Source organism: Rhinolophus sinicus, chromosome 5, assembly GCF_057876585.1.
Source record: "Rhinolophus sinicus isolate RSI-liver-muscle chromosome 5, RSI-T2T, whole genome shotgun sequence".
NCBI lineage: Eukaryota > Metazoa > Chordata > Mammalia > Chiroptera > Rhinolophidae > Rhinolophus > Rhinolophus sinicus.
The window spans coordinates 7,327,658-7,464,376 of NC_142505.1; the positions used below are offsets into that span (position 1 = coordinate 7,327,658).

General features: G+C 48.9%; 9 protein-coding genes, 1 long non-coding RNA gene and 1 pseudogene across 34 annotated transcripts in view; 6 read left to right on the plus strand and 5 right to left on the minus strand.

Annotated features, from left to right (window-relative positions):
- Window positions 1–1,410: 1,410 nt before the first annotated feature.
- LOC141567209 (poly(A) polymerase alpha-like) lies at window positions 1,411–8,265 on the minus strand (annotated as a pseudogene).
- SHISA5 (shisa family member 5) lies at window positions 7,992–23,891 on the plus strand. Of its 3 annotated transcripts, XM_019723941.3 has the most exons (6): window positions 7,992–8,333; window positions 10,786–10,942; window positions 16,172–16,255; window positions 22,159–22,274; window positions 22,401–22,613; window positions 22,699–23,891. In XM_019723941.3, the coding sequence occupies exons 1-6, from the start codon at window positions 8,264–8,266 to the stop codon at window positions 22,776–22,778; spliced, it is 720 nt and encodes a 239-aa protein (XP_019579500.3). In that variant the 5' UTR covers window positions 7,992–8,263; the 3' UTR covers window positions 22,779–23,891. The 3 variants fall into 3 exon arrangements, with proteins under 3 accessions (XP_019579500.3, XP_019579501.3, XP_019579502.1); XM_019723942.3 differs by lacking the exon at window positions 16,172–16,255 and having other exon boundaries at window positions 8,001–8,333; XM_019723943.3 differs by lacking the exons at window positions 7,992–8,333; window positions 10,786–10,942; window positions 16,172–16,255 and adding an exon at window positions 17,855–20,823.
- Window positions 23,892–24,136: 245 nt separating this feature from the next.
- On the minus strand, window positions 24,137–25,994 carry TREX1 (three prime repair exonuclease 1). The gene is made up of 2 exons (XM_074312405.2): window positions 25,418–25,994; window positions 24,137–25,147 (listed from the first exon to the last, which is right to left on the minus strand). Exon 2 carries the CDS (start codon window positions 25,124–25,126, stop codon window positions 24,185–24,187), a length of 942 nt encoding a protein of 313 aa, XP_074168506.1. The 5' UTR covers window positions 25,127–25,147; window positions 25,418–25,994; the 3' UTR covers window positions 24,137–24,184.
- A 62-nt stretch (window positions 25,995–26,056) lies between these two features.
- Window positions 26,057–39,326, minus strand: ATRIP (ATR interacting protein). Of its 6 annotated transcripts, none has more exons than XR_002136689.3 (13): window positions 38,978–39,326; window positions 36,973–37,103; window positions 36,112–36,354; window positions 34,336–34,454; window positions 33,078–33,220; window positions 31,806–31,907; window positions 31,352–31,481; window positions 30,479–31,159; window positions 27,839–27,975; window positions 27,611–27,702; window positions 27,073–27,153; window positions 26,615–26,707; window positions 26,057–26,216 (listed from the first exon to the last, which is right to left on the minus strand). XR_002136689.3 is itself a non-coding variant. In XM_019723931.3 (13 exons), exons 1-13 carry the CDS (start codon window positions 39,222–39,224, stop codon window positions 26,149–26,151), a joined length of 2,355 nt encoding a protein of 784 aa, XP_019579490.3. In that variant the 5' UTR covers window positions 39,225–39,326; the 3' UTR covers window positions 26,057–26,148. The 6 variants fall into 6 exon arrangements, 5 of the variants coding, with proteins under 5 accessions (XP_019579490.3, XP_019579489.3, XP_074168499.2 ...); XM_019723931.3 differs by having other exon boundaries at window positions 26,615–26,867; window positions 36,112–36,282; XM_019723930.3 differs by having other exon boundaries at window positions 26,615–26,867.
- LOC141567158 (uncharacterized) lies at window positions 28,516–36,105 on the plus strand. Its single transcript, XR_012489575.2, has 3 exons — window positions 28,516–28,949; window positions 31,337–31,495; window positions 34,871–36,105. It is a non-coding gene; the product is annotated as an uncharacterized LOC141567158 (long non-coding RNA).
- A 2,757-nt stretch (window positions 39,327–42,083) lies between the features above and the next one.
- TMA7 (translation machinery associated 7 homolog) lies at window positions 42,084–44,299 on the minus strand. The gene is made up of 4 exons (XM_088798168.1): window positions 44,188–44,299; window positions 44,055–44,110; window positions 43,886–43,973; window positions 42,084–42,434 (listed from the first exon to the last, which is right to left on the minus strand). The coding sequence occupies exons 1-4, from the start codon at window positions 44,201–44,203 to the stop codon at window positions 42,400–42,402; spliced, it is 195 nt and encodes a 64-aa protein (XP_088654294.1). The 5' UTR covers window positions 44,204–44,299; the 3' UTR covers window positions 42,084–42,399.
- On the plus strand, window positions 44,287–52,131 carry CCDC51 (coiled-coil domain containing 51). 7 transcript variants are annotated; one of them, XM_019723935.3, is made up of 4 exons: window positions 44,287–44,423; window positions 49,211–49,530; window positions 50,477–50,641; window positions 51,149–52,131. In XM_019723935.3, the coding sequence occupies exons 2-4, from the start codon at window positions 49,219–49,221 to the stop codon at window positions 51,902–51,904; spliced, it is 1,233 nt and encodes a 410-aa protein (XP_019579494.2). In that variant the 5' UTR covers window positions 44,287–44,423; window positions 49,211–49,218; the 3' UTR covers window positions 51,905–52,131. The 7 variants fall into 7 exon arrangements, with proteins under 7 accessions (XP_019579494.2, XP_074168501.1, XP_074168505.1 ...); XM_074312400.2 differs by having other exon boundaries at window positions 44,297–44,423; window positions 48,784–49,530; XM_019723939.3 differs by having other exon boundaries at window positions 44,398–44,537.
- Window positions 52,132–54,043: 1,912 nt separating this feature from the next.
- On the plus strand, window positions 54,044–80,135 carry PLXNB1 (plexin B1). Of its 8 annotated transcripts, XR_012489572.2 has the most exons (39): window positions 54,984–55,121; window positions 58,743–58,793; window positions 59,477–60,589; window positions 61,439–61,621; window positions 61,956–62,084; window positions 62,201–62,301; window positions 62,605–62,737; window positions 63,000–63,156; window positions 63,458–63,566; window positions 63,643–63,751; window positions 64,144–64,830; window positions 65,043–65,165; window positions 65,325–65,447; window positions 65,835–65,928; window positions 66,012–66,184; window positions 66,326–66,477; window positions 67,946–68,051; window positions 68,245–68,381; window positions 68,698–68,874; window positions 69,080–69,251; window positions 69,425–69,667; window positions 70,391–70,567; window positions 70,645–70,793; window positions 71,269–71,369; window positions 71,470–71,687; window positions 71,838–72,016; window positions 72,178–72,244; window positions 72,443–72,589; window positions 73,281–73,449; window positions 73,724–73,827; window positions 73,904–73,988; window positions 74,208–74,380; window positions 74,553–74,713; window positions 74,803–74,950; window positions 76,912–76,976; window positions 77,118–77,193; window positions 78,157–78,231; window positions 79,394–80,012; window positions 80,053–80,135. XR_012489572.2 is itself a non-coding variant. In XM_074312395.2 (38 exons), exons 3-38 carry the CDS (start codon window positions 59,483–59,485, stop codon window positions 79,496–79,498), a joined length of 6,414 nt encoding a protein of 2,137 aa, XP_074168496.2. In that variant the 5' UTR covers window positions 54,044–54,143; window positions 58,743–58,793; window positions 59,477–59,482; the 3' UTR covers window positions 79,499–80,135. The 8 variants fall into 8 exon arrangements, 7 of the variants coding, with proteins under 7 accessions (XP_074168496.2, XP_074168492.2, XP_074168493.2 ...); XM_074312395.2 differs by lacking the exon at window positions 54,984–55,121 and adding an exon at window positions 54,044–54,143 and having other exon boundaries at window positions 79,394–80,135; XM_074312391.2 differs by lacking the exon at window positions 54,984–55,121 and adding an exon at window positions 54,264–54,387 and having other exon boundaries at window positions 79,394–80,135.
- A 14,912-nt stretch (window positions 80,136–95,047) lies between these two features.
- Window positions 95,048–107,361, minus strand: FBXW12 (F-box and WD repeat domain containing 12). The gene is made up of 10 exons (XM_019723951.3): window positions 107,272–107,361; window positions 106,610–106,647; window positions 106,234–106,394; window positions 105,493–105,611; window positions 101,949–102,158; window positions 101,186–101,344; window positions 100,163–100,373; window positions 99,506–99,684; window positions 99,292–99,425; window positions 95,048–95,214 (listed from the first exon to the last, which is right to left on the minus strand). The coding sequence occupies exons 1-10, from the start codon at window positions 107,359–107,361 to the stop codon at window positions 95,115–95,117; spliced, it is 1,401 nt and encodes a 466-aa protein (XP_019579510.3). The 3' UTR covers window positions 95,048–95,114.
- Window positions 107,362–120,191: 12,830 nt separating this feature from the next.
- Window positions 120,192–132,981, plus strand: SPINK8 (serine peptidase inhibitor Kazal type 8 (putative)). Of its 3 annotated transcripts, XM_019723957.3 has the most exons (7): window positions 120,192–120,450; window positions 122,246–122,319; window positions 122,432–122,509; window positions 125,946–125,992; window positions 126,777–126,898; window positions 128,995–129,037; window positions 131,115–132,981. In XM_019723957.3, the coding sequence occupies exons 3-7, from the start codon at window positions 122,443–122,445 to the stop codon at window positions 131,124–131,126; spliced, it is 291 nt and encodes a 96-aa protein (XP_019579516.2). In that variant the 5' UTR covers window positions 120,192–120,450; window positions 122,246–122,319; window positions 122,432–122,442; the 3' UTR covers window positions 131,127–132,981. The 3 variants fall into 3 exon arrangements, with proteins under 3 accessions (XP_019579516.2, XP_074168510.2, XP_088654296.1); XM_074312409.2 differs by having other exon boundaries at window positions 122,246–122,509; XM_088798170.1 differs by lacking the exon at window positions 120,192–120,450 and having other exon boundaries at window positions 122,224–122,319.
- A 2,610-nt stretch (window positions 132,982–135,591) lies between these two features.
- NME6 (NME/NM23 nucleoside diphosphate kinase 6) overlaps window positions 135,592–136,719 on the plus strand; it is a 6,538-nt gene continuing 5,410 nt past the window's right edge. The window contains exon 1 of one of the 3 annotated variants that reach the window (XM_019723952.3): window positions 135,592–135,897. The gene's annotated coding sequence lies outside the window, so the exon portion shown is untranslated. Of the gene's footprint in view, window positions 136,495–136,719 lie in introns of all 3 variants that reach the window. The other 2 variants (XM_019723954.3, XM_074312408.2) reach the window with 2 other exon arrangements.

Genomic DNA, 136,719 nt, shown 5'->3' on the forward strand with positions numbered 1-136,719 from the left:
AGAATTCAAGGACTCACCGAATAAGCCAAGCAAGCAGTGGATTTATTAAAAGAAAAGAAGGTAGTACACTTCCAAACTGCTGGGAGCGGGCAGGCTAGGAAAAGAGCAAGTGCACCAAAGAACAAAGGGGCTTGGGAATTTATTAGAATGAGGACATAAAATATTCAAGGTCTAGGGGTGGCGTTATAGGCGTTGCCACGTGGGTCTTCACTGAGCACGCCTTCCCATCAGAGGTGGGATTCCTTTGTCCTTATTTGGCCCTTGTCGGAACTGTCAAGGCAACAAAGGGGGTGGAGCTATTTCCCTGCCTGCAATGCTAATAGTATTATAACCCATTACAATTAGCTAAAATTCACCTTGAGGGGCAAGATGGCGTCCTGGGTCTGTTCTCGGTCACCAAAGTCTAGTTTTCCCGGGTCTGGTATCTGCACCTTTTCTTCAGAATGATCTCATCTCCTCCCTCCTTTGTTTTCTAGCACTTCTTGCTTCCCTTCCTCCCCCTCTCTAACCCCCTTCCGCCCCTGTTCTTTCTATGTACAGTAACACCCCCCACTTCATGTGCCAGCCCCAAGAGGGCCACCTGTGACTTCTGACCAGTTGGCTATAAATTGGGAGTTCGTAACACCCTCCTCAGGTTCGATAATTCACAGGACCGACTCATCACTCAGGAAAACACCTTATTTGCAGTTACCAGTGTATTAAAAAGGATACTGCTCAAAAAGAGCTAAATGAAAAAGATGCATAGGGAGAGGGAGGGTGACACAGAGCTTCCCAGCCGCCCACAGCTGCCACTGTCCCAGTTGGTATATCAATGTGCTTACAAACCTGGAAACTCCCTGAACACGGTTTAGGGGGTTTTATGGAGGTTTCATTACATTGGCATGATAGATTAAATCATCGGCCTTTGGCGATAGAAGTCAATTTCCACCCCCCACCCTCCCAGGTTGGGGGTGGGGCTGAAAATTCCAACTCTGTTCCTGCCCAGCAATGTCTTTCAGGTGATCAACCCCATCCTGATGCTGGAATCTCCCCACCTGGAGTCACCTCATTAGCATACAAAAGACAGTAAAATTCCAAGTGTTTTAGGAGCTCTGGAGTCTGGAGATTGGGACAAAGAACAGCTATGAATTTTTTTTTCAGTGTCTACAATCAATTTTATTTTAATATAATCTAAACCATTTAGAAAATACACACACACACACACACACACACACACACACACACACACACGGGAGTTGATGTTATTGCATTTGGATAAAACTGGCAAGTTCTTGCTAACATAGCCCAGGAAACACCACAGAGGAAACCCAATACATTGGAGTAGATGTTGTGGCATATGACCCACAGTTTGATGGCTCTGAGTTAACCTCAAGTTGTCAATGTTTGGTAATAGGTGTAAAATGTCATCAGTTAACTGTTAAGACTTCTTATGCATCTTATATGTATCTAAATTCTTAAGCAGACTGTCACCTCGTAAATCCAAGTCTTCTGGAATAGTCTGCAGTGCTAATCTTGCAAATAAAATAAACATCCCATCAAAACACAGTTTTGATAACTGGCACACAACCCTCTTCAACAGCTCTTGAATCTTTTGCTTCTTCCTATCATTTTGATGTAGGTGATGTAGGATCTGCCGGCAGTTTCTGAGTGCGGGCCGGGATCGTGTCTTGTGAAGTCGAAGAATGGAAACACGGACCAGGGAGAGGCAAAAAGTTTTAAAAAGAGGATAGTTTATTAGAGGCAAGAGAAGAGGTTGCAGCTCCCAATTGAGAGGGGGTCCCGAATGGGGGGTGCCCCATGACTGAGGCAAAAGCTCTTACTTTTATACATTCCCTTGCCTGCTTGGGGAAGGGGAGCTGTTTGAAGAAGGGAACTTGTTTGAAGAAGGGAACTGGCGCCTTCTAAAGAAATTCATCTACCAGTTTCATTCTGCTTGCTCATCCTAAAGGAATTAGCAAAGTAACCCACTCTTTATCTATCAGATCTGCTCCGTTTGTCAGGCCAAAATGAATTTTATGATTAACCTCAAGGCCTTGTTACATTATGTCCTGGAACAAAGGAGTGATTTCAAAACCTGAAGTTTTAGGATATGACTGTCTTTGTTTACTCCACCAGGGACCTCCCTGTCTACCTAGGGACATGCTAACTCTGCTGTATCAATTTCAACTTATCATAGAATAAGGTGGTCTTGGTACAACACACAAGCCATTCATACCAGCACCCTAATCTGTAAAATGCAAATGTAAAAATTTTTCCTCCAACATTTTTGGTTACAGATTGTGGAAGATTCTTGCTTTCACTGATTTCTCGTAGCCACTCTTTTTCCAGGTTATTTAATTTTCCCAAAATTAAAATCCTGTGCTGCAGTTCCTCTTCCTCTTCAAAAACCCCAAAGGGTTTCAGTCCAAATTATTAGCTTGGTGCAAAATTAATTGCGGATTTTCCAATTTTTTTTAACCTTTTAAACCGCAATTACTTTTGCACCAATGTAATAGCTTCTGTGTAAGCAGGCAGGCTGTCTCCTTGGGGACTGCTAAGCTGATAAGAGAGGTAACGTCATAGTGTTTCAGTGGTGGCTGTGTTTGTTGTGATCCCTGCGTTGTAACTGGAAACGGTATTGTCTCCTGCACTGCCCCAACGCCCCTCCCACCCCCAACCCCCGCAACTGCCACCCTGGGCAGGATCCACTACGGTGGTAGGGAGCTGGGTCTGCTTCAGCCCCAGGTTCCACAAGTCTGAATTTTCTTCTACCACATCGCCAGTGGTGATGTTACAGGGTTGGGTTGTGATAATGTTCCTTGGCTCTTGTTTTCTCAAGGGAAAGAATTCAGTTGAGAGACAGCATCTTGTGCAGGAATAGGGTAGTCAGAGGTTTATTAGTAAAGGCAGATACACTCCAAGATGTGGAGCAGACCAACCCCAAGAGGGGAAAGGTCTCTCCTTACAATGTATGAAGGCTTTTATTTCTATGGGTGGAATTGCCTCCCCCTCTCTTCTCTCTTTTTTTTCTTCTTTTTTTCTTTTCTCTTTTTTATTTTATTTTATTTTTTTAGATTTTTTATTGGGGAACAGTGTGTACTTCCAGGACTTTTTTTTTTTTTTTTACCAAGTCAAGTTGTCCTTTCAGTCTTAGTTGTGGAGGGCGCAGCTCAGCTCCAGGTCCAGTTGCCGTTGTTAGTTGCAGGGGGCGCAGCCCACCATCCCTTGGGGGAGTCGAACTGGCAACCTTTTAGTTGAGAGGACGCGCTCCAACCAACTGAGCCATCCAGGAGCTCAGCAGCAGCTCAGCTCAAGGTGCCGTGTTCAATCTTAGTCGCAGGGGGCTCTGCTCACCATCCCTTACGGGACGAGAGGAGTTGAACCAGCAACCTTGTGGTTGAGAGCCCACTGGCCCATGTGGGAATCGAACCGCAGCCTTCGAAGTTAGGAGCATGGAGCTCCAACCGGGTGAGCCACCTGGCGGCCCCTCTCTCTTCTCTGTCTCTGTCTCTGTCTCTGTCTCTGTCTCTGTCTCTGTCTCTGTCCCTCCCTCCCTCCCTCCCTCCCTCCCTCCCTCCCTCTCTCTCTCTCTCTCTCTCTCTCTCTCTCTCTCTCTCTCCTGCTGAGATGCCCATTCCTCCCTTTTGGTTCTCAAGGTAGTTTCTGTTGTCCACGTAAGAAACTTCCACACCTGTAGAGAAGTTTAATGAGTTTATTTGAGTCAAACTGATAACAATTGCTTGGAAGCAGAAGTGGATTAAGGAAATGCTCTGGTGGCTCAGGTGGTTGGAGTGTTGTGCTTCTAACACCGAGGTCGCCGGTTGGATTCCCACATGGGCCAGGGAGCTGCACCCTCTACAGCTAAGATTGTGAAAAACTGTTCTCCCTGGAGGTGGGCTGCCATGAGCAACCGGTCGGAGGTCCGCATGAGCGTCAGAGGTGGGGAGCACAAGGCTCATAATACCAGTATGGGCCAGGGAGCTGTGTCCTACACAACTAGACTGAGAAACAACGGCTTGAACCGGAGTGGGGGGAAGGGGCAGAAGAAAGGAAAAAAAAGAAAATGTTCCATCAAATATATAGTGATGGAAAGAGTGACTCAGGGTGGTAAACACACGATGTAATATATAGATGATATATTACAGAATTATACACCTGAAATCTATGTAACTTTACTAACAATTGTCATCCCAATAAACTTTAATTAAAAAAAAAAAAAAAGAAAATGCTCCAGACAATGGAAGTTTTGCAGCTTATTTTATACATTAGAATCAAAGGAGGAGGTGTAAGGAAGGTTACACAAAATCCATTGGTGGTAGATTAAGGGGGTGGGAGAAAGCAAAGCAGGGAAATCTCTGGGATTGGATGAAAAGTAAAACAAAGAGACACATACTTCTTTTACATTGGTGGGTCCAGGATAGTTAACAATGAACAAATGATGGTACTTGGGGAACAAGATAATAATGAGGGTTTCTGTGATCTCTTGCTCTGGTATGGGGGGTTGTACCCTTAGGAGTCCAGAAAAAGGGATTACTCTGACATTCCAAGGGTACGTTATCTTCGATGCAAAAAGACAATAAACAGGCTCACATAAGTTAAAGACTGAGCTTTGTCAAGGAAGCTACAGGTCAAGGATGTAACTACCCGCCATGACACGTTTTCAGTTAGGAATTTTTGTGTTCAGACCATCCGTATGTGGTTCATTTTGGTCTCTGAGTTTGTAGGGCCTGCCATGCAGGCCTTCCCTGAGCTTGTCAGGTTTAGTACATGGCCTCTTTTTTGTCCACACTGTCATTCTTTTTATGGTTTGAGAAGCTCACTAAAAGGTCTTGATGAGTAGTATGTACACTCTGATAAGCGGGATGTCTTCCTCTTCTGGCTTCTAACAACATATCCCTCTGATTTAGGGGTATGTGTAAGCCTGGAATCCTGCTGGGCTAGTGAGGCATTGGTGCCCGAAAGGAGGTGTGGGGACAGAGTCCCAGAGAGCAGTTTGCAGGCTCTCGGCCTCACCTGAGCTACCAATGGAAAGGTGATGGCTAGGGTAGTAGATGGCCATCAGCTGTAACTAGTTGGCCATCAGCTGTAACCAGTTAGCCATTGGCCACTGATATAAGTGCCATGGCTGAGCTGGCAAGCACGGATTACAGGTAGCAAGGGGTTGGTTTGTTGGCAGAGAAGCGGACAGCAGACTGCGGATCGTGTGGCTCCTGCTTCCTGTGTTTCCAACCCAGCCGCCAACGAGAATATAGAGGTATGACTCCCCTATCTATGCTCCATTGGTATTCCTTTTTGGTCTCCACATATTCTGTGTTCTGGTGCGGGGAGTGGGACTAGAGACCCCGCCTAACACCCCCCCACTGACCTGGAGACCTGCTGCCCTTCCTGGTGACAATCAGTTGGAGGAAACTGACTCTGCCTATCCTAATCAGGAATGGAATTTATGAAAAAGAACTTGTGTAGCTCCCAGAGTCACCAAAGGGGCTGGAGGGTAAGATGTAGAAGCCACATTAACTTCATCCCCAGCCCAAATCAAGTTCTGCTTTGGCCTGGTGCACAGCCACTGCCGCCACTACAGTGCAAGCAGGGGACACAGCCCTCACCATAGGACCAGAAACTGCGTGCTGCTGCCCGGCTGTTGTCCTGCTGCTGGTCACCAGCTCCAGCTAACTCCAGAGAGGGGGTGTCTGGTTGGTTGGCCTCGGGTCCTTGGGAATGTGTCTGGCATTTCTGTCTTCTGAGGCTCAGGTGCTGGGTAGAGAGGAACGGCAAGGGCCCGACAGTGCTGTACTTTAGCACTCACCACTCCTGGCCCGGTGGGTCAGTCCTGGGCTGGTGGGCTGCATCCAGGCCCTGCCATCTACACTCCGTTGGGCACTGGGCTTTCTGCTCATCATTGGGTGTTGTTCCTGCCTACAAGCCCTATGCAGAATTTCTGTCTACAGTTTGGCCCCAGCTGTATGTAAAGGTCCTGGCTGAAAACAGTCATTCTTATCGAGCTGGGTATTTGAAGCGAGTTCAATAAAGGGGCTGTTTACAGAGCTATAGGTTAGGTTCAGGGGGCCACCTAGGCTTGTGCAGCACGGATGAGTAGGAGCCCTTTCCATCCCTAGGCCCACAGAGACAGGTGGGGAAGGGTTGCTGGATCCTGGTGGGGCTCCCCCCGGCAACTCCCTACTGGCCCCCAACCTCCAGTTTCAGATCCTATCATCTGTCCACCAGAGGGATCTCTCAAGTCAGTCATTCTTCCAGACCCTCAAGATAAAGTCCCAATTTCTCCTGAAAAAGACCCAGGTGACAGGTGTGGCTGTGGGTGCGAGTGCAGGGTGGGTGGGGTGTGTCTGACTGCCTGCAGAAGCTTTGGAGAAAGAACTGGGAAGGCACAGCCCCACCCATGCCCTCTCCTCCTGCCCTCCTACCTCCTTCGGCTGCCTTCTATTGGCTAAACTCAACCAGCAGCCCAAGAAGAGGGAGCCCCAGGATAGGTGAAGGGTGGACCTGAAGGGGAAAGTAGAAGACAGCTCAGGACAGGGACAGGATGGGCACTGGGCTAAGGTTGACAGGGTTCCTGGGGAGATGGATGCGCAAACAGCTACAGTTCAGCCTGAGAGGGGGGCACACAGAGGACTGGGGGCTGAGACAGCCCATCCCCTGGGGGAGTGATTTCTGGCAGTGCTCTGGGGAACGTGGTCCATGGGCTGAAGGGGCTCCTTTATTCCCTTTTTCAACTGAGGTGAGGGGGTAGAGGCAGCCAGGCAGGATGCGGCTGAGTTGTGTCAGAGAGGGGCCCTCATCCTACCTGGATCCTCACACCTCTGCTCCCACCTGTGTGCTGTTAAAGAAAGAAAACAACAGGCCAAAAATGACCAAAACAACAGGTGAACTCGTGCTAAAAGCCCACGATATCAAAGCTGTCACAGCATACCTCTGCCCTCAGGTGAGAACATGTGGTGGCACACAGCGTGTACACATTGCTTGGGTGCCCAGTTAGTGTGACATTTTGTGTTTGCTGCCTGAAGTATATAATGTACTGAATGTGTCAGGTGCAGGGTGGGCGCAGGTCAGAGATCCTGGGCAAAGAAATGCTTGCAAAAAAAAAAGAATACTTAATGTTCCCGCCCTTCCCAGATTGTGTGTTGAAATCCTAATCCCCAGGGTGTCCATATCTGGAGGTGGGTTTAGATGGAAGGGTGGAGCCCTCAAGAATGGGATTCCTTTGTCTCCTTATAAAAGAGGCCCTGGAGAGGTAGGTCCCTTGGCCTGTCAGCCATGTGAGAACAGAGGGAAAAGATGGCCATCTAGAACCAGGAAGGTGACTCATCAGATACACAATCTGCTGGCACCATGGTCTTGGATTTCCTAGTCTGCAGAACTGTGCAAAATAAATGTGTTTATAAACTACTGAGTCTGTGGTGTTTTGTTACAGCAGCCCAAAGTAAGGCAGCGCTCTACTGTGTGCCCCACAGTGCAGGCAGGACAGGACCACTGTCATCCATTGCTCCATCTCCCTGCCTTGTGACGAGCACGTGCTGGGGGCAGGCAAGGATGTGTGCCAGCAGGCACTCCCCTGAACCCCGAGGAGCCTAGTGTGTGCCTGGGAGCTGCTAGTTTCTATCCCTTAGACCAAGCCACTTGAGCCAGGCTTGCCCAGGTCCCGGGCTGAGCCTGCTTGGACTGGGGGGTTGGTGACCACAGCAATACAGGCCTCACCCCAGGGGAGAGGCGATGTTGTGTGCTCAGAGCTGGGGTCCCTGGAGGCCTCCGGATTAGACTTCCGGAAGGGAACCAACATTTATTGGGCGCTTACTGCGCACCCAGGTGTGCTGTGGGCACTGTCGCAACACGTCACCTGGTCCTCAGGTAGCTCTTGGAGAGGGAGGATTCGCTGGGCACTGGAGGAGCCCCAGGCGAGCCCCAGGCGCGGGGAGGGGCTATGTCGGTCTCCGGCGCAAAGCAGGCGCTCAAGTGTCGGTGCAGGTTCCCGTCGAGACCCCCTCCGGCCACTGGGGGTTGGGGCCGGGAAGTATCCGTAAAGCAGAAGGCAACTTGGGCCGTCCCGAGATTTCGTGCGAACGCCGGACGTGTGGGGCCACACGGGCGCTGGGAGGGCGTCGGCATCCCCTCCCCTGCCTCACCCTGCTTCCTCCTCTTCCTCCTGGGCGGGGTTCCCGGAACCCGCCGGGGCGTGGCGAAGAAGCGGGTGGCCGCGCGGGTCCCTGGAGCAGCGGCTGCACCGAGACCCTGGTGCTTCTGTCCGTTTGTCCATCCGTCTGTCTGCCCAGCCATGGCCGCTCTGGCCCCCACGGCACGGATCCTGTTGCTGTTCCTGCTGCTGCTGCTGCCGCCTCCGGGTGGTGAGCCTTTGGGGGTGGGGGAGTTTGTCCCGGCCAGGGACGGGGCCAGCCACGTCTGCTCCGGACCTGAACCGAGCCCCGGCATTACCATCCCCACAGTGCCCCCACCCTGGCACTCCCACCCCTAATAAATCCGAGGCAGTCAGCAAACCCCCAGGACTGACCTCTTCTCCCCCCAGCACCCCTCCCTGCCTGAACTGACACTGCCCAGACCCCAGGCAGCTGCCACCATTGTTCTGTCCTGGAATTGTGTGTGTGTGTGTGGGGGGGGTGAAGGTGGGGGTGGGTGGCGGGGGTGGGGGGTGGGGGGGTCTGTCCTCCCTCTGGTGGATGTTTCAAGGCATTGACTCCTCAGAAGCTAGAGTAGGATTCCCTGCCTGGCCTTAGCCCCGCGTGGTGGCAGCTGGGAGGCCTGGCCTCTCCATCAGAGGTCTTACATTGGCCTCTGTTTACTGGCTGGGAGCCCCCTTGCCCCCACCCGCTGCCTCCTAGGCCCTTGTGTTCCTGGAGGCAGCTGAGGCGGGCCTCCGGCTGGAGGAGACACAACTAACTGTATGTGTTGATTGGTTGGCTGTACACTAATGATTCACAGACGGGAAGAAGGCCAGTCTGGGGGCCTTTTAGGGCTAGAAATTGAAACGGCACCCTCCCGTCCAGCCACAGGCAGCCAAAGGTCCTTCTGGATGTGTGGCTTCCTGGAGGGGAAGGACCTTATTTCCTGGGGTCTGTGAGGAATCTGGAGGACCTGGGGTGGGAAAGAAGAGGCAGAGCCCTGCTCCGTGGTCCAGTGAGATCTGGAGAGCCTTGTCCAGAGTCTCTGGGGTTCAAAGAACATTGGGCTCTGGGCCCAAACAGAGTCACTGGTGTTTGTCTTCAGCCTCAGCTTAGACGCTTGGGCTGGGTTGTGGCTCTAAAGGCTGTAAAAACCTTGCTAGAGGTGGTGGTGGGTCATCTCTGCCTCCCAGTAGCTTGGGCCATGCTGACCAGATCTGCTGTCAGGTGGACAGCTGGCTGGGCTAGGCCTGTTGGTGGTCCCACCTCTGCCCCACAGCTTTGCTGGGAGTAGGGTTCTGCCTGGAGCTGCTAAGAACAAAGTACCCCTCCCACACCCCACACCCTATTCCTGTTATCTCTTCTCAAGCAGGTTACTCAGTGGGCCTTGCTCTGCTGATGGCCCCAGGGTACGTTATACACTGACTGGGCTGGGTCTCTAGAGTCCCAGTGCTGTACCAGGGCTGTTTCCAGGTGACAACCACATGACAAGGTTTATCATCAGACCTAGCCCCAATCCACCATAGTCATCTGCGCCTTGCTGGACTGGCTGATTCCATTTAGGGTCCAGGCAGAGTCCTGGACTTCCCATCCTGCTGGTGGGCGCTAGATCTCTGCTAAGGTAGCGTAAGGATGCTTGGGAACATATGGCTGTAGCAGCTTCCTGGAAGTTTGCAAACCTTGTGGTCACCCAAAGCCCTGGGTCACTTTCCACTCTTGTTAGCCAGGTCCCCTAAGCATGACCTTGTGGACTGAAGCTCTATCCTTACCAGCCTGTGGGGATGTCCTTAGATTCAAATTCTGTGGGCTAGAGCCTTGTGGTGGTTCTGGGGATTGAAATGGTTCCACTGCCTTGGAGGCCTGGCCACTGAGAGCACAGACTGCAGGCCCAGTGCAGGACTAAGTGCTGCATGGACACTTGTCTGGTGGGTGTGACAGTGGACGATGGTGAATTGGTCAGGAAACAGCCTAAGTGGGGGTGTGGTCTGTGACCACTGGGCCCCTGACATTGTAATGTCCAGCAGGGGCTGAGGGTGCTGTGGCTGAGTGGTGGGGAGAGGGAATGGCGATCACGAATTGGCCTGTCCAGTGCCTGGTCCCCAGCAGCTGGTCGGGAGGGTTACCGTTCAGCTGTGTGACTGCTGAGCTTGGGCGGCTTCTGGAGAGGGTGGCCTGGAGTAGATTTGAAGGTGGGGGTGGATTTGAAGACACGAAGAATACTTCAAATTTGACGTAGATTTGAAGACACAAAGAATACGGACAGAATGTGGATAGGACTGAAAAGTTGGGGTGACCTTCAAGGCCCTTTGCAGTCTGGATTCTGCTTTGCGGACTTGGACTTATTCCTAAGGCAGTGTGAACCAGGGATGGTGTGAGAGTAGAAGTGGCCCAGTCAGACTCACACTTTGGAAAGTTCACTCTCCCTTCAGAAGGCAAGCAGACTGGTGGGGAAAGAGAGAGCCCAGTTAGGTACATCTGCTGTGGCCCGGGGGGGAGGAGGCAAGGATGGTTAGGGTAGTAGCCCGAGGTGGCCAGTGACTCGGATGGCTCAGCAATGGCCCAGCATGCTTGTGCCTGCTGGCTGTGCTGGGGAAAGGGCTGTGTTGCCTGGGCCATGGCTGAGTCCTGGTGTGAGGCTTCAGCATGTGGCCACAGGTGAACAAGTGTTTCTATTCTCCAGCCCAGGATGAAGTGTGTATAGCTCCCAGTGGATACAACCTCTTCCCCAAGTCCTGTCCTGATTTCTGCTGCGGCACCTGTTACAGCCAGTACTGCTGCTCTGATGTGCTGAAGAAATTTGTGTGGAACCAGGAAGGGTGTGCTGATTTTGAAAGCAGGTGGGTGCATCCGTGGTCACAGGGTGGGTGGCTGGAGCCTGCCCCAGTGGGAGTGTGCATGGAAGGGAAATAGCCCTTCCCCTCAGCCCTTCAGACCTCTCTGGATGGTGGCGGAGCATTGGGTCGGGGAGTCTCTGTTCTGGGCTGGATTCCCCAGACCCTCTTCACTTAGTCCCTTGCCTCTCTCTCCCTTTGCCTGGAGGGCTCCAGCTCCCCTAGCCTTGGGCTGAGCAGGTTTCTCAGGGGTTTGTGGCCTCAGCTGGTCCTGTGACTCAACCCTGGGTGTGTACTTGGACCAACATATCCCGAGGGTGGGCACCTTGGCATGACTGTACCACGCAGTATGTACATGCACCTGGGGGGGATGTTGTATGTGATTTGTGCAGGTACCATCTTGTGGGCCCTGAAGGGCACAGTGCATGGGCATATGCCCCATCGGGTGCCATGCCTGTGTACTGGTGTGGCCCATGGATTTGCACTGCACCTCGGGTGTAGACTATTTCATGGATAGAAGCCAACGTTCCAGGCCCCTGCATATCTCTCCCTTTGCCACATTCTTTGTTTCTTTTGTGTTTGGCCACAGGTGTAAGGGATTGAGGTGGCCATCCTCCTCAGCTCATGCCAGGTGATCGTCGTTGTCTGGACAAGACCAGGCCCCCACCCTCTTATGTATTTATTTTAGTCTCCCAAGATAGTTTCGTTTCCTCTGTCACCCTATAGGCAACCAGTCTGCCATATTCTTGTGGTTGTTTCTGTTCTTGCAAAGTCCATTTTGTTTTGTGGTACAATGAACCCCCTTCCTTTTTCCACTCAGTACAGTGTTCCTAAAACCCACCCATGTTGTGTGTACATCTGGCGTGTTTAAAGATTTTTTTTTCTTGCCTTTGGTGTTCTTCAGTCATCCTATGATGTATCTAGGTATGGATTTCTTTTTGTCTATGTTGCTGTGGATTTGTTGAGCTTATTAAATCTGTGGTTTAGTGTCTCATCAGTTCTAGAAAATTCTTTGCCATTACTTATTTAAATGTTACCCTTCCTTTCCTTTTTTTCTTCTGGAACTCCAATTAGACATATGCTACATCTTCTGCTCCAGTGTCCACCTCTAATAGTCTCTCTTTCATATTTTTATCTCTATGTTGCGTTCTGGATAATGTCTTCTAACCTCTCAGTTCACTCAGGTCTTTCTTCAACTGTGTCTAATCTGCTGTTAAAGTCATCCATTGAGGTTTTTTTTATATTGATATATTGTAAAATATAATTCACATACAGAAAAGTGCACAAAATGCTCAGTGACTTATCATAAAACAAATATCTGGGTAATCACCATACAGGTTAATATAATACATACAACATTGCCAGCAACTCGGAAGCATCTGTGAGCTCACTCCCCATAGTGTTGCTTCTCTCACCCCACAAAGGTAACTGTTATTCTAACTTTTATATAACCTTGCTTTCCTTTAGAATTGTAACACCCAAGCATGAATGCCTAAATTATATAGTTTAATTCTTTTCTGGTAGGGGGAGTAAAAAAGCTTTCATAAGTTGAGAGCTTTTATTATATATTATATATTATATATTATATATTATATATTATATATTATATATTATTATATATTATATATAAATAAAATTACACAAATCTGAAGTGTACAGTTTAGTGAATTATCACAAAGTAAGCACATCCATGTAATTACCACTTATCCAGGTCAAGAAATAGGACATCACAGTGCCCCAGAAGCCCCCTCATGTGCCTTCCCATTAACATCCCCTCTGGTAACCGTAAAGGTATCCATTAACCTGCTACACCTGTTAGATAGACATGTATAGACATACAAATAAAATCATATGTATTTGCCTATTGTTCTGTATCTGGTTTCCTTCTCTTCACATGTGAGTTGCATGTGAAGCACCATAGTGTGGTGTTTGTTCATTTTCCTTGATGTGTGGTATTTAGTTTTATACCGTCATTTTTCCATTCTAATGTTGGTGGAACTCTGGAGCGTATCCATTTTTTTGGCTGTTACAAACTGCTGCTGTGAGCATTCTTGTACTTATTTTTTGGTGTACATGTGTATGCATTTCTTTTAAGTATGTGGCTAGTAGTAGATGTAAGTAGAGATCAAATTTTATTTTTTAATATGAATATCTAGTCGACCCAACACCATTTATTGAGAAAACGACCTTTTTTCTATCGCTCTGCCGTGCCAACTTTGTTATAAATTGAGTGTCCAAACATGGAGGGATATGTCTTTAGGCCCTCTATTATGTTAACATTGGCCTATTCGTGTCTCCTTGAGCTAAAAGACTCATAATTACTATAGCTTTATAGTAAGGTTTGATATTCTTCAGTATTGTTTTAGTTATTTTTGGCCTTTTATTTTGCATGTAAATTTTAGAATCAGCTTGTCATGAAAATCAGCTTAGATTGCATTGACTTTATAGGCTATTGTTGTAGAATTGATATTTTACTATATTGAGTTTTCGAATTCATCCACACAGCATATCTGTCCATGTATTTAGGTTTTCTTTCATTTTCTCTTAATTATGTGTTATAGTTTTCTATGGTAAAGCCTTGTATATCTTTCATGGTGTTTTTCCCTAAGTTTTTGATTGTTTTGATGGTACTGTAAATAGCACAGTTTAAAGTTTTTGTTATATAATTATTTATTGACATAGATATAATTTTTATAAATTGAATCTGTATCCAGAGACCGTTAGGATTTTCTTCAAAAATAGTCATGCTGTGTGGCAATTTTCTCCCTTCCTCTTGGGATGCAGCTTTTCAGGTCCCAGCCCAAGTGAGTGGCAGTCATCAGAGCCTCCCCACCTGGTGGGCTCTGTATCTAATCTCTATCACCTGAAGCTTTCAGAAGTTCTCCTGGAGTGGCCAGTTAGTTCAGTTGGTTAGAGCACAGTGCTCTTAACAACGAGGTTGCCGGTTCGATCCCCACAGGGGCCACTGTGAGCTGTGCCCCCCATAACTAGATTGAAACCACTACTTGACTTGGAGTTAATGGGTCCTGGAAAAACTCACTTAAAATAAACGTTTAAAAAAAAAAGAAGAAGTTCTTCTTAGCCTCTCAGCTGCCCCTTGAAATTGGCTAATGTCCCCCGGAGAAAAAGGGCCTCAGAGGCCAGGCTCACGTCCACGGATCTTTCTTCCCAGCCTTCCACCACTGGATCCCACCACTGGATCCCACCACTGGATCCCAGCCTGGTACTCTTCCCTGTGTCATTGCTCGCCAAGCCTGCACACTGATTTTCTTTTTTCAAAGAGAGTTTGTATGAGAGTTTATTTGAGCCAAACTGACGACATATGAAGTCGGACAATTAAGTTCACGAACTCATCCTAGAAAAAATGCTACCTACCTCATTGCTGAATATCACTACAGTCTCCTTCGAAGTCCTCCCCTTGGGAAGCTATGCACTGACACCAGCACCTAGTCCGCCTTTCAAAGCAATTTTGGAACTCTTTCTGGAATGGCCATCAGAGCTGTCGTCGTATTACCCTTGATTTCCTGAATGTCATCAAATGTCTTCCTTTCAATATTTCCTTTATGTTCAGGTAAAGAAAGAAGCATAGGGGGCCCAGATCAGGTGAATAGGAAGGGTGTTCCAATACAGTTGTTTATTTACTGGCTTAAAACTCCCTCCCAGACAGTGCCCTGTGAGCTGGTGCGTTGTCGTGATGCAAGAGCCATGAATTGTTGGTGAAAAGTTCAGGTTGTCTAACTTTTTCACACAGCCGTTTCAGCACTTCAAATAGTAAACTTGGTTAACTGTCCAGTTGGTACAAATTCATAATGAATAATCCCTCTGATATCAAAAAAGTTTAGCAACATCATTGCAACAAGTTAATTGAGGAACTTAATTGTCAGACCTCATGCTGGGGAGCAAGATTTCAAATGCTTCCTCCTTCACACTGATTTCTAAAAATATTTTCTCCTCAGCTTTATGGGTTGTCCTTCATACTTATTAGGGTATAGTTGTTCCTAAGGCTTTGAAATGTTATTTATTTTTACATTTAACTTTCAAATAACTCCAAAATTTTCAAATAACTACAAAAGCAGAGAGAATAACTCCGTATATCCATCACCCACTTCCATGGTTACCAACACTCTGACACAGTTCCACACACCTCCTGCCACTTTCTCTTTTCTTCTGGATTATTTAAAAACAAATCCCAGACATCATAAACATTTCTCCTTAACTGTTAGTTTATATTAGTACAAATGAGTCCTTTAAAAAGAAATTAAACCACTGTGTCAATGACACATATGGCACAATTAACAGTAATTCATTAAGAGCTTTCAATACTTGTCTGTCTTTAGTTGACTTCACTTGTTTCAAAAATTTCTTCGTGGGTAGTTTGTTCAAGTCAGAATCCTAACAAGGTTATTATTTTTTAAAAATCTCTCTTGTTCCTGTAGTTATTTCCCCTTTTTTATTCTGTATTTTTTTTCTTTTTGTATCATTTCTCCTTTTCTTGATTAGTCTTGCCAGAGGTCTACCAGCTTTGGTGTTGTTAATCTCTTATTTTCTGTGGCCATTTTTCTCTTTTATTTTTGTACTTACTTTGATTAATTCCTTCCTTATATTACATTTTGGGTTTGCCCTATTACTTTTTCCCCATCTCAGTATTAAAGATACAAATTTCCCTCTAAGAACTACATTAGCTGTGTTTTACGAATTTGACCTTTAGTATTTTCATTATCATTCAGTTTTACATATTTCTTAATTTCCTTTAGGATTTCTTTAAACCCACAGGGTTTTTCTTGTTGTTATTCTTTCTTTTTTGTGCCATGTTAACTAGTAGTTTCCCAAGGCATGAGTTATTTTTAGCATTCCTTTTTTTTTTTTTTTTTTTAACTTTGTGGCTTTTTAGTCTTCTGTTCCTGATTTCTGACTTCATCCCTTTGTGATTGGAGAAGATACTTTGTAGGACAGCTGTCTTCAAATCTCATCAGATTCTTTTGGTGGCCTCACGTGTGGCCTGTGCTGGTTTTTGTCCCATGTGCACTTGAGAAGAATGTGTGGCATTGTAGCCTGAGACCCGGGGGGGGTGATACCTATGCCCCAGGGGCCACCAGGGCTGTCTCCATGCGCCAGTAGCGGGTTGGCGCATGTACATGTCCTGTGTGTGCACTCATGTAGTGTTTGTTTGCTCCTGGTACACTGGGTGGGCCTTGTTGTGCTAATTGTGAGGTTTCCTCTTTGCATTTTTGACAGTATCAGGGAGAACGCAGACCATGTGCGGGAGCTGGCCGAGTCGCTGAAGTTCCGCTCCGACATAGACAGCGACCCCATGTCAGGGTAAATAAAACCTGCAGGCTGGGTGCGTCTTCCTGGCAGAGGTGACAAGGGGGCTCAGGGGGGCTCGGGTGATGGCTGTGGGGACTGGAGTGGCAGGGAAGTTGTTACCATATCTGACCACCAAGACACTTGATCCTTATGTTTGGAATTTGTGTCCTTATCATTGTGCTGGGGTGTTGGCAATGGGGGTGACTGTGGTGGGGGGTTGACATGTGAAAGGTCAAGGGTGGGGGCTCATATTGACCTAAGTGAGGGGGTAGGCCCGGGTGACTGATGGGTGTAGGAGAGTCGAGGGAGTGACAGGCAGGGGGTGATCGTGGTAGGGATGAGGTGATGGGGGCCCTAGTGCTGTGTGTGGTGGTGGGGATAGGCTGATGGTGATGGGGGTGCTGGGGACATGTATGGTGATGGGGTGACAGGCAGTGTATGGTGATAGGAAGCAGTTGTGGTGAGATGGTGGTGGTGGGGCGATGGTGGCAGCGAGATGTGATGGGGATACGGGTGGTGGGTACAAGGGTGGGGTAATGGTGACAATGGTGGCAGTGATAGGGGCTGTGGCAATGCCGGGTGCATGGTGATAGGGTGATAATTGTGGGGCAAAGCTACTCAGACAATTGATGATGCCCAGTACCTACCTGTGTCAGGTTTATGGGTCGTGGTTACCATGTCAGGGCCCTCCTGTCGGGGCCAAGGAACAACCCATTCTCCCAAACTCCAGTCTCCTTGGCCAGGTTCCTTCCCTGTCTTTTTGCCACCATAACAGGTCTCATGACTCCACATCTCATGTGGATGGAATGGCTGTGCAGCCACTCGTGTGAATTTCCCCGGTGGAGTCTGTTCCCCATGTTGTCTGTCCCTGCCCTGGTCGGTGTAGAAGCCCCTCTCAGGAGAAGATCTGCCCAGGCCTGGTTGATCCTTTGGGGGAAGAGACTTTGGGCTCTGGGCCTGTGTGGGTGTCCAGTTCTTGCCCTGCCCCATCCTGCCCTGTGGGCCTGGGCGGGTGTGGGGCCTCACTGGCTGCAGGGGAATTGAGGCCGGAGTCCTGAGAGTGCGGGAGGGCAGGAAGTGCAGCCCGTGCTCCCTCCCGGCGGGGGGCTGATCCTGCCCCCTCAGCTGATGGAGACTGAGCTTTTGAAGCACCCCTCCCTGCATGTCCAGAACTGTGGGCTTTCAGATGGTCTCAGGGGAGTCTGCCGTCTAGGGTGTGGGCCTGCAGGCCGCCCAGGAGGGGGCCTTGTCCTGATGACAGTGAACACCACGGAGGCTTCTGGACACTGCGGGTTCTGAATGGTGTTTTAGGAAGAAGACCTCTCTAGCTGCTCCGTGGAGGATGAGGAGACCAGGCAGGCGGCCACGGGAGGCAGCCATGGCTTCTTAGTCCCATGTGCTGGAGGCTAGAGGCAGACTGTGCTTGGTGAGGCCAAGTGAGCTGGAGACCAGGCATTCAGTAGCTGTCTGTTAGGGAGGGAGCTGCGGGAGTGGCAAGGGGTCGGGGGTGCCCTGGTCTCTGCTGTAGTGACAGAGTCAGAGGTCGTGCCCAGCATGAGGATTTAGGATGGAGAGTTGGTTTGGGGTGAAGGGCTTGGTTTGGGTGGGATGAATGTTTTGAGGACTGAATCTGAGGGTCAACAACCGTTGAGGGCTGGCGGCAGGGACCTGAGGGGGAGGAGACAGGAAGGCGGCCTGGACTGTGTTGGGAAATGTGGCTTCCACACCACGGAGGCCATGGCCCCCTTGGCAGGAGCTGTCCAGTAGAGCAAATTGAAGTGAGTTGGAAGCGTGTGCAGTGAGGTGAGTGTAGACAGCTCCGTGGAGACTTGGCCGTGAACGAATGGGAAGTAAGACAGGAGTTGGAGGAGGAATCAGGTGAAGAAGGCTGCTTTTGCAACGGTGGGGACTTGAGCTGGGAAAGTGGAGAGAGGGGACAGCCAGAGGGGGCACAGGAGGAGAAGTGGCTTCCTGGGGCTGTGGTGGCAGGGAGGTGACTGGGTCACCTCTCCCTCCCCAAGGTGTACTCCCAGAAGCAGGCCTGGTCAGCCTGACTGCACACCATGGTTTGCGCACCATGGAGCCTTGCGGGTGTGCCCTGCAGCCTCCCTGCCCTGCTTTGCCCCCCACGCCACCCACCCAGGCTGTCTTGCCCACCCACTGGGAAGTGCAGATGACTGAAGTAGTGGTCCCCTCCTATTTGCCCCCTGCCCGTCTCTGCTTTTTGAGCAGAGCCCCAGTGATTCCCACAGCGCCTGCCTTATAAAGGTTTAGGGCTTGGGGAGCTGGTTATAGTTGGGTAGAAGGACAGGGTTGTCAATGACACTTCTGTGAATGCCCTCAGGTGGCTGCCTGTCCGAGCCCCAAGGAGATGTCCTCTTGGGTGAGCATCTGTGCGCTGCCCCTCTGCCAAGGGCACTGTTGTTTGTCTACTGGAGTGTTGGCTTCTTGGTGGTGTCCAGCCCCTGCTGCCTGCGTCGCAGCTGGGAGCTCCAGGGACCTGTGCCAGCTCCACCCTCACTCCCTGCCACCAACTCCCTCCTCCTCCTCATTCTTGGATCCTTGCCCTTGGCTCTCCCTCTGGGTGACTCCTTGGGTTCCCCAAGAACAAGGCACCAGGTCAGCGCAGGGATCTAGATGAGCCCACATCTGCCTGGTGTAGCCGGGATGGGTGGTGTCCTTGACATGGGCACCGTACTTCCCATAGTGAAGCCATGTTACCTGTGGGCTTGGGGCTGGCTTAGGTCTTCTGCAGCCCTCCACCCCCACCCCAACTTTGGCAGATGAGTCCCATCCTGCTCTGTTGAACAGTTAGTGGCTGTGTGCATTCTCTGCTTGTTCCCTCCCCAGAGCTGCCTTAGTCCCTTGTCATGATTCTTTGGATTCTGATTTCATTGTCCCTTCCCAGATCCTTGCGTCTCACAGGACGATTGGGCAAGATTGGTATGTTTTTAGGCACCTGAGTGATAGGGCCTCTGGCCATGGGCCCCAGACAACCATGTTGATCTTCTGCCCCGACTCCACTGTGACAGTGCAGGGGAAAGGCCTGGAGGTCCGTTAGGTGAGGTGTGGCCGCGGTGAACCTGTGCTGGCTCTCACGTGTGCTGTGTCATGGCCAGTCTACTGCCTTGTCAACATTATGGTGAGAGCTAGTGTCCAAGCTCCAGAGACAGCGCTTTCACAATCTGAACATTGGGAGTCTTCAGACTGCTGGGGGCCACCCAATTCTGCCTTCTGAACTTGGCCTTTAGACTCCTTGATCTGGGAGGTAGCACCAGCCATGGGAAGCCCTATTCCTCTCAGAGGTATGGTTTTGTTAGTATCATGCCCTGTTGTGGCCATGGGCCCTGCCACACTCTGCAACCACCCCTGAAATGTTGTGCTTCCTTGGAGCGTCATGCCTGGCAGTCCTGCTTAGTGCTGCCATGGGGGCCTGAGTGAATGTATTCATTTGTCAGAGACTTACTGAGCACCTACTATATGCCAGGTGCTGGAGATACAGTGATGGCCCAAAGCAGGTACAGTCTATGCCTCCATGAACCCACAAGCCAGAGGCTAGCTGCAAGTTAACCAAATGCTCGCATGGAGTGAGTGTTTATAAACTGAGATAGACAGGAATTTGATTCTGTAAGAGCATATGTCAAGAAGTCTGATTTCATCTGCATGGTCAGGGAATGTGTCCCTGAGGAAGTGATGTTTTGAGCTTCAGGCTGAACAAAAATTGATATGGGGATGGGAGGAAGACAAAGGTAGACCAGGCAGGAGGAACTGCAAGTGCAAAGGCCCTGAGGTAGGACACAGCTTGGTGCTTTCCAAAGCTGAAAGGAGGGTGATGTGGCTGGAGTACAGCGGGAAAGTGGGAGTCCTAGACCACACAGGAGTGTTACTGTATTTAGACTTTTAATGAAAGATTAAAAATTTGCCTTATTGTAAGCTTTACTATCTAGTGAGACAAATAGATTTTCTTTCTGGTCAACTTTAATAATGTACAGGAAAGTATACACACACACACACACACACACACACACACACACACACACACACAATGTAACAAATAAATTATAAAGCAAATTCCTGAGTGATCCCAAGAGCTACAGGAGCCATAGTAGGCTTTTGAGTGGAGAGTCACATGAGCAGACCTGGCAGGGTGGCAGAGGGGGCCCCAAGGTCCTGCTTATAGCCCTAGGTAGCTGAAGTTGCCCGTCAAGGAGGGTGGCTGGAACCGGCTGAGCAGGGTCTGAGCAGGAGTGATTCAGGCACACTGAGTCTGGGTGTCTCTCTCACCCCTCACCCCGTGGTGGCATTGTCCTGGGAAGACAGCCTGAGCGCCTGCCTCCCTCCCCACTCCTGGCCCTTCCCTACTCATCACACAGCTGGGAACAGTTGGGCACCTGGTGCGCTGTGTCTTTAAGAGGGTCCCCTGTCTGTCCTTCCTGCTGCTGACGTCACGATAGGGGAGGGCCTAGGAGATTTGCTTTCCTTTTCTCTGAAAGGGGAGGAGATTGAAATTGAGTGGCCCACGATGGAAAGAGGGAAGTCGGGGGTGCAGTACTCTGAGTGAAAGTGGAGGCTAACATGGGGTGAGCCTGGGTGTCATACTGTGTGTGTGTGTGTGTGTGTGTGTGTGTGTGTGTGTGTGTGACAGAGTGAAAGTGAGGAAGAGAAAGGGAGATGGGAGAGATTAAAGATGAGGGCACTGTCATTGATTGTCCCTGAATGTATGTGTGTCTCCATTCCCTGGGTCAGCAGAGGGTGTGGGAGGAGCTGACTGACAGTCCTGTCTTGGGGCCTGTTCTGGCCGCACAGCAGCCAGTGGCTCCCACTTTGCAAATGCTGTTGGCTATTTTTGAGTCTGGAGTGTGAAGAGTCTGCCCTCCTTCTGTCCCTAGGCTGTGGCGCAGGGCCCTGCTGAGGGGGTGCTGCTGGTCTGGGCATGAGGTGGAAGCCCCCACAGCCCTGCCCTGGGCCTCAGGAGGCAGATACCCGACAGCTCACCAGGCTCTTTCCAGGTTTAACGGGCTTGGTGCAGTTGATAAGCATTTGCCTTTTATTAGAATAGAGCTTGGCCTCTGGGAGCAGGGGAGCTTAGCACAGGTTCTTTCTGCCCTTGAAAGTCAGTTTGGGTGAACTTCCGGCCCAGGGCCTGCTTTCTCAAAGAGCAGGCCCTCCACCATCATCATCCTTGCTGAGGGGCCTGGGTCAAGCCGAGTGGCCTCCTTTTCCAGAAGTCAAGGCACCTCCAGCCCCTCCATGTCATCCATCTGGCTCTTAGTTTACCCGCCCTGTGAAGCCCAGACGGAGGTGCATGTGAACAGCGGGCTTGGTGCTCGCACCCAGCAGGCTCAGGTCACCTCGGGGACAGCCCTGCCCGGGGCGACGCGCAGAGGCTGCGTTCGCTGCATTGCTGTCCTCGCTGTTCTGGCCACACTGGTCTCTGCTGTCCTGGAACTTCTCCCCAGCTTCGTCCCATGTGCTTCCTGAGTCATTTTACCTCCAGCATCTGCCTCCTACAGTGGCCTGTGGGCTCCCAGAGGCCACAGGTTGGTCTGTCTCACCCATCGCTGAGTTTTTGGCTCAGACCACAGTGCCTGGCTTGTGGCATGTGCTCGGTGACCATCTGCTGACGGTTGGTGGGGTGGGTAAGATGTGTGTATGGTGGGAGGCACAGAAAATGCCCTCCCATACTCCTAGGGGGGGGACTGGGGGGCAGACCCCAGGGGGGTGCTTTACCTAGTCTCACAACCCATTTTATGCATGAGGAAATGAGACTGAAACAGGTTCAAACTACACACCGGAAGTTGCTGTATCTGTTCCCCGACCTCCTTCAGCAAGAGGGGTGCCCCTCGGGGTGGGTGGGCTGCGGCCTGCTGGTCCTGGGTATGGGGGGGCCTTGGTCACGCCCGGCTCTTTGGCAGGTTTGGGGCGACTGTGGCCATTGGCCTGACCATCTTTGTGCTCTTTGTTGTCACCATCATCGTCTGCTTCACCTGCTCCTGCTGCTGTTTGTACAAGATGTGCCGCCGACCACGCCGTGAGCATGCCCATTGGGCCCTTGTGCACAGACCCCAGGGGGGCAAGGGGAGCTGACTGGGACCCTGATTCGGCTAAGCTGGGGGGAAGGGCAAGCCTGGGGTCCTGACGGGGATTCTCTTTACAGCGGTCGTGACCACCACCACATCCACCACCGTGGTGCACGCCCCTTACCCTCAGCCTCCAAGTGTGCCGCCCAGCTACCCTGGGCCGTCGTACCAGGGCTACCACCCCATGCCCCCCCAGCCAGGGCTGGCGGCAGCACCCTACCCGACACAGTACCCACCACCCTACCCGGCCCAGCCCATGGGCCCGCCAGCCTACCACGAGACATTGTCTGGTGAGTACCACTGCCAACTCGGACTCTGCTTAATCCCAAAGACCCTGCTGTACCCCCAGCCAACCGGTGTCCTCTCTATTTTCAGGAGGTGCAGCCATGCCCTACTCTGCCAGCCAGCCTCCTTACAACCCAGCCTATATGGACCCCCCGAAGGCCGCCCACTGAGAACGGCCCTGCATCTCTGGCTGCCACTTGATACTCTGTGTGTGGATGTGCGTGTGAATGGGGATGTGGGCACGGTCTTTTTCTCCCATGCAGGATGTGTGTGTGTCCTGTTTGTACATAAGGCTTCTGGTGGTGCTGACAGGTGGGACAGTCCGTACCAGTTACTGGGACCACACCTTTTTCTCTTCCTCACTTGAAATTACGCTTCCTTGAAATCTCAAGCAAAATTCAAAGCATGAGGTGGGAGTTCTTTTCCAGACCACCCCAGGGAGACCAGGTGGGGCTTGTCACATTAGGACTGCACAGCTTTTCTCTGGGCAAGATGCACGCACGTTCTGGTTTCAGTGGAATGGCTGGCCGCTGCTTGCGGCCACAGCTTGTCCCCAGCGTGTGTGCTTCCCTTCGAAGAACCAGAGCTGTGATTCAGGCAAGTGGGTGAGGTTTGGGACCTGGCTAAGTTGGGTTTTGATCCCATAGCTCCCTGGAGCCTGTGCCATGGCCAGTGGAGGGTGGGCAGCGTCCTGATATCCAAACACCTAAGGCAGAGCCCCACCCACCCTGACAGCTGTCTGCCTGGACTGTTCCTGCAACTTCCCTGGGACCACCTGGAGGGCCACTTCCACCCGCAGTTCTGGCTACCCTGGCTGGCCCTGGCCCCCGCCAGCGGTGGGCAGGGTGGCCTCTGTCCACCTACCTACACACTCAGGTGTCCTTCCTGCAGTGTTTTTGTTTTATTCTTAGCCAAACATTTGGCCTGTTTTCTGTTTCAAAATGTGATCGTTTCTGTGAGGCTGAAACCCCTGGGTCCCGGAGGAGAGGGACCCCCTGACCTCTGTAGTCCCTGCTTCCCCCACACCAGCCCCACAGTATATCCAGGTCCTGTACCCCCAGCCACAGTTTGTCCTGGCAAGGGGGACACCTGGGCCAATGGACTGTCTGGAGCAAAGGGACCAAAATGGAGGGGGCCTTGGGTGGCTGTTGGCCCGGACATGAATACCTCGGGGTTCTCTGTCCCTGTTTCTGTCTCACCATCTGTCTCAGCTTTGTGCCTGTTGATATGTTTCTGAGAGTCGGGGACTGCACCCTTGTTTATAATAAATGCGGACATTTGGAGCTGCTGCCCCCTTTCTTCAGAGCCTTGGCTGCAAGTATTGGGTAGGGGGCCAGGTACCATTTCAATCCAGCACTTAGATTTCCCTGTTTTCCCTGCTTGTATTGGGCTCAGACGTCTGACCATCCTGATGGGGAGGGTGAGGGACAAAGACCGCACCGCCCTCGGTGCCCCCACCCCGGTGGCCCGAGTGCAGGCAGAGGTGCAGGCGGCTGCAAAGCTGCCCAGGAAGGTAGAGGCAAGGGACCACAGTGCTGTGGGGGTCTTTATTCATCAGACGTTCTTTCTCGTCCTATTACCCAGGTGTAGCCAGGGACAGCCCGTACAGTGTCGCTATTGCCACGCTGAGGAAGGCCAGCAGGCCCAGTGGGGCCAGCAGGCCCTCCCTGGGTGAGGCTTCAGGGCCCTTCGCTGGAGGTAGGACCTTGGGCCTCCTGCTCCCCCCGAGGTTGGGACTGGAGCCTCCGCCTCTGGCCAGGAGGGTAGTGGCTGTGGCAGCAGGTGGCCTTGAGTTGGTTCCAATAAAGGCTGTGACCCCGTACATTGGCTTGACGGTGCTGAAGGGCCTGGCGTGAGCGTCCACCCACTGCAGCAGGGCCCGCGGCCTCCACTGACAGATGCTGAGCAGGGCTAGGACGTCACCCTCGGCCGTGTGCGAGTCCAGCGGGACCTGCCCATACAGGCGTGTGTAGATGCTGCCCAGGCTGTAGCTCTTCCTCGGGCCATGCTCGGGGGTGCTGCCAGTCTGCTCCAAGGCCTTCAGGGCAGCGATGCTGTCCACACAGAAGGCGTCGTCCAGAGCCCTGGAGAAGCCCAGCATGGCCAACTCCGCCTGCAGCAGGGGGAAGTCGTAGCGGTCACCGTTGTGTGCCACGAGGCACCAGGGCTGTGGCTGGCGCTGCAGGAAGGCTCGGAGCAGCTTGACAAGGTCTGCATCGAAGTGTTGACGCCCGTGGGCTGCCAGCACAGCTGTGCTCAGGCCCGTGATCTCGCTGGCTGCGGGGTTACAGGCCTTCCCTGGGGCCACACAGAGGGAGAGTTTGTCCACCACTCGGGGTGTTGGGGGCACCGTGGGAGGAGGCCCCTGAGGGCTGGGAGGGCTCTCCAGGGCACATCTGTGGACGGCCAGCAGGCACAGCTCCGTGATCTTGGGCTGGGAGAAGGGAAGTCCAGTGGCCTCCAGGTCCAAGAAGATGAGGGTCTGCATGGGCTCCTGGGGTAGGGCCTGCGAGGCCATGGTGGGTACCTACCGCTGAGCCTGGGGAGGAGCACAGGGTGGGGAGTGGGTGTGAGTGCCACAGTGGTAAGATCGAAGGAGGGGAGGAGAGGGGAGGCAGGCACTGCCGTGAGCTCCAGGACCCATTTTCAAGGCAGGAAGCCAGAGAGGGTGGGATGGCCTATTTAGTGCGATCAGCACATTCAACTGTCAGGCGTTTGTTCCCCCCCAGTGCCTGCTGAGTCTGGGGAGAGGCGGGTGGAACCCATGGCCTTCCCACCCTGCCCCAGGCCCTTGGGGGTCCTCACTTACCAAGCGGCAGGCAGGCAAGCAGCAATGACTCGGGTGCACACTGGCTGGTTCTTGCTGCTGGCAGCAGTGGCGGGAAGTGAAACTTAGTCTGAGCCCGCCCACTGGACTGGAGTGAGCAAGGCCCGCCCTGCTTGTCGGCAGGCCTCCTCCCTCCCCAGCCCCCCCACCTGTGACTCCCCAAAGGCCGCCTCAGATGTACAGCTGTGGGCCTGCCTGCTGGCTGGCACAGTGCAGCCGGGCCCTCAGCAGCAAGACAGCCAGTCAGGACACCGGCAGCGGTGCCCATGCTATTGCGGAAGGCCAGCTCCAGGACTCAAGCCTGTCAGGAGCCCCTGCCATGGCCATTTTGCACCCACCCTTTAGCCCCCCTTTCCCAGGTCTCCCTGGTTTAGGCCTGGGATGAGGGCTGCCTCCTTCCTTGTCATACTTTTCTTCCCATGGCTTCTGCCCAAAGCGATGACTCAGGACAATTCCACAGGCAGGGCAGGGCTCCTTCCTCTAGGCAGATTCGTTACCATGGGGACCAGTCTCGGCTCCAGCTAGGACAGGAAGGAGCCCAGCCTTCCCTGAGTCGTGTTCCTGCTCCATCCCTCCCACTCAGCCGACACAGATCAGACTCAGGGAACACAACAAGGCTGGCAAGATCTTAAACAGCAGTCACTGCTTTTAATCAGTTGAGGAGGTGAGGAAAACAGTGGTGCTGGTGCCACCAGGTGGCTCGATTCTCAGCCTCAGCCACAGTCCATCTCTGGGTCATCCACGTCGGTCTCGGTGGCACAGAGGTCATCCAGGGCAGCCTCTGAGGGAGACAGAAGAGGGTTCTGTGGGGAAGGCCTGAAGGTGCTGGAGCTGGGGGAGGTCCCACCTTTCTTCCCCCCACGCCCACAGGAACTAACCAGTCCCTTCCATGCCCAGGCCTTGCTCCCACACCTACGGCAAGCAGTGATACAAAAGCAATTCAAACAGGGATGTTTCTGAAAAAACCGTGGCTCTGCCAGGCCAACTCCACAGACACAAGCAAGGCAGCCTGATGTGCTCAGAGAAGAACCGGAGCAGGAAGGTAAGAATGACTCCAGTGCTGGCAAAGAGCGTGGTGGACGGAGGGCTGCTGAGCAGGCGGGAAGGCGGACTCATCCCTGAACTTCAGGAAAGCGCCCAGGTGGGCCCAGGCAGGGAGGGACCCTCCTGCCAGCTCACCTTCACAGTCCGTCACGTCCGGGAGCCCCCGAATCAGCGTGCTGACCCCTGGCATCACCTGGTCGTACTGATGCAGGGCCTCCACGCAGTGCACTGTGAACAGCGTGTCCTTCTGGGACAGGCCGTGCAGCAGCAGGACTGTGTCCCGCAGACACCGCACTGTCCGCCTCTGCTGCTCGGTCCTGGGGGGCCCCCCTTCCCTCCGCACTGTCAGCCACTGTCTATGTAGCATCGCCGTGAGCGCTCTGACCACCTGAGGGTGCAGACTGAGGTCAGGCTTGCAGTTCCTGCACCCTAACGACTTGCTCGGCTAGGCAGGAGCTTCCCCTGCCCACCAGGCGAGGAGGGCTCTGAGTGGTGGCACCAGGCTTAGAAGCGGCACGGGGCCCTGCACAGGGCCGCCTCACCCACCAGCAGAGCTGCCCTGCTTTTGCCCCCTGCCTGTCTCAGGCACTCACCTCCACGTTGCACTGGCAGTTGGAGCCAGTGATAGGGGAGGAGGGGCTTTGCACACCGAGCTTGGCCAGGAGCCACACGGCCTAGAATAAGAGCAGACGGTTCCATCCGTGGCAGAACGAGACCCTGACGCATCACAGCGAGGCCTTTTTCAGGCTCCTACAAGAGCTCCAGTTGCCTTAGCAACTGCTTGTCTGCACAAATGGGGTCCTTCCCAGACCAATCTCTGGACCAACACCCGTGTCTCACCAACAACCCACGTGCCTCCAGGCCCACCTGCAGCTACCAGGCTCCAAGGTCAGGGTAGAACCAGTTATCAGGCAACCCTGCCAAGTGCCAAGATACCCTGGGCTCCAGTTTTGTAGCTGTGTGGTGTGGAGCCCCCCCCCCCCCCCCAAATGAGTTTGTTTACCTTGTTGGTGGCTAGATAAGCTACCAAAATGAATTAAAGCTCCCTCTCTCCAGAGGAAGGAGGGAAAATGGCTCTTGGGGTGAGGCGGGGTGGGGAACAGTCCACAGAAGGGGCTCTGGCATTTTTACCTCTTGCTCTAGTTGAAGCCACTGTGTGTCCGAGGCCACTTTGTCAGGCCGTGATGTGATGTACGTGTATAACAGCAGGAGGAGACAGCCGTCTGAAAAGAAGGCCCCGCTCTCACTCAGGGCCCCGCTTCTCACCCAGAGCCAACACCAGCTGCAGAAGCCCCCGTCCTTGCTGCCACCCTTCCCTCCACCCTGCAGGAGTCCAGACGCCCGCCCTGCCCGCTTTACCCGAGTGGGAGCAGAGCTGAGACACGAGCTTCTCATGGTCCACGAGCAGGGACAGGAGCCCCACTGTCAGCAGCACGCTGGGCAGGGGAGCCTGTGGGCTGAGGCACGGCGGCAGCACCGGGAGCACACACTGGAACCTACAACACAGGGGCCCAGAAGGACGTGACACTTCCCACCCAGTCCCACATTCACCCTCCCTTTCCACTGGAGGGAACAGGAATTCAGGCCCAGACAGACCTGCATTCCAGTGCCAGCCGACTACCACCTCCTTTCACGCGAATGAGTGGGTGCTACCCTTCACTGCGGCTTAGATAGGCCCTCACCCGGCACAGTAACACCCAGTAAATGCGGGTTGCCTCCCTGGACCCGGGGTGCCTGGCCTCCACACTGCTCCTGAACTTTTCTGCTTCTGCTCCCAAAGAGGGAGGCAGGTCTTGGGTGAGAGCAGTGTCCTGTGCCCACCACCAAAGGACTGGCCAGGCTCCAGAAGTGATAAATGTGGACTCGGTATGGTGGGATCTTATGAGACCACTCGCCAAGAAAGGAAGCCCATTTTCTCCACTTGTACGTAAGAACAGCAGCTTCTCTGCCACCAAGTATGAGAAGGTACCCACTTGGGGTGGGCACCCTCTCCCCCAAGTCTCAGGGCAGAGGGGCACCTATTACCAAGGAACCAAGTCCCAAGACAACCACTGATGTTTGTCCGACCTACACTGCCTCATGGGGGGGCAGGGACAGCTGTACGCGCATGTCCCCCTTCACGCACCTGCAGTGTCTTGGCGCACAGCATCGAGGCTTAAGAATATTCCTCAGGATGCCACTAGGAAGCAAGGTCTCACTATTGGGGGTGAACTCATCTTAGAGCAAATCCCTGTATGGCAGACAAGAAGCTGAATGTTTTCCGTCGCCAGGAGAGTGGGACTTTGTGGGAAACTGGAATTCAACCTGGTTGGTAGAAGTGGCTCCTAACCAGTGCACTGAAGCCCCTGAAACTATCTGCATGAAGAATCCATCTTCGTATACAACACAGAGGTTTCCAAATTGTTTTCATAGCATCAGAGCTTTCTTTTTAGATGAATTTTTTCGCAGCACCCCCCGCAAAGCACAATAGGTAAGTCATGCTGCTCTGGTTGAAGTTGGGGATGAGACCTATTTGCCCCAAAACCCCTGCCATCCTAGTACCTGGGGACAACCCCGGACCGATGTCTACAAGAGATGCTGTAGGAAGACGGGTGAGGCTGCCCTCAGGCCCGGGTGGGCAAGCGTGCCTGTGGAGGCTGCAGCCTGCCTGCACTGCGTGCTGGGTTAGAGCCTTGGTGGCACTCGTCCCTAGCTTTCATGCCAAGGTGGACAGGAAGCTGTGCGGTAGTGGGGTTCAGCTTGCAAGTGTAAAGGAATTTTGAAGAGAAGCACAAAGTGGAAGGTGGTATCAGATGTGATCAGGGGCCATGGCTCAGGAGCCTAACTGGTTTGAAACCCATCCAGCGTGCTCCCTCTGGGATCTGACAACTTTTCCTACCTCAACACAGGGCTTATTCACTCAACAAACACAGTGCTCAGTGAGCCAGGCTCTGTGCTAGTGTGAAGATGCAGGGCTCCGAGGGTGTCGTACGAGCTAGTGAATGGGAGGCATGTGTCTGGCCTGTGGTCAACACCCACTAAATGGCTGTGTTTTGATGTCCTGTGGACAAGTTGAACAGGAATGGAATGATGGTGTTTCTACCAAGAAAAGTGGTAAAAATGTGGTTCCTGGTATTCATTCATTTAACAAATATGAAACAAGCAACCAGCCACGGAGCTGGGCCCCTGCCAGGTACTCGGGTGATGGTCCGTGCCTACCGTGCTGCCCACACTCTCTGTGTACCAGGTCCGGCTCTGATAGACCAGACCAGCTAGAATAGATTCAGATGGAAACCAGGATCTGGGACTATTTTTAGAAACAGGTATCTGAACTCAGAGATGAAAAGTTACATGCAGTCAGCAGAGTCATTTCGAGACAGGAACTGGCCTGTTTGGTGAAGCAGAGGGGGCAGTGGGGTTACTGGTTGAAGGGATGGGCCGGATGGTGTTTAGTTTCTTCCAATCTTGAGGCTCTGGAATCTCAAGTTTGGAATTTATGGCAACAGTGTTCATGAGCTAGGCTCACTACCCTACCACTTCCAGTAAACCTTAAGGAACCGGTGGCTCCTGCCGAAGGTGGGCACAATGACAGGCAGATTCCCAACAAGGTCAGCTTGTGCACTGCATGCCCTCCCACACCCTCCTTTGAGAACCCCACCAAACTTAAACGTGGCTGTGACGTGTGGGCTTCACCTGATCCACGTCCCACGTTCAAAGGCCTCTTGGTATAGCCTTTGTCTGTCCCGGGGGCAGGACACTCTTCCCTCATGGCTAACCACTCTCTTTTATCTTGTGTGTCTTTTGCTTACCTGCTGTACAGAGGCAGAATTAAGCCAAATAAACCACTTCCTTGGTTCTCACTTCAGAACTCCCTGAACAAAGCTTTACAACCTAAACCAAGGCTTAGAACTGAACAGTATAGATAAGTCAAGAGATGAGCAAAATACAAGGGCCACAGGATAAACCTCAAGAGGTCAGGTAAGCCCCACACACAATCATGACTCCCATGCTGCAATATACCTGGGCAAGCAATCATAGGAAGCGTTTTCAGCTAATTTCACCAAAACCTTAAGGCACTGGCTGACGACATTGGCGTGAAGGTGATTTGTTGCTGCAGAAGAGAAAGCCAAGAGGCGAAGAACCATCTTCAATAGTGGATGCTGGCCTTGGTCACCAGCAAGCCCCCCTGGGGCGGGGCTCGCGTCCCCATGGGAGTCTAGGCTCTGGTTTCCATCCGCAGCAGCGGAATCCGCTGCGGCTTGTGATAGTAACAGGCAGGTGACCGCTCCGCTGTGGCACACCAGGTGCTGCAGAAGGCTAAGCGAAGCCACAGAGAAGCCTTCCAGCTTGCAAAGTGAGTCCTCGGGGCTGGGATCTACCCCAGAGCTCCTGCGGGAGGAATGTATTGGGGTGTCCCCAGGCTCCCCACTTCTCTTGGCTACTGCCAAATCCTGCAAAGCCTGGCAGTGTAAGCCGAGAAAGCACTGTACCAGGGGGAGGAGGTGCACAGCCCCAGGATGCTGGCAGAGCGGGAAGGCCCTGCTGCCTCCCTCTGTTGGGTCTCTGTCACATGAGCCTTCATTCCTGGCAATCAGATTCAGTCCAGTAAATGCTAGGTTCTGTGCTTCTCTAAGGGCCGAGAGGGGAAATGACCCATCTTGAGAAACTGTGGTCCTCAGGCTTGAAATCCCAGGCAAGGAACTAGCAACAAACACAAAAGAAAACACACAGTGTGAGATGGAGATAAGGTCAAGGGCCCCAAACAACCTGCCTGCCAAACTCTCTAGCTTCCCTGCCTGGGGCACTGGCCTCCCAGGCTGGCCAAGGCCAGAAAGGGACTTGCTTCCTGGAAGCTTCTTCCTAAAAGTTTTTTTTTAGGAGTCTTATGCTTACCTGCCCAACCCCAGTGGCTGCAACAGGGTGCTGGAAGGAGCCTCGGAACAACTGCTCAGGAGGTGGCACAGACCTAGCGATGAGCCTGGGATCAGAGGCTGCTTCAGGAGAAGGTTTATCAAAATGGAACCTGCAGAAAACAAGGTAACTCTAGAAGTTCTGACATGGGAGGCCTTTTCTATGGCCTCAGAAGGAAAAAGGGGGGATTCCTTGGATGCCAACTGTCCTCTAAGCTGCCACTACGCCCCACTGAGATAGGCACCTATGGGTGCTGAAGGCCCTGTGACACACCTGCTCTTGGCCCCCTCCATTTTAAAGTCTTCTGCTTAAGTCACAACTATGACTTCCCTGGACCCTCTGACCACTGTCCTTAGAGACCCGGACGGTACCCCAGGCAATTCGACTGCAGCATGGCAGAGGGCCACCGGAGCCAGCAGGAGCGGGGTTCTGGTACCTCGAGTGTTTGATCTTTGCATCCAGCTGTCAACAGCATGTTTTTGGGACTCTTCTTGCTTCCCTGGGGCACCTCCCAGACTGTGGGCCTTATTCTCTGAAACTAGGTAAAATGTGAATCAAAACCTGAGCACAAAAGCATAGGCATATCAGAAACTCTTAAATGCAACAAGTTTAAGACAGATCGTTCTACTTTTTCAACCTTGGATCAAAACAAGAGCCAGAGCAACTCAAGGGCTCTCACATCTTTTGCCTTCCTTATGTAAAGTAGGAACTCACACAAGAAGAGGAAAGGAAAATTAAGCTGTTTGCCCCCCTTCAAAATAAGGCAATAACATAAAAGCAGCAGCCACTAACATTTAGATAGTGCTTACTGTGTTCTAGACAGTGCTAAGAGCTTTACACATGTTCCTCACTTGTTCCTCACAGCAACCCTACGAGGGGGTGTTAGCATTAGCTCTGTTTTCTATTGGAAAACTGAGGCGCAAGGGTAAAGGACTTGTCCAAATCACACAAGCCAGGAAGTAGTGTGACTGGGACTTATGGCCAGGCTGACGGTGGTAGGAGAGAAGCAATATATCCAAATTATAAGATTCAGTGGCACAACGCAGCCTCAGAGTGAAAACCTGCTCATGCTAGACTGTAACTCTCTAGAAAGCAGTAGCATTCCATCAGTCTGGACTGGGATGTCCAAGGTCCAGGCTGGGCTCTGAGAGGAACACATGTCCCTAGATACTAGCTGTGGTTCTGGCACGTCAGTGGATGCTGACTGTGGAGGTTTTAAAATATGCATATGCCTGCAAATTCTTTGACACACTTAATTCCCTTCAAAAAGTACAGCCTAGATTCCCTCCCTTAAATGTGGCCCAGACTCAGTGACTCACTTCTAACAAACAGAACGTGACAGAAGTGATGCCATGTGACTTCTCAGGCTAGGCCACAAATAGGATAGCTTCTACCTGGCTCTCTCTGGGTCTGCTAGCTCTAAAGGAAGCTGGTCACCAGGTTATGAGTTCAGCCAAGTAGCCCTGGGGAGAGGCCCACGTGTGGAGAGGAATTCTGTTGCCAGCCATTGAGTGAGCCACCTAGAAACAGATCCTCCGGCTCCAGGCAAGCCTGTAGTGATTCCAGTCCCCGCACAGACAAACCAGCCCCATTGTGTCCTGTCAGAATTGCCGACCCCAGAAACCAGAGAAAATAAATACTCGTTGTTTAAAGCCACACGTTTGGGTAATGTGTTATACAGCAATAGGTGAGGGATAGACTCACTTACCCTCTCTGCCTACCGGGGACTTGTGTCCTGGCTCTGTCTGGCAGGGGTGGGGAAGGGGCATGTTAGCAATAAAAGACTCCTTTGTAGGAAAAGATGGTTTTCCAAATTGTGGAGAACATGCTTCTGTCTTTATTTTCCTAGGACTGGAAAAAGTGAACTATGTAAGCAAAGTAATGATTCTGCTAAAACCACTTAAAATACCTGGTTATAAAACTTCTAACAAGCTTGAAACTTTTCATATCTTGGTGATTTGACCAAAGGTTTTATCAACTATATATTTATCATTCTTCATCAAGACAGCAGTGTAAAATTCAAGGCATTTTGATCCGTTAAAAAATATCTTCCTTTTATTTCTATATTCTTCTAATCACCCAAAGATATTGGCCAGAATTCCATTACTATTTCCGATTCCCCCAAAACATCTTTTCACTGGGGAATGGCCTCTTTTTTAAGTCAGGGACTGTATTCAAAGATTTTTCAGTAGAAAGAGGGTCTATTAAAAGGTGTGTTGTGTCTTGCAACACTGAGCCAGCTCCTCAGTGCCAGGGGCTCTATGTTAGAGAAGCAGTCTTAACCCTCTGATCGGATCTGACCATACCGAGGCCTTTCAGTTAGTGATGTGTGAAGGTGTGAGGATGGATTCCCTCTGTTCTCCTGTCTTCCCTGGACAACACAAAGCAGGAAGAGTTCAATTTCACACTCTGCCCATTAGGAGCAAAGGCTGCAGAATGCTCAATAGCAGAGAAAGCCGCCCTGATGCACTGTCCAAATTTCAAGGCTGATACTGACAGTGGGGCAGACTTTTCTGGCAGGCGGGGGCAGGACACAGACCATTAACAAGCTCATCATATCTGTAGCAAAGGCGGGGGCTATTGGACAAAGGTCCCAGGGCAGCAAGTGGAAAAAAATATTCTAAGTAGTTGGGACTGAAATACACTATGCTTGGGGCAAAATCAGTTACTTGAAACAAATTTCATAAACGTGAAGATTGGCCCACCCCAAAAGTTTAGGGATGATCTTCTCAGCCTTTTCTAGTCCTTAGGAGATGTGTTTATAAAGTTCCATTCAAAGGAAGCACTCTTAGAGAGTGGGGCCTGTATGCTGTGAGGCCTCAGCCAAACCACCTTTGAAGCCTTCAGCAAGAGGACCTAGGCCCCAGCCCAGAGTCTAAACGGCCTCCATTCAGGACTAGCCTGACATTTTCAGACTTTTTACTAAGCAATGCAAAATAGAACTCTCCTTCCAGCATCACCATTACCTGACGTGAGAAGTGGAGGGAACAGCTAGTTTATTGGCTCGCTCACTGCTCTGAAGCTTTGTCCTTAATTCGTTCATCTCTGCGTCTTTAAACTGCAGTTCAGACTGCAATGACTGGAGCTGGAAGGCAAAAGAAACATACTTGTTTCACACATACTGCATCACACATACAAAAACATCTCTGGGCTTCAAAATCTCAAGCTAATGGAAAACAATGAGAAATAAATAAGAAAGTCTGCTGTGACATAAAAGTCCTAAAATAGTGAGCTTTAGCCTTCTTTCTGAAAGACAGATGCTGTTCTAGAAAGATATTTTGACCTGAACTATTGTGAGTGTTCAAAAATCATTTACTCAGGCTCTCTGAACCTTAGCTTGCCTGTAACATAAATACCCGTCTTCACAGTTGGGGGGATTAAATTAGAATGATGAATGTAAAATGCCCCGCAGAGCCTGACAAGGTGCCATTTTCTCCCAGTAACATGGTGGCCTTTTTTTTTTTTTTTTTAACTTTTATTTATTTAAGTGTGTTTTTCCAGAACCCATCAGTTCCAAGTCAAGTAATTGTTTCAATCTAGTAGTGGAGGGAGCAGCTCACAGTGGCCCATGTGGGGATCGAACCGGCAACCCCGGCGTTATGAGCATCGTGCTCTAACCAACTGAGCTAACCAGCCGCCCCATATGTTGGCCTTTTAATGAATACAGTGATGCACAATTCCAGGTCTTCTTGAAAATGTGGGCAGAGTATTTGGAAGAGCTTTACCAAAGCCCCGTGTGGAGTGGGGAGACCTGCTGCCCTGGCCCTCGAGGTCTGTAGCCCACAGTAATCGGTGTCACTCCCTGAGCACACCCCATGCCAGGGTCAGCACCAGACACAGTAAGTGCAGTCTTTTAAGTCTCAAAATTGCCCTTCGGGTTATCTCCTGGAACAGATAAGGGAAATGAGTCATAGAGTTTAAGTCATTACTCTGAGGTCACCACTTGTGTGTGACAAAACCTCGATTCAAACTCTGGTTTGTCTGACAGCAAATCCTTTCCTCTTCATCACATATATGGAAAGGCAACTACCACTGTTAGTGCTGGGTACAGGTAGTACTTCTGGGACGTTTGCTGAATGAAGACTCCACGTCCTTGGGACTGAAGCCTTGGGAGGTGCTGAAGGAAAGTGGTACACACTGGACACCAACGGTTTCCTTCCCAGAGCAGCATCTCCCCCCTGAGAAACAATCGTTTCCCTACCTCTGACTACGTGATATGAATGGGAGTTCTCATCTGTGTGCTTACAGTGACTGGTTCAAGGACAGGCACCTGACTCAGGTGAGACCAATTTTAAATGTTAAAACTCCCCCAGAATTTTAAAACTGGAGATGGGAGACCAAATCTTCAGTCTGCTCTAAAGCTATGAAATATGAGCCCAGGAGCTTCTGGAGAACACATCCTCTACCAGAAGGATGGAGCCTGTCTATAGTACAGAGAATAAAGAGAAGTCCTGGTAATGCCTGACTCAGCGGAAGCCATAGAACACCGTTTTTCCCAGACTTAGTTATGGAAGCCAATGCATTTCCTTTTGGCCTAAGCTAGATCAAGTGAGTTTCTGATCTGCCAAAAGAGCCTGAAGAAAAGTACATGCAATGAGCTGATACCAGAAAGTACTTAAGACAAACAACTGTTGAAATCTTCCGGGAAGATTTACATGAAACTTTGGCCATTGTGTCTAAAGGAACTCAGTGAGAAGGCAAAGCTGGTGTCCATAACGATCAAAACAAACGCTCTGGGTCACCTTTTTGGAGAATTCTTTTTCTTTGTCACTGAGTGCTTGAGTTTTCTCCTGCTCAAGAAGGAAATGTGATCTTCTCTGTTCCTCTAAAGTGGATTCAGTCTGATGCAGTGAGTCCCGTAAAATTTTAATTTCTCCATTTTTAATGAGGACTTCTTCTTCCATTGCCTTCATCTGTAAATCCCAAATCAATCTTGTGAAAAGTTTGTAAGGGAAAATTATATATGTACTTGTTTCAACATGTACCTGGAGAGATGGAAAAAGCCCATGTAAAACACGTCCTACAGACCAGTGAGTGCTCAAAATATATCCATACCAACCAGTCGTCACCGTGGTCTGCTAGGCTCCTTCGTGGGACAGCAGTTATTCAGCAAGACAGCTTAATGACACACTTGTCACTCATGCATGCAGATTCTGTAGGCTCTATAGGTCTTAAATAATCTGGGTCACACACTTTACAGAACTAAAATTCCACATTTTGCTCCTGGTTTACCCAGTGACCCAGTTTGGTTATATGAAAGATGTCTGCGTTTTTGCAAAACTGCTAATGAATAGCAACCAGTATGACACTGTATCTTTTATATAAGAAATATGCTATAAATTTATCTTGGTGCTAAAACAGAAAGTTTGTATCTCTTTTTGGAACTGGTGTACAGTGTTTCCTTTCCTGCCTTGGCTGTTAGTAATCTCAGGATTTAGTTTCTTTCGGCCTCAATTTTCTGGCTTTCTTTCCCCAGCCTCCTGCTCCTCCCCTTTCATGGGGATGAATCTGGACTCTAGTTTTAAAAGTTTTATATATTTTATTGTACAATGCATGCATAAGTGAATTAATTAGTTATAAAAACCACAAGTTAAGTCACTTACCTTTTCTTTAAGTTCTTTGTATTGTGCTTGAAGTAACTCCAATTCAAAATTAGCTTTAACTGGAACACTTTCTCTGTTTTTCCCTGCAGGATTTTTTGACATTCCATCTAACCTGGGAACCTTATAAACACCTGTAAAAAAAAGTTCCCACATACTTTTCAGGACCCAACATTTTCCCACTTTTACCAGACAATGCTGAAAAGAATCCCTCTTGAAGGCAAATTAGAGAAAGATCTAGTAAGCAATATAGGACCTTTTCTAATCTAAGAACATGACTCAACCTCATAAATGATCCTTTAAAATAATAGATCCTGCCACCCTCTCCCGATGCCCCACCCAATTTTAAGAGTCTTATCTAAAGGCTGCAAGGCACTGTGGGAATCCCCCTAGTCAGAACTCAGTGATTTACATCCAGCAATATTTACTGAGCACCTGTAATATGCCAGGCATGATTTAGTCTCTAAAGGTACAATGGTGAGCAAAATGGATTATCTTTTTGCTTGTGGAGCTGACAGGACATTAAAAAATAACCACATGTATAAATGTAAAATTACAACTGTGATGAGAACTGCAGAGAACAAATATAGGAAAGCCTATAATAGGGGAATTTGATCCAACTGAATGATTGGAAGGCTAAGGAAGTGACGATGACTGAGCCAAAAGCTGAAGAACAAGCAGGAATTAACCAGATGAGTGGGGATGGGGAATAGATGGAAAGAACACTCAATATACAAGAAACAGCAATGTGCAAAGCTTCTGTGTTATAAAGAAGCAGAGAGAATTCAAGGAATGAAAGGTCAGGGTGGCTAAAACCCAGAGAGGAAGAGGGGAAGTGACAGACTATGCTGGGCCTTGCAGGCCACGTAAGGGTTTTGGTCTTTATCCTAGAAACCGTGGGAAGTCATTAAAGGGCTTTCAGTAGGGATGCTCATGTGTATCTGTGTGAGACACAGTGATCTTTTCAAAACAAATCACTCTGGCTGTGGTGGGAAGTCTAATTTGTAGGGACTCAAGACTGGAACTGGGAAGACAATTTAGCAGACTATTGTCCAGGGGCGGGGTGATGGTAACAGATCAGGGAGATGGTAGAGATGATGCAAAGAGGATGGATTCCAAGATAGATTAAGAAAGTAAAGTTACAGGGTTTGGAAAGGAATTCGATGTATAGTCAAGGAAAGGGAGCTGTCGCCTTGTGCCACTTGCTGGGGAGTGGTGCTAGTCAGTGTCATGTGGAACATTTGGGCATCGACGGGTGTTTTCTGAATGTCTGCGTTTCCAGGCACCATGCTGGAGATGCTGGAGGATGAGTGGGTTTCCATGAAACAATTGTGTGGAATTTAAGATGCCTGTGAGACATCCAAGTACAGATGCAAGTTGCTCTCAAGACCTTTCTCTTTTTGTGAGCTCCGCAAGATGTCACTCATTCTCCAACTAGAATGCAAGCTCCATGAAGGAAGGGATTTTAGTCTTTTGCTCATTGCTAAGTGTGCTGCCATTCCTAAGGTTTGGACACCTGGTACAATTTATTGGTTGTATAAAATAATAAGTTTCTTTCGTCTCTTGCCTCTGCCAGACCCCTCTTAAGCTCATGAGGCTCAAGGGGGACAGCGGTCTTCATTAGATCTAAAACTTCCCCAAACGGCCACAAGAATGGGTCTCCCTGCGAAGGTAGTGATGGGTCTGATGGTGGGAGTCCTAAGCAGGATCTCTGCTTAGAACTAAGAACCCGGTGACCCTAACTTGAGAAGCTAAAGTAAAATGTTAACCTAACTTTCTATATTTCAGATCGGTTGTTTGACATTCCTGATCCATCGCTCCCCCAAATCAAAGGACCTTTGTGGAACACAACCGCTGCTTAAATCAAGCTGTTCCTACATTTTTAAAAGGTGAAGAGGCGGCGTGGATGCAAGACAGCGGTCGCCGTGGGGTTCCGAAGCCACAGCCCTCAAGGGTGTCTGGCAAAGTCTGCACCACCCTCGGGAAAAAGACCCCTGGGCGCACTCACTGGACACGTCCCGAGCAGCGGACGGGCATTGGCTCAGGGCCTGTGACGCGAGGGTGTCGAGTTCCTCCAGGTCGTCCGCGGTGAAATCCCCGTGCGGACCGAACGGATCTTCGGGGTCCAGAGCTGCGGCCACTGGGAAGCCGCGGGCCCGCTTGCTCGGAGGATGCCCGATGCTGGGCGGCGGGCCAGAGCTAGAGGTCGGGGGCCCGCTCCGCCTCCTGCTGCCCGGCGCAGCGGTTCCAGCCATGCCTGCTGCCGGCAAGTGTCTGAAGGAATCGAGCGCGGCCTGGTTGCCGCAAAGCCGAGGAACTGGACAAACTCCCGCGCGCCGCCGCTCGCCTCAGGCGCTGGGGCCACGCCCCCGAGCCCACGGGCCAATCAGCTGCCGGCTGGCGGGCGCGGAGCAGTGACACACATCCGAGCGCGCCGCGGTGCTCCGCTGAGTACCTACCCTTGTCGGTCGCCTCTGGCCCCTCTACTCGCTGTTGGGACTCAGTAGGTCGGCACCCCGAGCTCTGTGCGGCGCTATCCAAGCTACAGCAGTGCGGGTTCCGGGCTCACCAGCCCCACCGTGCGGGTGGCTGTGCTCCTCCTTCCCGGCATCTCGTGGAGGACACGCCGGAGGAGTTTGCCATGGCATTCACACGTGCGCATGTGAATTGAGGCAGCCAACGTTTAGGGGTTTGGTCTCTGTAACCTCGTTGTCCTCTGTCGGACCCACCCCTCACATACTCCAGGTTCTCTTGGGGAGAAGTCCGGGAGAGTGGGGTTGGACGAAGAGTATGAATAGAACTGTTGTGAGCAGGCGTGTTTGAGAACAGATGTTTTGAATGTGTGCATTTGAGGTAGGTATGGGAAGAAAGTCTAAGGAAGGGTGATCCTGAAAAGGTGCCTGTGTAACTCCTCAGTCCGTTAACGTTATTCATTCAGTTCTCTGAGTGCACTTTAGTGTTTTACCCAAGTGCTGGTAATGTAGAAATGAATGAGGTTCGTGTCAAGGAAGGTCCCCTGGGCTGTCCTACAGGTTGAGTGGGAGTTATCAGAGTGAGCAAGGAGGCTGGCCCGTAAGACTAGGCAGACAAGCATACAATACCAAAATGGGGGCCATACAAGTGCCAGGTAGGCGTTATCTATGGCAGAGAGAACGTAAGGCTTCAGAGGAGCAAGGATTCAAGCTGGGCTTGAGTGCCTGGCAGGATTTTATTGGGCAGCAGTGGTGTGCAGGACAATTAACCGGAACAGGGTGTTGGAGAGTAACAGGGGCAAGACTTTCATCCTTTCATGCTCAATGCCAAATAGCCTGTGAATGTCCTATGAATATTTGTGAAAGCAGTAAGTGAAAAGGAGATGGTTGTCAGCATCCAGAGGGTCTTGAATACCTGAGTTTAGGTGTTTTTTAAAAAATTATTTCAGTTACCGTTGACATTCAATGTAATTTTAATTTCAGGTGTACTGAGTAGTTTTTTGAAGTAATTGCTAGTTTCCTTCACGTAGTTTCCCAAATATCGAATCCTTAAGTCTTAATTGCTGCAGGTGTCTGGTCCTGTAGAGATAGGACTACACTTGATTTGTCAGGAGACTTTAGGTTTCACTCTCAGGGGCAGTGTGCTGGCTCCCAAAGTTGTTCTCAGTAGCACAGGGCTGGGTGCCAGCTGGCAAGGTCCCACAGGGAATGCATCAAGTCCAAAGATGCTGCTGGCTGTGCCACTTTCCAGGAGAGGACCAAAGCAGGCTTTTGCTCTTTTTCCCCCATTAATGTCAAGTACATTAGTCTCAAAACAGACTTCAATCTGTCAAAACCTTTTCCAGTTTTGACTTAGCAAAATCTGACTAATTCGAGTCCTTTTTAAGAACATTCTCAAAGAAAGTTTAGCACTACCGTGTTTCCCCAAAAATAAGACCTAGCCGGACAATCAGCTCTAATACGTCTTTTGGAGCAAAAATTCATAGAAGACCGGGTCTTCTATGAATTTTTGCTCCAAAAAGATGCATTATTGCTGATTGTCTGGCTAGGTCTTATTCTCAGGGAAATACGGCATTAGTATTATTCCCATAGTTGTATCAAGGCTGCTGGAAGGGAAATCCAAATATTTGTGCCTCTGAATTGTTTCAATACATATGCATTTATCACACATGAATGGCCTCTGTCATCCAGGAATTTACTCCTCCTGGAGTCAAGGGTGATAACAAATGTCAGGAGAGAAAAATGAAAACAGGGTAAGAGACACTGGGACTGCTCCTTTATAGTGGTCAGGGAAAAGCTCACTATTGTGATGTTTCATTTCTCTAAAGGGAGGGAGGGACTTTCCAGTATCCAGAAGAGTGACAGGTATAAGGAGTTGGTGACAGCACAGTAAGGCAGGAGCTTGCTTGGAATGTAGGCCATTGCAGCTCAAAATGGAGCAAGGGACAGAATTGTAGATACCAAAGGGCAGGGAGTGGTGTTCAGTGTTCACTGTAGGGACTCTGGCTTTTGCTGTAAGAAGTCATTGAAGAGTTCTGAGCCAAGGAGAAATGAAGTATAACTTCACTGTTTAGCAAGATCACGCTGGGTCTTGAGTGAAGGTGAGACTGTAGGGGAACAAGGGTAGGAGAAGGAAGCCAAATTTGGATGTGCCTGCAGTAATCCAGGTGAGAGATTTTAGGGTTACAATTGGGGGGTGGTGGTATTGTAGTAAGTATGAAGGGCTCAGATTTAATTTTCCTGATGAGTTGAATATGGGATATAAGACAAAAGAACCTAGGAAGGATATTTCTGGAGTTCTAGTGGAAATGCAGACCTGGGGACTTCAGAGTAAGCTTTGTTCTTAAAGACTTTCAGGAATCTCCCTTCCCATTTTCTTGCCTTTACAACGCATATCATGTGGACTTGTCCTGCTCCCCTCCCACTATGGAGAAGTTCCTTGACAGCAGTAACTGTTCTCTGGTACAAGCCCAGCCTGCAAACAGCAGACTCCTTACATGAACAGATGAACTACCCCATTAAAACAAATGGCACCGTGGATGTCTTAACAGAGAAAGATGGGTTTTCTCTCCAAAGCGCCAATTCTTCCACTAATCTCATGTAATGTTCCGTCGGGTATACAATACACAAAAATGACAGCCATTTCAAATGAGTTGGTTTAATTCCAGGCAGTACAGAATTCGGGATAGAACAAAGACTGAAGAACACACTTAGGATTCTGGGTTGGGTTTCCTCTGACCTCACAGCTAAGGTTGAAATGGCTGAGTGAGAAGAACTAAACAGGTGAGCCACTGCATTATTATTATTTTTTACAAAAGTTTATTCTTAAATGTACAACAGACTCCAAAACAACACTTCATTCTAGCTATAGGTGGCAATAGCTCTTATGGCAGGGAATCCAAATGTTAAAACTGGAATGGAATTAAGGATCACCATTGCTCCAGGCACAAGGAACAGCTCACTTTTTGCCAGATTTCTTAATTCCACCTGTGGCTGCAAAGGAAAAGAAAAAGTTTCAGCTAGGGAAAAATACAGTTCCTATGGTAGAAGCGCCAGGGCCTGATATGGAAGGCTTAAGCTCTCTACTGAGCATTCTTTTTAACATAAGTATATATAGAGCTTTACCAATATTGTCTGTTCTGGGCAAAAGAAGAATGAGATGAGGCAGGGGCACAAGAAATGGCTGCACACTGGTCTGGATCTGCACTGTGTTGTGTACTTCACAGACTGGCTTATTTAATCCTCATCCCTTATCGACCCATTTTACAGATAATGAAGTCTTAGTGTTAAGGTGTTCAGTCATAAACTGATATGTGATGAAGCCAGGATTCCAGCCTGGGTAGTCTGACTTCCAAGTCCATATTCTTAACTGCGACATCACACCACAGTACCTTCCATATTATATTTCTGGAGTCTGATTTACTCAATACCTTTATTTCACCCAATTTACAAATGACTATATATTTGGCAAACAGTAGGTAACTGAAGAAATAGTTGTAAAATTAAGTATGCCTAATACAGGAATGAAGATCCTGAAGGGCTGTGACGAAATAAACCTTAAATAAAATTAGATGATGTTCAGTGGAAACAAGTCGTATAGGATTTCACTGAGGACTGACCTCCTGTACACAATCGGGGAAAGTGCAAGATACCTCATCACATCATTCCAAAACGGAATCTCAATTGCTAGAATTCCCAGGGCCGTGTGGATAAATAATGAATCAAACCCATGGAGAAAAGAGGTCTTGGGAAGCCCTGGATGACACTCCCATCACCCCAGCCTCCATCATCCCCCCTTGTAGGTCACAGTGATTCAATAGGGCATACATAACTGGGGGGTACTAATCACTAGTTTGATGAATGTGAACAGCATTTAAGAAGCACAGAAAACACTGGGACTGTTGGGCTTGAAAAATCTTTGGTATGTAATCAATTTCTCATAAAGGAAAAGAAGAGACAGAACGGTGAGGGATTTAGTTAAAAAAAGCATATAGCATAATAGCCTGCCAAGAAACCTGGACATTTTAGTCTAGGCGCATCCAGAAAAGACTCAGGATGCAAAAGTATTTACTAGCGTTAACAATAGTAGTTAAAAAGCAATGAAATATGACTTTGGGGCAAGAAATTGTGGAGGATATTTGGAAACCCAACTGTATGAATTATGCCTAAGATATATGAGTTTCTGTGTTTCCATTTCTGCCTTTTCCCCAAGGAAGGGAAGCCCAGACTGCCTGGGAGGCAGACTTCGTTTCCAGACCCGGTCTGGCTCCCGTCCCTTGCCGCTGCGGCGAATCCAAGCCTGGCCACGGCCATCCGCCGCGACGGACACCAAGAACGGAGACCCCGCCACTCACCAACCAGGCAGGAAACGGACCTCCCCGGGCCCGCGTCCACAGATGCTCAGAACATTTGTAGGGCCTGGGCTCTACCTAGCCCTCACTTACCCAGGGGGCCCTTCCCCGCGGCCTTCGCTTTTAACTCCTCGAGTTTCTTCTGCTCCTCTTTTTGCCTCTGCTTGAATGCCTTCTCATCCTAGGGAGAAGCAGAGCGGGTTCACGCCAGGCGGGCTTCCCAGCCCCTCCGCGCCCGCCCACGCCTCCGCGCCGCCCTTACCTCGTCCATCTCCTTGGCCTGCTTCTTGGGCTGCTTCAGGGGCTTCTTCTTGCCACCTATGGGCGACATGATCACGCTCAGCCCGGCCCCCACCGCGTCCCGTCACTTCGCCCCGCCACCCCCTCACACTCACCTTCGCGGCCGGACATGGCGCCTGCCGCCCCTTCCCCAGACCCTGCCACCGGAAGCGGAGCTCCAGGTCCCTCCCCTGAACCTACACCTCCATGCGGGCCAGCTGATTGGCTCCTAGTCAGGAAGCTGCGCTCGCGCTGCCGGAAGCGGCCCTCTGGAGGCGGGAGCTAAAGTCTCAGAGATCAATTGAGTGGCGGGGTTCGGTTGGGGCTGCAGCTCCGGCGCTAGGCTGGCCAGGTACGGGGGTGAGGGGTTAGGGAGTCGTCCTGCCAGGGGAGGCTCCGGAAGCCAGGAGGGGTGCTTAACCAGAAAGCACCAGACCTGGGACGTTGCGCGGGCAAAGCGCTGCAGGTAGAGGGAAGGGCGTATGCAAAGGCCTTGAAGTTTGGCGCATTCCTGGAACCGTGGAAAGCACAGCATGACTGGAGGAAGATGCGAGGGAGGTGGCAGAAGTGGGCGAGGGCTAGAGCACCTGGTTTTAGAGCTTTGGAGACCACCCGAAGGAGTTTGGGTTTTATAATGTAGTACGGGGTGCACCTTTTTGCAAGTTGTTTAGTCATCCAATACATTTTTGTTGAGTATTTACTATATGCAGATAATATCCTAGGCACTGAGGATGCAGCAGTGAACAAAACAGTGCCTGCCCTGGCAGAGCCGACATTCTAGTGGGTGAGACAGACCATGAGCCCAGTAAATAAGTGAAATACATATCCCAGGTCATGTGATAATGTGCGCAGAGAATGATAAAGCAGAGGAGGTGGGTAAGGAGTGCTGGGGTGGGGGTGGATGACAATGACATTTGAGCAGGACAGATAGTGAACACCGGCGTGAAGTCTCAGGTGGGGAAGCTTAGTGTGTGCCAGGTATATCAAGTCCATGCATGGTAATTATGTGCGGTGAAGGATGTGTTAGCTAACCCTATTGTGGAAAACATTTAGCAATATGCAGATAAGTGTGTATCACATCTCGTTGACTTATACTACATGGTATATGTCAATTATATCTCAATAAAGCTGGGGGAAGAAAACCATCCTTGTGGCTGCAATGGAGTGAGGAAAGAGAGACGAGTGGGAAATGAGGTCAGAGAAGAGTGACAGCCAGGAGGTGGATGCCCTATAGGCCATGGAAAGGATTGGCTTTTACCTTGAGAGAAATGGGGAACCGTTGCAGGGTTTGAGCAGAGAGAGACATGTTGAAAGGACCACTGTGTTGACAATAGACGCTAGTGGCAAGAGTAGAAGCAGGGAGACCTGTCAGGAGGCTCCTAGAATAATCTAGGCAACAGATGTTGGCCATTGGGACCAGGTGGTAGCAGTGGCAGGGGCAAGAGTAAGAGGGATTCTGGACTTAGAAAGGAAGTGGCATTAGCTAATGGATTGGATGTGAGGTGGGAGAGAAGGCAGAGTCAGGGGTGATCAGAGATTTTTGGCCTGATTGGGACTTGCGGTTCCCATCAACCAAGCTGGAAAAGGCTGTGGGAAAAGCAAGTTTGGGAGGGAAATCCATGATCCCCATTAACCTTGCACACAGAGATGTAGATTGACCAGTTTGATGAATGAGCCTGGAATTCAGAGGAGAGGTCTGGGCTGGAGAAGTCAGTATAGTTGGTTTTTATTTTGAAGTAACAGCTTTATTGAGATATAATTTACATACCATATGATTCAATTTAATGTGTACAGTTCAGTGGTTTTAGTATTTTACAGTGTTGTGCAACCATCGCTACAATCAATTTTAGAACATTCTCATAGATTTGTTTTAAAGCCGTGGGATTAGGTGAGAGAAGCGTCTGAGGACCGAGCCCCAGGGCACTCTGTGTGGGAAGGTTAGGAGGATGAGTGAAGACCGGAAGCCAAGTGTAGAAAGTCTCGCAAGGAGATGGAAGCTATCGAGAGGCACAGGCCACTGAAAGGGCAAGTAGAGGACAGAACTGATTGTTGGGACTTAGCAGCGTGGGGGTGACCTGGCCAAGAGCAGTCCCAGTGGCATGGTGGGAGTGAAGGCCAGATCAGAGAGGGTTTACAAACAGGAGAAGAGGAACTAGAAACAGTACAACCTGTCAAGGAGTTTGGCAGAGAAAGCAGTTGCTGGAGGGAGTGTGAGATCGATTGTCTGAGGAGGAGAGGACATGGGACCTGGGGCCCAGCTTGCTCTTCCCTGGAGCATGGATTCTTCATGCTGAGGAAAAAGTGCAGAAATGGGGCAGACACTGGCAGGTGCAAAGGTGTGGGACCTTCCAATTTTTAAATATTTACTTTGTGCAAAATGAAGCAAGCCATTAGCTGCAAGTAAGGATGAGGTACAGATAGTGAAGGATTGAGGAAGGGCGTTTGGTGGAGAAGGTCACCTGGATGGAATGAGAGAATGGGTTTGGAGGGACAAGATTCTGAACTTGGACGTCAAGGGCCTGCTTACTCTGGCCTCTGTCCACCTGTCCAGCCTCTCCTCCATCCACTCCTCTCAGCTGCTTCCCGGCTGTCCTGGCTGCCTTTCAGGTTTTTGATGACCTCAAGCACTTTTCCACTTTCCCCCTCTGCCAGAAACATCTTCCCTTTGCTAGTTGAGGGGATTGTGAGACATCTCAGTGGGGAGGAGCCGAGATACAATCCGGGGCTGGAGGGTGGGAGGCTGAGAGGAGGTGTGGAGTGGGGGAACAACTGGGGTCATTGGCGCCTTCCCTCATGAAGCAAAGGCCCTGCTGTCACCAAGCGTATGTTCTAGTGAGGGGCTAGGCAACAAATAGAGAAGGCAATATGTGACTGATGGAGAAAAATCAAGCAGGTGAGGTGGCCAAGGAGGGAGTGGTCCGGGAAGGCCTTGCCAAGAGGTGATAGCTGAGCAGAGACATAGAAGTCAGGGTGAGCCGACCGTATTGTGGAGGAAGAGTGGCCCAGGCAGAGGAAGTAGCAGGATCGCGTTCAGCATGGTAGGGTGGCTGGGGTGGAGTAGAAGGATGGAGAGAAGGAAGGGGGTGAGGGCTGAGAGGACCGGGGCTTGTTGGCCACTGGCAGGACTGGTGTTTATGCCAGTGAGATGGGCACTGTTAGGGGTTTCGAGCTGAGGGATGTGATCTGACTTACGAGTTAACAGCCCCTTGTTGCCTTGTGAAGAACAGCTGTGAAGGGCAGGGAGGAAGCCAAGACTTCGTAGGAGGCTGTAGCTGTCATCTCTGCCAGGGGTAGGTATCCTTCCTGGGGTCCAAGAGTGGGCAGCTGGTGGAGGAAGACCCTGGAAAGGAGGCTGAGAAGGTCGGAGGAAGCCTAGAGGGGTAGTGATTTCAGACAGGGTGTTGAACGCTGCAGAGAGGTTGGCGAAGAAATGTGAGAAGCACCTGCCGGGCCTGGCCAGGTGGATGCTTTGCAGGGCCCCCAGGAGATTAGCCTTGGTGGGATAGGATTGACAGGGGGACTGAGGAAGTAGCGGTGGCCCAGGTAGACACCTTTCTGCTGAGCATTGCTGAGACTGCGCTCTGGGCTGGCAGGGCTGTAAGGCTGTGTGCTTTGCTTTGATGAGGGGTACACCTGCAGGATCGTTGTGGGGTCACAGCTTGTGTGCAGTGGGCGCTGGCATGGAGGCCTAGGAGGCATGCCCAGCCATTGGGACATGCATGACTTGTGCTCCCTTGGCCTTATGAATGGGACACAGGGGTTCCGGTACAGCACCAGCTTGGGACCACTGTAACAGGGATGCCCCCTTCTATGGCTCTCAGCTCGGGCCCGCTTTGTCCAGGAGGTATGTCCCTCCCTATCCAATTTTGTTTTCAAGAGGGCTTGAGCTTCTCTAATCACAGCTCAGTGGGTAGGAGGTCCTGAGCGGGTCTCTGTTTCACATCACCTTACATCAGGAAGCCTCTTTCTTTGTTACTGGAGTGCCTCCAATTTGTCCTCCTGTCTCTAGCTTCCTCTGCTTTTCTCTCTCTGGCCTGGTTGTTTGGCCACCAGGTGTCACTCTTGACAGCCAGAGTCAGTACTGTAGGGCTTGTGGGTGGAGGGGCAGCTCGGCCAGGAGAGGGTGCTGCTGGCTCAGGTTTGCCCGGGAGCCTGGGTCACGTGGCCCTCTCTTCAGGGGTTCCTGGGTCACAGCTGCTCTTGGGCTCCGGCAAGGCCTGACTGGATAATGGGAGACTCCCTGTGCTGTTGAGGTAGAGAAGTAGGCGTTGTTGGGGCCCAAATATCAAAGCAAAGTTGAAAAAGGAAAGATTAAAGAAACCTAACCTGTTGAGCAGTGACTAAGGTTGGAGAGGAGGGAGAAAGCTTAAGTGAGAAATGTGAGACCGGCAGTTGGAAAGTCTGGGCTTGCAGGGCAGGTGGAGAAGGGTTAGTGTGAACCTAAGAAAAGTTGTCCTCTGTCCCCGAAACCCCGGGAGCCTTTATCAATCTTTGTGGGGCTTTGACAGCATGGGTGCAAATCTGGTTTGAGAATTTTCTTTGACATTATCAGAAATCTGGGCATCAGAATTCTTATCCGAGTCATAACAGAGACCTGGGGGCTGGGGAGAAGGTGGGTGGAATGGGAGGGTCTGGTTCGTGTGGCATCGTGGAGGAAGGTGGAAGGCGTGATTTCTGACACATATTCTTTCCTGATGTGTCCCCTTGTCCAGGTGCAGCCAGGGAGAAGCCTGACCACACTGTCGGCTGTCTCTAGGCACAGAGGAGCACTAAGTTTGGACTTTTAATTTTTTTTTATTTTTATTGGGAAATATTGGGGAACAGTGTGTTTCTCCAGGGCCCATCAGCTCCAAGTCGTTGTCCTTCAGTCTTGTTGTGGAAGGTGCAGCTCAGCTCCAAGTCCAGTTGCCCTTTTCAATCTTTAGTTGCAGGGGGCACAGCCTACCATCCCATGCGGGAATCGAACCAGCAACCCTATTGTTCAGAGCTCGCACTCTAACCAACTGAGCCATCCGGCCGCCCTAAGTTTGGACTTTTTAATAGATGTTAAGTCGTTTCAGAACTGTCCCTCAGTCTTGAAACCTGACTTATGCCCAGCCTTTCTCAGCCACGAGTTGATCTGCCTGGTGTGCCCCACAGATCTCCCGATGACAGGGTGCAGCCCTGTGTTTGCCATGCAGCACGTCATGGGTGTGCCCCCTGTGCTGGTGCGGAGAGGCCTCCTTGGAAGGGACCATTCTATGACCAGGACTCTCTGCAGCCCGGGCCCCAGCCAGCCGAGAGAGAAAGGCCCTGAGGAGGTGGCCCTGGGGCCGTACCGCCGCCTCACAGCGCTGGGAAGAGCCCTGGGCCGTGGCATTCAGCAGCGAGCGTCCTCCACAGCCAAGACTTGGTGGGACAGATATGAAGAGTTTGTCGGACTCGATGAGGTTCGAGAGGCCCAGGGAAACGTGACTGAGGTGAGGAGGGGAGCCTGAGTGGTGGACCCTGCCTTCTGACTGGGCAAGTGTGGCCTGGAGGCTCCTGCCAAGCAGGTCACCAGCCACGTGGCTGAGAAGCTGCCGTGATTTGTCTTTTCTTGAACAAATACCACTAGGAGGGGGATTTGACTGTTGCTCACATGACAGCCTGCTGGGGTGAAGATCTCTGTGTAACTGTGCCCCCCCCACCCCGAAAACAAGTTGCTGTGTACCAGTGAGTCCCTAGACGTTAGCATCCGTTCTGTCAGGCCAGCAAACACTTCCTTCATTGATGGTTTGGGGGTTGCTGTGTAATTAAAACACCCCTGGTGAAGGCAGAGGCCCTGGGAAATGTCATTCTGTGAGGTCGAAAGAGCTGCCTGTGTTTGTTAAGTCATTTGTAGCAGTGGAAATGCATTCTGCCACCTCTGTTCCCACTCCTGCCTCTGCCTGGGTCAGTGTCGTGAGGTGGGAAGAACCTGGGCTTCAACTGGAGGTTTTGAGGTGCAGTGCTGTCTCTCCCCTTAGAGGTTATGACCTTGGTTGAGACAGGGGTTTTTGGATCTGCAAAATGGAGGCTGTTATGAGGTGTAAATTAGGTAACACACGGAAACATCTTTCATAGGTTCCTTCCTGATGTTTGTGTCAGACTAGAGTTGGCTGGGTTTGGTGGACAAAGACTGTACATTCCTAGCTGTTTTTGCGTTTCTCAGGGGCATGTTTTTTCAACTTGAATGGATAAATCCGGTGATTCTGATGGGCGTGGCCCAGGGCTGCACTCAGGAGCCCTGGGTGAGCCAGGATTATGTGTCCGAAGGACTCTCTTTCCACCCTTTGCACTGACACCCCACTGCCCTGTTCTCAGCCACAGCCTTCTTGGGAATAGAGCGGAGCCCGTGTGGGTACGGAGAGAAGGGGCAGATGGCCTCTGTTGTTCTCTCCACAGGCGGAGAAAGTGTTCATGGTGGCTCGGGGGCTTGTGCGCGAGGCTCAGGAGGACTTGGAAAGGCAGCAGGCCAAGCTGAAGGAGGTGAGGGACCGCTTGGACCGCATCTCCAGAGAGGACAGCCAGTATCTGGAACTGGCTACCCTGGAGCACAGGATGCTGCAGGTAGGTGCCTTGGCAGGCAGCCCTCCGTCACCTGGACAGGGACCCTAGCCTGGCAGGTCGTGGAGGGGTGAGGCGGAAACCCTGACTGTCTGGTGTTCGGAGACCTGGGGAGGAGGTAAACCGGAAGTCCCTATGGAGGGACTGGGCCCCGGGCTTCCAGAGCTCATCCACCCACTTCCTCCTGCCTGGAGGACTGGGGTCCACGGTCCAAGGCAGTGTAATTTGGGCCCCAGATTGCTGAGGAGAGAGCACCATGGAGGAGTGGCCCCAAGAGTGCCAGACACTTCCTGAGATTGCTCGGGTAGGAGCTTAGTGCCGCTCATCTCGACCACCCCTGATAGCCGTCTGCTCCCCCCCCCCCCCCAGATTTGTGCCGCCTTCATTCATTAGCACGTAATCTGTGCCCGGCGTGGGGCTGAGCCCCAGGGACACGGTAGTGGGACATCTGCTGGCAGCTGAAGCTGCAGGGTCATATTGCTGCTGTCTCAAACCGCTTCATTTCTGCAGGAGGAGAAGAGACTTCGCACGGCCTATGTGCGTGCCGAAGACTCGGAGCGAGAGAAGTTCTCCCTCTTCTCTGCGGCCGTGCGGGCAAGTCATGAGAAGGAGCGCACTCGGGCGGAAAGAACCAAGAACTGGTCCCTCATTGGGTCAGTCCTTGGCGCCCTGATTGGTGTGGCTGGTTCCACCTACGTGAACCGTGTGCGGCTACAGGAGCTGAAGGCCTTGCTCCTGGAGGCACAGAAGGGGCCTGTGAGCCTCCAGGAGGCCATCCGAGAACAGGCATCCAGCTACTCCCTCCAGCAGAGGGACCTCCATGACCTCATGGCGGACCTACGGGACCTGGTGCAAGCCGGGCCAGGGCAGAGCTCTGGGTCCCAGGCCGGTACTTCCCCCACCCGAGACAGAGACACAGATGTCCTTTCAGCTGCCTTGAAAGAGCAGCTCAGCCATTCCAGGCAGGTCCGTTCCTGTCTAGAGGGTTTACGAGAGCAGCTTGACGGCCTGGAAAAGACTTTCAGCCAAACAGCTGGGGTGGTTCAGCTTGCAAAGGCTGTGGCACATCCAGGCCTGGTGGACCCAGCAGATGGGGCGCTGCCTGGCTCCTTGCTGGAGCAGGGGGGCGTGATCTTGGCGCTGTCGGACATGGAGCAGAGGCTAGAAGCCCAGGTCAACAGGAACACCATCTACAGCACGCTGGTCACCTGTCTGACAGTTGCGGCCACCATGCCTGTGCTCTACGTGCTTTTTAGGGCCAGCTAGCACCTGGACTGTCCTCCAGAGGGCCTGCGGGATGGGTGTGGATGCGGATTGAGTTAGAGAATCCCAGCAGTGAAGTGAGCCTTTGGTGTGCACACAACCTCAGCCGGAGTCTGAATACCGTCTCTGTGGCTCACTAGCAGGCACACTTGGCTTTTTAGGCAACGCTCATTTACAGTAATTATGAAAATTTTGTGCTAATGTCCAATTAAAATGTCTTTGAATTTGTATTATTTAAAGTAATTTATATTGGACTGAGTTTTGTCTGTTGAAAATTGAGATTTGGGACTTGAGGGTTGGGCCTGGAATTACCATGATCACCCCATTTAGTTCCTCTCTCATCTCCATTGGTCTTGTCCTTGGTGCAGGACCATTTTGGATACACTTGTCCTCGAGGCCTGGATTTTCATTTTGGATTTTCTGGCCTGCCCTCCACTTGCCCAACCCTCCTGTGTCAGGTGGCCTGGGCATTTCCATGAGTGGAACCTAGCCTGCTTCCCACTCATTGGTGACCATGGTTACTGCGCCTCTTCTGGATCACTATCTCGGCCATGGTGGGGAGAACCTCCTGGATCTAACGCTGGAGCAATCATCAGGGGAGAGCAGGGAAGAGGGATTGGGGGAAGGGTTGATAAATATTGCTGGGGACGTAATTACAGGGATTGGTGGCCAATCTGGCTCCCTGGTGCAGAGTGCTTTGGGCAGTACTGGTGTGCCACTAGGGCTGGGTATCCTCCCACACACAGCCCAGGGATGGCAGAGCTCAGCCCATCAGCAGTGTGAACGGAGAGGCAGTGATGGGGAGAGGCCTCCCAGAGGTGGGAGGTGCAGTGGGGGGCATGGAGGCAGACTGCCCTGAGAACCACTGACCTCTGCCTTTTCAGAGGGAAAGGGCAAACTTTGACCTCCCCGGCTAAATGGCCACCGTGGCCTCGTGTATCCTTGAGTAAACAGGAGCAGTGGGGAGGCACTCTGTGCTCCCACCGGCATGTTGGAGGACCTGTGGGCCTCGAGAACCTTTCAGAGAACCAAGTTGCTATACAGGGTCTGCAGGCGGGGACTTCTGCAGGCTGGCTCAGCACAGGCCTTCGGAGGCAGAAGTGTTTTCCATGAGGTGCCCTTGCTTTTTGGAGCCTGTGCTCAAGCCTGGGCAGTGGCCCCACATGTGCTATGAACCTCTGAGCACCTGGTCCCTTGGTCATTGGGTCACTTCATCCTGGGCGCTGTTTTCTTTGTAATGGTTCGCCAGGAGGGCACGGGATGACACGACCTCTGCACTTGGGACGCTCCCCTTCCAATGGGGTAGGAGATGCCATATCAGATGAGGGGCGCCGTGGGATTTGGAAGTCCCAAGTCCCCCTCTGGATGATGTAAGTCCTAAAGGGTGTGCACTTGAGTGAATGGATTTAAGGAAGGGAGGATTCCAGCCACTTGGAAAGGGCTCCCCACAAGCATCACAGGCAGGAAAGCCTGTGGCCGACTGACCTGGCTGAGATGGTGATGGGTATGGGAGTGTGGAGCGTAAGACCTGGGGTGCCAGATTGGCAGGCACCTGAGGTCTCGTGTCAGAGGCCAGGGATGAGGGAACTGGGGAGAAGGTGCCATGCTGGTGCAGACCAGGTACTGAGTGCCTGGCCCCAGGTGCTGGAAGGGGTGGAGGAAAGGGAGTGACCTGCAGAGTTGAGGAGGGAGAATTAGGAAGGCAGCATGAGGTAGCTGAGAGGGAAGGCAGACTCTTAATGGAGGGGGGAGCTGGGAAGAGGGTGCCTGTGTGGTATTAGCTTTTTGGACAGTAGCAGGTATGGATGACCTGAACTTTGTGGTTGAGACTCCTCCCAGTCTGGGGAGGCTCTGGGATCTTCCAGAGTGATGTGTATGTGACAAATTTTCCTCCCAGGAAGCCATCCCAATGGCCTTAAGCCAAAGTCCTCCAAAAGTCCTAATAGGATGGGCCAGGTCCTGGCTCCAGAGTTTGCAATGGGCAGGCCAAGGTGAGAAGGGCCCAGCAGGGGGCACAAATGGGCCTCTGGAGAGAACCCTTCGGCTCAGCGGTTCCTCCCTCCTAATGCCCAGGTATTTGTCAGTGAGGGAGTCTGGACTTGCCCAAGCTTCTCTCTTTGGGGTGGATCCAGGTACAGGCCTGGGAGAAAACGAAGGAAATGCGCCCTTGCTTGTGCACTTTTACAGCCGATGAGCCCTCCTGTAACAGCCAGGCTAGGTGTGGTATCACCTCCACTTGCCGGTGAGCAAACAGGCTTGTGGATATAGTCGGGGGCGGGGGTCAGGTTACTTAGCTTACTGATGGCGCAAACCCAGGCCCAACCCCAAAAGCTGCGCTCTTCCCGCACAGCCAGAGGTGGGGGCCGGAAGGAGGGGTTGGCTGTTTGGGAGTCCAGGGAGTAGGGGCAGTGGGCAGGACCCGGTGCAGTGGGAGAAACGAGGCGCCTAGGTAAAGAAAGTTGGAGGAGGCTGACTACGGGAGCCAGGTAAGGAAAGAGGAAGCTCGGGGCACTGGAGGGCAGGGGTGGTGCCTAGCTAACAGGCGGGGCAGGTGAGGGGCGTGGGTCCCACCCGGCGCTGGCGGGCAGGAATAGGACCGCGCTGCACTACCACACCTGAGGGTGCGGAACGCGACCCTCATCCCCGCCCCTCCAGTCCTGGGAGTGCTCCCACTTCCAGTTCCAGCGCAGCACAGGTAAGGCCCGGCAGGGACCGGGCGGGGTGGGGCTGCCGCGCTCCGCTTCTCTCCCTCCCACCGCCCGCTGCGACCCGCGTTGCCATGGCTACCGCCCGGGTGCCTGCCCCCCACAGGGGAGGGGTCAAGTCCCCCGCCCTCTGCAAATTCAGAGCCGGCTGGGCTGGAATGCGGGGTCCCGGGCGGCTCGGGGCGCGCGCCCGGCTCTCCCGGCTGCTTCCGGCCTGGCCTGGGCGGCGGGCGGGGGGAGGGCGGCCCGGCGGGCGCGGGGGGAAGGAGCGGAGCGGGCCCGGACGACGCGGCTTTGTCTCCTTTGTTCGGGGCGGTGGCAGCGCCGCGGCGGGAGGGGCGGGCAGCGGGCGCAGTTTTCCGCCCCTCGGTCTCCGGGTAACAGCTGCGGCTCCGTCAGACCCACCTCCGGGGGGGGGGGGGGTTCGGGCAGCGAAGTCGCCGCGCGCAGATTCCCGAGCCCGGAGCGGCTGGCGCCCGCCTCGGCGCACTAGTCCCGCGGGGCCCAGCCGGGTGGTGAGTGCGGGGACCCAGGCCGGGCGGTGGGGACCCGGCACGGCGGCGCACCCCGGGGTGAAGGGCCTGAGGCTTCGAATCCCGCGGGGGCAGGGATAGCCCGGGTGAGTAGTGGGCGGCTTCGGTCCTGAGAGTTGGGACCACACTTCTTCGCGCGAAGGGAAACTCTGGCGGCTCCGCCTGTAACGCGATTGGGAGACAGAGGAGGTGGAGCTGCTCCTCCGCGCCCCCTCCTCGCCGCCGCCTCAGCTGGAACCGGCCGGCCCCTTCCCCGCCCTCCGAGGACCACTGGTGGGGTCCTTGCCCCGCGGTCCGGAGAAGAGGGAGGAGGGTCGGGGAACAGCCGATGGGAAGTCGAGGCTTCCCCTCTTGTAGTAGCAGCCCTACCAGGCTGCGCTCAAGGCGGACTGTGAGCCTCCTGCCACGCACCCCCAGAGGGGGACCCCCCTTCTTGGTACACTGACGGTGCTTGAGTCCTCGCGGGTGCCGGGTAAATGGTGGATCCTCCCACCCCACGTCAACACACTGACAACAGGGCGAGCAGTGTGCGCTCCAGCACTGTCAATGAGTAACTCTTCTCCTGGCTGGACCCTGGGAGCCCAGCAGGATAGCCGAAAGGAAAGGCCAGTTTCTCACTGATCCCTGGGACTCGGGACACGGAAATGACGGCTGCTTATGATGACCCGTCTTCAGATGTGGAAGGGCCGAGTTTGTGAGCCCCTTTGGTTGGTGAGGACAGCCTCCCGAGGGCCCAGGTGGTGCTGGCTCTTTGCAGACAGAAGTTAGGCAGCCTTGGGCCCTGCTGAAGAGATCCACAGAAAGGTGGGCCAGAAGAGACCTCAGCACAGGCCTGGGCACAGGCAGAGAGTCTGTGGCTGTGAGTCTGGACGGGGCCTGAGATCTGCCGAGTGAGCAGGAGATCCTAGCTGTGCAAGTTGGGGACGTGAGGCCTGGCTCCAAACCATCCTTTTCAGCCTTCTCTGGCCCGGTCATTAACAAAAGTGGGGCTCACACCTTGTTCTCGGAGAGGCCAAGTAGCTTAGAGAACCCCGTATCTCCCCTATTGGCTAGGTTTCCTTGGCTATGAAAAGGGGGTTCTTTCAAAATACCAGGAGCACCGACTCTGTGTTAACCTGTTCTGAGTTGCTGGGGCCTCTGGATGAAAAGCCACATGCCCTGCCTTCAAGCAACTTCAAGTCCAGAGTGGGAGGGTGGAATGGGCAAAAGCGCCCTTGGTTGGTGCCACTAGTGCCAGGCACACACCGTGTCACGTTTAATGGTCAGAGCACGCAGTCCTGCCTTCTATTCTGTAAATGGGGAATCTGAGGCTCATAGAGCCCAAGGCAGAGCTGCAGTGTACTCAGCACCCACCGGCTGGGCTAGCCCGGAAGGCTCCCTGGTACATGATGGCTGGGAGTCAAGTTAATGGGACAGACAGGGAGTGGGCATTCCAGGCAGTGGCAACAGCCTGTAGTTCAGGCCGGCAGGAATGAGGAGCATGTGTGGGGGAGCACTGGCGTGGATTGGATGGAAGAGGGTGGGCACTGGAGAGGTTTGACCTTTGTCACAGGCTCTAGGATGCCCCAAAGACTGGAGGGAGGGATGTGCTTGGATTCCCGTGAAGTGGGAGGGCCTGGGGCCTGCTCTGTGGCCTGTGACAGAGGTTAAATGAAATAGGAGTGCCCAAAAGGGAGGAGAAATTGTCACTGTCCTTCTTTTCCTCCTCCCCTACTCAAGGTATGTGGGGAAGGGCAAGGGGTGCCAGGCCGTGTTCAGAGCTAGAAGAAGCCTGCCATTTTTCCCAGGGTGGGTCAGCCTCCAGCCTCCTCTGGCCTAGCCAGGAGTTGTTCTGATCCCACCCATCTTCCTGTGGGCCACCCAGTTGTGATTTTACATTTGGGAGTGTCTTGGTTGCTTCCCCTTAAGGGGTAGAGAACCTTGGCACATAGTAGGCTCTGAGCAAATGTTTGCAAATGAATAAAGGAGTGAGTGTTGGTCCAAGTATGGGCCGTCTGCCCCAGGCGCATCCCTGAGCAGGAGGTGGCCTCTGCCAGTCCCCAGGCAGACCCTGCCTTCCAAGAGGAGGAAACTTTCTTCTCTCACCCCTGGAAACAAGGTGGGGGGCTCCTGGGAAGCCTGGCTTTGCCACAGTCCTGGGCTTCTCGCCGGGTTCACGACTCTCCTTGCCGCCCCCTTCCCCACCCCCTCGGGCGGTGAACAGAGGCGGCCTTGTTCTTGCTCCCATAGTGCTGTCCTGTTCTCTGCACACTAAAAATGGAAACCCCCAAGCTATTTCGGGAGCAGTGCCCAGCAGAGCTGTGGCCACGGCTCCCCTGCTCCCGCCGGGCTGCTGGCTTCTCCTCCGATCCTTGCGCCTTGCGCCTAGCTCCGCTCACTCTGGGGCAGCCCCAGGGACGCCCCATGGGGCCCTGGGCTGGGAGGAGCTGACCTGGGCTGAGGGAAGCTCTCCCACAGGCAGACCGGCAGCTGGATGGATGGCGGGAGGGGCTGGGCAACGTGGCCTGGGCACAGGCAAGTAAGGGAAGTGTCTCCCGGCCTGTAATGTATAGCCTGTCTCAGCACTTCAGCAACTCCTGGTGCTCCTGGCTGGGGACCACCCGGGGCTGGGGAAGATGGTGTTGCCATGGTTTCCTGGTTCCAGCAGGCTTTAGCTGGAGCCTACAAGGAGGAGTGTGAAGAGAGCAGGCACCCAAGTTCTGGGAGCTCCTGCGGATGGGGGGCTCAGCTGGGCCTGATGGTGACTTCTTTTAGGACAGCACCCCCCCCTCCCCCCCGCAGGGCCCTGGCTCTGCTCTGACCTTCAGGGGAGGAAATAGCAAGAGATGGCCTGGCTTCCATAGCCCTCTAGGATAGGGCTTGAACCAGGGAAGTGTGCGTGGAGCTATATGTGTGGGTGTCAGAATGTGGTGGTGGTGTGTATGTCTTTGGTAGGTGGGTGTGACATGTGCCTGTGCAAAGTGCATGTTTGTGTGATTTGTGTGTTTTTATGTCTAAGGAGGTTGTCGCTATGTGGATGTGTCTTTGTGCAGGTGTATAAGCATCTGTGTGTCTGTCTGTGTTTCTGTGTCCAGATTGTATCTGCACATCTGTGGTTGTATGTAAGCACCCATGTGCTTGTGTGTGGGTGTGTACACGCAGGTGGGGTGAAGCATATGCTTGGTGTGTGCGAGCATGTGTCTGCTTGTGTGCTAGTGGCAGTTTGGGCTAGGACAGCCCCTGTCCTGTATGGAGAGTATATACCTGGGTGCCTTGATAGAGTGGACTCTGGACAGAGGGTGAGAATGGGAGAGTGCCAAGAAGGGAGAAGAAGGGGCTCCAGGGGGACATGGCCATGTTGGGGGCCTGACTGGGCCCTGCCAGCCATAGGGCTCCTTCCTAGCTGCCCTTTCCCAGGCCCTGCGGGTGCCTGGTTCCGTTGCCCTCCCCCTCCCTGTGTGGGCTCTGAGGAGGCGTCCCATGTGGAATGTGTTTGGTGGCCAAGGGCCAGGCTGGGCCCAGTTCCACCGGCAGGCTGGCCCGCGGGAAGGGGGTACCTCTGTGAGGCTTCCACATGCCTGCAGCCCAGCCACCAGCTTCATGCTCTGCTTTCTCCTTGGCTAGGTGACTCACACAGGTCATGCAGTTGTCGCCTGACCCAGCCGGCCCTGCCAGGTGAGCCTGACTTCACACCGAGGCATCTGGGAGAAGTGTGACCTTCATCTTTTCTGGGGGCTCTCCAGGATGGGGTCCAGGCTTTCAGGCCCCATCCCTGGCAGCCTTAACCTCCCTCTTCTCTCTGGCCCTTTGGTTCTATGCTTATTACCCTTCTGGATTCCTGCCTGAAAGGCCCTTCATCCAATTCTTGCCCTGCCCTAACCTGCGAGTGGCTCATGGGACCTCGCCCTCCCTCCTCCTTCTGCCCAGGAAACTGACGTCTATGAAAGGGGCGCTGCTCCGTCCTCAGGGCTCTGTGCCTCTCCTTCAAGTCCTCTACTCTCCTGCCCCTTCCAAGCCCCGGTCCCTGGGGATGGGATGTTTCCTACAATCTGCCCCTTTAGCCTCTCACCCTTGGACCCTGTGGTAGGTGACACGGCGCAGTGTAGGGTGAGGGTGGGGTGGGGTGCAGCTCCCCTGAGAGAATAGTGCTTGTAGAGACGGGCAGTGTGGAAGTTTCCAGAAAAGATCTCCTGACCCCTTGCTAATGTGTGATCCTGGGGGCATCCTGGTCCCCAGTGCCTGTCTAAGCCTGGTCCTCTCCTCACCCCCTGGGCTAGGAGGGGTATCTTGGCAATGGCATAGCCCTATCCCTCACCAGTGGCCCCACGTGAACCCTGCTCCAACTCTCTCCCTGCCAGGTGACCATGCCTGCCCATGGCCCAGCTCTTCTCCAGATGCTCTGGGCCGGGTGGGTCCTTACCCTCCAGCCCCCTCCACCAGCTGCTTTCACTCCCAACGGCACATATCTGCAGCACTTGGCACAGGATCCTACCTCAGGCACCATCTACTTAGGAGCCACCAACTTCCTATTCCAGCTGAGCCCTGGGCTACAGCTGGAGGCCGCTGTGCCCACTGGCCCTGTGCTAGATAGCAGGGACTGCCTGCCACCTGTGGTGCCCGATGAGTGCCCCCAGGCCCAGCCTACCAACAACCTGAACCAGCTGCTCCTGGTGAGCCCAGGGGCCCTGGTGGTGTGCGGGAGTGTGCACCAGGGCGTCTGTGAGCAGCGGCGCCTGGGCCAGCTTGAGCACCTGCTGCTGCGGCCAGAGCGGCCTGGGGACACCCAGTACGTGGCTGCCAATGACCCTGCGGTCAGCACAGTGGGACTGGTGGCCCAGGGTTTGGCTGGGGAGCCCCTCCTGTTCGTGGGGCGGGGATACACCAGCAGGGGTGTGGGGGGTGGCATCCCTCCCATCACCACCCGAGCCTTACAGCCACCGGACCCCCAGGCTGCCTTCTCCTATGAGGAGACTGCCAAGCTGGCCGTGGGCCGCCTCTCTGAGTACAGCCACCACTTTGTGAGCGCCTTTGCACGTGGCACCAATGCCTACTTCCTGTTCCTTCGTCGGGACCTGCAGGCTCAGTCGAGAGCCTTTCGTGCCTATGTATCTCGCGTGTGCCTCCGGGACCAGCACTACTACTCCTACGTGGAGCTACCCCTGGCCTGCCAGGGTGGCCGCTATGGGCTGATCCAGGCTGCAGCTGTGGCCACATCCCCAGAGGTGGCCCGGGGGGAGGTGCTCTTCGCAGCCTTTTCCTCGGCCGCTCCCCCCACTGTGGGCCGGCCCCCGTCAGCAGCAGCCGGGGCATCTGGAGCTTCTGCCCTCTGTGCATTCCCCCTGGACGAGGTGGACCGCCTTGCGAATCGCACGCGTGATGCCTGCTACACTCGGGAGGGCCGCACCGAGGACGGGGCCGAGGTGGCCTACATCGAGTATGATGTCAATTCCGACTGTGCACAGCTGCCTGTGGTGAGTCCCAGCACTGCCACAGCCCTTACCCATCTTTGAGGCCACTGGCCAGGAGTCCCCTGCCAAGCAGCTGCCTGGAGAGTCTGAGGGAAGTTGGTGGTAGTGTGGGGGCGGGTCAGGTCGGTAGATGTTACACACTTGGTGTCTGGGCCATGGAGGCATGGCAGACACATAGGACCTATGGTAAGCATGGCAGTCTCCTCGTACTGGACGCTGAAGGGGTAGCCTTTGTGTAGGTGGACTGAGACGGTGTCTGGGGTTCTGGGGTATGGCACAGCCACCTCGAATATGTGTGTAGGGGTAGGACCTATTGTTTTAGGTTCTTGAGCAAGAGGGCAGGTGAGGTTGAAACTTGTTTAGCTCTAGCCTCAGGATGGATAAAAAAAAGGGAAGAAGCCGCACCCGTGAGTCAGTGAGAGATAGCAGGGCCCAGGTGAGTGGACTTGGAGATGAGGGTGCAAGCTTAAGAGAGGCTTTGGAGAAGCGGTCCAGGAGAAGCCTCCTCTTACGCATACACTGCAGGAAGCAGCTCCCAGGCCAGAGATGGGTGAAGGTGGGGCCCCAGGCAGATGGAGATCAAAAAAAGGGGAAGGAGTGGCTGGAGACTGTTCGAGACAGCTGGAGATAAGCCCCCAAGGCAGGGCTAAGGATGCCACTGTGGGAGATGTTGTCAGGGAGGGCTGGCAAGGGGCCTGGGGCAGGGACGAGGCTGTCCCAGGAGGCCCTGCAAAGACAGAATTGTTCAGGGAGGGCTGGCAGGGGGCCTGGGGGAGGGGATGGGGTCACCCAGGAGGATGGTGCAGGGAGCTTATCCAGGGAGGGCCTTATGGTGCTTCCTGCTGCCTACAGGACACTCTGGATGCTTATCCCTGTGGCTCAGACCACACACCCAGCCCCATGGCCAGCCGTGTCCCCCTGGAAGCCATGCCAGTTCTAGAGTGGCCAGGGGTTCAGCTAACAGCTGTGGCGGTCACCATGGAGGATGGACACACCATTGCTTTCCTGGGTGACAGCCAAGGGCAGCTGCACAGGGTGAGTTCACAGGAAGTGCTGGGCCCTACCCCAGTGTCTGGAGGGGACAGGCTGTTGGTGACCCAGCCTGGGCAGAACCTCCCCTGTGACCTCTGGGGCTGGGATGTGGGATCTGACATGCTCCTGGCCCCAGGCTGTGAGAGATGACCTGTGCTCTTCTTCCTAAGGCCGGGTAGTGTTCATCTATGATCTGATCCCCCACTTCTGCCCCCAGGGCTGGGTGGTGTGACCTGTACTGCTAGGAGGAAATATGCCTGTACATTGTGGGGAAAGAGGGCCCCTTGAGCCTGTGGCCATGGTCTTGGGTCCCAGACCTTGTGGTCTCTGATCTCAGGTCTACTTGGGTCCGGGAAGTGATGGCCAACCATACATCACACAGAGCATCCAGCAGGGGTCTGCGGTGAGCAGAGACCTCACCTTTGATGGGGCATTCGAGCACCTCTATGTCATGACCCAGAGCACAGTGAGTGCCAGGCGGGAGCTGGGGCCTGGCTGCTGGGGGTGGGGGGGTCTTGGACGGGGCCAGGGTGAGCCCCTGGTGTTTGGATGGCTGGCTCCAAGTCCTCTTTGCTGTCACAGCTTCTCAAGGTTCCTGTGGCCTCCTGTGCCCAGCACCGGGACTGCGCGTCCTGTCTTGCTCACAGGGACCCTTACTGCGGGTGGTGTGTGCTCCTCGGCAGGTCAGTGCTCTGCTGACTCCTGACCCCTTCTCCAACCCCACCCTCAGCCTCTTGCCCTCAGGGCTCCTACATACCTGCCCTGCCCAGGATTCCTGATCCTTGGCCCTGGACTCTCAACTCCTGACCCCAGCACCTACTCTGTCACTACCCTGGGTATCGGTGCCTTGCCAGGGCACACACAGCCTAGTGTCATGGCCCCCTTGAGGATCCTGCCCAGGTCCCCAGGAGCATAGGTGTTCCTGCCCCATGAACTCCCAGTGGCCCTGTGAGGGTCACAGGTGGACGCTCATCATTCTCGTCCAGGTGCAGTCGCCGTTCCGAGTGCTCAAGGGGCCAGGGCCCAGAGCGGTGGCTGTGGAGCTTCCAGCCTGAGCCGAGCTGTCTGCAAGTGGCAGCTATGAATCCTGCTAACATCAGCCGAGAGGAGAGGAGGGAGGTGAATGACCAGAGCAGGCGGGGCCCTGGTGGGGACGGCTCTGGTGAAGGGTCGGCACCTTGGATTTTGGTGTTGGATGCACCAAATACCACATGGCCTTGCATAAGTCACTTCTCTTGGGGCCTCACGTTCTCCATCTGTTACTAACCAGTCAGAGGGTGTTTGGGGGGGCTGATGCCTGCCCACATTGGGTGCCCCTTAAGCTTGAGCCCTGATCTGCTGCCCAATGGCTCCAACAGTGTGTCCTGGCCTCTCTTGGCAGGTTTTCCTTTCTATACCTGACCTGCCACCCCTGTGGCCAGGGGAGTCGTATTCCTGCCACTTTGGGGAACATCAGAGTCCTGCCCTGCTGACCAGTTCTGGTGTGATGTGCCCCTCACCAGAGCCTAGTGAGGCCCTAGCGCTGCCGGAAGGAGCCGGTGGGTGAGGGAAGGGGTCAGCCCCAGGGCCTGGGAGCCCTGCCCTCCTCCCATCTTGCTCCAAGGGGTGTGGTCGGGGTGAGGTGTGAATCCAGAGCCCTGAAGCGACGCCTTTCTCAGAGTCCCCCACTAGGCCCCATTCCCTTAAAGTCCCCATTTTGTGCTCTATGGACTGTGTTCCCCTGACCTCGGGTAGCCTTCCCCATTTGGGGTGCATACTCTGTGTGGTCTCAGGACATCGGCTCGGGTTCTGAGCACCCCTCCACACTCCTTAGCCCTGGCCTCCTCTCCCTTTTTGCAGACCACATCTCTGTGAGTGTGGAGCTCAGGTTTGGCGCCGTCGTGATTGCCAAAGCTTCCCTCTCCTTCTATGACTGTGCAGCCATCGCTGAGCTCCACCCTTCTGCTCAGTGAGTCCCTCACCCTGTCCCCGAGACCCAGGGCTGCCCCGTGGCGACCCCTGCCCCATGGTTGTGCTCTGTGCAGGTGCCAGGCCTGCGTGAGCAGCCGCTGGCGGTGTAACTGGTGCGTCTGGCAGTACCTGTGCACACACAAGATCTCGTGTGATTCCGGGCCCATGGTGGTCAGCCAACAGGTGAGCGTGACTCTGGGCTGGGCCACACGGGGTGTTTGGGGTCCCCTTATAAGGGTTTCTCTGATGGCCTGGGGTCTGTGTGCCTGCCTGCCCATGTGAGCACCGGAATTGCTGTGTGTGATGGACTCACTGGAGAAGGCTGCCGGCGTCCTGCCTGTTTTAGGAGAGGACGTTTGTAGCTGAGAGGCGGGGAGGTCTGGGCCTCGTGCCCCACCTCAGCACAGAGGCCTGGAGCCTGCCCTCCCCTTTTCTCCTTTGGAGAATTAATGGGCTGTTTTTGTTTCTCTTTCCTTGGTCTCCTTTCCTCTTAACACTCCCTTTGCCTGCCTGCTGCCTGCTCCCGCGCCTGCCTGCTGAGTGGCCTCTCTCGTCTTTCTCTGCCTCCCCCTCAGAGCCCGCTTCTTTCCTCAGCCCCTCCTGCAAGAGATGCACCCACTCCTTTCCCACCTGTAGACCCCAAGGCCACGGTCAGCCCTGCTCCTGACACCCTTCCCATGAAGCCTGGGGCTCCCTCCTCAGCCCCAGCCTCAGATGTTCCATCTGGGGCCAGGCCTTCCCTGCTCAGCCCCTGGGGGCCATGGGCAGGTCCCAGCCCCACACCTGCCTCGGCCTCCACAGAGTCACCGCTCCATGAGGAGCCTGTCCCTCCCAGCCCCCCGGACAGACCTGGAACTGCTATCCCTGCTGTCACTGACTTCGGACCCACGGCCACACCCGAGGACCTCTTGGCCTCCCACCCATCACCCTCAGATGCAGCAGCACAGCCCCTTGCCCCTGCAGACCCCGGTCCTGAGGCCTTCCCCTCTGCGGTACCCCTGGACCAGCCCCCCAGCACTGCTCCTGCCACCACTTTCCCAGGGGCCGCTGGCTCCACGAAGCCTGCTCTGGACTGGCTCATGAGAGAAGGCGGCGAGCTGCCCGAGGCGGACGAGTGGACAGGGGGTGACACGCCCGCCTTCTCCACTTCCACCCTCCTCTCAGGTGATGGAGACTCAGCTGAGCACGAAGGCCCTCCTGCCCCCCTCATCCTCCTGTCCAGCCTCGACTACCAGTACGACACCCCCGGGCTCTGGGAGCTGGTGAGGCCCAGCCCAGGAAGGAGGCCTCAGGGGAGGGCACTGGGGCAGGTGCACACTCGCTCACCTTGCGGTTCTGCATCCTGCATCGGCAGGGATCGAGGGGCAGGGTGAGGGCTGCAGCTTCATGCCGACCTGGCCCCTGGGGCTCTGTGTGGGAAAGGACGGGGTGGCAGGGTGGGCTCCATAGCCTGCCTCGCTCTTGGTGCTTGCAGGAAGAGGTGATCTGGGGGGCAAGCTCCTGCCCTTGTCTGGAGAGTGTTCAGGGCTCCGCCCTGATGCCTGTGCACGTGGAACGAGAAGTCCAGCTGCTGGGCAGGAACCTGCACCTCTTCCAGGTGAGCGTGTCTTGCTTGCAGTGTCATCATGGCCTCCTTGGCTGTTGGCAAATCATATACAAGCATGAGGGAGCAGGAAGAGGGCCCCAGGTCTCAGACCCAACCCAGGGCCCAGCTCCTGAAGCTACCCGACAGCACAGCCCTGTCCTCTGCCCTCAGGATAGCCCAGGAGACAACGAGTGTGTGATGGAGCTGGAGGGCCGCGAGGTGGTGCTTGAGGCCCAGGTGGCGTGTGAGCTGCCTCCAGATACCCAGTGCCGTGTCACGTGCCAGCCGCACCAGGTGCAGATCATGAGTGCCTGGGTGGCCACAGGCTGGCCACCACCCTTAGCTGGCTGCACCACCCTCATCCCAGCCCAAGTTCTGACCCCGTGACCCTTGGTTCTCCATCTCTGACCTCTGATCCTCGTCCCGTGGGGTCCTTGTATCCCAGCTCTGACTCCCCACCCTGTGGCCCCTGGCCCCACTGGGTCCCTACATTCCAGTTCTGCCTGTGACCGTGTGTCCCAGGAGTCTTGGTAGCTCTAACCTCTGACCCTATGGTCCCATGGTGTCCCTGTACCCCAACTCTGACCTCTGACTTTGTGTTCCCACAATGAGTCATTTTGGTCCTTTCTCTGACACCCCCTCCCCTAGCCCTAGACTCTGACCCCACTTCCATTTGTCCAGCTCAGCTATGAGGCTCTGCAGCCAGAGCTCCATGTAGGGCTGTTTCTGCGTCGGGCCGGTCGTCTGCGAGTGGACAGTGCCGCGGGGCTGCATGGTGAGCTGCCTGGGGCTGCTACTGGCTGGTGGCAATAGGGCTCTTCCAGGCCTGCCTCTCACACTTGTCTCTGCCGCCCCCAGTGGTACTATATGACTGTTCCGTGGGACACGGGGACTGCAGCCGCTGCCAAACTGCCTTGCCCCAGTATAACTGTGTGTGGTGCAAGGGGGAACATTCACGTTGTGTGGCCCGGGAGGCCTGTGGCAACACTGACGCTGTGGCCACCCAGTGCCCTGCACCCCTCATCCACTCGGTGTGTTGAAACTCTGGCATGTACCTTCCTCACTGCTGCCCTTGGAGGGAGGGTGGGCTGCTGTGGGCCCAGGGGGCCCCAAGCGGGGAGGCTGGGGCTGTCTCCCCATGCTGCCAGTGAGCCGTCCTTGTCCTGGAACAGGTGGAGCCACTGACTGGGCCTGTAGATGGAGGCACCCGTGTCACCATCAGGGGCTCCAACCTGGGCCAACATGTGCAGGACGTGCAGGACATGGTCAGGGTGGCCGGCGTGCCCTGTGTGGTGGATGCTCAGGTGTACGAGGTCTCCAGCAGGTGAGCTGGCTGGACCAACGCGCCAGTGGCTGGGCTCTGCGGTTGGCTTTCCTGCTCAGGGCTGCATACCCACTACTCATCTGCCCTCCCCTGTCCCCATTCTTTGGTTCTGGTCACAATGCCTCAGTGCTGGGGTTGCCGTCATGCACACACCTGTAGCTTCCAGGCCTGGGCTGCTGGGGGGGGTCATTCCTGGACCTGGGGCCCAGCCACTGCCTAGAGCTGTCTGGTGGTTCCGCTTCCTGGCTGCACCCAAGTGTCCTCACCTGGCTTTGAGTGACCGTGGGTATAGTTGTGATAGCAGGGTCTTCAGATTCCAGATAGCTATGCTCAGGGGCTGGCCTTCCCACCGACTGACTATTCTCCCCTAAGTATTGCCCCAGGCGGGCTCCTCCCAGAGGCAGACGTTTGGCACACCTGCTGAGTGCCAGGCTTCTCCATCCAGTCCCTGAGATCCCTGCCTCCCAGGGCTCATGGGTTACAGAGTTTCTGGCTCATGGGAATACGCCTGGCAGTTGCAGGGTCCCAAAAGTGCATACATGGGACATCGCCACGGAGATACCCACAAGCAGCAAGTCCCAAACCCGGCTGCATGTAAGGGTTACCTGGACAGCCTGTCCAGAGCCACTGCAAAGCAGATCCTTAGACTCAGCAGTGGAAATCTGGGTCTGTGGGCCTGCGTTGGGGCCTGGTAATCTATGTTTTAAACAAAACTTTGCTAGAGCATGTAGCTTTTCCCCCTCAATGTGTTGTGACTAAGAACTTTACTGTCTAGACTGTTAATGATTTTAGAATCATAAAACTAAAGAAATTTATGAAGTGATTTATAAAGTGGTTAAAATATATTCTGACTGAAGTCTCTCCTGGATAGTTTACACATCACTTGTTCTATTTCCTCAGAGTATTTGCAGTGACCGTGACAATGTCACGAAGTTAAGCCACAACAGGCTGCACATTCTGGAAATTAATTTGCCCCAAGCTTCTGTTTCCTGGCCAAGAACCAGCATTTTCTTAGATTGCTCACTTTCCATTCACGTCTATCCTCAGACCTGACTGGAGGCTTTCAGGGACTTTTTTTCATGAGGAAATCAAATTTCCACCACTTTGCAAGTGGTGCTGTGCACACGTTGATGACGGCCAGTTGGACCCACTCATTAGCTGAGCAACTCACCCCCACAACCAGCCTTAAAGGGCTCCTTTGTAAATTTGTGCCACACAGAAATTCCTCCTTGTTAGGGGGGCTTGGGGTTGGACTCAGATGATTAAACCACAAATGTTAATTCTTAGGTGCCAGAGCCTCCAGGTATGCCAGAAGGAATTCCCTCCAAAGCAAGAAAGATTTCTGTCAATCTTGTGGAGGATGGGGAGGGGAGAGACCACCTGACTTAGTGGGGCAGGGAGGCACAGCCAGGTCAGTTTGAGGGGCCCTTGATGTGGCCTGGCACCCCAGTCTGCTCTGTGCCCACAGCCTCGTGTGTATCACTGAGGCCAGTGGGGAGGAGGTGGAAGGCACTGTCACAGTAGAGGTGCCAGGAAGAGGACGCGGCATCTCAGACTACAGCTTTGCCTACCAGGTACATGACTGCTGAGTTGTGCCCCCCTCCACCACCTCAGCTGCTGATGGGCCACCCCCTCTGGTGGCTCCTTCCAGCCCATCTGGGTTCACCTTCCTGGGCTCCCCACCCCAGGGTCTTTTTGTCTGCCTCAGCTCCCATGCCGCTCTGTCTCTGGCCTGATGCCTGTCTCTCCCTATCCCCCTTCCCACAGGACCCAAAGGTGTACTCCATCTTCCCAACACGGGGCCCCAGAGCCGGGGGCACCTGTCTCACCCTGCACGGCTCCAAGCTCCTGACTGGACGACTGGAGGACATCCGAGTGGTAGTTGGAGATCAGCCTTGTCACCTGTGAGGGCTGCTTCCTGCTTCCTCATTCTATAAAAATCCATGCATTCCAGGGAGAAGACGGAGGGGTGGGATGCTGGGGAGAACAGAAACGGGGAGAGGGCCAAGTTTGCTTCATCAGAAAGTGGCCAGACCCTCCTGAACCTGGAGCTGTCGTGGGAATGCAGTTTCCAGGGTCCTCTGTGGAGAAGGCCGTCAGCACTGAATGGAAGTGAGCTGAGGCCTGCATGGGTCCTGTGTCTTGGAACCGTCCCTTTTTCCTTCTTGTGCCCACTCTGGCCAGCCAGGCCTGCCTGCCACTCCTACCTCCCTTCCCTAGGCTATTGGAGTACCAGGAAGAGCAGCTGCAATGTGAGACCAGCCCACACCCCATGCCTGCCACGCTCCCTGTGGCTGTGTGGTTTGGGGCCACTGAGCGGAGGCTTCAACACAGCCAGTTCGAGTACACATCAGACCCCAATGTCACTTCTGCTGGCCCCACCAAGAGTTTCCTCAGGTACTGGGCCAAGGGCATGGCTGCATGACGTGTGGCAGGGAGGTCTTTGCAGATCCAGGACATGGGGGGTTCGTAGGGCTTTATTGCTGGTGGGAAGAGGGACCACGTGGCTTTGGGCTGGGGATGAGCTAACCTAACTGGGACCGGCCTGGGCTTTAAAGCCTGGTTCTCCTAAGCCATGAGTGGCTCACGTGCTGTGTTACAGTGGAGGACGTGAGATAAAGGTCCATGGTCAGAATTTGGATGTGGTACAGACGCCAAGAATCCGAGTGACTGTGGCCCCGCGAGCAATTGGGCTGGGCCAGGAGCTCGGGCGGAAGCGCCGCGTGATCCCGGAAACAGCGTGCTCCCCTGGAGCCTCCTGTGGCGGTCATCACGTAGGATACCCGTAGGATACCCGGATACCCCTGCCTGTGCTGGGCTAGTGTCGCCCACCGCACCCAACCCCGCCCTGTGGACAGCCGTGGGTGGCGGGTACCATCTTCACTGGGCCCTGTTTTTGCGTGCCCCCTCAGCTGACCCTCCCCTATCGTTCCGCCCACTGCCCCAGTTTGAGGAGCCATGCCATGTGAACTCCACTCAGCTCATCATGTGCCGTACACCTGCCCTCCCGGGCCTGCCTGAGGACCCCTGGGTCCGCGTGGAATTTATCCTTGACAACTTGGTCTTTGACTTTGCTACGCTGAACCCCACACCCTTCTCCTATGAGGCTGACCCCACTCTGAAGCCCCTCAACCGTGAGGACCCCACCATGCCATTCCGGCACAAGCCCGGAAGTGTGATCTCTGTAGAGGTACTGCTCCTACTTGGACCCAAGGCGCTTCACTTTGCCGGACAGTATTGCTGTGTGTGGCAGAGGGGGCATGACAGCAGAGTAAGGATGGACCTGGCTCCTCGCCCTTCATGTGGCGCGAGCTGAGCAGGCGGGTGGTGGAGTGCCTAGCCTGACGCACAGAGCAGAGGCCTAGGTCCTTGGCCTGGGTCTCGACACACTCCATGGCAGGCGTCAGAATGACAATATATAAATGGTTTGGCACATGCAGTAGGTGGGTGGCGTGGTACACAGTAGGTGCCTGGGCTGATTCCCATTTGACAGCCTGACTCACGTAGACACACACTAGGCACGTATTCTGACACATGCCATCGGTAGACAACCCATCATCACTGACCTGGCAGGCCAGCAGACAGAGGAGGGGTTCTGGCTTTGCTAGGCAGCTGGGCAGAATTTGGGGCAACTTTAGAGTCTCCAGACTTTTAGCTCTGGAGAAGGTAAGACTTGAAGAAGAAGGATAGCGAAGGGCAGCGAAGGGTCAGGATGGGGGCGCAGAATGGAAGACGTCCACAGGACTGTCACTCCACATGCAGGGCTGAGGTGTTCAGGCACCGTAAGCCCTGCTTCTGCGGCTGAGTCTCAGGACCATCCCGCCCATAATTAGGGAGATAGGATCTGAGTGACCACCAGCTCCTTCCCTCAGCGAAGAGTTCTGAGTGATAGATCAGTGGCCCCATGTTCCAGGGGGAGAATCTGGACCTTGCAATATCCAAGGAGGAGGTTGTGGCCATGATAGGGGACGGCCTCTGCGTGGTGAAGACGCTGACCAGGAGCGACCTGTACTGCGAGCCTCCTGTGGAGCAGCCCTTGCCCCGGCACCATGCCCTCCGGGAGGCACCTGATGATTTGCCTGAGTTCACGGTCAGTGGGCAGGCTCCAGGCTGGGCCGGGCATTGGGCCTGTGCTGCAGCCTTGCTCACAGGTGGCTCCCCATACAGGTGCAGATGGGGAACCTGCGCTTCTCCCTGGGCTTCGTGCAGTATGATAGCGAGAGCCCTATGGCCTTTCCCATGGCAGCCCAGGTGGGCTTGGGGGTGGGCACGTCTCTTCTGGCTCTGGGTGTCATCGTCATTGTCCTCATGTACAGGTGGGTGCTGCAGATGGGGCTGGGTCGGGGCAGGAAGCGGGGTGTGGCTGAACTGAGAAGCAGACTAGACCAGGGGTCAACAAACATTTCCTATAAAGGGCCAGAGTAAATATTTGGCTAGGTGGTCTTGGTTAGAACTGCTCAACTCTACCATTCTAACACAAAACTCCCTTGGACAATAGTGCAAACACATGAGCATGGCTGTGTTCCAATAAATCTTTATTTACAAAAACAGGTCAGGGGTATATTTGACCTGGTTATGGTTTGCTGATCCCTGGGCTAAACTGTGCTGGGCTAGACAGGACATGGGTGGCTGTGACTTGTCTCGAACGTGATAGGCTGAATTATTCTGGGCTAGGCTTTGGCTTGGTTGGGCATGGCTGGGTTAGGCCTAAGCAGGCCTGGGCCACGTGGGACCAGCAAGGGCTCTGGCCTCCTCTAGCCTTTCCTGTCCTGACCTTGGTGTGCTGAGCAGGAGGAAGAGTAAGCAGGCTCTGAGGGACTACAAGAAGGTCCAGATCCAGCTGGAGAATCTGGAGAGCAGCGTGCGGGACCGCTGCAAGAAGGAGTTCACAGGTGAGGCTGCAGAGAAGGGGTCCCAGGCTGCAGGGCTGTGCCCAAGCCTGCTCCTATAACATGGGACAGGCGCCCAAACCTGGCCTTTTCTGCTCAACAGACCTTATGACTGAGATGACAGATCTCACCAGTGACCTTCTGGGCAGCGGCATCCCCTTCCTTGACTACAAGGTGTATGCTGAGAGGGTCTTCTTCCCTGGGCACCAGGAGTCGCCCTTGCACCGGGACCTGGGTGTGCCTGAGAGCAGGCGACCTACTGTGGAACAAGGGCTGGGGCAGCTCTCCAACCTGCTCAACAGCAAGCTTTTCCTCACCAAGGTGCAGATCCCACCCCTGACCCTCCCCCACGCCTGGGCCCTCCTGGCCCCGCCCCCTCGTGGCCCCGCCCACACCAGCCCCGCCCCTTCTCCATCCCTTGGTTTTGGAATAGGCCCTTCCCTCCCACCCATTCTCTCTCTCTGGCACCAGTTCATCCACACCCTGGAGAGCCAGCGCACCTTCTCAGCTCGGGACCGTGCCTATGTGGCATCTCTGCTCACCGTGGCGCTTCATGGGAAGCTTGAGTACTTCACTGACATACTCCGTACCCTGCTCAGTGACCTGGTGGCCCAGTATGTGGCCAAGAACCCCAAGCTGATGCTTCGCAGGTCTGTGTGGGTGTCAGTAGCAATGGGGGCCGGGTGGCTGCGGACAGCTGGAGCCAGGAGCGGAGTCAGGACCTCTGGGGCCTGGAGGTCTGCAGAATAGAGTCCCGTGGACGTACCTGCTAACCCTGCCCCAGCTAAGCCCCCCTTTCCTGTCATTCCAGGACAGAGACAGTGGTGGAGAAGCTGCTCACCAACTGGATGTCCATCTGCCTGTACACTTTCGTCAGGGTAAGGGACGCAGAAGTGGATGGGGCTCCCCTCCAGGGAGGGGCAGGACTGCAAACCACGCAGCCCCCAGCCTGCATGCAGCATGTCTTCAGTCACCTTAAGCCCTCTGCATCCTTCCCTAGTGTGGGTTGTATCCCATACACCTGGGCCCATGCCTGTCACCTGTCCCGGTGGCTCTAACTGCCTGCCACTCTCCAGGACGCAGTAGGGGAACCTCTGTACATGCTCTTCCGTGGCATTAAGCATCAAGTGGACAAGGGGCCGGTGGACAGCGTGACTGGCAAAGCCAAATACACCCTGAATGACAACCGCCTTCTCAGAGAGGATGTGGAGTACCGTCCCCTGGTGAGGGAGAATGTGTGTGCGCGTGCTGGAATGTCAGTCTTGGTGAGGGTGAGGAGGGTGAGCCTGTGTGATTGTGTATCTGTGTCTGTGGGAGAGAGGCCTTTAGCTTACAGGATAGAAGGTTGAGGATATGGCGTCAGAAGGTCCCCAGGCTTGGGGTGTGGTCATGGTGGCCATAGCCAGCTCTGCCCTCGCCCAAGTCCTTGCGGTGCCAGGACCTGAGTGTTTGCCTGACCGGGGTCTCAGTGTCCTGCCAGGAATGTGATGTGCCCACCAAGCGGGGAGCCACTCTGGCAGCCCTGCCCATCACATCCCTCTGGGTTTGCTTTCCCCTTAGTGACCCACCCCAAGTTCCTTTGGGAAAATCCCTTTCAGGCTCTGCCAAACCTGCTCCTCCTGGGGATTTTCCTCCGGTGCCTCAGCTGAGCCAGGAGCCTGGAGACCCGAGTTAAGAGGGACTTGTGTTCCCTCATTTTTCTGCCACTCACCCCATTGATATTTACTAGTGTGTTATGCCAGGGAGCCTCTGCCCTTGGGGGACGCAGGCAGGTGAAGAGACAGGAATTAGGGCTGTTTGGTGTTTGGAGGTCAGAGGCAGTGGCTTCCTCAGGGGTTGTCCTGTCCTTGGCCTTGTGTCTTGGTCTTCCCACGTGTGGCATGAGCCCTGAATGCTCCCATGTGTCCCGTGTAGACCTTAAATGCCCTGCTGTCTGTGGGGCCTGGGGCCGGAGAAGTGCAGGGTGTGCCTGTGAAGGTCCTGGACTGCGACACCATCTCCCAGGCCAAGGAGAAGATGCTGGAACAGCTTTATAAAGGAGTGCCTCTCGCCCAGCGGCCAGACTCCCGCACCCTGGATGTCGGTGAGAGCAGAAGGGAAGGGTGGCCTGGGGACCAGAGCCAGAGTTAGGGCCGGGCTGGTCCTGGACCATCTCTGCTGGCAGCTATCGTCCAGTGGGGGTGGGATGTTATGAGTGGGGGCAGAGCTGGTGAGGGGGACCTGCTCCTGGTCTTTGGAGAGGTTGGGTAGGGCTGCCCCTAATGGAGGTGCCTGTGTTCCCGTGGAGGAAGAGACAGGTTCCATTGCAGGAAGGGTGTCCTGGAAGCCCTAGACCATGCCCCATTTTGCCCTTGCAGAGTGGCGTTCTGGGGTAGCCGGGCATCTCATTCTTTCCGACGAGGATGTGACTTCTGAGGTCCAGGGTCTGTGGAGGCGCCTGAACACTCTGCAGCATTACAAGGTGGGAAGGGTGGGAGCCAGAGGAGGGGTATGGTGGGGTGTGGCTGATGGAGGGGGTCACCAGCTGTGGTTAACAGGTCCCCGACGGAGCAACTGTGGCCCTGGTCCCCTGCCTCACCAAGCATGTTCTCCGGGAAAACCAGGATTATGTCCCTGGAGAGAGTGAGTACTCTCCCACCCCAATTATGGCCCTCTGCCCTTGCTTTGCCCAGTCCCCAGTAATGGGCAAGAGCCTGGACCTCGGGGTGGGCTGTGTCTACTTCCCTTCCACCCAGAGAAGCCCTCCACCAGGTGCCCCCACTACTGGGAGTTGACAGGACCCCAGGACCCAGGGGAGGGGGTACGTGATGAGGGCTGATAAGTGGTGGGGTCTTGGCACAGGGACCCCCATGCTGGAGGATGTAGACGAGGGGGGCATCCGGCCTTGGCACCTGGTGAAGCCCAGCGAGGAGCCTGAGCCGCCCAGGCCGCGGAGGGGCAGCCTTCGGAGCGGGGAGCGCGAGCGAGCCAAGGCCATCCCTGAGATCTACCTGACCCGCCTGTTATCCATGAAGGTGGGGCAGGGACAGGACAGGCAGTGAGGTCTGGGCTGGGTAGAGAACAGTCACTCGTGGGATTTGGGGGTGGTATGGGGCTCACACCGGCCTGGTGCCACGAGGAGTCTGAGGTTGGGCTGGGGCTGAGGTCCCCTTGCTGACCGCACCTCTGTACTTCCCCTCCCCGCAGGGCACCCTGCAGAAGTTTGTGGATGACCTGTTCCAGGTGATTCTCAGCACCAGCCGCCCTGTGCCTCTCGCTGTTAAGTACTTCTTTGACCTGCTGGACGAGCAAGCCCAGCAGCATGGCATCTCCGACCAGGACACCGTCCATATCTGGAAGACCAACAGGTGGGGGAGGGGCCAGGCAGGCCAGGTGTGCAGGACCTTCTCTTTTGTCTTTGAAGCACACTCACTGGCGACGCCTTCCCTGTCCGCAGCTTGCCGCTGAGGTTCTGGATCAATATAATAAAAAACCCGCAGTTTGTGTTCGACGTGCAGACATCCGACAACATGGACGCGGTGCTCCTGGTCATTGCGCAGACGTTTATGGATGCCTGCACCCTGGCCGACCACAAGCTGGGCCGGGTGAGTGGGTCGGGGTAGAGGGCATGGGTGGGTGGGGCAGCGTGGGGTGGGCAGTGCTATGCAGGTGCACAGATTCCAGGCTTTCCTGAGAATCGAGGAGGAGAGCCAGGCAAGGCCTCTGCCTCCAGGCCCCAGGCCAGGCTTTGTCCCCAGGCTCCCTGGGAGGTGGCGGTGCCTCAGTTATCAAGAATGAGCAAGGGCAGGGATGCTGTGTGCTGATTCATGGGGTTAAGACATGGCAGACAGTGCAGACTGCGGGTGGCAAGAGCAGGGCCTCTGGGTGAGGGCTTCCCCCGAGGTGGCAATGGGATCCATTGCAGGCCTGGGAACTGGACGGGGGTGAGGGGTGTTAGACTTGAGTGTTAAGTTCAGTCTTCTGGCAATTGTGCAGTGGATGGACTGGAGCCAGGAGTCCAGACAGGGAGCTGTGCTGTCCTCAGGACCAGCAGTGGCCAGGTTTAAGCGGGACAAGAGGGGGTATAGGGCAGGCTGAAGCTGTGGGTTGAATGTGGGGAATGAGGAAGAAGGAAGGGTCACTTGGGATTCCTGGGTCTCCGGCTGTGGTGAGTTTAGACTTGGAGGAGGTGAGCCCGAGATGGTGGTGGGGCCACCAGGAGGTTTCCAGGTGGAGATGTGGATTCTACTGTTGCAGGGCAGCTCCAGGCTGCCTGGTGCGTTTGATTCCTAAGGGCGGTGGAGGTGTCTGCCTGCCAGTGCAGAGAAGAGAGGACACTGCCAGGCATGGAGGGCGGTGTGACGAGGGATGCTCAGAAACAGAGAGGAGAAGTGGTCAGGGCCATCTGGTCACACAGAAGGTGGCATGTGTTGTCACCGTAGTCAGAGTCCAGAGAGTCCCGTGACAGATACGGGGTAACCCCTAAGACTGCTCAGGCGCCCTGCAGGCAGGGATCCTCAGGTCTGAGAATGGGGCTCTGCTTAGCCCAGTCCCTGGAACAGTTGCCCTGGGACCTCTTGAGAGATACATGACCTCTATGAAGAAACAAAGTGGAAAGTTCCACTGTGTAGCGCTATTTTGGGGGCGACTTTTGCTCTGCGTGCTCTTGTTCTGCCTGCGATGCACTGAGCACCGCAGGGCCACAGCAGGGCCCCGTGGCCACCTCCACAGTGGGTGCTGTGTAGTGGCTGGTTTTCTGCCTGATCGTCACACTGCCTCCTTCCAGCCAAACTGCAAATGCTTCCTGGGTAGCTCAGCAATAGTCCAAACCAGGAATGCCAAGTGTCCCGCATGGAGAGTTGTTGGGGAGGCACGCACCCTTCCTCGGGCCCAGGGCTCCCATTCCTGCTCACAGCGGGTGGCGCGATCTTGCCTCATGCTCCCAGCAGGATCAGGATGAGGCAGCAGGTTCAGGGAAGGGAAGCATCCTGCCCAGAGCCCACAGCCACTGGGGCAGAGCTGGGCGTGGACCCCAGTTCAGTAGTAGAGGATGTCTGGGTGTGTCAAAATTGTGGGCTCTGATCTGAGAGACTTGCTTCAAATCCCAGCTCAGTCACTCAGGAGTGAGGTAGTCTGGGCAAATTACTTAATCTCCTGGGTCAGTTTCCTGATTTTTAAAATGATCACATGGGGAACAAACAGCATGTGGGGAAGCAGCACAGGGCTGCACGTGGCACTGTTCCCTTCCTGCCCTGCATGCCAGTCACCTGCTGGATCCAGGTGGAGGCACGTGGAGCAGAGAAATGACCTTGGAATAATCTGGGGGAAAAGCTCGAGGGGACAAAGGCAGAGACTGGATGTCAGTGGAATGGGGGCGTGGAGGAGATCTTTGCAGAAGGAAATAGCCTAGGGTGACCAGCCATCCCGATTGCCTGGGACTGTAGGGCGCTCCTGGGAGTCGGGACTTTGAGTTTTAAAACTGAAATAATGCTGGGAAACAAAGTTGATCACGTTCCAGGGTCTCTCATTCTCCTTTCCCTTTCACTACTTGCCTGCTGGCGCCCAGGACTCCCCCATCAACAAACTTCTGTATGCTCGGGACATACCCCGTTACAAACGGATGGTGGAAAGGTACGAGGGCAGGGGAAAGGTCTGGAGGGGGCAGAGTGGACGGATTGGTGGGTGTTTACAGTTAGAGGCCCAGGGGTGGGCCTCTGGGGTGAGGAGTGGGGTTGTTTCCCCAGCGGCTGCTGTCCGCATGGTCTCTTGCAGGTACTATGCAGACATCAGACAGACCATCCCCGCCAGTGATCAAGAGATGAACTCCGTTTTGGCCGAGCTGTCCCGGGTACAGTCCTCTGTCTGCTTGTTGGGTTAAGCACAGGCCTCCTCCCCCTTGAGAGTCCCTCCCGCTTCACGCTATTCCTTTGCAGGGAAGTACCTCAGTAGAATGTTCCAGTTGTCATTTTGAAAGACCAGGACTCCCAACTTTTCATCAGAGAGCAGCAGGGGTCCTATCCTAGCAGCTGCCACCTCACCTGACCCAGCTGGGTGCTGGGAGGCCTGCAGCGCTTGTTGGGGTCTGTGGATGACAGCCCCACGGCAGCTAGGTGGCTGGGATTCAGCTCAGGACCACCCGGGACAGCCTGGCCTTGTCTTCCTATGGCTCTTGATTTCCTTGGTGGTGTAGACATGTCCTTTCTACGCCGGAAGCAGCCCCGAACATCAACCCCAGGGAGCCTATAAACACTGTTTCTGAAATGACGATGATGACGATCATAACTACAGTAATAATAGCAGCTACGATTTGGGGGGTACTGCTGTGTGGGGGACGCTTTGTCTTCTCATTTGTTCCCCACAAGAGCTCCACAAGTTAGGTGATGTCAGCTCCATTGTCCCGAGGAGGTTGAGGCTCAAAAGTGTCCCTATAGAGGGGCCTGACTGTCATCTCAGGAAAGACTTGAGTGAGATCAGAGCAGAACAATGCAGGGTCACAGCCTGAGTGGCATCTCTCTCGCTTGGCTCTGCAGTCCCCTGGGATGACAGAGGGTCCCCGCTGGAACCTCAAGGGGGAGAGAGGCAGGGCCCTGCTGAAACTGCCTACCTGGGGTGTCTTCACCAGGAGGCCCTTTGGCCCTGACCCATCCCTAGCTGAGCATGCCTGGCCTGTGACCCCTGATGTGTAGGGGGGCCCATCCTTTCCTCCATCTCCCAGGCCCCCTTCTCCCTCCTCCACTTTCCCTAAGTCCTGGGCCTCCTCTGGTGGCTGGCGGCATCCCTCATTTCTCTCACCTCTCTCTGTCCTCCCTAGAACTACTCTGGAGACCTTGGGGCACGAGTGGCCCTGCATGAACTCTACAAGTATATCAACAAATACTATGACCAGGTGGGCAGAACCTGGGGCCCTGATGGGGGCTGAGAAGATGGACGTGACAGGGGATCTGGCCCTGTGACTCTCATGGGGACCATTCGGGAGCCCCCGGCTCTGCTCCCCAGCACAGATTAGGGGAGGGGCTGGGCATGGGAAGCATTCTTCAGGCATGCTTTCTGGTATTGGTGTGCTCTTACCTGTCCCCACCCCCACATCCGGGCTCCTCAGCAGGTCTCCCAGGCATGGTGGTGGTGGGCAGCTGGGTCCTACCAGCGCCTGGAGATGGTGTGTAGACTGCGCTGGGGGGACACAGCTGCCACCTCTGCCCTGAACTTGCCGTGTCTCATATCCCTACCCAAGTCCACGGGTGGCAGGATGCTGTGCCCGGCCATCCCTGTGGGTGTGGGCGGCATCGGCTTCGAGAGAGGAGGGTCCAGGCACAGTGCCAGGGGTGGGTGAGGGCACAGTGGAGCCGGTGAGGGGTCTTTCTGGAGGATTCCTGGACTGAGCCTCTAGATCAGAGCCCCACCAGTCAGCCTACTGAAGGTGCCAGAATCGTCCACGCGGACATTTGCGGGAAACCAGCGATGTGTCCGTTGCTGTTCAGAGATAAGGAGCCTGCCTCGTGGCCCAGGCCTAAAGTGAGGACAGTCGTTTAACAGATGTTCAGTGTGAAGTGCAGGCACTTGCTCTGAGTGGTGTGAGCCTCAGCGTCGGGCGTGGGGGACGGGGATGTGTGATGCATCTTGTCCCCTGTGCAGACACGGCGGGTCAGCCCCTCCAGGTTCCTGCTGTCCCTCTGTGGTGGCCCTCATTTGTGGTTCTGTTGTTCATGTTTGGCCAGTATCTGGCCAGCACAGGGCTTCTAGGGGGTTTGTGGGGAGAAGGCCAACACGGCGTGGGGAGCTGATCTCCACTCCAAACGATTTTCCTGGGGGAGGTGGATATTTGTTACCATGAGTGCTAAGTATTTCAGTCTCCACCTCACTGATCCTTAAAACCCCACAGTGACTTTGCTGAGAGTCTCCCCTCCCGCTGAAGCCCTGAGGTCACATGGGAAGTAGTGAGTGGTACTCCCCACTGTGCTCCAATACTGCGGAGGCCCCTTGAAGTTTGCGGCAAAGGCAGGCGTGGAGGTGGGAGGCCTCCCCTGACGGCGTCGGTCTCTGTGTTTCAGATCATCACTGCTCTGGAGGAAGATGGTACGGCCCAGAAGATGCAGTTGGGCTATCGGCTGCAGCAGATCGCAGCGGCTGTGGAAAACAAAGTCACGGATCTGTAGGGACCCGGCGAGCCCTGCTGTTGCCTCAGCCTCGCCTGGGCAACTCTGGAACCTCGAGGGACAGACCACCTTCTTAGATGCCTATAGTGCCTGACAAGCAGAGTTAGTGGAAGGTGGCCCACAGTTGCCTGGTGGCTCTGGCCTGGGCCCTGCTGGACTTACCTCGCAGACCTGGAGCTGTGAGGCCGTTGGGGTGGTACCCCGCCTGCTCCCCAAGCCCCGTGAGCCTGTGGGCTGTTTGTGGGATGTTAGTCTGTGGGGAGTCAGGGACTAAGGGCTTCCAGAGAGTGGCTGGAAGGGCCTCCAGCCGCCGGAGAGACTGTACTGTTCCTGAACACTGGCGTTCACCCCACCGGGATTCCGCGGGGAAGGAGGAGGACCCCCACTTCCTGTCCTGTCCTCCATCAGCCCTGACCTCAGTTTAGCTGCCTCTGGCCTTGTTGCTGCTGCCACGTTCCTAGGTCCGAGAGATGTATGCCTTTCCTAGGCCTCTGCACACTGACCCCTCAGCCTGGTTGGCTGCCTCAGGGCCACCCTGCCTCGGAGGCAGCCAGTGGTGAGGGGCATCTGCTGCAGGGGGCCTTGGGGAGAATGGTGGCCACACTGACCCAGTTCTTTATTAAAGGATAACACACTGCGTGGCGTCTGGTATGTGTGGGCTCAGCCCAGCCCCTCCCTTAGTAGGAGGGTGCCAGCTGTGTAGCCGGGGGAGGTCTCATGGCCCCCATATAATGCTCCAGACTGCAGGGCTGGCTGGGCTCTCCCTGGCTCCCAGGCAGGGCTTGCTGGGTCAGATTCCATGAAGGAAATGAGAGCCCCATCCAGGACAGGGCTGGGGAGGCCTGCAATCCATGTGTGTGTGTGGGGGTCTGTAGTCTCTTCGGGGGGGGGGGGCTGCCTTAATTGCAAGTTGAGTGTTCTGAATCCTCCATTCATGTTCCATTTGTCTAGAAAGTAACTGGGAAAGGGTGACATCGTTGCAGCCAACCCTAGGCAAAGTGGGTCTTGGGGCCCTTTACCATAGTCCTGTCTGAACTCCGCAAACCCCAATAGTTCCAAGGGGCTCCTAGATACTGGGTTGTCTTCTAAGTCCGCATCTTGGGTGGGAGCTCCCACATGAAGGCCCCTTTAGATGGTTTTCCTGATTTGTAGCTGGTGAACTTCCAGACTGTCTGTCTACGGGGTCTTGTGTTGCTGGCTGGGTCTGTAGGGCTGGGGCTTGATGCCCCCTTGACTGAGACCACCTGGACCTCAGCAGGAGACCAGGCTGCCGAACAGAGGCCAGCGCAGAGCCCTCAGGGTCTTCGCAGGTCTCTCCCCCTCGGCTCTCGGCTTACTCCCATAGCCCAGAGCCCTTCCTTTACCCCCAGCCTCTCAGCTTCTGACACAGAAGCCCCACCCCCACTCGGGCCTTCATAGACGGCTTGAAGAGACAGAGGCCAAGGTGAGTCCGCTTCCCTCCTTACTGGCCCTAAAGCCATCCCAAAGTCCTTGTCCCTAAGACAGCAGGAGCTACATTCGTATGTCCATGCCAGTGTAGTCACAGCTGCTCTAACGCCCTCCCTCCCCATTTCTGCCCAGTGTCGGGACCCCAGTCAGAAACAGGTCAGCAGTCAGGTGCCATCATTTGGGAGAATGCGAGCTTTAGTGCTTTGATTGGGTGCTCCAGCCAGGTTTTTTAGCAGCTCAGAATGGTTCTGACTCTCCATGGCTGCTTTGGCCAAACCATAGAGTTGATCCCCCAAAGAGACTATCCCAGGGAGCAGGGGTGAAGTTTGGGGTGTTCAGGCACAGAGAGGGAGGCAGCCTTGTTCAGCACCATAAGCCCTGTGTTCCAGGCTCAGGCCACTGCAGGTTCCAGGCGGCCTGTTAGGGGTTGGCGAGGGCTCGGGGGAGAGGAAAACCATGTGCCTGCACGCTTGGCAGGATGGGTACTGCACGTCCTCTGAGTCATTCACAGCTCAGCCCTTCCAGACCATTGTTCTAACAAGAGACAGGAGGAACTTCCCAGAAATCACAGCCCCTCGGCTGAGAATGGACAGTCCCACACCGGCGGGACTCTGGGATCGTTTACTTGGGTCTTGGCCACAATTGCAGTGTAGGACATTCCTAATTTTTCTGATTGAGATTGCAAAAGTGAACCCTCATTGCTATATTTCCCACAAATGTGTGGCACGAAAGGATTTTGTTTCTTCTGATCATGGCGGGGGGGGGGGGGGGGCGCCTTACCATGTTGAAGGAGTGACTTCCTTTATTAAAAGAACTTTTACATATTGGAGTAAATATCCAGACAGAAGATCCGGAAGTGCTATATTTTTATTAATCTTTTTGGTATTGGAAGAAACTTACTAATAGATGTAACAGTTGAATTTATGCTGATAAATGTTGGGATTACCTTGGAAGACACTTGAAACCTTGGGAATGGGCAGAAGGACTCTGGGTCCTATTGGCCAGTGCCCACAGATGGCTCTCGGCTGTGTTGGTGGGTCACGGGGTGGGCCTGGCGGCCCCAGGCTTTTCCATTGGGCGCTGGTGACTGGCCTTTGTGTGTCAGGTGCCCGTTCCCCCAGGCTGTCCTTAGGATAACACATTCAAGAACAAATGCAGACCCAGACCGCCTGGTTTAGCTGACTGACGATGCTTCATGGACCATGGATCTCCCTTTAAAAGTGTTCTGTCCTAACTAAGGATGATGGTTTATTCAATTCCAAACGTTTGCCAGACATCTCAGACTAGGATATCATGGTGTTTGAAAGGAAGTTATTTCTTGATTGCGACTTGGGGTTTTATTTATAAGCATTTGGATTACGTGGCTGATAGGTGCTCTTGAAACCGACTGACCTGTGGGTGGACATGTCCCATGACGGTAATTGAGTCCCTGCAGGGTCTAGGATTGTGAAGCCGCTCTGGCCAGCGGGTTGTTGGTGAGTTGGGTGGTGGCGTACTGCCATCTTCTGGCCACAGTGAGGAATTTATCAAAGCCTTGAATATTCCTGTGCCTGGAGCTCTTTAGACAATTGAAACAATGAGGAGCGGTTCTAAATTCAGTATTGCTAGGGCTTAGTCGCAGGGGTGTCCAAACTTTTTTCAACGTTTTTTACCAAGGGCCATATGAGGTAAAATACACAAACAGCCGGGCCACTCACTCGAGGTGAAGTATGTATTGCCTCACCTGGTTTATTTAAGTAAACTAAATATGTTTTTGGAATTTGCTGCGGGCCAATTAACAATGGATTGCGGACCGCAGTTGGCCCGCGGGCCGCAGTTTTTACACCCCCGGCTTAGTGGGTAATCTTACCTTGTCTCTAACCTGAATTCTGGTTTTAGATGTGAGATATGTCTAAGGAGATAGTTGAGGTAGAGTGACAGTGAGTGGCTAGTCAGGAAAACAAACCGCTGTGGGTGTTTCAAACAGAAGATTGATTATGAAAGTGTTGGAGGGGGCTGGAAGGGCAAAGGGGGGGGGGTGTAAAATTATCCAGAGATTAGTGACCACAGAAGCCTCAAGCTGGCAAGGGGACAGCCGTGTAACCCACAGCCTCTTGCAGGCGCCGGCGGTAAGCCAGTGCTGCAGGAGTCTGGGAACCTGACGTCCTGGCAAGGCATCCTCCAGACAGAGAATGGCTGCCACGAGGAAGAGAGGACTCATGGCTCTTTCTCTGAAACCTTCACCCCTCCCGACCTATCTTCCCCAAGATTTCAGGCCCAGGGCTGGCTTCTCCAGCTTCCTTTTTGCCTCAGAAGTCACTGTTACCCAAGTCAACAAATGAGTTTCCAGAGAAACATATCTTTCTACTTTTAAAATCATGATCTTTAAATATTTTATTTTATCTTCCTCATTAAGTTTATGCTAGTTAATCCAAGATAGTGCTACTCTTCCAAATGAGAAATTTCCAACAACTGCAAAGGAAAATATACATTCTGAAAGCAGCATTCCAGTAGGAGTATTATATAACCACAAGGTTGCCAGTTCAACTCCTCGAGTCCCGCAAGGGATGGTGGGCTGTGCCCCCTGCAACTAAGGTTGAACACAGCACCTTGAGCTGAGCTGCCGCTGAGCTCCCAGATGGCTCAGTTGGTTGGAGCGCGTCCTCTCAACCACAAGGTTGCCAGTTCAACTCCTGGAGTCCCGCAAGGGATGGTGGGCTCTGCCCCCTGCAACTAAGGTTGAACATGGCACCATGAGCTGAGCTGTGGCTGAGCTCCCGGATGGCTCAGTTGGTTGGAGCGTGTCCTCTCAACTAAATGGCAACTGGACCTGGAGCTGAGCTGCATCCTCCACAACTAAGACTGAAAGGACAACAACTTGACTTGGAAAAAAGGCCTGGAAGTACATACTGTTCCCCAATAAAGTCCTGTTCCCCTTCCCCAATAAAATCTTAAAAAAAACAACAACCAGGCTTAGAAAACACAAAAACTGCCTAAAAAAAAATCATTAAAGAAAAGTTTTAAGTGGACAAAATTAAGGATTGCCCACAGAAATAGGATTATCTTGTTTTTTTCAGTCATTATCCACATACATGAATATTCTCTTAAGTAATTGTGATAGAAATTTTAAATGCCATTAATTGACTTTATTTCAATTTGCTTTAAATCGTTCATATATTTTCATGACTTAGCTACTCATTCTTTAAAATTTTACATTGTACGTCATCAGGTTGACTCACAACTATTATTAAGTTATTGTTTCAACAGAGTAGAATTAAATCTTGAGTTTATGGCACAGAACTTCATTAACACAGAATTCACATCGGGAAAAGCTGGTGTTCCCAGAACGTAGTTTGTGTCTAATGTAATTGTCACAATACACGTTTTAGTAGGCTAATTCACAATAGGCTAATTTTCTACCATCTTAAAGCATCCACCCTGAGCTGGTCAGATCCAGTTTGGGTGAGAGGATAATCACATCCCAGTGTGGGATGAGGTCACCCCACCTGTCCTGTCACTCTGGAGTCTGCCATCACCCCCCACAGCTTGTCAGTCAGGTCTCAGCTGCAGAGACCAGCCAGGTGAGCCCCTCTCCTCAAGCCTCAGCTGGGAGAAACAGGAACACACTTCTGTGAGAGCCCCTTTTCTCATTTATCTGTCAATGCCTTTTGAAAAATTTTTCTTTTCATGTTTCTTCTATTTGAGTATTCTCTGTCATCTTTCTCATTTGTCATCGTACTTTCTATTTTTCTCATTATTCTCTTTTCTTCATTTCCTTTTCATTATCCATTCCTGTTTTTTTTCCTCGTACTTCCTTTTCTACACTTGATCTTAGCCAAAAGGCCGAGAAGCGATTACCCATTATTCTATTTTCCTCCTAAGTCCATTATTCTCTTCCTTTCCTCTTTTTCAAAAAGGCATTTTAATCTCAAAACTTTATAAATCGGGGCTGCCGGTTGGCTCAGTTGGTTAGAGTGCAGTGCTCATAACACCAAGGTCGCCAGTTCGATTCCCACATGGGCCAGTGAGCCACACCCTCCACAACTAGATTGAAGACAACTACTTGACTTGGAGCTGATGGGTTCTGGAAAAACACTCTGTTTGCCAATATTCCCTAATAAAAATTAAGAAAAGAAAACCACTTTATAAATCATTCTACCTTTGTTCTCTGACCTCTATTCCAATTTTTTTAAAGATTTTTTTTTATTGGGGGAGGGGAACAGGACTTTATTGGGGAATAGGACTTTATTGGGGAACAGTGTGTACTTCCAGGACTTTTTCCAAGTCAAGGTGTTGTCCTTTCTTAGTTGTGGAGGGCGCAGCTCAGCTCCAGGTCCAGTTGCCGTTGTTAGTTCCAGGGGGCACAGCCCACCATCCCTTGGAGGGAGTCGAGGAATCAAACCGGCAACCTTATGGTTGAGAGGACACACTCCAACCAACTGAGCCATCCGGGAGCTCAGTGGCAGCTCAGCTCAGTGTTCAATCTTAGTTGCAGGAGGTGGAGCCCACCATCCCTTGCAGGAGTCAAGGAGTCCAACTGCCACAGCCTTGTGGTTGAGAGCCCACTGGCCCATGTGGGAATCGAACTGGCAGCCTTTGGCGTTAGGAGCTGTGAGGACAGAGCCCCAAAAAGTAGTTTCCAGGCTCTCAGCCTCACATAGACAGATGCTGGCTCAGGTAGTAAATGGCCATCAACTGTGATTGGATGGCCATCAGCTGTGGCTAGTTGGCCGTCAGCTGTAACCAGTGAGCCATTGGCCACTAATATAACTGCTGTGGCTACGCTAGCAGCGAAATGGGGGCTAGCAAGAGGATGGTGGCTGGGTGGCAAGCGCGGATTGCAGTTAGGATGGCGCGAATTGCAGTTAGGATGGCGCGAATTGCAGTTAGGACAGTGTGGATCCAGCCTCCAGTGAGACTATAGTGCCGCCAGCGAGAATATACTAGTATGATTCCCCTACCTATGGCTCTGTGGGTGTCCCTTTTTGGCCTCATCGTATCCTGCGTTCTCTTGCGGGGGGGCGGGAGCAGACACCCCACCAGACGCCCTGCACGGCAGGAGCACAGAGCTCCAGCCGCCTGAGCCACCGGGACAGCCCCCTATTCCAATTTTCTTGGTCTTTTTTTGACGGCTTATAGCAATTTGGTCAATATTGCTAGGGCCAGTCTCCCTGGGTTCAACCAGCTTTGCCTTCCACCAGGCTGTGACTTCTGGGCAGTCACTTTGCCTCTCTGTACAAGGCCAACCTCTGAATGATGAAATCACGAGCATATGTGAATTGCCTGAGGGTTGCTACTGTGGGGAGGAAGAAACTTTCCTCTACCCTCAGGGTTCTTTCCGCTGGTCTAATAATCAAGTAGAGCTGAGACAGATTAACAAGAGAAAAATGACCAAATTTAATTACATACATACATATGTATGGGAACCCCACATACATGAGAGAATCAGAGACCCCACATGCAGGACAGCTTCAGGGACAGAAGGGGAAAGTGAGTCTATAAGACATTTTGAGCTAGGGATGAGTAATGCACCCTGAGGCTTCAGAAGGTCATTGCAGGGAGAGAGACTGCAGTCATTAGAATTTGCCCTACCAAATAGGAAGGTCAAAAGTTTTTTCTGGTGATAACTCTTATCGTGGGTCAAGCTCCTCATTTAAATTCTTCTAGATAATTAAGGTGGGGGGCAGAAGTTCCTCTTGAGCCCACAGGGTATCCATTGCCCTTAGCTCAAATAATCCGCATACCACTGAAGCACATCTTGAGGTGGCTTGTTCTGAACCTTACCCCCCACTATCACTGTCTTTGTAGGATGCTGGTTCTTTGTTGCTGACTTCATTCCTGTCTTTCATCCCTTTTTCCCTTCCCTCAGGCTCTCTCCCTCCTCCCGAAGGTATTCTTATCGTCCATTGCTTGCTTATGTTGTCTTCTTCTCTATACTCATTTCACTCTGCTCTCTCCTTTCCAGGTTTTCCTAGGCTTAGAAATTATGGAGGTACAATTTAATGTTCCTATTCTCACGTCTTGTTGCATCTCTTTAATGTCAGTAGGTCTCTTTAATCCACTATTGCAGCGCTAGTTGCACATCTCTCTTTATAATTTCTTTTCCTTGCCCTATTTTCCACCCATTTATCTCCCCTCTCAGTAAATTGGCTTAACTTTCTGACAATTGCCCCCTTCTCCTCTTGTGTTTTGTGTGTCCCTGACTCTCCCACTTTACAAACCTGTTTCCTCTCATACTTTTTCTGATGTTGTTCTGTTATTTTGTTTCCTTTCTCTTCTCTCATCTTCTTAGCAAATTTTCTATTGCAAAATTCCTTTCTCTGACCTCTATTTCTTTGAATTAACTTTTCCTTCTTATTTAATATTTACTCCTGCTTTGCTTTAAATCTTAACTACAGTTGCCTCACTCTATGGCTCCTTTCATTTAAGTGCGAAAATCTGTTCCACTTGGATTTCCATTTTTACTCTCCTCACGCATTTCCATTAACTTTACTTCGTTAGCCATCTGTTTCCACTTTTTATGGTCCCTCTTCTGTACTTGACCCTTTTCCTAATATTTGACTTTGCACTCTCTCTCACTATACTACTCGATATATTGGCTCCCGTTATCCCTCCGTCATTTCACTTACTAATTAAGAATTTACTGAGCATTTCCTATGAGACAGACACACTGCAGTCTCAGAAACAAAGAGCTCTACTTTAAAAGAGCTTCAATTTTAGTGGACAGAGACAAAAAGAAAATACTTAATTTCAAGACAGTGGAAAGATGCCAAAATAGGCAAAGGCACAAGATTTTCAAGAAGATTAGGCAAGATTTACACGGAACACTGTATGTGTCTTATGTATCTACTCTCTTCATTTTTATACTTGGACCTTCTAAAAATTTTCTCTTTATTCTTTTTTCTTTGCTATTTTACTGTGGGGACAGAGCCAGGAGTGCAGTTTCCAGGCTCTCGGCCTCACGTGGAAAGGTGCTGGCTCAGGTAGTAAATGGCCATCAACTGTGATTGGATGGCCATCAGCTGTGGCTAGTTGGCTGTCAGCTGTAACCAGTGAGCCATTGGCCATTAATATAACTGCTGTGGCTATGGTAGCAGCAAATGGGGGCTAGCAAGAAGATGGTAGCTGGCAAGCGCAGACTGTAGTTAGCATGGCGGAGTGCGGGTTGCAGATTGCAGAGAAGTGGACGACAGGTTGCAGATAGTGTGGCTCCTGCTTCCTGTGTCTCCAACTCAGCCGCCAGCGAGACTATAGTGGTGTGACTCCTCTATCTATGGCTCCGTGGGTGTTCTTTTTTGTCCTCACTATGTCCTGCATTCTTATGTGGGGAGCGGGAGCTGATACCTGCAGGCTGCCCCTGTGGGGACAGAGCCCCAGAAAGCAGTTTCCAGGCTCTTGGCCTCACATAGAAAGCTGCTGGCTCAGGTAGTAAATGGCCATGAACCGTGATTGCATGGCCATCAGCTGTGGCTAGTTGGCCGTCAGCTGTAACCAGTGAGCCATTGGCCACTAATATAACTGCTGTGGCTACGCTAGCAGAAAATGGGGGCTAGCAAGAAGATGGTGGCTGAGCCTGCAAGCGGAGCAATGAGGGTTGAGAATTGTGTGGCTCCTGTTTCCTGTTTCTCCAACCCAGCCTCCAGTGAGACTATAGTGGTATGACTCCCCTACCTATGGCACCATGGGTGTTCCTCTTTGGCCTCACCATATCCTGCGTTCTCATGTGGGGAGCGGGAGCAGAGACCCCGCAGGCCTCCCTGCATTACAGCCCCGCTTGACATTTACCCTATTTAACATTTCCTTATTCTTCACAGAAATTGTTCAAAATGTATAAGACAAAATTTATAGTAGTACTATAGACATTTATATTAATGAAGTTTTCTATAAAGATATGTATACTATTACTGTAAAGGTCATTTAATCTTACATTAATTCATAAGTTTTGTGAGTTACAGCTGTAATCACAAATATATATTGGTAGAGAGAAAGTTATAAATGTTCTAAAATTCACAAGTCATCTGAAATAATATTATTATAAAGATATTGAAAATAATTTTGCCAGGTATTTAAGCATATCTTAAGACAATAATAAAAAACTCATGATATTGTCTCAGTGAGAGATTATTCAATGGCTAAGAACTGATAACTCAAAAACAGGCCAAATAATAACAATAATAGCAATTAATAGGTAATACACATAGCATTGGTAAGGAAGGAAATGGGGGTCCTTTAAATAGTGACAGGGTATTTATCCCAAAATAGATCGAATTTATTTTTTGTGGACAGTGTGTGACATCTGCTCCCCACTTTGTGTTTCAGGAGGATATACGACTACCTGTTTGCACATACTTGGTCCCCTGCACCTCCCAACCCTAATTCCTCTCTTGTAATTTGAAATATTTTATGCCATTGTTTGATATTTTCACTTGGGGGTATGTGTTTGAGATCTATATAATCGAAGTATGTAGCTGTCCGATGTCCTGTCATTTTCATATGTCACTGTTGACTGTCACCCTTCCTGTTGCCTGCCTTTTCACGTCTCCTTGCTCCACTGTGTGCAAGTTTTTCTAAGCACATGACTCGGAGTGGGGCTGATGAATCAATGGCATGTGCTGACTACTGAATTTCACCAAAGACTTCCAAATGGTCCCCCAGAATCAATGCATCACTTACAGTCCTGTCAGCAGAGTGTGGCTGTTCCCCACACCTGAGTATATCTGATGCTACCATTTTTGCCAAAATCACGAGTATAAAGTAGTATCTCAGTCTTTATTTTTTCACCTACTCACTGATTACTAAGGGAGTTGGGCATTTCTTCATGGGCTTTCCTAAAAAATGGGCATCCTGTCATCAAGGGATCACCTTGTGTGAGCAACCCACTCTAAATCAGTCTATCTCCCTTCCAGATTCCCTGTCTATTATCTATAAATTTGTAGTAATTCCTAAAATCCTCCAGCTATCAATACATTCTCAGTTGTATACACAACAAATATGTTCTCCCATTAAGGCTCCATCGCCATTTTTATGTGATGTAACTGAGATAATATGTGGGTGAGATAAATGTTTATTTTTGTAAACTGCTTACCACACACAGCCCGGCCCTTTCCTCTTTTTCTTACGGGTCAGGCTGACATACACAGCACCAATTTTCCAGACCTAAAGTTTGTAGGAACACCCCTGCCCCAACTGGAGGCAGTCTCCCCACTGCCCCCAGAGCTGCTGGACTGAAGGGTGAGTCTCTTATTCTGGAGCTGCATGTGAGGAAGAACAATGACCTACAGATATAAGCTTTATCTTCCAGCCTGGCCTTTTCGCTGTATTCACAGAAGTATCTCCTCATCATGCTCTTTAGCTCTTATTTTATCAGGCAACACAAGAAGCACTGGGCTCCCAATAACGCCCCATTTCCCAAATTTTAATCCACATTGGACCATGTTTATGTTTCCCCCAGCTTCTATCCCCGACTTCCACCCTCTTCAACTCCTAGAACCCTGGCATTGTGCCCTCTTGGATAATGGTCAGTCAGCAGCAGGGTCTTTGTGTCTGTAACTGGCCTTGAAATTTTCTCTTCACACCTGGCTCTCCTGAGCTCCCACTTTCTTTGTAACCTGCCCAGGGGTGTCTGTCTGTGTTCTAGCCTACATCCCTGCAGGTGAGAATTTCCATCATGTTGAAACTAAAATAGAGTCAAATGGAAATGTTAGAAATGAAAATGGAGGATGAAGAATGCCTTTAATGGATTTATCAATAGACTTTTCACAGCTGAAAAGAGAATCAATGAATTTGAAGATAGGTCAATAGAAATTACCCAAACCTAAAACACAAAGAGAAACAGAGTGAACAAAGCATCAAAATCCTGTGACACAATGTTAATGGCATATAAGTGTGGAAGATTTCAGTCAGAACAAACAGATTTGCTACAAAAATATTCAAACTGCCTAAAGGATTAATCTCAGAGACTATAGCTACTCAACAACAGTGTAGTAATATCTCTAGATTTTGAGAGAAGTTATCTTGATAACGCCATATCCGGCTTAGTTGTCCCGTATGAGTTGGGGCAATAAAAAGACCCTATGAAATACCCAAAAGCCAGAAAATATACTATCCTAGAAAACCTATTTGAAGACACAATGTAGATAAACAACTGAAGAGTCAAATGAGAGTGACTGTCAGTGGTTTCATAGGACTGTCAATATATTTATTCTGAAATAGATTAGGTCTAAATGTCTGTGGGCTAATGCAAATCAATGATATATGTTGTAATTCTTGAAAGTCCAACAGGAAATGGCTGTTAGGAGAAGTTTCACTGAGGGTCTGACAAGGAGGCAGGCTCTAAATGACTACAAATCTTCTTGCTTGGATTATTTTAAGTACTTTAATTATTTAATAAATATTAAAATTTAAATACATTTTAAAATAAAATTTTAGATTTAAATTTTTAAAATGAATTTAAATAAATATGAATTTGAATATTTTAAAAATTAAACAATTTAAAAATAATTGGATGTGTAAAAACTGGAATCTGGCACCAGCAGGCTTTTGAGGTAATGAGTCTGTCTGCATTGAAGAAATAAACAACGTAGGGGCCAATACACAGAGGCCATCTTTGGCTCATCTATATGATAAACCATCTCCTGGCCCTGGGCTGTTCTATGATCTACATTGTATGTTACTTTAGAATGCTGGGCTCAGAGCCAGTGATAGAGCATCTTTAGGATACAGAAGCCTATAAGAGCACAAACCAGGACTTCGAAGCCAGTTTGCAGCCAGTCTGCTCACTTAGTAGGGGAGAGCCAGAAGACTAGATCTGGAAAAGAGAAGAGTCTGACTTATCTGGTTAGTTAGCAGTGATATTCTGGTGCCTTTGGTGTCTGTCCCTGACTCTCTGTAAAACTTGGTGAGTGCAGCAGGATGTGTTAACAATTACATAGACTGCCCACCCCCTTCCTCCCCTCCCCCCACCTTTGGCAGCTAATATGTAAGGCTAGGGTGACACACCAGTGGATGTGTAGTCACTCTGGTAAGGGTAGGAACCTCTCAGATCAGGAAAAGGCACAGCAAAAGAGTAAAGTCAGAGGTCATCTGCAGGGGGTCTGCTTATCTCCAGGGAATCACCCAACTGGTGCTATCAGGTTCAGGGGCAAGTTGATCTATCTGCTGGGTATCACGAGCAGGCCCAGATTGGTTCCACGTGCCGTTAGTGCAGCAGAATACATGGATGGTAGAGGAGAACACCTCTCTCTCCTGTGAAATTTTTACTAAATAAAACATGTAGGTCAAATCTGTAACTTGAAACCATTCCCTTATGATATTTTGAATGTCATCCATTAAGTGAAATCTGGTAGAGGTGCTCTAATAACGGGAATAGCCTTTAATTCTTTGTAGTCTATAGTTAGCGCCCACTCATCAGTAGTGGCTTTAAGCATAGGCCATCCCAGGGAAACAAAAGGTGAGATGATAAGGAATAAGTACTCCTTCTTTAACTAGGTCAGGGATGATAGGCCATTAGCCTTCAGTGCCTTGCCTTACTTGTAGGGGAAGGTTAACTAGTTCCCATCAGGTAGTGCTCACCAATAGAGCTTCCTGTGACTGAGGCAGAAACAAAACCTGGTCTGGATTCGCAAACACAAGTCAGAAATGGGCTGCCATAGCCTTGGAGGGATGGGTTAAAATATTAATAACACTAGGTTCATTATTTGTGGTTTCTCTACTTCTTTTCATCCCAAATCCAAATTATAGTAGTCCCTTTAATATACTTTCCTCAAATTATCTTAATTTGTATATAATATCTATATTGTCCTAGGACCCTGACTTATATGAAATCCAGCTCCAAGGAGAATATTGTTATGGTTAGGAATTCTCTGGAGAGAATGGTTTCTCTGATTTTATTCTACCTGTACCTGTGGCTGAGAGCAGCAGCTCTCCCTAGCATCCTTCTCCAGTGGGTAGATTGCCCTTCAGTTTACCTTTCTGAGGGTCCTGGATCTTACAGATATGACCTCACCTCCAATGAGGCAGAGGTCCTGTATTGTATCAAGTAGTCCTTTAAAATTCGACAAAGAAGGAAAAAACGTTTGTTGACTTTTCTGGATTTACATTTTTTTCCCCATCTTAGAAGGTTTCTCTTCTATTCCAGCCACCTTAACAATGGATTTTAAAGTTTTGTTTTGCATTTGCAAATCTGAACAATGTTTAGGTGCTGTGTGTAGAAAATATTCTCTACACAGTTTGATCACTTATTTATGGAAAATGAAAGCCTAACAGTAGTTCAATTTTATCTCCTTTTAACTGACATTACTCAGAAATCACAGACCCTGTGGGATCCTACTTATTCCGGTGTCCTCTAACAAATTACATTTTTTGTGCTCATGCACATATATTCCACAAATTTTACATATTTCTTCCTCTATCTCTTCTACCTTGGTCTCCACTGCCACCCTTTACCTTTATCTATAGCAAAGAGAATAGATTCTAATAACGGAAATGGCTTAACTGGCTCTCCTTGGTCACTATGGCTACTTTTTTTTTTTCTTTTTTTGAAGGGTAACATGACTTTATTGGGAAACAGTGTGTACTTCCAGGCCTTTTTTCCAAGTCAAGTTGTCGTCCTTTCAATCTTAGTTGTGGAGGGTGCCATTCAGCTTCAAGTTGTTGTCCTTTTAGTCTTAGTTGTGGGTGGCGCAGCTCAGCTCCAGGTCCAGTTGCTGTTGCTAGTTGCAGGGGGCACAGCCCACCATCCCTTGTGGGACTCGAGGAATTGAACTGACAGCCTTGTGGTTGAGAGCCCACTGGCCCATGTGGGAATCGAACCGGCAGCCTTCAGTGTTAGGAGTATGGAGCTCTAAACCGCCTGAGCCACCGGGCCTATGGCTACTTTTAAATCAATTTTCTAAATGGCAATGAAAAGGATCTTTTAAAAACACAGGTGTAGGGGGCTGGCCCAGTGGCTCAGGCGGTTGGAGTTCCATGTTCCTAACTCCAAAGGCTGCCGGTTCAATTCTCACATGGCCCGGTGGGCTCTCAACCACAAGGTTGCAGCTGTTGGACTCCTTGACTTCTGAAAGGGATGGTGGGCTCTGCTCCCTGCAACTAAGATTGAACACAGCACCTTGAGCTGAGCTGCAGCTGAGCTCCCAGATGCTCAGTTGGTTGGAGCGTGTCCTCTCAATCACAAGGTTGCCGGTTCGACTTCAGACACATAGATTTTCTTTGATTCTGAACTAAACCAAACACATGACTATCTCAGAGCTGTCTCAGGTACTGTTTATACTGCATCTCATGTCATCTTCTCCACCCAACCTTGTCCTTCTGCATAAACCCTTCATTGCGCTGCCCTTCCTTTATTGTCTTGGTCACAGCTTTAAGTTTATTTCTACAGAGAGGGGATGGTGGACACTTAAACAGCCCATGTGCTTTGGAGAGATTTCCCATTGAGATCACAGCCCATTTAGAGTATTATCTATCCCCTTAGATCATCTTTCTTCCAATCTTACCCTCCCTCAAAGCCAGAAGAGCAGATCCTTGTGTCATAGGCTTGATTTATTAATATTCTCTCCCAGAACTCTGAATCCTGAACTCACTACAAGGACAGGGGCCCAGTTCTTTATCATAGCCTTTACAATGGCTGTGGTGATATGCAAATCAAGACAGTTATGTGATTTAACCTTTGATGTATTTTCAATTTCCTAGTCCTTTTGAGCATTTTTTATTCCCATCTACATATATTCTGAGTCTTTTCTAGCTACTTTTAGATATTAACCTCTGTTTTTCTAATACATTCCTTTTTTGCTTAAATTTTACAGAATTTATTTTTGGTTGCTTACAGGCAAGAACACTCACTGACTGACTGATACAGATGCCTTCATTTTTAAACCAGCCTCAATCTAAATTCACACGCTTTCCCCATAATATGCTTCCCTTGAATTGTTTGGAATTGTACACTTGTGTGACCATTTATATTTTCCTACCTTAGTGTTCTATACTCTCCTTAATGGAAGGGACATAGAATATGTTTCTCCATACTCTATCTGTATAGTGTGTGACCCATATAGTGTAGATTCACTATAGATAGTTAAGTTACTGCGTCTTTCCTGGTATAATCCCAGAAATAATCATTCTGGGTTTGCAAATAGAATTCTCTTTACTACATTGAGCAAGATGATCCAGGTTAATTGCATTAGTTTCCATATTACATGTTCAAAGAATACATCACCAGAATGCTGGTTTCACGACTTCTTGACACCACACATACTACGCTCGTGTTATCACATATGGCTTTGGTAAAAAAGCTGCCAACAGAAAAAAACAACACCATCAGTGGACAAAAGGGAAAGTAGTTATATCCATTGTTAATGATACTAAATTTGAACCTGACAAAAATACAAATATTCTTCCCAAATCAATTGGTCTTTTGATCATAGAAGTTACTTTTGGATTTGGTTTTGAGTAACTGTGTAGATCTGGCAAAGGTATGCTGATTATCATGTGTAAGAGTAGCAATCCCAACCTGCTCTGAGATGTCACTGCCAGAATTATCAATCTCTCTGATTTGCCAGGTTATCTTATTTAATAATGATACGAGGGAAGCTTTTTATTTTAAAATGGAATTTTGTTCTCTTTGACTATACCTGTTCTATTCTAGGTGAATACCATAAAAGAAGCCATGTTTCCCTTCATTCTCATCCTGTATGAATGAGGTGGTACCCCTACCCCTCTTCTCCAGGAGCCCAGAAATTATGGGGGTAGAGATCTGTTGACTATCTCCTCCCTTGCACTAGGGTGAGTAGAGGTGGTACACCTTCCTCTTCCCTCCAGGTACCGCAGAGATCATCATACTTGAAAATTCCTTGAATTTGGTAAACCTACAGATTCAAAGCTGATCAAACTCAAACAGGTTAAATTCAAAGAACACTACATCAGACATACCAAATTTCTGAAAACTAAAGACAAAGAAAATAACTTGAAATCAGCCAGAGAAAAATGACACATCATCTGCAGAGGATCAATTTGAATGACAGTGGACTTCTCATTGGATACCATAGAAGACAGAAGGAAGTGGCAAAACATTTTTTAAAATGCTGAACAAAGAGAAGTTAACAAACCAACAAAAGACAGATCTTGGCACAGTGGGTAAATGCCACAACCCAACTAGATCCTGTCTACAAGAAACTCACTTCAATTATAATAATATAAATAGATTGGAAATAAAAGAATGGACAAACAATGTAACATACAAACATTAATCAAGAAAAACCAGGAGTGGCTAACTTAGTAACAGGTAAAGTAGACTTCTCGCAAAGGAAATTGCAAGGGACAAGGAGGGACATTACACAAAAATAAAAGGGCCAATTAACAAAGAAGATATAATGCTACTAAATACACCAACACACAGAGTTGCAAAATACATGAACTAAAAACTTAAACAATTGAAAGGAAAAATAGACAAATCCACATTTATACTCAGGAAATTAAAAATCGTCTCTCATAATTGACAGAACCACCAGACAAAAAAATTGGAAAAAATATGGAGGAACTGAAGAAGATAATCAACCAAGGTGATCCAATTGCCATTTATAGAACATTCCAAGCCAACAAGAGCAGGATACACATTCTTTTCAAGCTCACAGGGAACTTCATCAAGATAGACCACATGCTGGGTCATAAAACAGACTTTAACAAATGTGAAAGAACAGAGAACATATGAAGCAATGGAGCATGCTCTCTGACTGTAATTGATTTAAACTAGAAATCAATAAAAAAGAAAGCAATAAAATATCCAAACACTTGAAAATTAAACATAAATAATACACGAGTCAAAGGAGAAAAGGGAAACTTAAAAGTACATAAAACTGAATGAAAAAGAAAAGAATCAATCAAAATCTGTGAGTTGCAGATAAAGCAGTGCTTAGTGGGAGAATTTAGAGCATCAAATGCTGATATTTAAAAAGAACAGGTCTTAAAGCAATAATCTAAGCTTTTACCTCAAGAACTAGAAAAAAAAACAAGCAGAAGGAAGGAAGGAAGATATAAGCAGACAGGGATGAAATTGATAACAGTAAAGTTATCAATTAACATATTAATATTATACATAATAATTATACATAATTAATAATAAAAATTATACATATATGGTCAATTTTTATACCTTTGTCTATACAAAGGTATAGAGGCAATTCAATGGAGAAAGAATAGCTTTTTGTTCTCCAACAAATAGTGCTGAATAATTGAATACCCATATGCAAAGAAATAAATAAACCTATGTCTTTAACTTGCCCTAAATAAGATTTAATTCAAAATGGATCACAGACCTAAATGTAAAACCTAAAACTATAAAATTTTTGGAGGAAAACATAGGGGAAAATCTTTGTGACCTTGGGTTAGGCAAAGATTTCTTAGATAGACCACCCAGAGACCAATCATTTTATAAGAAGAATTAGACTTCATCAAAATTTAGAACACCTGCTCTTTGAAAGACACTGTTGGTAGAGTAAAAAAACCAGAGTGGGAGGAAACCAGAGTGGGAGGAAATATTTGCAAATCCTTATCTGATAAAAGACTTATATTCCAAATATATAAAGAACTATTAAAACTCAGTATTAAGAAAAGAACCCAATTAAAAAATGGCCAAAAGGTTTGAACAAATGCTCCACCAAAGAAGATATCTGGATGGTAAATAAGCAAATGAAAAGTTGCTCAATATCATTGGGGAAATATACAATACAACTATAATGAGATATCACTACACACCCACTAGAATGTAAAAAAAAATGTTAAGAAAACAAAAACCAAACAGTACCAACTGGAACCACTGGAACTCGCAAACATTGTTGGTGGGAATGCAAAAATATATAGCTCCCTAGGAAAGAGTTTTCCAGTTTCTTATAAAGTGAAACATACCATATGAGCCAACAGTTCCACTCTCAGGTAAATACACAAAAATCTTATCACGAATGGATACAGTAGTTTTAGTCATAATCATTCCAAACTAGACACAATATAAATGTCTCGCAACTGGTAAAGTGAACTGTGGTACAGCTATAGAAGGGGACACTATGCAGCAAGAGAAAAGGAGTGAATCACTGATACACTCAACATGGGCGAATCTCAAAAACACCATGCTCATTGGTGACACAAAGGCATATCTACTATATAATTTAATTTACATAAAATTTTAGAAAATATAAACTAATTTATAAATTTAGAGACCGAAAGAAGACCAGTGGTTGCCTGGTGCTGAGATGGAAGGAGGGACAGACGGCAATGGAGCATGAGAAAAATTGGGGTGTGATAGACATATTCTGTGGTTTAATTACAGGACTTTATATTTTTGTTAAAACTCAAACTGTGTATTGGACAACTGTATTCTACTTGGGAAATATAAAATCTCCCTGCTTAAAAAATTATTCAGATGGAAAAAGACAAAGCTATGCAGTATGGGACACTTTACATGAAGAGAAATCAGTATTTATGATTTAGAGTTGGCTAAGATTTATTAGCTATGATACAGAGAGCAAAAAATATGAAAGAAAATCTGCTAAGTATAGTTATATATATATATATATCAATTCTATACTTTTAAATATTTTTGCCTCAAAAACATTGGCAATAACTTCTTATCTGAACATAGAGATTTTCCCCATTCTTTTCCCCCCTTTTAAAAAATTATAGCTGCATAATACTTCATTATGTGGATATACCATAGTAATTTAGACAATCTCTCATGTTTGGGCAATTAGGTAGTATCCAGTATTTGGCAATCACAACTAATGCTGTAATAAATAAACAAGGTATTTTAATCATTGGAGGTATACTGTTAGAGTAAATTCCTTTTAGTGGCATTGGCAGTTCAAATGATATATGTATATGTATTTTGTTAGATATTGCCAAAAATAAGCATTATAAGGACAAGTAATCTGGAAGAAAATATTTGTGAAGTATGTGAAAGACAAGACTTCTATGTACAGTATATAAAATATCAAGAAAAATAACTTAGATAAAGGCAAGCAATCTAGAAGAAAAATAAGTAAAATGAAGATAAAGGCAGCTCATGAAAGAAGCAACCCAAATGACTAATGAACTAAAACAAACAAAAAACCTTACAGGTAAAGACAAGATGTTAAGGATATAAATCTTCATATGCTGCTTATGGGAATATAAATTGAGAGCCATTGTGGGAAGCCTTTTGAAATCTATTGCAAGGACTGTGGACATACTCCAAGAACTAGCAATTCTCTTTTTGGGCATAAGTTTATTCATATATATCCTCCAAGAATCTTTTAAAAATCCTGTTATCCCTTTATTAACTTTTTTTTTATGTAGAAATTTAAAATCTTTAGGAAAAGTTAAAGTCACAAAGCAGGGCTTACCAGCTTGGTGTGTAATCATTCCTTATGTGTTCCAGGTGAAAACAGCTCTTGAGGTATGGGTAACGACCTTCCTCTTCCCACATGTACATATGCAGATAGTTATCCATGGATGTGGTGAGGACATGGAGAGAATCCTTCAAAGGATACCCGGGAGTGAGTGGCCCAGAGTCAAAATCAGAGCAATTAATAAGTGGAGAAGAAAGATCATACGTACCACCAATAAGTTACAGATGGTCAGCTCGTGGTCATCAAATTGTTGCAGCTGGAGGCCATTGATGGTGAAGAGAAACAAGTATGGCCCACTCTCAAAGACAATCATATTTCCATCACCGACTCCCATCCAAATAGGACTCTCCATATGAACTGGCAACAGGAAACTTGCGATCTGATGTGCTGTTTTCATGTAAAACACATACACACACATACAGGCAAACTTTGGGTCATTTAGTCAGAAAAATATCCTTTCCCTGAATGAAAAACTATACTCCCTACTTCCATGGGACTTGGAAAGTCCAGTGAGGAAAACGAAGGCTAGGCCAGTGGCCTGAAAGTACCCGTCATTGATCATGGTGGTGGGTGCTATGACACAGGAACAGAGGGCTTTGGACAATAAATAATACCTTAGGCATTGAAGGAAGGGAATCCAGGCCCTAAAGCATGATGGGAATCTAAACATGTCTGCCTAAGAAGGCACAGTGGAGCGCAGACGTCAGAAATGTGGGCATTGGAGTCAAGCAGGCATGGGTTAGCCTCGAGCTAAAGAAATCCCTGCCCTTTACACAGATTTACCTATTAACATCCATTTATAGCTTAAAATGAGTGCACGAGTGATAGGGAGGAGGAACAAGGTTTCCAATATGGCATAGACTACCTTGAATGACTGTTCTGCCCCCAGTCCTCTCAAGTGTTAGATCAAAGGTGCTAAACCCCGTCTTTCTGAAAGACGCTCTTCGGAACATCAGCGTTATCCTGTTGGCCCTCCTGGGGGCCCAGCAGGCTCTGCAGCACGATGAAAACGGGAGAGAGACAGACAGAGGGCTTTCGCCTTCTGACGGCCTCAGTAAGCACTCCACAAAAAGTACCTATGGAGAGATTATTGCACATGCAGTCAGGTGAAGGGGGAAGTTATAGCATCTCAGGACGGGAGTGACTCCAGAAAAGCCGCCTTAAGAATCCTCAGCTTGTGGCCAAAGCTTTATTCTGAGTCTCAGGGAGCACTGAGTAGTCCCTGCCTGTCGCTCATTGTCTTTCTATCCTGCTTGTCATGGTCACACGTGGAGCAGAGTCCCCAAAGCTTCTCTTCTGGCATACCAAGGGGTTCCAAATCAGCTGGCCACATAGGACCCCTGATCAAGTTGCAGTTGGCTAAGCAGATTTTCCCTTCTTGGAGAACTAGTCAAGGGCTGTCCTGCTTTTGCTGTCTCCTCTCTTAGCTCCTTTCTCTCTGGTGCCCAGTCCGCATATGCCATGTAAAATGGCCTGCTCAAAATGTCACTTTCTCAGAGTAATATCAGAGGTGGATGCATTTTTATTTACTTCTGGACTTCTTTGTACTTTCCAGCCAAGGTAGATAAAAGTAAAGTAAGGAAAGCAAAAGTGAACCAGGTTACCAGAGACCTTCATTTCTCGCTCTCGCTCACCCTCCTCCATCTCTTTGGCTGATTCAGGCTTCATGAGCAAATTTTCATTAATAAGGTTTGTCTTTGTAACTAGGTATGATTGCTTCAAAGAACACTGTCTCTTGGCCCTAGGAATGGATTCCATGCGTGCTATGGCCTTTGAGAGGAGGAGGCAGGCCGTCCGGTCCTCTGTAGTTTCTCTAACACTTCCTGACTTCACCTTCCTAACGCTGACCCTCTCCCCCCGAAGTTAAAGCACACAGGGCAGCATCTACCTTTGGCAAGATATGTTGATGTGTCCCAGAGGCAAAGATCCATTTCTTGTCAGGAGAGCAGTGCAGAAAATCAACACTGTAGTTAAATGCATTAACTTTAGAAACACTCCTCAACTCAGGCACTGTCAGTGTGTAGATGTCACCTTCAGAATTGCCCACCTGAAACCAAAGCACCATTGCCGTGTCAGTGGAAAGAGACGTGAAATCCTAAAGCACACAGAAGGCAGCCTCGTCAGCTGCCAAGCTGTGTCACCATTTCTTCACTCACATAATGGAGATTAAAACCTCTGATCGGCCTGCCCCACAAGGTTGCTGGCATGATCCCAAGAAATAAACCTTTCTAAGCCCCAAAACACTCTTCTCCAAGATAGTTACTCAGTAACACATCAACATTACACTTTTTTCTCAATGTCTCCCCACACCCACATCTCTCCTTCCATAGGCACTGTCCAAAGTCATGGACTGTACAATAATACACACTTGAAAGATGTGAAATAATTCAGGAAGATGTTTTTCATTTTTGTTTTAAGAATAAGTGTGGACATGTACCTGCGGTAGATAAAAGGTCAGGGTAGCATAAAGGCTTGTGCGGCCACATTCATCGGTGTATTATGACTCATCGGTACATTATCCAGGGGGTATCATAGATATGACTCCAAGAAGACAGGCTGTGATGTGATGTGACAGTAAGGGGGCCACAGTACCTGTCAAGGCAGCAGGCATTTTGCTTTGTGGGCCCCCTCCACATGCAGGGGTCACTTACCATCAGGAATGGGCCATCCTTTGTGAGAAAGGCTTCCAAGGAAAAACAGGCCTGAGGCATGGTGAGAGCAGCCAGAGCGTCCTCATCCTGACAATTCCACACTTTGACCGTTCCCTCCAAATCCACAGTGAATGCAAGATGCACCTGAGGGAGGGTCACCAGAAGCTTGATGCTAGATGGCTGGACTGGGCTTGACCAGATCATAGTGCCCTGGAGAACGACAGTAACAATATATGTGTTCAAGGAACTCTTCACTCCAACTGTGCTTTCATTCTGCCAGTGTTTATTTGGAAGCCTCCTCTAAATCAGATCCCTTTCTTTCTTCTGGGAATAGAATAAGAAAATTCTACTAAATATCTCAATTATTCGAGGGGCAGTGAACATGAAAAAGGAACTATGCAATATATTCAAAAGCAGGAACTCACTACTTGACGGGCATAAAGACCAATCACACTCCCTGAGCTCAAATCAGTTCTGCCTTAGTAACAGTGTGACATTCGGCAAGTTACTTACCACTGCGGCTTCTTATTGACTGTTGTATTACATTTCACAACACAGGAAACATGCTTAGAACTCTGCCTAGTACCTAGTAGGAGTTCAAAGGGTATCAACTATCATGATAATCGTTATTCCATCATCAACCTTGTACATTGCAAACAAGACAGATGAGTTTCCCTTCTAGACTTTTCTTTAGTCTCATTAAAATTGTAAAATGTATCAAAGAACACAAACATAAATGTAAAGTTTAGTAAGTTATTACAAAGTGATCACTATAACTCCTTCTAAGCCCTCTTAAAGCCCCCTTACACTTGCCCTATGTACTAACCCTTTCACTCTCCCCAGATGTAATCACTATTTTGATTCCTAACACTACAACAGGTTGCCTATGTAGTGTTATCTGTTGTGGAATAAATCATCCAATACAAACTGGGTGGCTTCAAATAACAAGTTTTTATCTCATAATTTGTTCATTAGAAATTCAGGTGCAGCTTGGCTAGGTAGTTCTCGCTCAGGGTCTCTTATGAGGTTGAAGCCAAGTTCCACTTTCAAGATGGCTCCCTCAAATGGTTGGCAAGTTGGTGCTGGCTGCTAGCAGGAGTCCTCAGTTCTTCCCCACACAGACCTCTCTCTTGGGCTTCTCGGTGTCCTCATAATATTGTGGTTGGCTTTCCAAGAGCCAATGACTCAAGAGAGAGGAAGGAAGTGTCTTTTATGACATAACTTCAGAAGTTACACACCATCATTTCTACAATGTCCTATTGGTTACAAAGATCAGCCCTATTCAATGTGGGAGTGGACTCCATAAGATCATGAATACTGTGGGGCAAGGGATACTGAGGGCCATCTTAGAGGCTGGCTGACACTTCGCCTTGTCGCCCCTAATAACTCACATGCAAAATACACTCAGCATCTCCCAATGCCCCCAAATAGCTCAGACCATTACAGCATCATCTCAAAATCTAGGATCTCATTGTTGAATTAGGTCCAGGTAGAGATGAAGCTCTTTAGATTCATCTTGATGTGAAAAATTTTAAACTAAATATACCAGTTATCTTTCCTTACATCCCCAAAATACAAGGGTAGGGCAGGCATAGGATGATTCAAGAAAGGGGAAAATGGAAAATGGGGAGGGAAGCATGAAGGAATCGCTGCTCCACAGAACATTTGAAATCCAATAGAGAACGTGCTGATAGTCCGCTGATTGGGATTCAAGGCCTGGGAAAGATTCTTCATGACTCTTGGCTCTACTCTCTAGGTTCTCAGTTCTGTCTTCTGAGTCTCTATCCCTTTCCATATATGGTGGCCCAATTTTGCAGCTTAGTTTTTGCAGCCTGCTTCTTGCCTGTAAAAGTCTGGGATTCAAAAGTCCCTTTTCCTTCTCAACCCCATTAAACCCAAGCTGGCAGTGTTTCTGCAAATATAATTCTCTTAAAAACTTTGTGGCTTTCCAAAGAAACGTATTGGAGTTTACCTCATTAGACAAGATCCACACTCACAATTCTTTGAGATAAATCCTTTTGGTAACTTGGGCTTCTCCTGGGGCTGCCTGAAACTTCTTAGAAAACCTATCACTTGACTGAACAGTTCTGAGGTACCTCCTTAGACCTTTCTGTGGTCCAACAAAGAATTTTGCAGCTACCTACTTTTGGCTTCAACTTTATAGTAGGGTTTACTGATATTGCCCTGGATTGATATTTTTTTTTCTTATTTATTGATTGATTTATTTACCCTGGATTGGTCTTGCTTGGACCCCTATGTAAGAAGGACCCCCTTTCCTCCAGCATCCTATAACATTTTTCACACTTTCCCTTAAGTTCTCACTGGCGGAATCTTGGTAGGCCATTAGGTTTTTGCTAACAGTCTCTTTAAGGTCCGGCACTCTCCTCAGAGTCTTTCTGGCTCCTGTCCCCTTCCTGTTTCCAAAGCTTCTTCCACTTTCTAGGTTTTTGTTACAGCAGCACCCCACTTCCAGGTACTAAAAACTATTATTTGTTATCTATAGCTGCATCACAGATTATGTAGCAGCTTAAAGCGATAAACACTTACGTCACACAACTTCCATTGGTCAAAAATTCAAGTGGATGAACCAGGTGGCTCTGGGTTAGGGTTTCTCATTAGGTTGCAGCAAGGTGTTGGCTGGGGATGCAATAATCTGAAGGCTGTCTGGGGTTGGAGGATTTGCCTCCAAGATGGCTCACTCACATGTCTGCAAGTGGGTATTGGCTGTAGACAGGAGGCCTGAGTTCTCTGTCCCGTGGACTTGTCCACTGGGCTGCTTGAATGTCCTTCAGGGACATGGTGAATGGTTTCCCTAGAGCAGGTTATCCAAGAGAGTACCCTTCTAATTTCCTTTTCCCCAGCTTTGTTGAGATGTAATTGACATACAACATTGCGTAAGTTTAAGGTAAGAGTATCCTTCTAAACTTTTACCTCATCACTTCCCTGCCACCTCATATATTCATAAAAGGGTATTTATCATACATCAGAAGACCTATGTTAGAAAGAATCATTCTCTAATTTTTATGGGGAGGAGGGAGAAATCCAAGAGGGGAAAACCAAGATAATACAATAATATGGGACACACTTGGGGTCTTCCACTCCCTCTCCAGTGCTTCGTGCTCCCTCTCATGTGGTCCTGATGTATAAGACAAGCATTGTGCCCCCCTGGAGGTGATCTGAGTTAGAGACCACTCCCTGAAAAAGCCAAAATAGCAAATGCCAATTGTTGACAGGGAGACCATAGAACAGGCTATGAAGATGCACAATGCCAAGAAACTGTCTATTTCACAAAGTCACTCCACGTGACCAAAAGAAAAGAAGTCCTTGCACAAGTTTATATATAGAAACACAAATTACAAAGTGAATTCTCTATGTGTCTGTAGTCTAAATGAAAAGGTCACAGAGTGCCAATTAAAAGACCTAATTTGAAATTTTGTTTCTATTACCAATTCTGAATATCACTTTCCTCCCAGCACCTGCTTCACCTGTGTAACAGGATGGACACAGGTATGCATTACTTGTGCTCCTCACTGGCCAGACTCACCTCCCACACATCCCAGGCATAAAGCATGCGCTTTGAAGACACCGTACAAATGACTGACTTCTCTCGTCCATTCATAGAAGGGCCACTTCCTGAGAGATAAGCTATAGGTCCCAAGATTCCTAGAAGGAAACACAGACAACACTTGGCCACCAGATAGTTGAGGGATGATCCAATTGAATAAAAAGAATCCTGGAAAGACGATTTTAAGTGTTTTTGCAATCTTTACGAAAAGGATGGAAATTGGGCTTCAGAGTTATTCAAACATGGGTTCCCATTGCAGACTGGGCACTTGGGACGTCTTGGCCAATTTGTTTTTTCCTTTTTAATCTCCGTTTTCATAGATATAAAATGGGGGGGAAATCTCTCCATCAGAGAACTGTTCTGAATTTTAAAAAAGGTACGAGAAATAAAGTGAGCATTAGAACTTCTGTAATTTAAAAGTTTCCTTTTTCATTAAATTTTTTATTCTAGGAGAGATGGGAAGCCTTTGGGAAAACGGAGTAACAAGACCTGATTTTATTTATGTTGTGAAAAGATCACTCAGGCTTTTCCATGCAACACAGATTGTAGAGAACAATGGGGGGCGGGCAGAAAGCAGGGAGACCAGTGAGGGTCGTCACAGCAACCCAGACCCATTAAGTTGTAATTCCCTGTCTCTTCACTGAATGGGAACATGGGAAAAAACAGTTGATTTCTTAAAACAAGTTTTTCATGTTCCTCTAGGGTGCCCTGTCCCCATACCTAAGTTGCCAGTTGCTTTTTTGTAGATAAAGTCCTCTGGCTGTGCCAATTCCATCCGACGCTCATGCCTTATTTGGTTGAGCAAGAACTGCTTCCATGTCTGTGGGCCCAAGTGCTCACAGGAGAAGTTGTAGAAGCTCCATTTCTTCAGACACAGGTCTCTGGAAACAGAGGCACAGTCCCGTCCGTCAGGCTGCCCCCGGTCAGTTTACCTCCTTGGCACCTCTGGTACACCACACGAACCCTTTACTCACGGTAACCTTCACTCGTGCCTCTCACAACACAACCACACACAAGCCTAGGTCCCAATCCGATGTCTTCCTCTCCCCTGAGAGACACCTGCCTTCCCATCTCCCCACCGCCTCCCCTTGCTCACCTCCACAGGCGATCACTGTCTGCAACCTTATTCCAGTACTGAGGGGAGAGAAAGGAAGAGAGAAGGCAATTGGTTCCCAAACGTGGGCTCCTCCTCTGCTATCTTCTCTTCTGGGAGCCAAGCCCACACGGGTTACCCAGCCACCACCACCCCAGCTCTCAAAGCCCTCCCAGTTTGGGGCAACAGTGACATGGTAAAAGCAGGGACCCATCACTGCCAGGATAGGCCCTTAGTATTCTTGAGAAAGTTCAGAGTGGATTTCCTAGGGCTTGAAATGGGAACCTCAAGAACCATTTAATCAACACGACAACTCCTGTAGATCAGTTTTTCATCTTCATTTAACAAAATACGAGGCCCTCAGAGTGGAGGATGCTAACCCCAAAACACTCAATGTATCACTCTGCTCTTCTGCAAACTGGTACTCCAACTGGCTAAGAGAAGCAACTGAGTCCCAAGGACACGAGTATATCAGAGCTGAATGGGCAGGCTTGAACAAGGTAAATTTAAGGAACAAAGGAAGGTGGTGAGGGTAGAATCTGGGTATCCAAGATCCCAAGGCTGAGGGAGGGAAGTGAAAGGGGTCTTGGGCAAGCACTGACAAGCTGGATGGGTGTGGGGGTAGGACTGGTCAATTAGAGCAGTGGACAGTGGAGCCCATTCACCTTGTTCACTTGGCCAGCCCGTAGCAAATCGAATACATCCAAGAAGGAGAAGACTTTGAACAATGGCACTTCAGGCAATGGGCTCTCCATCTTATGTGGCCTGAGCCCACACCCAGACTCCTGTCTCCTCTATAGGGTGCTCTGAATTTAAAGGCTTGGCCCAAGTCTGCAGCACTTTCTACCCACAGCCCATCTGGTTCTGATAGAAACAGGCTACAGGTGCACAGACTCGCAGCCTGCGCTCCACTTCCGCTGCTGTCCTGGGGCCAGAGCCACACAGCTGAGGGCATCCCTCAGACGCTCGCTAGTTAGTGTTGGTTGTTTAAATGCCTTCCACACCGCCTTTTGTTTGCACTATGAACTATAAATGCAGGACCTTGGGCAGCTCTAGTTGCTGCTGAACATGTCAGGACTCTAGGAAATTTCAACAAACACGCATTCATCAAATTCACGTTTCTACGAACCTTGTTTAAGTTCCAAATCACCAGGTAAGGACTCTGCTTCCCACATTGATACGTCTACTTTGGGACATGGAATCTGGCCAGTGGGGCCTGTCTCCCAGCACCAATATAGCCCCTGGCTTTCCGCCTTTGTGCATGTAACTTGCAGTGCAAGGGGAAAGTATGGGCCAAGCAGGCAGCCCCCTGGATGGAGACTCATGCTAAGGACACAGACCTAGCCTGAGTGGCTCTTACAGTCGGTGCCTTTCCCTGTGACCCAATACTTTTCTCCCAAGAACTTGACAACCGATTCCAGCTTTTTCTATAGGAGTCCCTCTGGGAGGCTCAGTGGTGATGGCCCCCTCCTTAAACTGTTTGACTATAGCCTGACCCACAACAGTGGTTCTCAGAAGTATCATTTTTTTCCACAGTGTTATCCAAAATGAGATTGGGCTTGTTGGGAACCACTAAACGTCTTTTTCCTCAGAATTTGGAATGGGAAACTTTTCTCGTTGACAGGCCCATAAAATACAAACCTGACAACTATGGGGAGACCACATTTTTCATTCTGTTGAATTAGGTTTATAGAAAACTGGTTTGAAGAAAATGTGGTTTAAGGAGAAAGAAACTGTCATAAAGAAAAAAAATCCTGGTTTAAAGAAAAAGGGAGTCTTGTGGTATCTTTTATATCAGTACTTCTAGTTATTCCTAAATCTTTCAGTTTCCCTGAACTGTGCCATTTTACTAATTATAAAATTAAAATAAAATTGCTTTTGGTTTACCTAGTTCAAGTGAATGAACCAGCTCTTGACTAGTCACTACTTTTAATACCAACAAAAAGTTCATGTCTGAATTTATTAGGCCTTGATATACATCCTGAAGTTTTCTTCAGATACACGGACAAAAAACACATGGGACTGAAACTTGGTGATCAGCTTCTTTCCAGCTCTAATGGCCCAGGACATCGAATGTGACAACTGATTTTCAGGTTGCTATGTGCTCTTACCCTCAATAAGGCAGGAAATGGTGATTTCAAACTGCATCCTGGGATCTCTCCCTCTAGGTTTCTCATTCTCTCTCTCTCTCTCTCTCATTCCTATAATTACCTCAGGATTCTTCACTCTACCTGCCTCCAGCCTATGCGTCCCTGTAGTTATCCAACAAATGTGAATTAAATCAACGTTGAAAGTAAGCAAGGAATTCTCGTTTTGTTCATCCGTGCTTCTCCCGAGCTTCGTGAGCACCTCTGTGACCTACTCTGAACTCTTTGTCGGGTAAATCACTTCTCTCCATGTCATTAAGGTCTTTTTCTGAGGTTTTCTCTTGTTCTTTCATTTGGAACATATTCCTCTGTTTCTTCATTTTCCTTGACTCTCTGTGTTGGTTTCTATTAATATACAGCAGACAAAACAGCCACCTCACCCTGTCTTGGCAGAGTGGCCTTCTGTAGATGAACCTTCCTGTTCAACCCTGCCCTAGCTCTTGGTTGTCTCTCAAACCTTTGTGATTGTCCAAGCAGCCTACTTTATTTTCAGTGGGAACTCATAGTTGAGGGTGTGCCAAGACCTGTCAGTGTCCCAAAAGGGAGGATTTCCGTCAGCACGTAGACTCAGGCTGATTGGAAGCCAGACTTCAGGCAGCAGCTTTTTTTCCCCTAACTTTTTTTACAGTTGACATTCAATATTATATTAGTTTCAGGTGTATATTATAGTGGTTAGACATTATATAACTTATGAAGTAATCCCCTGATAAATCTAGTACCCACCTGGCACCATACATAGTCATTACAATATTATTGACTATATTACCTATGCTGTACTTTACATCCCTGTGACTATTTTGTAACCGCCAATTTGTACTTCTTATTCCCTTCACCTTTTTCACCCAGCTCCCCAACCCCCCACCCATCTGGCAACCATGAGTTTGTTCTCTGTATCTGTGAGTTTGTTTCTGTTTTGTTTATTTTGTTCTTTAGATTCCACATATAAGTGAGATCATATGGTATTTGTCTTTCTGACTTATTTCACTTAGTATAATACCCTGTAGGTCTACCGATGTTGTCGCAAATGGTAAGATGTCATTCTTTTCCGTGGCTTAATAATACTCCGTGTCACATATATATGTACCACATCTTCTTTATCCAATCATCTATTAATGGAAACTTAGGTTGATTCCATATCTTGGCTATTGTAAATAAAGTGCAATGAATATATGGATGCATGTATTTTTTCCAATTAGTGTTTTGGATTTCTTTGGATAAATACCTGGAAGTGGGATTGCTGGGTCAGAAGGTAGTTCTGTTTTTAATTTTTTGAGGAACCTCCATACTGTTTGTTTTCCATAGTAGTTGCACCAATTTGCAATCCCATTAATAGTGCACGAGGGTTCCCTTTTCTCCACCTCCTCACCAACACTTGCTGCTTGATGATTTACTGATGATAACCATTCTGGTATGTGTGAAGTGGTATCTATCTTATTGTGGTTTTAATTTGCATTTCCCTGATGATTAGGGATGCTGAGCATATTTTCATATGTCTATTAGCCAGCCATGTGTATGTCGTCTTTGGAGAAATGTCTATTCAGGTCCTCTGGCCACTTCCCCACCCTCCGCCCCACATACTCCTGTCAGAGGAGACATGTTGAATACCCAACCTCCTGATCCTGATGGTACAAGTTGACCAGTGTCTGTGGCTTCCTTGGGGTACAATCCCTTTCCACCCTTAGCACAGCCAGCATTTCTCTGCCTGAGAAATACTGTGAATTAACCTCGCTCACCCCACAGTTGTGTAACTACCACCACACTCAAGATATATTTCCATTATTCCCTAAAATTCCCCTGTTCCCCTCGGTGCCAACGTTTTTTTTTTGTTTGTTTTTTTTAAAGATTTTATTGGGGAAGGGGACAGGACTTTATTGGGGAACAGTGTGCACTTCCAGGGCTTTTTTCCAAGTCCAGTTGTTGTCCTTTCAATCTTAGTTGTGGAGGGTGCTGTTCAGCTTCAAGTTGTCCTTTCAGTCTTAGTTGTGGAGGGCACAGCTCAGCTCTAGGTCCAGTTGCCGTTGCTAGTTGCAGTGGGCGCAGCCCACCATCCCTTGTGGGAGTCCAGGAGTTGAACCGGCAACCTTGTGGTAGAGAGTATGCGCTCCAACCAACTGAGCCATCAGGGAGCTCAGCGGCAGCTCAGCTCAAGGTGCCGTGTTCAATCTTAGTTGCAGGGAGCACCGCCCACCATCCCTTGCGGGACTTGAGGAATCAAACTGTCAACCTTGTGGTTGAGAGCCCACTGGCCCATGTGGGAATCAAACCGTCAGCCTTTGGAGTTAGGAGCATGGAGCTCCAACCGCCTGAGCCACCGGGCCGGTGCCCTCGGTGCCAACTTTTGATAAACAGAAGTTCTTACTTTAAAGAAGTGCTGTCACTTTTTCAGGTACATTTGCCTGCCACAAAGTCACTTTTGGCTTGAATCTTTATTTTGGACCTTTCATAGGTATTTAAATCTGTGATTCATTGTGAATTAATTTTTTCTGTATGGATTTCCAACTGACATTGCACCACATACTGAAAAGGTAATTCTTTCTCTAAAACCTTTGTCAAAAAATCAGGTGGGTGTAATAAATGTTGGTTTGTTTCTAGATACACAATTGGGTTCCATTGATCTATGGAAGTAATAAATTTATCCACTTCTTCATGGAGACAGTGCAAACATTATGAGATACGGGACTGAGATGAAAGAAGGCAGATTGGCAGTATTTTAAGTCTCCGCCTACTTCTGGATCGCCTGCATGTGACTTCTGGTATGCGTCTTGAGATGTCCCAACCAAAATGGAGTGTGTTTACTAAGGGTCCCTCGACTTTGTTGGGTCTTGAATTTCGATGTCTTCCTCTTTTGCCCTGAGAGATTGTGGGACATTTTAGAAGCTTCCTACCCAACTTCTTACTCCCCGACTCAGTGTAGTCCAAGAATTTGGCAAATGCCTCAAGAAGAAGGAGAAACCGAATCATACGTGGGGGTCTCATCCTTTTGCCTCCTTTCCCTGTAGTACTGGCCATCCCAATCCTGGCTTCCTTGCCATCCACAAATTTCAATTTTGCCGTTTTATTTTGCTCATTTCTCTGTGTCTTGGCAGCAACTCTGCCCAGACCTCCTAGTGCCTGGATCTCCAGGCTGCCTCGTGCTATTACAGCCCCAAGCCAACAGGCAAAAATCAGATAAAGAATTCTGGCTCCTCTTTCTAGTTCACTTCCTTTTGGCATCTGTCCACACAAGTTCTAGTTGCCCAGGCAGCTCTCTGATGATGTCACACAGATTTTTTTAAATCTTATTTCCTTTTTAATCTGTTTTTCATGGAAGCGCGAGTCTTCCACAAACCACTCCGTCAGAGGTAGAAAAGGATGTCTGGATTCTTGGTTTAAATGATGTCTGTATACTGATGAGTCCCATATTTATACATCCTCCTGTGGCCTTGAATATGCTTTTAAAACTATGGAACCTATTGTCTTCTTAATAGCTGTACTTTAACGTTTAAAGGCATCTCAAACTTCACATGTTTAAAACAAAATTCTTTTGTTCCCACAAATGTACATTTTCCCTGTGTTCTCATGCATAAGTAAATGTCACTTATATTTATTCTCTTGCTCAGGCCAAACTCTCACAGTTCTTCGAGATTTCTCTTTGCTTGTGATCCTCACCTTCTCTTGTAGTTCCTATGCCTTCATTTCACATCTCAGCTCAAATACTATCTCCACATCAAGTTTTTCCTAAAATAATACTTCCCATCGAGTTCGGCTCTTTATGCTGTTTTATTTGTCCTCACTGCCCTTGACAACCCCTGTAATTAAATTGTAAATAAATTAAGTAAACTTATTTGTTTATCTGTTCATTCTCTCTCTCCCTCCATGGAATATGATTTCTTTGATGAAAAGAATCTGTCTCTCTGACTCACTTCGGAATCAACATAGTCCAGGCTTGTTTCTGGACACATAAGATTTAATTACAATATGATGAATGAAGGAACGGATGAATACATTCTAACCTGATGAGAACTGCACGTACTCCGAATGCCATGGTTACTAACAACCATAGAAGAGCTGTTGCTTAATATAAGGGCAAATACAAAGGAAACATGAGGCTTCATTTTCCCTGCTGAAAATAAGGAAGCAATTTTCTTTTCTTCCTTTTTCTTAGAGCATTTACTTTAGAAATCTTATAATTGTGTGGGATATTACTTGGCCATAAAAAAGAATGAAATCTCACATTTTGTGACAACATGGATGGACCTAGAGAGTATCATGCTAAGTGAAATAAGTCAGACTAAGACAAATACCATATGATCTCACTTATATGTGGAATCTAAAAGAACAGAATAAATGAGCAAACAAAATAGAAACAAACTCAGAGATACAGAGAACAAAGTGAGGGTTGCCAGAGGGGAGGGGGATTGGGGAGCTGGGTGAAAAAGGTGAAGGGATTCAGAAATATAAATTGGTAATTACAGAATAGTCACGAGGATGTAAAGTACAGTGTAGAGAACATTGTCAATAATATTGTAATAACTATGTGTAGTGCCAGGTGGGTATTAGACTAATCGGGGGATCACTGCATGAATTATATAAACGTCTATCCACTGTGCTGTACACCTAAAACTAATATAAAATAATTATGAGTATCAGCTGTAACTGAAAAAATATTTAAAAAAGAAATCTTATAATGGTAAATTCTTTCTCTGTCTCTTTGAAATCTATATAAACCTTTTTAGAAGATAAGTAAGCCTCTTGCCAGCTTTACGACCCAGGAATGTCTTTCTCCCGGACCTGGAAGCCATCTCTTCAAAATGCAAACATCCAGGGAGACAGCACTCCTGTCTCCCAGTTTCTGTGGGAGGGTAGGAGCCTAACTTAGGTGAGTACCTTGCTCCCACTTACAAAACGATCTCCTGTCATAAAGTGAGAAGTTTATTTTTCCTTTGTATAAAACCAATGAACTAACATAGATGGTAACCCCAATTACCAGGTGAATTTAGGATGAACCATGTATCGTAGTTGGTATAGGAATCAGGTCCTCTTAGTTAAGGACTAGTTATTGTTTCTCTGGAGAATATGTATGTAATGGGTTGTATCTGCTCGGTCATACAAAAGGGTGAGGTTTCCTTGTCTTTGCAATCTCTTAGTGGGTTGCTTGAGATATGCATCGCATTCTGGCTTAATGGTTATTCAGCAATGAAGTTTTCTTTTTCTTTTACCTCTGTAGAGAGGTTTGCTGGATTGGGAGATTTTGTTTTAAAGTAATATTTCCCTGACATTGACAAAGGTAGGAAAAAATTACTTCGCTTAAGGGTGCATGAATTGTAGACATATTCTAAACACGCTCACTGGTTCCAGAAGCAATATTCCAAAGGGTAAGATAAACATGAGTCATATCCAACACAAATGAAGAATGACGGAACAATCAGAAATCCAGATACATGAGTTGAAAGAGGCTTTGTCATGTTTGATATTTTCCCATCTTTTCATGAGGAAAAATATAGTAAAATTAGATACTTTTGCTCAATAGAATGTGCTAAAATACCCAAAAATATATAAAATATATCATACAAAATTGCTGTACAATCCCAACCTACTTCCTGCCTTTTTCTGAACAGATCTACATTTTTCAGATAAATATTTGATGAGCCCATGGAGTTAAATAAGATACCTCTGTGGGGTTTTCTCAGGTGACTACTGACAGCTACTGAACAACTCAGTAAAAAAAAAGATTTTTACTGTTCTGGAGGAAGAAATGCAAATTAGGAAAGTGCTTAATTATAGACAATTGATAAACGTTTGGATGCTCGTGGGTAGTTGTTTCTAGGGAGAGAGAGAGAAAAATCTAGACTTGGAGTAGCTTGCAAAAATGGGTACAATTATCATGAATAGGATATAGAGAATTCTATGGATGATCTGGTAAGAAATATGTATACCAGAGCCTAGGATAAGCACTAAAACCCCCCCTCTTTTCACTTCTAAAATATTTCGTAGGGTCGCCTACACAATGTTTGCCTTTACTCCTAGATTCTTCAAAACTACAGTTCCGCTGAAGCTGTAGACATCCATCTCCCCAGAACTTCCTTCATACTTAATTCAGGAGCTACTTTCTTGTGGTTGTATTAATTTTCCTCTCAATTAGTTTTGGACATAATCAAACATTACCTCTTTTGTAAAATTACATTGGTGGGAAAATGGTCCTTATTTACTTCTATCTCCTTGGCAGCTCCATCACACACCGTGTTTTAGTGTGTTCCTATTTCACTGTTTATATCATAAATGCCTGGGTAGCTGAGATTTGTGAGGAAGTATATGGAATTACACATTCAGGGAAATTTATCCCTCAAAGGACCCGTAATTCTCTCTGGAAAGTGGAATTAGATTCTCTATAATCATTTACTGCATCTGAGGATATCTGTTTCCCATCACTCTGGAAATTGCCGGCAAATTTCTCCTCTGGTTAATGTTGACAGTCTCTTTGGGCACTTTTATTAACCACTGGTAATTGTTTACAATAATAATAATACCTTGGACAAATCTTTTTTAGAGAATTAGCATGATGTCTCCTTGCAGCCACTGTCATTCCTGCTGCAGATGACAGAATAATCACAGCTCTGGCAGGAGGTGAAGTTAGAGATTCCCAAAGTTGTAACCCAGAGCTTAGCTGCTCCTCGCCACACACACAGACACTGTGACCCCTGAGCCACTGTCCTAGCACCAGAGGTCCGGTAGGTGAGTATTCACATATTTCAGGTGAGAGGACCTGTTGGAAGAGATGCTGACTGGGCTCTCCATGGGGGTGGGGGGTGGGGAGGAACAGAGTTGTTTCCTGGCATTTGCAAAGACCTGACCTCAGCCGTTCCCCTCAATTAGCCTTAGAGACCACTTATTTTGTCTTCTAGCAAAAGTGCTGTCTGACTTATCTTCATCTTTTCTCTGATAAAAATATTTACTCTTGTAATTTCTATCTGCAAAATAGAGATTATAGCACAGACATTTCAAGACATTTAACTAATTCAGATGAGATCATCAAAGCGATCACATAGATTATATTTCATATATGTTAGTGTATCTACTACCTTCCCTCTGGGCTCTGGCGGGGTGAGCCTGGATATATTTTTTGTAAAGAGAAAAGGATTCACTTGGGTGACTGGGAATAGGCCTGTAATACTATCTGTGTCCTCTTCGGTAAGTATTTGTAAGCTTGAGAAAGGATCAGCCACTAAGTATGAACATGGTAAACACCATGAAATCACTGGCTAGAAGAAAGCCAACTGAACACGTGCTAATAACGTCAGAGCTGTTGCTGTTGTTTTCACACAACATAGAAAGCTGAGAATTTCCCACCTTGTATTTGGCTTTTTATGATCATCCTTATCCCAACACACACCCAAGATGTGCCCATGTCATCTTCGCTAAGCTCTAAGGGAATCTAAGATATTGCGACATAAAAAGTGCATGCCAGAGTCATGCCAATCAAAGTGGCCAGTGCTGCACGGCTTGCATAAGAAATTTGTCAAGTTTTGGAGAATGACAGTGTATATAGATTTTAGGGAAATGGTCTTCTCCATTTTTAATCAAGTCCAGAGACCATATGGACCATAATAAATTCATCCAGGACTCATCTGGGCTGGTGTATTTATATTGCATTTTGCTTTCTCTCTTAAATAATTCACTATCACCTCACCTCTCTACATCTGTGCTCATTGATTTCCTGTTTTAGACACATACACGGGTTTTTTTTATTGGGGTGACAATTGTTAGTAAAATTATATAGATTTCAGGTGTACAATTCTGTATTACATCATCAATAAATCCCATTGTGTGTTCACCACGCAGAGTTAGTTCTCCTTCCATCACCATATATTTGATCCCCCTTACCCTCATCTCCCATCCCCCACCCCCTTTACCCTCCGGTAACAAATACACATTTTATATCACACACACACACACACCCTTTCCCTGGAGCACCTTTTACCAAACCAGTTCCTTTGGAAATTAAGCTTATATATACAGTGAGTCATTATATTTCATTTAATAATTATCCTGTTCTGTTAATCTTCAATTTTTTGGTTTCAGATTCCTATCTACACTTCTATTGTGTGTTTATTTTTCTTCAACTCCTTTTCTCTAATTCAAGTGCTGATAGCCTGTTCTCTCTCTCCAGTGTGGCTCCTTCTGTAGATTTCTCTTATACTTTTTACACATTATTATTTTCATTCCCATTATTCATCATCTAGTCTTTCATCTAGTGGTAGTCAAGCATTGATTCACTGGGGAGGGGGGAGATCCCTGAATAGAAACTACCTTTCTTCCTTTTACAGAAGACCAAGACTTCTTAATATTCTGATTCTATATTATTAATAATCTGTGTGGCTCTAACTATCCATTTACTCACTTCCTTTTTTCTCTCTTCCCCAACCCTCTCACCTACTTGTCTTCAAATACCTTAAAATATGCTATCTTTCTATCATTTGGCAAAATCTCGGCTCCTTAACTCTATGCCTCTGTGTTCTAGTCCCAAAATTGAATGATTTTCAAATTTAGAATCTCTCGTGTTCATATTCCATTAAATGTGTACTTTGGGACTGAGCCAATATTCTTTCAATAAGCACACACATTTGGGGATTCTGTGTCTTATCACTTTCTGAGAACTTAGAGAGAGTGGAATATTCAGCAGGATGGGTTCTACTTGAGAAGGGAGTTCAGGTCTGAGCTCTTCTGTTCCTAACTTAGATTTCATTTGGGGTAATCTAAGGATACCTGTTTGCTCTTTAACACCTACTCTAGTTAAAGTTCATTTTAAAAGAATTTAGAATTCTAAATTTTCCTGTGCTATCTTCTATAAAAATGTTACTTCTTACAACACAATTATTAGAAACATTATAATTTTTCTATTTATATTGAAAGGAATAAAATCTTTGAGCTCCCATTTGCTGATGGCTTTTGCAGGGAAGTTTTGTTCATTTCTTTCTCTGTCTCAGAGCCTGATGTAATTAAAGAGACAGTAAGTCTGTCTCTTACCCACAGTGCTTGTGACCAATGGTTGCCCCTTTTCTTTTCTTCAGTATATAACTGAATATGTAAGAATGTAAGTTTGGAGGATTCAGCAATTCAAATGATCCCTTTTGATAAGTTTTTTATTGTTATTTCTGCCCTTATACATATTTTTCTCTCCCTGCTATTTTTCCTTTTGTTTTTTAATCTTTACATTTCTGTTTCTTCATCAATTCCTCCAGGGTATGTGGATGGTTTTAATGAGTTGATAATTGAATGGAAGTAAGTAGCCTAGTTGGGTAGCTGGTGGGTGAGTGTAATTCAGGGAAGTATTTAATGGTGACAACCACTTTCAGGAAGCCTGAAAGGAGAGGCTATTCTGTGACTGGGCTGAGAACTGGTCTCTTTCTAATGCCTGGTTTACTAAAATAACCCACAGATACTTGCTTATGGGAAGTCTCGGTACTTTGCACTTAATTCTTCCATGAATCTCAAGCTGCTCTAGATTATAAAGTTTTTTGTGTTTTTTTTTAAGATTTTATTGGGGAAGGGGAACAGGACTTTATTGGGGAACAGTGTGCACTTCCAGGACTTTTCTCCAAGTCAAGTTGTTGTCCTTTCAATCTTAGTTGTGGAGGGTTCTGTTCAGCTTCAAGTTGTTGTTCTTTCAGTCTTAGTTGTGGAGGGCGCAGCTCAGCTCCAGGTGCAGTTGCTGTTTTCTAGTTGCAGGGGGCACAGCCCACCATCCTTTGCGGGACTCAAGGAATTGAACTGGCAACCTTGTGGTTGAGAGCCCGTGCTCCAACCAACAACTGAGCCATTCGGGAGGCAGCTCAGCTCAAGGTGCCGTGTTTTTTCAATCTTAGTTGCAGGGGGCAGAGCCCACCATCCCTTGCGGGACTCAAGGAATTGAACTGGCAATCTTGTAGTTGAGAGCCCACTGGCCCATGTGGGAATCGAACCGGCAGCCTTCGGAGTTAGGAGCATGGAGCTCTAACCACCTGAGCCACCGGGCCGGCCCTAGATTATAAAGTTTTTAAAAAAATAAAAACCACAATGTGATACCTCTATACACCTACTAAAATGGCTGAAATTAGTACAACTGAGAATAAAGGTCGAGGGGCAGTTTGTGAAGATCTAACTACATAGTCCTCTACCAATATCCTGCTTCTAAGATATCAATATAGAGTTTTTCCCATGGATTCTAAGCATTAGCTCATGAATGTATAAGAATGGATGATTCTCAACTGTGTCTGTGCACATGACGCTCTGAAGTGTGACCAACGCGATCCTAAATCCTGACCTGGAGAACTTCTCACACCAACTGGAAACAAGGAAATAAGAATATTTACTATGGTTCACTGAAACCTGGCCATCTGCAAGGGAAAATAAATCTTAGTATCTTATTTCCAATGCCTCTCTCCTTTGAGTCTGTTTGTTCACGTGTCAAATGAGTAGTTTGAACTAGGAAACGTTTCAGCAATCTTAAAAGGTCTGACATTCTTGATTCTCAGTGATCAGTATTTTGGGAATTTAATGTGATTGTTTAATTAAAACATTACATTGTGCTAGTAATTTCATGAATCATATGACATTTTATTTAAAACGATATTTTGAAATGTATAAAACATACTAGCATTTATGATACCCTGCCTATTCTAGAGTTAACATTCAATAAATAAAATGTCTTCAGCTCTCTTCACTCTGTCCTTGTTATTTTTTTGCGATGTAACAAGCTCAGTAAGTTCTTGACTCTAACACTCATGTAAAAACCAGTCAGGCGGCACTGACGAAATTGCCTGAAATCTGAGCCCCAGGCAAGCACTGTCCTTCCTTCCTTGGCTTCCACCTGATTGCCTGTTTGAATGGACAGGCAAATAAAAAGGAAACTGGGATGAGAACATATCTTAAAAGATCTTATTGGTTTTGAGAAACAGTCAAGTATCCGACCTAGCATAAGGACAACCTTGGGGATTTGGGTAAGGATGTAGGGAAATTTGAATGTTTCAGAAGAGTCAGAATTAAGCCATGTCTCCTCCACCATGATTACGATTCCTCCATAAGTCACCAAACTTTTGGTGTCCCAGTTTCAAACCTCAAGAGAAGATGTTTAGAACAGTAGCAACAAGAAAATGCCTATTCCTTTACAGAGCTTTCTATTTCATCTAATGGTGGATATAAACACTAAACAAATAAATAAATGCATTCCTAAATTTTCTGTGGAGGTCACTAAAATAGAGATAAGGGATTAGAATAATGGAAGAAATCATGTATTGAGTCAGGGAATCACTCTGAAGAGGTTATCTCAGCAGAGAATAAGCCACTAGTTCAGTTATTTGTAACTATTTAAACTTATAATGAAGAAGTTCGCATGTCACTTTAAAAATATACAAGTGGGCACCAAATTCAGAGGGATTGAAAGCAAAATATTTGAAGACTATCATGGTAGACGCTGTGGTCAATTAGAGCTATTCTGGGAAAGTACACTGACCTCTCAGAACTCTACGTCATGTCCCAGTTCAGACTTCATTCAGGACTGGGACCTAAGGAATTTATGTCACCCAATAGCCTTTGAACTTTCCCTTTAAAGGAAGTTGGTGTTTTGAGGGATTTTTTTTGTTCCAAGTGGTAGAGAGAGCTATCATTTAAAGGAATGAGCACTCCATCCCAGAATTCCTCAACTCTACTAAATAAGACCGAAACTGATAGATTTCACAGAAGGTAAGTTTCTTCTTTAAGATTCTATGAGTCTGGAGCGGGCTGGTTAGCTCAGTTGGTTAGAGCACCAGTGCTCTTAGCAACAAGATTGCCGGTTTGATACCTGCATGGGCCACTGTGAGCTGCACCCTCCACAACTAGGTTGAAACAACTGCTTGACTTGGAGTTAATGAGTCCTGGAAAAACACACTTAAAATAAATGAAAGTTTAAAAAAAGGGAGAGATTCTATGAGTCAATATAGAAACATTCTAAATGAAATGTTTCAATAAAATGAATACGTAGTTTTGATTACGATAAAATAACTGCATACGCAGATGTGGCAGTTTGTAGTATTGTGTAAATATCTGAAGCTATCCTGAATATAATAATTGCAATACAGATAAAAATGTACAAATTCAAAAACTGGGTATGACATACCTCTAAAACAGTAGGTTCAGGTTTGGCAAGAACAACTAGATTTTGGAGTGATCGTGAGCAATAAACCACCTCAGAAAACTGAAACAGAAACTCATGAGATTTAGACATTATAGAATTTGGAGTCCGAAGAAATAGGTTTGAGTTGTGTCTACACTTCCTAACTTCAAAGTTCACTCTCTGCCAGTGCCAGGTATCGTGACCTTGAAAAGACACTACACCAGCCACACACATTCTTATTTAATTACCAACAAACTGAAAATTTAAAAATATCTTGTCCAGCCAGTTTCTCAGAGCACCTGTAGGCTTCACAGCAGGTAAATTGGCCTTATTGATTTGTAAACTTCTGAGGTGGAGAAGGGTTATATTCTTTATTATTTGTTTTTATTCACGGCAGGTCTTGGGCAAAAATTATCTAGATATATAATTTGCCTGGAAAATATATAGAAAAATGTACAGAAACCTGCAGATAATGTCTATCAGCTTGAACTATAACATTTTCAGTAACGTAAGTAAGTAGTTGGTACTCTATGTTTTTCATTTCAATGTTATTAGTTACTAAAGGATGAGACAAGAGTTCATGGGAGCGGGCTTGTGAGCTGGCAGGATGGGACAGGTAAAGAGTTAACAGGAGCGAGCTTATAGGCAGACTAACAGGAACGAGCTAAACATTAACCGCTTGGCTCTGAATCCCCTGGCTAGCACAACACCTGCAAGCTGAAAAGCACCTTACATCCATCACAGGTGGGAACAGAACAGTTCCCAATTGCAATGGCAACCCCCTGCAAGCTAACAAACACCTATCATGGATGGGAACAGAACAGTTCCCAGTCATAACAGCAACCCCCTGCAAGCTGACATCCGTCATAGATGGGAAGATAACAGTTCCCAGGAGAAGACAATTGTAACGGCAGTCCCCCTACAAGCTGACAAGGACCCTACATCCAGCATGGAAAAATATAAAACCCCAGCGCTCCTCATTGGCACAGCTGTCTCTATCAGACTCTGCCCTGGCAAAACTTCTGCCAGTTCCCACACAGAACTCTCTCTCTCTCTCTTTGACTTTAATAAATCTTTTCTTACTTTTGTAGAGTCTTGTAAATTCTTTTACATTCTATGAACGACCAGGGGTTAATTCTATGCAAAGACACTAAATATTAACACCAAAGTAATAACATTATGGAAGATTAGGGATATGGGTGTGAGTGCCCGCCCTTCTTACCTCAGAGATAAATACCAACTTTTAAACATTTCTTTGAAAAATTCTTGATGCTTATTCTTTATCAAAGGATCGCTTGCAGATATTCTTTACGACTTTTTTTTCTGGCATCTTCTAAAATTCTATGTTTGAGATCCTTTTTTTCTAATGTTTAATTATTCTAGGCAAATGAATTAAGCAATTCAATTGCATCCAGCAGAATTTGTTCCAAGTCACCTGAGGAAAGAACAAACTTGAGGTATGTAGACTTTGTTTCTTGGTCAATGAACCAAGAAGGAGACATCACTGTGACAATTTGTACTTCACGTTGGATTTTCTGTCCTACTATCAAAAGCTGCACATTTCCACAGCTTTCGCCAACATGAAGGGGGCCTTCTTGAATGCCATCCTTGCTCTGATCATCTCCACACGGGCTGCCTTTGCAGTTGGTGAGTTACATATCCTTGCTCTGCCCACATTTTCTACAGTATACCCAGGATCATGGGGGAAATTAGAGGTAGAAGTGGAAGTGCCATTCAGGTTTATTTAATCCCAATTCCTCATGTTACAGATGTAGAAGCTAAAACTCCCCAAAAGAAAGATTCACACAATGTCGTTGGTATCAAAGCTGGGAGTTGAATCCAAGTCTTCCAAATCCAAGACCATTGAATGTTTCAAAATACCTGGTCACCATCCAGGATGTTCAAATCTTAGAAAGTTCGTTTCCAGAATCTATATATTTACATTTCTTCAACCCAAAAAGAACTTGATTAGGCTCTATGGAAGTAGACTCAAATATCATTCTGGTTAATGGCCGGTTTTAGAGTAAACAGTGTTCATGGCCAACTGTAGGAAATCTCTGAAGGTCTCCACACATTCTTCTTCCATTTGGACTCTGAAATTCTTTCTCATTTGCCTTCAATCTCTTACTTTCCACTGTTGCTCTCTCTCACTGAAAATATTTTTTCAAAAAAAAAAAAAAAATATATATATATATATATGTATATTTCCCCCCCCCAAGACTCTCACATTTAAGAGGCTCTGTAAGAAATTGAAAACTATTTGTCATGCTTCTCATATCTGATGGGAAAAAACCTTTTCCTTCCTTTACTAAAGAAAAAACTATTTCCTTCTGTTTACAACACTTCTGATACCAAATATGTGGGGTTTCCACACCAAGTAATTCTCCAGTTTTCTGTGGACACCATCGGGTGTCCTGTAATTTAATTCAATTACGACCCTCACTATCTGGCATTAGCACAGACCCCACAGGTTAAGGACTCAGTCCCACAAGACTGTGCCCTACTTCAGACACCAATCACAAGTCTGGGCCTCCAGTACTTCTGACTGACTGGCTATAAATCAGCAGTTCCCATGACTCCCTCTTCAGGTTCAATAATTTGCTGGAATGGCTCACAGAACTCAGGAAAGTGTTTTACTTACAATTACCAGCTTATTATAAAGGACACAACTCAGGAATAGCCAAATGGAAGCAATGCACAGGGTAAGGTATGTGGAAAGAGGCAAAGGGATTCCATACTCTCTCCCATACCTCACTGTGTTCACCAGCCTGGAAGCTCTCCAAACCCTTTCATTTAGGGTTTTTATGGAGGATCCATTTTGAAGGCACGATTGATTAAATCATCGGCCATTGGTGATTAACTCTACCTCCAGCCCCGCTTCCCTCCCCACAAGTTGAGCGGTGGGGCTGAAAATTCCAACCCTCTAACCACAGAGCTGGTTCTTCTGGCAACCAGCCCCCATCCTCCAAGAGTCATTTACCAGCAGAAACTCAGGTGTGGGATTGAAAAGGGCTTATTATGAATAACAAAAGACACTCTCTCTTGTTGCTCAGGAAATCACAGGAGTTTTAGGAGCTGTGTGCCAAGATCTGGTGACAGAGACCAAAAATATATTTCTTATTACGTCACACCTTCCCTTCCCTATCAAATTTAATCCCTCTGATGATATCTAGACATTAGCATAAGGATAGAAATATAGATCAATAGCATAGTATTGAGAATCTAGGGGGGAAAAAGATCTTACTTTTAGGGTGAATTAATTTTAACAAGGTTCCAAAACAATTTGATGAAGAATTGTCTTTTCAACAAATGCTGGGACAACTGGATAGTCACATGCAAAAGAATGAACTGGACCCCTCTCTCATGTCAGAGACAAAAATTAACTCAAAATGGATCACAGAACTGAATGTAAGAGCTAAAATTGTAAAACTATTAGAAGAAAATATGAATGAATTTTCATGACCTTAGGTTAGGCAAAGCCTTCTTAAATATGATACCAAAGGCAGAAGGAACAAAAGAAAAAAATAGGTAAACTGGACTTCATCAAAACAAAAAAAACTTTAGTGATTCAAATGATACTAACAAAGATATCAGTAAAGTGAAAAGACTACCCAGAGAATGGGAGAAATTATTTGTAAAGCGAATATCTGATAATGAACTATTATCCAGAATACATAAAGAATTCTTACAACTCAATAACAAAAAGACAAATAAGCCAAAAAATTTTTAAACAGGCAAAGTATCTGAATAGATATTACTCCACAGAAGATACACAAATGGCCAATAAGCACATGCAAACATGCTCACCACCATTGGTCAGTAGAGAAATATATATCAAAACCATAATGAGATGCCACTTCATACCCACTAGGATGGCTAGAATCAAAAAGAGATAATAGCAAATGGTGGTAGCAAAAATCTGGAGAAATTGGACCCCTCATACACTGCTGGTGGCATGTAAAATGGTGCAGCTGCTTTGGAAAATAGTCTGGTAATTCCTCAAAAGGTCATCATATGATCCAGCAATTCCACTCTTAGGTATATACCCAAGAGAAATGAAAACACATGGCCACACAAAAATGTGTAGTTGAATGTTCACAGCAGCTCTTCTCATAATAGCCAAACAGTGAAAACAACGAAAATGTCCATTAACTGGTTAATGAATAAATAAAATATGAGATATACATACAGTGGAATATTATTTAATTATAAAAAGGAATGAAGTACTAATGCATGCTATAACATGGATAAACCTTTAAAACATGCTAAGTGAAAGAAATAACACAAAAGACTACATATTGTATGATTCCATTTATACGGTTTCCAGAAAGGACAGAAAACAAATTAGTGGTTGTCTGGGGAGCGGGAAGGAAGGGAACAGGTGTTGAGGGAGGAATGAGAAGTGACTGCTGATGGGTACAGGGTGTCTCTCTGGAAATATGAAAATGTTCTAAAACTGATTGTGGTAATAGCTGCACAACTGAATATACTAAAAAACCAATGAACTGTACACTTTAAATAGGTGAATTCTTTGGTATGTGAATTATATCTTAATAAAGCTGATACACATAAAATAGAGCCGATGATATATTACACTTATTATATATTACAATCGTTACATCAGATTATAGTATATATTATAATAACTATATCATTATATATAATATTATATATATGAATAATTGCTAAGACTGTTTTGGATCAAGATTATGAAAGTTTTAACGAAACCCAGCATCTTTTAAGGTATCTCAATATAACTATTTCATGGTAATTTGTAACTTATAGGGTGTTTTCTAAAAATAGCTGAGAAGGATCGCAGAAGCTGTTATTTACCTGTAAAGCGGTAGAGCCAGGAGATCTCCATTTTACCTGAGGGGGAGGGGAAGAAGTTTTGGGAGTCTTCACTTCTTTAGAGGGCATCATGCATCAAAGAGGACTTGCAGCCTCTTCTGATGGGATCTGGCGCTTCCTGTGTGCTGACAGGGTGGGGTGGGGGGGGTGGGGGGGGGTCTCCTTCATCCTAGCTATTTTCCCTAAGGGCAGAAGACAGAGCAACAACTCTTCTGAATGTTTTGTCTTCTAGAGTTCCCTCTTCCCACAGGCGAAGGGGCTCCCTTAGAAGACACAAAGGTGAGTTCTGCTTCCTTGGTTCCCAAGAACAGGAATCGGGAGAAAATCAGTTTCCTTGATAGCCCCCATCTTTCTTCTGGGAGATGGGGGGAGGTGGGGACCAGAGGGGACTTGCCTGGGAATAACGCCACAATAAAAGCTGAGTCATCAACTCTGTGTAGCACATTTCATATGTGCCTGAGCCCTCTTCCCATTCATTATCCCAACCCGTTCATACAAGTCTCTTGTGAGATAGAAGGCAAGTATTTTGCATCGTTAAATGGATGATGAAGTCATGGCTCCAATTCAGGTCTGTCTTATGCTGCAGGGGACATTCTTGCAGCTGGGATGTACCAAGACATACATCCTACCGCCACACACCAAGGTCCCACAATGTATTCACTTTGTCCCCTTCCTTCTATATAAGTTTGAGCCCACTGCTGTCAGAAGCACCACATACAAGTTACTCAGTAATGTTCATAAGGAAATTTTAACCTTGAAAGACATTTTCCCCTCTGTAACCTAACAATCAATTTGCGGTTGGTAGGACAGGGATTTTCACTAATAAGAAATTTATAGCTCAGACTGGGAAGTCCACAGATTATCTGTTATGTTACGTATTGTATCGTATCGTATCGTATTGTTGGTGGAAAGTGCCAGGAGTCAAACACTGAGGCGTCTGAAGCCTGCTCTCCCAACTCCTGGTCTGCTGCTCCTTATTCCACCCCCTGCCCCACTACCAGCAATAACAGTCAGAGGACCTGGAGGAAGGCATCTAAAGCAGCAGTCTATGTCTCACCTTTAGGTCAAGTGCATCCACAGCATAAACCAGTGCTGGTTTTTCTCCTACATCAAGCCAAGTGAACCCATATGTGGCAGCGACCAGGTTACCTACAATGGTGAATGTCATCTGTGCTTCAACATTCTGTAAGTCTTGCTTTTATTCTTTTTCCTCTCAAGTCAGGAGGCTAAAGGTGGCCCCACAGGATAGGAAGGACCTCCCAGAACGCTTCCTACTGGTTAGAGCTTCCCTCACAGACCACACCACTGTTTGCGCCTCCATTCCTTCCACGCTCATTTGATCCCATTCGCACAGTGCAGACACAGAAATCCACTGAGGTGAGGGGGCTGTACCTGGCCTGGACAAGGATCCAGTAGAATGAACTCAGTAGCAAGTAGCCACAGTATTCATACCTGAAGGTTATCCTCAAGTCCCTCAGGCCACAGACTGATGGAGAACAGGAGGGAGCTGGGTGAAGAATCTTCCCAGCGGCTCATTGATTGATCTGTGAATGAATATTATTCTCCCAAACAACTTTCTTTAGCTTTCAGTCCGGTATATAGTTTAGTCTTTGGGCCCATCATGTGTTACAAGTTTTGGGTGATACTCATGGAAAATGCCCAATTCTCTGGTCCAAGAGAGATAGTGAGGCACAGAGGTTTTCATCAAGGAAGCTGCCTTCTAGATATGGGGGGATTCCTCGACATCTGTGTTCTCCTTTAAGGAGAAAAGCCACAACCTTAGGTAACTAAGATTAGAGATTAAGTCCAATATCTTAAGAGAAAGGAAAAGCAAAGACGTGAGAGTAGGTAAATGTATGCCTTTCTCCCCTTCCTCTTCTTGGTTTCTCCTTAAAAGAAATAATAAATCTTGGTCAGGATAAGAGATGTTGGCTGGGCAGGATGGGACTTTTTTGCATTTCTGGCTGCATAAATAGCAAAAATTATGCTAGAACCCATGAAAGAGTTGTGAGGTAAACAACTTTGGTGTCGGCCTCCATCACTGGTACAGATGTCTGACAATCAGAATGCACATCTTGGGGGATTCACAATATCTAGACTCAGGGCTGGAGATACGTGAGAGACGGCTTCCAAAGAACTCACTTTGACTCTATTTTTGAATTATTTTCTTAGCAGTTACCATGGGGATTGCAAGTAAAATTTTTACTCCTAATAATATAGTTTGAATTAACACCAAATTAATTACAAACGTATTTTAAAAACTTTGCTCTTATAGAGCTCCATTCCATCCACCCTTCTTTGTACTGTTCTCATGCAAATCACGTCTCTATACATTGTATGCCCATCAACGCAGATTTATAATTACTATTTTGTACAGTTGTCTTTTAAATCAGATAGAAGAAAAAAGATTTACAGACAAAAGTACTGTCTTTTATATTTTCCAGTGTAGTTACCTTTACTGGTTCTCTTTATTTCTTCATGTGAATTTGAGTTTCTGTCTAGTGTCCTCTTATTTTACCTGAAAGACTTTCTTTAGTATTTTGCAGGTCTTCTAGCAACAAATTGTTTTTCTGGGCATGACTTGATTTCACCAAAGGTCTCATAGTGATGAATCTACTCGAATATGTTTAATTGAAGTGAAATTCACATGATATTCTATTATATATACATACCACAATTTGGTTTTCATTTATCCATTAATGGGCATTTGGGTTGTTTCTACCTTTTAGCTATTGTGAATAATGCTGCTATGAACATCTATGTACAAGTATTTATTTGAGCATCTGTTTTCGGTGTTTTGGGGTATATAGCTAGGAGTGGAATTTGCTGAGTCATATGGTAATGTTATGTGTAACTTTTGGTGGAACCACCAAACTGTTTTCCATTTCATCTAGGTTATCTAATTTGTTGATGTACAATTGTTCCCTTATAATCACCTTTATTTCTTTAAGGTCACTTTATTTCTTAACTTTCATCAAATGCATACTTTAATTTTATTGCACATTTTCTTTCTAATAGTCTGTATTTCTACTTAAATATTCAAGATTATTTTGAATTTTCTATATTTGATTTAGGGCTGAGTATGTTTTATACATTCAATCTCCTTGAAAATAAAGATCTACATAGTAGATATTTTTTAAAAATATATATTAAATAAGAATTCACTATTAGCAGAATGTTTCCTTCTCAGACTTAGCTAAAGGTTATCAAGTAAAACTTAGTCATAAATTATGATGTCTCATAGAGCAAAAATAATCATTTCAAAATATAATTGCTTTCAGATATGAAGGGCTTAATATAACGAAACTGCACGATGGACCATGTGTAAGTAAAGTCACTTTTATTTCTAATTTTTAGGAGTAAACCAGATAGAGTTAAGAGCTCAGTGTTGTAGGGGGTTTTAAGTATTTTGTTATGAAAATTTTCAAGCATACATAAAATTAGACACAACAGTATAATAAACCTCATATGCCTATCGTGTAGAGTCTTCAATGTGCAAAGTGTTTGCCACATTACCTTCCTCTGCTATTTTTCTTCTTTTTTTTTTTTGGCTGAAATTTATTAACACAAATCTCAGACATTACATCATTTCACTCCTCCATACTTCAGAGCGGACACTTCCTTACACACCAACAATGTTATTTTACACCTAACTAGTTCCTGTCATCGTCTAATAAGTACTTCATGTTCAAAATTTCCCAGCCATCTTAAAAATAACATCTTCTGGGGAAAGAAATGTATTTTGGTTTGATAATTTAGCAGTAAAGAACACCTATTCCACCCCTTTTCTTCCCTGCCATGTCCAATTTCTGGGATGTTGAGAAAAAAACCCTAATTGGAAGTGGTGGTTATTCTGAAAGTGAATGGGCCAGGCCTCGCTTAGCCCTGCTCTAGATATTGTGTCTTTGAATTTAGGGTCGCAGGGCCAAAGCAAGAGCTCAACTGATGCTATAAAGACTAGTATAGTGTTAGGAGGCATGGAAATGGGACTGGGACAAATCATCTTGGAAGAGAAAATAAAGAAGGTGGAAGGTAAAGCAGATAGAATGACAATTATACAATTTTGTGATAATTGTATGACAATATCTCCTGACACGATCTCAATTAATTTACAAGGCTCATCTGATTTATAGACCAGCATACATATTACTCACTTGGAGGTCTATAACCTGAATGTTTTCTAGTTCCATTAAGGAGAAATCGTAAAGAGATTTAGACATTTTTGTGATTTGGGGTAATTGTAAAGAGACCACATATGAGCTCTATTTCTGTCAGATTCTTTTGATTTGGGCTAATTCATAGAAAATCCTGCTGAATCCTTTCCTCTTATATCTGGACCATAACCCTTGTCAAATAAACCTCTGGTCTTATGTCCATTTCAAACTTGTAACTTCGAAGAGATGCTTTTAAACTTAAGGATATCCATAGAATGGTGTCCAAAGGCTGCTTTCTGGCAGAATTTCTTTTTGCTTGGGGAAGTCAGTCTCTTCTTCTATCCAGGCCTTCAATTGATTGGATAAGGCCCACCCACATTGTGGAGGGCAATGTGCTTTACTCCAAGTCCACTGATTTAAATGTTAATCTCATCCAAAAACACCTTCACAGAAATATTCAAAATGTTTGACCAACTATCTGGGCACTGTGGTCCTGACAAGTTGACATGAAAAATGAACCATCCCAAAGCCTGTCCCTGAACCACTGGCTGGAAGACACCTCCAATGCAAGGCATCTGCCCCAGGGACCAGCACATGAACAAGCAATGAACTTTTTATTTTATTTGAGCCTTTCCGTTTTTTTGTCTGTTTACAAGATGGCACTTCAGTCTGACTAAGACAAAAATGAAGATACTATAATCAGCGATCTAGGGATGGTTGAATCACAGACCATTAACACTGCTAAGGGGGTTCTGAAATTCTGCTGGATGCATGATCAACCTACAGAATTGATAACATGTCTACAGCAGTAACACCCAACTGGAAAATAAAATAGAAACAAAAACTATGAAGTATCTGGAAATTAACCTATGTAAGAATTAAAAACACTCAAGACTTCTGAAAACTTTAAAACTCAAAGGATATTTAAAAGCATAGAAATAAATGGAGAGACAGTCCACGTTCCTGGATTGTAACTTAAGTTTTATGACTGCCCTCCACCTTTGCTGCCCCACGGCTCTCCTGGGGTCCGAAAGGCTCACAGAGGCATTCTTAGCGCTCCTCTGCCCACTTCCACTCTTGTGCTTTTTTCCTTCTTCAATGAAATTAGGATGTCTCTATCCTGCCTTAATTCACAGAATAATTGTTTGGCATTCCTCCTGCTGGATTCTGGGTGTAGTTACCAGTGTGGTAATTTTTCTCTTAATTTCCCCAAATTTGATTTCTCTAAGCAGATATTTCTTTTGCAGGAAAACTCCTGAACTTCCCATGAAGCCTTATAGAAGTTGCTGAGTCCGCAGATGACCAAGTGAAACGTAACGGCTGTCTCTTCAAGTATATTCCCATTAGAGGAGAGCGCTAGAGCTACAGAAAACCTTTGATTAGGATCAAACTCATTGATTTGCCTCTTCAATAAATGATTCTCAGCAGAAAAATCTGGCTGGCAAATAATGTTCTTGATTAATAAGAATCTTTTAAAAATATCAGCTATTCTATGTTCTCATCCCAAAACTATATAACGTGTGCCATGGGTTCCTTCTGTTCTTGTATAGATTGTGACCACAGAAATCTAAACGAGGGAATAGGTTTCCCCAGAGCAGCAATAGTTACAACATGAAGACTTTGATCATTATTGAGCTGAATATGTGTCATGTGAGTGACATGGCTTTCACTACATCGGGATCTGGTTTGAGAAATTTTAACCATATCCTAAGAAATTCAGAATTTTATTTGAAGAAAACTTACTGAGCACAATACCTGGAGAAGTGCCTTGCCACAGTAAGGTTTCTAAATCCTTACAAGCCCTAACTTATTTAAGTTTCACAACAAACTCAAGTACAACCTCATTTCATAGACAAAGTAACTGTGGCTTAGAGACTTGCACGTAACTCCACAGTGAGGATTCTATTAGAACGAATTGCATGCTTAGATCCCTGTATAAAACTTTTGGTTATGGTGTTGGGGACACACTTATATACACATGCACACATTAACTGATGAGGAAATAACACATAGGTGTATGTGAAGCATACAGAAAGCCAGGCAGGTATAGCTTGGCCCCTTCTTCTCTCCCTCAGCTTGGGAACCAGTGGCCCACAGGTTCTGCTGCTCTGTGTTGGAAGTTTGACAGGAGTAGGCTCTGCCCTTGGACAGGGGTGGAGGATAAGTTTTATTCAAAGGAATGTTAAGATCTGCTGATATGGCAGAGAATGAAAAAAAGAGAGACCAGGTGGGAAAGGTGTGGCTCACAACATCACCATATGTTGAGGCTATGATGTGATGGGACCAATGCTTGTGGCATTTAACACTTTCCAGGCTGGTCATGTTCAATGTTGGCCATGTTGTTCATAGGCAAGTGTTTCTATAAATCTGATTTTATCTACAGGCAGGGATGAATGAAGACCTGAGCCAGTGCTGGTCACATGGGCCAGCAAAGGCACCCTCCTTATGCAAACACTATGGTTTTAGCAGGTAAGGGCTAAGGTCTGGGCCTTAGCGCACAATAGTTTGCAGTCTGACCCTTAACTATACCAGCACTGGCCTTGACCTTCTCTGCATTCCCTTGTGGGGCCCCTGCAGAGTCTAAGCAGCAGCAGGGATCTCAGTGAAAGGCTCTGCTGAGGCACAGAGTTGACTTTCCCTGTATAGGGAAGGCTTTCCCTGGATAGGTCTTGTACATATCAGGGGCAAAACAATTATTTGGTTCTTTACTACTGTTGTGCTTTTTTTTTTTTTAGCTAGTTTGATAGGCCAGGGGCTTTAAACCACAATTAAGTTCCACATATGCTAAGGACACAAGTGTGTAAGCTCTGAACTTTAAATTGTTAGTCCCAGCCTAGCAGGCCCACATTCCATCCCTTATGCTGTTCTGAGCTAAACTCACGGCCAAAGGACAAAACTTGTGGAACTCCTGCATTTTTCTTTTTTACATAAAGAGTCACTCTCTACCTACTCATCAATTTGTCAATAACTCTGGCCGTGGTTTTATAGCTCTGAGATTTACACAGCAGCTTCAATTGTAAAAAGGTGGTGGGTTCTACTTATAACAACAACAAAAATACAGTGCCCTTATTTCAAATAAAATATGCCATCTTCTTAGACTGAAGTAGAAAAAACATTCAATGAAATGACCACAGCCACAAAGGTTAAGAACGTAATGAGAAAGCCTGGGCCTGGAACATTGTCTTCAGGAATCACATATGCTCAGGAAGTGCAGGAAGAAAAGCAGAGCTTTGGAAACCTGCTCTATCAGATTAGGAGCAGTGAAGAAAGAAAACAAAGGAAGGCAGATTTTCTTAAGAGGTCATCTTAAAGAGACTCATTTCCTCCCCTCTCTGCAGCCTAGCAAAGAGCCAGCTCCATGGGCCTCTCTTCTCTCCAATAAAATGTTAGAAACTCTGTAAGCCTTCTGGAAAGGAGGAAGGGAACAGCAGAGGAAAATGCCAGAAGAAAAGTGTCTAAAAGAAATGCTACTCCTTTTTTGACACACCTAGAAGCTGAGGACAGTGTCTTGAGGGACACACGGCAGAGTTCTCAATTCTCACTGGGTCCCTGGGGGAACAAACTTTAGAAGAACAGCAGCTTCAGCTAAAAAATCTACCGAAAGTGATTCTCAGTTGTCCTGGGCCTGAGTAACTCAACAGCAGAGGGCAGTGGCCAATGAAGACGGCTCACAGCGGGCTGGGGAAGTTCTGTCAGTAGAGCTCACCCTCAAAGCAGCCCTGGGGTGCCAGAAAGAGGACCCAGCGGGGAAATGATATTAAAATCTTGAAAATGTTGGATGAAAAAGAAAGACCTGGTTATCAAAGAAGACCCGCTTAGGGCTGCCACTGCTATAAATGAACACTGCAAGAGGGCAGTATCATCTTAAATACCACTGTCTAGAAACAAGACTAGACACTGGTATATGCCCCTCAGGATACAATGAACATAGGTCATAATTCATCTCTTAATGGGTCATTCTTCCAACTGAGTTTAGACTCACAAGTTGGAGACTCTGAACAACTGGTATAGAATTATTGGAGTCCCAGTGAAACTGAATCAAGATGTTTTCAGCCCACTCCCCTTCCCTCAGGTATCACTGAGTATCAGGGTCTTTTGACAGGTTTCCAAGGACAAAACTTTGCCTGGTATCTGCTAGGAACTGGGGATTGGCCTGCTTTTTAAGTTTTGTGGCTGTGGGGCAATGCTGTGATCATTTTATTGTCTTGTTAACTATTTAGATTCTTTTTGTTGTTGCTGTTGTTTTGAGACTTATTAAGAGACTCGGCATTGAACTTGGGGAGCAGAGTTAGAAGACAGGTGCATTTGGCGCTCACACTATGTTCTCCAACAGCTCCATCAGTATTGAGCTGATATTTGGCCTCCACCTGCCTGCCATTCTTCTATTTCTGTTGGTTCTGAGCACAAGCTCAGCAAAACGGTGTTATTTACTGGGTTTTCTCCTAAAATTGCATTTGTTCTTACTTTCACTATTGTTGTTGTTGAGATGATCAAAGCAACTATAAAATGCAGACAAAGCCTTCTACAGTGTGTGTGTGAGACAGAGACAGAAGGGGAATTAATTGCCATGGTTCTAAGAATGGGCAAAGTCCCTGTAGTCCAAAGGCATGTTAATAAAGATAAAGGTAGAAAATACAATTGGAGCTGGTGCCCTTGGAAAATAAAACTAAAAACAGATGTCTGGTCAGTGGCACATGGTAAATTTACTCTCCTCCTATGAAGACAGAAATGGAGCTGTGCCTTCACCAGCCAGACAGGTGAGAAGCGGGCTTTCCTAAAGACACCGTGTGGAAACAAGCTGCTAGAACCACAGACCCTCCTTCCAACATTCCAGGAGTACAACACCTGTATGCAGGCACTAGAATCAGTTAAAAATAGTAATAAAGAATGTCAACTACAATTTAATGTATATATACATATAGTCATAGGATGTGGACTACAGCGTAAGGAAGGGAGACAGTGGAAATGTAATGGCTGTGTGTGATGTCAGAGGGGTAGTAGCTTGGGGGTACATTTATACTTTGTGAGGGGTATAAATGTCTGTTACATTGTTTTGTACACCTGAAACTAATAATAAAATAATAATAAATATTTAAATTGATGACAGTTCTCGTTTATTTTCTCTTCTCAAATTCAGTGATTCCCTTCAAGAAAAAAAATGACCACCTATTCAACCTGCCACAGCTGTACCCTCTCCATACATTAGACTACGCACCAGGAGTACTTAGTCTTCCCCCCTTGGGCTGCTTCAATAGACTCCGGGGTAACCCATTTCACAACCTGCTGCTCAAATTCCTTAGCGGCACATTCAAGGCCCTTACGACTAGTTGCCCTCACGCCCTACGTACACCTGGACTCCAGCTAAGAATCCTCCCTCACCAAGCCCTCATTAGCTATGCTCCCTCGTGTCTATGTACTCGCTGCGAACTCCAAAGGTTTTCAGCGGCTGCCTGCCTCTGTCCTCCGCGTACCTCTGACAAATACTGGGCACCAATCTCGTGCGAGGCAGAGAATAAGAGAGATAGAGTCAGGCAAGCAGCATTCTGGTGGCCCCGCTGAAGGCACTGCCCTCTGCCAGGCTGCCACCTGGATCGCCCATCCTTTCTTCTCTGTGCATCCCGGCCTCGTCCTCCTTTCCGCATGAGGGCGCCCAAGCTAGGCTCGGAGGGGCGGTTTTCCTCCCGCCCCCGAAGCGGCTTCGTCCTCTCGTCCGGTCTCGGGCGAGTGCCGGAGAGAGACAAGGGCCGCCGGTAGTCGGCCCTCCTGCTGCAACCTGTCCCGGCCGTGAGCCCGGGCGGATGTGACAGCACGCTCGCCTCGCAGGGCTCACGCACCGCCCCCCGCCGCGTCCGGCTCGGCCCACAGCCTCCCCGCAAGGACCGGGGGCGCTGCCCGGCCGAACGCCTGAAGGACCCCGCTCGGGCCGCACCGCTTAGCTAGCACGGCGCCTGGTGGCCGGGGCCCGCGGCGGGACGACCAGGTGGACCCGGACTCCAGCTGGACCGGGCTCCGAATAGCCCAGAATCTGGGGTGGGCTATGGTTCCTGATTCCAAGAGGCAGGGATCGCTCAGCTGCAGGCCTGGAGAAGTGGAGAGGGGGCGAGGGGATGGCGTCAAGAGATGAGACTGTGAGCCTGGGGGGGCTAGAGGGCGGGGCGTCAGGTGTTGTGGGGCGATGGGTGAATTGAGGGGCTGCAGGTCCCCGCAGCGCAGGCGAGGACTAGGGGCTTGCCTGCTGCCTTCCCGGAAGCAGAGGGATGGGTGCCTCAGGTGTGGGGACACATGTCCAGGCAGCTTCTAAAATTTGTAATTCTCTGATGGAGTGACCTTTAAGTTGAGCAGGTTTCTCGAGCTGTCGTCATTTTTTGTAAAGAGCCAAGACAGCCATGACTTAGCTGGCATTAGGAAAGGAATCAGGTCCTCTCCTGGAGGGCCCCTAGCGGCCTGGCCTTCGAATAGCTGGATCATTCATTCGTTGGTGCAACAAATACTGTTGCGAGCCAGCTACGTGGCAGGCACTCTCCGGAGGTACTGAGGATACATGGTGAGCAAAACAGACCCCCTGCTTTCATGGGGAAGAAGGAGCTGAAGAAAATGTGCAAGGAGCCATGAGAAAGTGTTACAAAAGTGAGTAAGACCTAGTGGGAGTAGGAGGAAACCAGAGGAAGCACCTCCTGGCTGGGAAAACTCCCACAAAGGCTGTCAGGCCAGAAAGTCTTGGAGCTGTAAGGCCCACGAGGCTGGAGAAAAAGAAAGTTCAGGAGTGGGGGGTTCCAAATGAGGCTCCAGAGGGATGCAGGGATGGGATCACGCAAAGCCTAGTAGGCCACGATAAGGATTTGGGGTTTTATC

Excerpts from the sequence above, each read along its gene's own strand:
- SHISA5 (XM_019723941.3), top strand. The coding sequence starts at position 8,264 with ATGGCCGCTCTGGCCCCCACGGCACGGATCCTGTTGCTGTTCCTGCTG. Across the intron at positions 10,943-16,171 it reads TGTGCTGATTTTGAAAGCAG|TATCAGGGAGAACGCAGACC; the intron begins GTGGGTGCATCC and ends CATTTTTGACAG. Across the intron at positions 22,614-22,698 it reads CTACCACGAGACATTGTCTG|GAGGTGCAGCCATGCCCTAC; the intron begins GTGAGTACCACT and ends CTCTATTTTCAG.
- TREX1 (XM_074312405.2), bottom strand. The coding sequence starts at position 25,126 with ATGGCCTCGCAGGCCCTACCCCAGGAGCCCATGCAGACCCTCATCTTC.
- ATRIP (XM_019723930.3), bottom strand. The coding sequence starts at position 39,224 with ATGGCTGGAACCGCTGCGCCGGGCAGCAGGAGGCGGAGCGGGCCCCCG. Across the intron at positions 31,908-33,077 it reads GTCCCCGGTAGGCAGAGAGG|TTTCAGAGAATAAGGCCCAC; the intron begins GTAAGTGAGTCT and ends CATTTTACCTAG. Across the intron at positions 26,868-27,072 it reads ACTGCCAGTGCAACGTGGAG|GTGGTCAGAGCGCTCACGGC; the intron begins GTGAGTGCCTGA and ends CTGCACCCTCAG.
- TMA7 (XM_088798168.1), bottom strand. Across the intron at positions 43,974-44,054 it reads AGGCCAAGGAGATGGACGAG|GATGAGAAGGCATTCAAGCA; the intron begins GTAAGGGCGGCG and ends GCTTCTCCCTAG. Across the intron at positions 42,435-43,885 it reads CGCGGGGAAGGGCCCCCTGG|CCACAGGTGGAATTAAGAAA; the intron begins GTAAGTGAGGGC and ends TTTCCTTTGCAG.
- CCDC51 (XM_019723935.3), top strand. The coding sequence starts at position 49,219 with ATGACAGGGTGCAGCCCTGTGTTTGCCATGCAGCACGTCATGGGTGTG. Across the intron at positions 49,531-50,476 it reads CCCAGGGAAACGTGACTGAG|GCGGAGAAAGTGTTCATGGT; the intron begins GTGAGGAGGGGA and ends TTCTCTCCACAG. Across the intron at positions 50,642-51,148 it reads TGGAGCACAGGATGCTGCAG|GAGGAGAAGAGACTTCGCAC; the intron begins GTAGGTGCCTTG and ends TCATTTCTGCAG.
- PLXNB1 (XM_074312395.2), top strand. The coding sequence starts at position 59,483 with ATGCCTGCCCATGGCCCAGCTCTTCTCCAGATGCTCTGGGCCGGGTGG. Across the intron at positions 60,590-61,438 it reads ACTGTGCACAGCTGCCTGTG|GACACTCTGGATGCTTATCC; the intron begins GTGAGTCCCAGC and ends TGCTGCCTACAG. Across the intron at positions 65,929-66,011 it reads CAGTGCCGCGGGGCTGCATG|TGGTACTATATGACTGTTCC; the intron begins GTGAGCTGCCTG and ends TGCCGCCCCCAG.
- FBXW12 (XM_019723951.3), bottom strand. The coding sequence starts at position 107,361 with ATGGAGAGCCCATTGCCTGAAGTGCCATTGTTCAAAGTCTTCTCCTTC. Across the intron at positions 100,374-101,185 it reads ATCAACATATCTTGCCAAAG|GTACTTTTTGTGGAGTGCTT; the intron begins GTAGATGCTGCC and ends ATCTCTCCATAG. Across the intron at positions 95,215-99,291 it reads AATGATTACACACCAAGCTG|CTTTTTTACCAAAGCCATAT; the intron begins GTAAGCCCTGCT and ends TTCTGTTGGCAG.
- SPINK8 (XM_074312409.2), top strand. The coding sequence starts at position 122,443 with ATGAAGGGGGCCTTCTTGAATGCCATCCTTGCTCTGATCATCTCCACA. Across the intron at positions 122,510-125,945 it reads ACGGGCTGCCTTTGCAGTTG|AGTTCCCTCTTCCCACAGGC; the intron begins GTGAGTTACATA and ends TTTGTCTTCTAG. Across the intron at positions 126,899-128,994 it reads CATCTGTGCTTCAACATTCT|ATATGAAGGGCTTAATATAA; the intron begins GTAAGTCTTGCT and ends AATTGCTTTCAG.